The sequence below is a fragment of the Lactuca virosa genome, chromosome 4 (genome assembly GCF_052849685.1).
Source record: "Lactuca virosa cultivar CGN04683 chromosome 4, Lactuca_virosa_CGN04683_v6, whole genome shotgun sequence".
NCBI classification, from domain to species: domain Eukaryota; kingdom Viridiplantae; phylum Streptophyta; class Magnoliopsida; order Asterales; family Asteraceae; genus Lactuca; species Lactuca virosa.
The window spans coordinates 153,973,024-154,117,202 of NC_136429.1; the positions used below are offsets into that span (position 1 = coordinate 153,973,024).

At 37.1% G+C, this 144,179-nt stretch overlaps 1 long non-coding RNA gene across 1 annotated transcript; it reads right to left on the bottom strand.

Moving 5' to 3' along the window:
- Positions 1–109,844: 109,844 nt before the first annotated feature.
- On the bottom strand, positions 109,845–110,804 carry LOC145168570 (uncharacterized). The gene is made up of 3 exons (XR_013741937.1): positions 110,491–110,804; positions 110,214–110,336; positions 109,845–109,940 (listed from the first exon to the last, which is right to left on the bottom strand). It is a non-coding gene; the product is annotated as an uncharacterized LOC145168570 (long non-coding RNA).
- Positions 110,805–144,179: the final 33,375 nt, after the last annotated feature.

A 144,179-nucleotide genomic window follows, 5' to 3' on the forward strand; every position in this document is an offset into this window, starting at 1 on the left:
ATATTTTAACATTCCCACTTACATTAAAACCATGTTGGACTGTTTTAACTGAAACACGATGAAGCTTTGATGGGAGTTTCACTATTAATTGTGTATTGTATAACTTTTAAAAGCTTTAAGTGCTATTTCAAATCGATTGTACATTAGTGTTACATATTTTGTCATTATGCTCAAATTGTCATGATCTTGCTTCTTTTTGTTTTATCTTGTGCCTTTTGTTATCTGGGTCTTCCTTGTACTATCTTCCATTCTTTATTAAAGAGGTTTGATCTCAAGTCCTATCCAGCCTCATTATCATGTTTATACCCAACTGATTCGATATCTTGAAAAACTTTTGGTAGCGTTGTTGAGTTCGACCCACTAGAACAGTTCGAAGGGCTCGAAGAAATCGTTGTGTTCAAAACATGCTTCGAAATTTTTATGATTTTCAATTGTTCTTTCATACATTTCAGCTAAATATTCCTACAGTTATACACAACAACAATATATATATATATATATATATATATATATATATATATATATATATATATATTGTGACAACCCGAAATTTTTGGATCAAGCAATGTCTAAATTGTAACCCTACTACAATGAAAACCTTGAAAGCTAAAAGGGTATAGGTGCTTGCACATGAAAGTGTACACTTTGGAAGCCACATACAAGGTAATCTCTTGAAAGTAAACAAGTTATCAAGGAAAAAACTAGAAAATTGTATTTGATTAAGAATAACGTGATATAGATATAAGAACTTGGGTTATGTTGCAACCTTGAATGCTTGAACTTTAAGGCCATCATTTTGAGCATTTCAAGCACTAGAAACATATACACCTTTGTAAAAATCATCCAAAACATAAATACACTTAAGTATACCATCTAAGACCATAAACCCTCTTCATTGGGCCATGCTTGGCCATGAACACCACCCTAGGAAGGATCCTAGGGCGTAAACACCCCTTAGTGGACCTTATTTGGGCGTAAACTACTTTAGGGAGCAATGCTAGGGCGTAAACTCCTTGGTGGACCACCTTAGAGGCTTAAACTACTTAGGAATGTGATGTTAGGGCGTAAACACTTTCCTAGGGAGCATCTTGGGGCGTAAACACTTAGATATTTTGAAGTGTTTACGGATTTATGAGTTGTATTTTACCATTTTCCCATGCAATCACGGATCCTTATGAATTATCCAACAGTTCTCCAAGTAAACTTCACATCAACCTTACTTCCCTTATTTAAATGAGAACATCCTCACTAGATCTCCCCAATCCCCCATTTTACTCTCTGATTATTCATACTCCTTCACTTCACTTAACAAACATTTCATACCACCACAGGAACAAGCTTAGAATCTTCAAGTTCAATATTCTTCAAGTAATATCCCTAGATCCTTGTAAGTAATTCAAGTTTTGGCTAGTGATTCCACATATGATTTTGTTTATTTCATCATATTTACACATAAAATTATGTGTTAATATTCTGAGGATATTCTAAGGCTCAAAGAGTTTATCAAACTCTTCAAGTGTTAGAACTTGGAAACTTCTCAACATCTCTTCAAATCATCTACCAAACCAAACCAAGGTGAGCTTCATACCCCCATACTTTCAAACTTTTCTATGTTTTAGGGGGCGAATACAAGTCAAACTATATTTATTCCACAAATAACTACAAGCTTTTCATATTTGTGTTAAGGATAAATTATTATTTGTACAAATTATGGTATTCTCTAGTTTTGATATGAATATGGTGATATGTATATATATCTATCAGCAAATCTAACATGATCAAATGTTATAAAACCATATGAAAAGTTAAGATCTATAAACTACATGCTTTTGGTAAACTTTATTGAAAGATAATTTTACTAGTAAGCTTTGAGACAGTATAGTCATTTACAAAACTAGTGGGTTTAACACCCAAGTAATATTTTTGATTTCATATTTTTCATGCTGGAACACACATGTACATTTATATAAAAAGGGTATATAAATCATTTCAAACCAACAAGATAAACTATAATCGGCATAGTTTGGAAACCAGGAACTACGTTTTCAAGGACACTTTTAATCATTTAAAGGTATAACTATCCTGTTTTTACAAGAAAAGGAGTCATAGTTCACGTAAATCTGTTGAGGCTCTTGTGAGACGTGTTTAGTCATACCTTGTAACACCCAAAAATTCAAGCCAATTTAAAACTTTTTAATACATTTAAAAACCATTAAGTGATTACATGTTTTCGAAAAACAAAGATTATACCAAATAATCCAATAATCTAACCAAACATTCAAAAATGGTTCCGATACGAATTGTTGGGTTTTATTCAAAATCATTTTTCCAAAAAACGCTACAAACAACAACAAAAGCTTTTAAAAATAGAATAAACCTAAAACTCATTTTAACCCACCAAAGATCATTTTTCAATTATGGAAAGATTAAATCAACCATAATGGAAAAGTATTACAACCTTTGATGTGACAATTAGGAAATTTTCGTCACAAATTGTCACTAGAGATTAACATCAACCAATGATGATAATTATACTTTTCATATTGAAGGAAAAATATGATGAGGTAGATGATAATAAAAGGGTCAAAATGAGTGACCAAAAAGTTATATCACTTTTTATGATGGTTAGTGTATTTGGAAAGTGCACAACAAAGTGATCCCAAGGATATAAACATTGCAAAAATCTGACTCCGATTGGAGGAGTTATGATTTTATAAAAGATAAAAGCCAACCGCGTTAATAACGATATTATCGTCAAAATTGCACAAAGAAATCGGTTGAGTTTCGAATAACGTCAAAGAAAAATCGTAGTAACCCGAGAGATAAGGAATTTAGAAGGAAAAATGTCAAAAACATAGTTTGTATGAAAGAGATACAATTTTTAGAAAAATATAAGATACGAGTTATAAATGAAAGTTAAAATTTGGCAACACAGCCTTAAGGAAAGTTGTAGTTCTAGTAGAGAGCTACACACATATAAAGATGGTAAGAAATAAGATTTTTATTAGGAAAATATGGATTTTTATAAAAGATTTTGAGGTGCATGCCAAGAACATGCCATGCTAGTCGCACACGCCTGAAACCCAGATTCGTCAAGAATAGAGAGATGTGGACCATCAAAAGTATGACATGTGGCAAGCTCTAGATGGAGCCATGAAGCAAGTGTACGTCGCGCATAAAGTGCGTCACACACACAACCACTATAAATAGAGGTGCTCACTTTCTGATATTCTCACACCAAACACTCTCTTTATATCTCTCAAGCTTTTTTGGAAGTCCTCTCAATGTCGTGAAGCTTCGGATGCAATAACTTGGATGCTTTAGAATACACTACTAGAGTGAGTTCACGACCCGAATTTCACTATTTTAAATGTTTTACAGGGGGGGGGATACATGTTTATCAAAATATATATCTATATCCATAAATATCAATCGTTTTACAAAGCTAAGAACCTTAAGATAATGTAGCTAAAAATACTATACCTAGTTGTAAGCTATGATATTATCCCTAAGAGTTATGATGCCCGATAGTCCAGGAAAAGATAATACCTAGATGTTATAATGGCCAAATCCCTAGGATAACATAGTACCTAGAAGTTATGCTGGTTAAATATAGGGATATGCATTGTACCTAATCGTTACTCTGCCCAAATATCTTGTTTTCAAATAACCATAGGATATATATATATATATATATATATATATATATATATATATATATATATGTATATATATATATATATATATATATATATATATATATATATATATATAATTATGAGATTTAAAAGATATAATTATCAAATATAAAATTAAAGGGGTTTATATTATGATAATTGTAGGAAAGATAAAAGATAAAAAACAAAATACCTAAGGTTAATGCGTTAGTGAGCTGTTAATTTTCATTCAATAGCCTTGATTAAATTCGGCTTCCCCGATACCTATAATCGTTAATGTTGCGAGAGCTAGGAAGATATGTATAGATCTATACGGGGATTGACACCCCACCTGCGATTGCTAGCTACAATTGCAGTAGGATAACTTTCTTATTAATCACTATTCGACGTTCGATGAAGCATCGTGGCGGGGTAATCATTAGTAAAACAACGCCGATTATGGGGGCTCATGGTAATACATTACAACCACCTTAGAGATCCGACTACCATTATGGACGCCTTAGAGTGGTAGATAAAATACGTTAGGATTAATAAAATATCCTAAAAGATAATAAGATATGATCGTTAGATATCCTGCAAAGATAGTAAATTAGGATTAAAAAAAATATCCTAAAAAGATAATAAGATAGGATCGTTAGATATCCTGCACAAATAGTAAACTAGGATTAATAAAACATCCTATAGATATAATAAGATGAGATTAACAGAATGTCCTAAGAAGATAATAATCTAGGAGGTGATATAACAAAACATAGGAAACTAGGAAATTAAGAATCATAAAATTTATAGAAAGTTTTCAAAAGAGTTTATTTACCTCAAAACCTGTGAACTCACCAACATCAAGTTGACATTTTTCAAAAATCGCATGTGTTCTTAGGATGGAATAAAGATCAAGTCAAGAATGGATTATCAGCTCGAAGACATATAAGTTTCGCTTACTAGTTATGGTTGGTGCTCTGTGATTTGGGAAATCTATGTACCGTCACCACTTGGCATTTCTGCCATCGACCGGGTAAAGGTGTGACAGAATGATATCAGAGCTAGTTGCTATAACGAATTAGTATTTCCTTGGGAATTACTACTATAGCTTAGGACATATACTTCTATTGGGTTTTCCCTCCAACCTATAAATAAAAACATTACTATTAATTACCCTACTGATAGACTACTTAAGCGAGAGGTGACTAGTTTGAATTGTCGCTTTGGTTGCTGGATTTCAGAACGACTATATGCTAGGATGGTCCTGCCCTCCAGCACTTCTCATCTGGACAATCCCTAATTTGGTAGTCTAGAAAGTACAAAACACTAATAGTCTCCAATCGCAAATAAATAAAAAACGCAATATATAAATTAAGCGAGTTCAATATGTAACGGTTGAGTCACTCCTAAACGTAATCTGATCAACTATGTTTAGTCTTGACTAAACCAATAGATCGACTAAATTAAAGATAGATAAGCGATAAAATAAAAACCATATATACAAAGACAAATCCAAAAGCATACATACAATGTATCAAATACAACACACAAAATAAACAAATATAAGTATCAAAATACAAAGTGTCAACCCAAAACCATCAACCTACTCATCATTGCTCTCATACTCACCCTCCTCGTCCTCTGTGCCCTCATCATCACCAGTATCCCCATGATGTGTACCTGAAAGGACCAACACTATCATGACATGGATGAGCTGGTGGTGGAACAGCAGGACCCGCCTGAGGGAAAGGTGGATGGTCCATACCCAGATGCCGTATCACCCCAACAATCGAAGCCATGATCCAGCGACACTCCTCCCATGCAGAAACTAGACACTGCGTCACGTTACGTAGAGTCGACTCTGGCTGGTCAGGTTCTGCATGCCTAGGTCTCTGACGCCTATCGAAGGCAGGCTCAGGGTTCTCCTCCGGCTCCACCTGTCGAAGCGGCTCTATGATATCGTCATTCGGAATCCTCCACTATCGACCAACCTGAGTCAACACCCGCATATTCCCAAGAGAGGTAATACACATCTATCGGATAGGAAAAGGAACCATCCGACTAGCATCAACCTCATAAGATAGGGACTACCTAGTAACCTAGTGACCCCCATATATACTGCTCGAAGGCATGGAACCTAGAGCCATACCAGATAAATAGGGCAATAGGAAGATAAAGGCAAGGTCTGAGTGAGGCACCACATATAAAAGAGGTCGTCAGAAGGAACCTTGTCACACTCCTCGTGGTGACAAATAATAGAAGCGACCAATCAGTGGATCAACTGATAGATATGAGATCATGAGGCACTCTCCTTGGCCGTCCTAGAAACACAAGTCCCTCTATCGTGACCCTAGACTTGCATGTAGTTGTACTCTTGTGGTGGCTCAGTAATACAACTGTCAAGATAGGCATAAAAATGAGGACTCAGAGTCTCCTCAGCTGTATAGATCCCAAGACGCCTCCCCAACTCGATTAGGCTTCAAGAGTGGGATACGCCTCCCAGGAAAAAAGTAAAGATTGATCGATCAGCCCATCTCGTCGACGCCTTGTCAAAGCGGACTTTTGAAAAAAACTCCTAGCAAAGCTCCTTGAAGAGCACCTCCCGGACCCCAACAACCTGCCGCCACCCGTGGCAGACAAAAATCTTGAGACCACTATCATCCTACAATACACGAGTTAGGAATGACTCCAGGCAAGCTGTCAACCCGAAATCGTCTGCATCCCTCCAGGAAAGAGCTTGAGGAATGCTCGATCTTCTTGGACAGAAGAGCGATCATGCGGAAAACAAAAGAGCTCCGATGAGGAAGATCATCGGGGAACTAAAGGAAAGGATGCGAAGGCCAGTTAGGAGGTAACTGACCTGTAGCTTGTCGACCTCGTCTCGCTATATCTATAAAAAATAGATAAAAGACAGTTAGGAATGAGCTAGATTATTTAAAAGTTGCTTATGATGTTGAAATAGACCAGACGCACAAGGTGCATGCTGCGTGCAAGTGCACGTGACATACTTGCATCCGCACGACGTGCTCCAAGAACACGAAGAACAGCAGGCATGGCAATAGGAAGGAACAATACGAGAACCCCGTTCATAATAAGAGTTGCTAGGAAAGCAACAATATCATGTCGTAATAGGAAGGAAAATGACAATAAAAGAAAAGATACCCGTAAAGTCTCTATTTAAACAAGTGATAAGGAGACAAGTTGATAGGGAAGCAACTATGATACCCTACAAACGAAAAAAGTAGTGTTAACCCCATTAGGAATAACGAGTAAACTTCTACCATTTTAGGGAAACAACCTCGCAATGCTAACCTTGATTGTCCCAACCACCATTCAGACCATGATTTAGCGTCAAGTCTCTGATGCATTAGGGAATCTCAAAGCTAGTAAAAAGAGGGAAACAATAAGGAAGGTAGTCAAAGGACAAGAACCTATCAAGATTTTCTTAGCAGTAAGCCGAGATCTTTTTAAGGAGATAGGGGAGTAGATAGTTTGATCCACATGACAAAAGAGATAGAAATCAAATGTGCTTGTGAACATAGAGTTAAGTTCGCAACATGCATGTTCATGGGAAGAGATCTCCTCTGGTGGAGTATTCAGGTCAAGGCTTTGGGAGTAGATGATGCCTATGCAACTTCTTGGGAAGAGTTGAAGAAGCAGATGATAAAGGAATTCCGTTCTAAAAGAGACGTGACACGAGCAGAGAAGGAATTAAATCATCTAAGAACCAAGGAATCATGCTTGGCTTTCTATATGGTACACTTTGAGTACCTAGTCACCATATGCTCTAAACTGCTCAGCTCGGAGATCCAAAAAATCAATGCATTTCTCCAAGGCTTAGTGATATGTGCATATTTAACTATATACCCCGTATATAATTGTAATACTTTTTGGCTAATTTATTGAAATTTATGGACAAAAGGTACTTAATATTGTTTAAATTGTATTTTCAGCCTAAAAGATGTGCTCGGGAGCAAAAGGAAGCGGAATTGGCGATTGGAAGCTTGGATCTTGGACTTTGAAGAAAGAAGGATGTTGCTGGACAGCTTGACCCCTTGTCAGTGTTTTGGCCATATCTCATGAACCGTAACTCCGATTGATGAGATTCAAAATGTTCTGAAAGCTAGACATAATTTAGGACGACTTTTGTGTTTTGAGAAAATGTTGATTTCAAACGCACTCGACGAGTTGGCCATCAACTCGACGAGTTGGTCAGAAGTTTCACGATTCTTTATGCTGACTTACCATCCACGGATTTTAAGTGATGGACTCGTCGAGTCGCCCTTGTTTTCAGAATATATATATAGAAACGCTTCTCATTCGAACCCTAACTAGTGGGGGAATCCTTGGACGATTTTTGGAGGCCAGAAGGGTTCTTGGAGCTCTAGTTTTCGAGAATTCAACCTAAGAAGCAATTTAGAAGAGATCAAAGGCAAATAATTATTCTTCTTTTCTTAATCTTTGTTTTGAACCATGTTTGAATCATTATAATTTGAATTTATGTTGTTATTTTCTGTAGATATGAGCTAAAAACTCATAACTTCTGTTTAGGATAAATGACTTTATGAATATGGCTTGATTTTATGGTTGGATTAATTTAATTTGATGAGTTTTGTTTTGTTAAGCTTGTTAAAGAACCTTATGTGTTAACAACAATTATTTTCTGTTAATTACAAGTATATTAAGCTGCATGAACATCTCTTAATTGCTTATCTCATATGATTTATGTGAAAACATTGTTATATGCCTAGGAATAGCGAACGTGAAACTAGGGTTAACTAGAAAATAGGTAAGTTAATGTGTGAGTTTGTGTGACGAACCATCAACAAGAAGTTAATTGAATTAGTAATTTGATTAGCTAACTACAAGTCTTACTTAACCCGAATCAATAAACTAGGAAATTTATTAGTTTAATCACTTGATCACTGCTTAAATTAATTTGTTTTCTAAGGATTAGTAATAGTGAACGTGAACCTAATCATACTAATCGGTAGCCAATGCCAATTAATCCATTGCACTTGCCATAAAATCAACCATAGGAATAAGTGAATCGAATCTAAATGAAAGTCTCTTTAAATTTATTGAATTTAGTTGATTTTCATTTGCTTAGCTGTTAGTTGCTTAGTTGAGTATTAGTTAAGTACTTAAGTTCCTAGTCTTGCAAAACTAGAGAAAACCCCCTTTCTATTACTTTTTTTATTTAGATAATATTAGCATTTATTTTAATCGTTTACCGTTCCCTATGTTCAATACCCTACTTGCTTGAACTATATTACTAATCGATAGGTACACTGCCTTTCGTGTGTTTATTTTGTGTCTAAGTTAGTAGGATTAAAACTAGTTTGTTTAACACACATCACTTAGCTCCCCATATCAGAGTCGAGGTGCAATCACACTAGCCCAATACCTATGAGGAAGCTAAATATTTAGCCTTCAGTCTCAAGGACCCCGTGCCCCAGAACCCAAGAAAGAGTAATAAGAAGTCCAAAGAGTTGTAAGAACAAGTGGGGAGGAATCGTCAAGGGAAAATCCAGTCGACCCTTGTGGAAGGAAAAATAGGAAAGGAAGCCTCGTGAGAGAGCACCCACTTCACCTAGGGGATACTTGGGAAGACTCCCATTGTGCAATAATTATGGATTTCATCACCTAGGAAAATGTGAGAAGTTTAGATGTAACAACTGCGGAAGACCAGGGCACATTTCCAACATCTACAAGAGTCAAGCGGGTCAGTAAAAGGAAATACTAGGTATTAGAATAAAGAGGTTTAGGAAAATGACTTATAGGAATGATTATGTAATGTTTGGACAAGGGAATTGGAAACCCTTGATGTTCTATTCACCATTATATATATATATATATATATATATATATATATATATATATATATATATATATATATATAAGTCTATTTTAAGTACATGTAGTAATAGACAAATAAGCATAGAAATCCTTCCAGAATTCCACACCAATAGTAAGATAAAAGGTTTAGGTTTCCTATTGGTGTAAAATAAGGATAAAATCAAATAGGATTTCAAAAGACAAATATTAGATGCTAAAGATAAAGTTAAAGAATTAAAAGTAGGAAACTAAAAAAAGTAAATTTAGTTGTCCCAATAAATGGGAAAAAGGGATCTATCCCTGATTAAGAAATCGGTCTCCCTAATAAGAATACCATAAGGTTCGAATTTCATGACGAAATTCCTAATACAGGGGGATAATGTGACAATTGGGAAATCCCGTCACCAATCGTCAATGGAGACTAGCATCAACCAATAATGATAATTGAACTTTTCATACTGAAGGAAAAATATGATTTGTTAGATGATAATAAAAGGGCCGAAAATGAGTGACAAAAAAGTTATATCACTTTTTAAGATGGTTAGAGCATTTGGAAAGTACACAACAAAATGTTCCTAAGGATATAAGCATTGCAAAGACCTGACTCCGATTGGAGTAGTTATGATTTTATAAAATACAAAAACCAACTGCGTTAATAACGCTATTAACGTCAAGATGGCAGTTGAGTTTCGGCTAACGTCACAAAAAAGAAAATTGTAGTAACCCGAGAGATAAGGACTTTAAAAGGAAAAAGGTCATAAAAAGAGTTTGTATGAAGGAGATACAAATTTTAGACAAATATAAAATATGGGTTAAAATTGAAAGTTAAAATTTGGCAACACAACCTTAAGGAAAGTTGTAGTACTAGTAGAGAGCTTCACACATATATAAAGAGGGTAAGAAACAAGATTCATATAAGGAAGATATGATTTTTTTATAAAAGATTTAGAGGTGCACGCCAAGAACGCGCCATGCTCATAGAGCACGCTTGAAACCAAGATTCGTCAAGATTATGGAGACGTAGACCTTCAGAAGTGTGACACGAAGCAAGTGCATGCCTCGCATGAAGTGCGCAGCGCACACAACCACTATAAATAGAGGTGCTCACTTCTTGATTTTCTCATACCAAACACTCTTTCTATATCTTTCAAGCTTTTTCAGAAGTCCTCTCAATGGCGTGAAGCTTTGGATGCAATAGCTTGGATGCTTCAGAATACGGTACTAGAGTGAGTTCACGAACCCGATTTCACTATGTTAAATTTTTTACCAGGGGGGATACATGTTTATCAAATTGCTTTATCAAAATATAACTATATCCACAAATATCAATCGTTTTATAAAGCTAGAAACCTTAGGATAATGTAGCTATAGATACTATACCTAGTTGTAAGCTATGATATTATGCCTAAGAGGTATGATGTCCGATAGTCTAAGAAGAGATAATACCTAGATGTTAATAATGGCCAAATACTTAGGATAACATAGTACCTAGAAGTTATGCAGGTCAAATATAGTGATATACACTGTACCTAATCGTTACTCTGCCCAAATATCATGTTTTCAAATAACCATAATTAGGGTATATATATATATATATATATATATATATATATATATATACATATATATATATATATATATATATATATATATATATATATATATATAATTATGAGATATAAAAGATATAATTATCAAATATAAAATTAAAGGGGTTTATATTATGATAATTATAGGAAAAATAAAAGATAAAGATAAAATACCTAAGGTTAATGCGTTAGTGAGCTATTAATATTCATCCAATAGCCTTGATTAAATTCGGCTTCCCTGATGCAATAGCTTGGATGCTTCAGAATATGGTACTAGAGTGAGTTCACGACCCTGATTTCACTATTTTAATTTTTTTAGGGGGGGGGGGTGGGGATACATGTTTATCAAATTGCTTTATCAAAATTTATCTATATCCATAAATATCAATCATTTTATAAAGCTAGAAACCTTAAGATAATGTAGCTATAGATACTATACCAAGTTGTAAGCTATGATATTATGCCTAAGAGTTATGATGTCCGATAGTCTAAAAGAGATAATACCTAGATGTTAATAATGACCAAATACTTAGGATAACATAGTACCTAGAAGTTATGCAGGTCAAATATAGGGATATGCACTGTACCTAATCGTTACTCTGCCCAAATATCCTGTTTTCAAATAACCATAATTAGGATATATATATATATATATATATATATATATATATATATATATATATATATATATATATATATATATATATATATATATATAATTATGAGATCTAAAAGATATAATTATCAAATATAAAATTAAAGGGGTTTATAGTATGATAATTATAGGAAAATAAAAGATAAAAGATAAAATATCTAAGGTTAATGCGTTAGTGAGCTATTAATATTCATCCAATAGCCTTGATTAAATTCGGCTTCCCTGATACCTATAATCGTTAATCTTACAAGATCTAGGAAGATGTGTATAGATCTATATGGGGATTGACACCCCACCTGCGTTTGCTAGCTACAATCCCGGCATGATAACTTTCTTATTAATCACTATTCGACATCTGATGAAGCCTTGTCGCGGGGTAATCATTAGTCAAACAACATCGATTATGGGGGCTCATGGTAACACATTACAACCACCTTAGAGATCCTACTACCATTACGGACGCCTTAGAGTAGTAGATAAAATACGTTAGGATTATTGAAATATCCTAAAAGATAATAAGATAAGATCGCTAGATATCCTACAAAGATAGTAAATTAGGATTAATTCAATATCCTAAAAAGATAATAAGATAGGATTGTTAGATATCCTGCAAAGATAGTAAACTAGGATTAAACAAGTATCCTATAGAGATAAAAAGATGGGATTAGCAGAATGTCCTAAAAAGATAATAATCTAGGAGGTGATATAACAAAACATAGGAAACTAGGAAATTAAGAATCATAAAAACTCTAGAAAGTTTTCAAAAGAATTTATTTACCTCAAAACCTATGAACTCACCAACATGAAGTTGACATTTTTCAAAATTAAGAAGGGATTATCAGATCGAAGACATATAAGTTTCGCTTACTGGTTATGATTGGCGCTCCGTGATTTGGGAAATCTATGTACCATCACAACTCGACATTTCCGCCATCGGCCGGGTAGAGGTGTGGCATTTGAAGACTTTGATTCTCATGGGAGATTGGAAGTTGATGAAAATGACATGAAGCTCCAAAGAAGAAGCTCTTTATAGTGTATCAACCAAGCACAGATTAACCACTAAAACATGTTAGTCTTCACGTGTATTAAGTTTTTATTAAGACATTAAGACTTATACAAAATAAGCCTTATGGATAAGCAACTTATGAACACTCAATCTTCATAACACTTTACAAGGGAGAGGAGAGGGGAGAGCACATTATGTTCTCTACTTTTGGGAGGAAAAAAGAGAATATATAGTAAAAAAATAGCTAGTTTTTGTCACTCACTCTTCTTTATATACTAAGGATATGAAAAGAGTCAAAGCTAGTCATAAAGGAAATAATGGCCTCTTCTTACAAGCATGATATGAAAAGACAAATACCAACATACAATCTCTTCCATGATGAAGAGATTTATGGCAAATACCAAGTGTGTTATTTCCAATTAAATGACTTACTTAAAGTGTCATTCACTCCAATTCATAACTAGCTAGTTATATTCCAAATAAATGACTTACTCAAAGTGTCCAAAAAGTTGTACATAACATTTATAGTCATACCTTATAAATATACTAGTTTTTTCTCCTTTATATCATTTTCTAGAAATAATAATTTCCCAATTAATGTTAAAATATTATTTCATAAAACAATAATTCTCCAGTTAAATACAAGTGGTTATAATATTTATTAATAATCAAGTAGTTTAATAAATAATAAATTAGTAGTAACTTGCTATAAGGTATGACCCTATAGGATCATATGTCATTAGCAAATATCATTGTATAATGACTTTTGGGCATAAGGATCTTTCAATTAACTTTATTTATTTGTCATTTCTCAGCCTCTATAAACCCTAGATCGACCTTGAGGAAACCCTAGCCTCCTTTTGTGAGTTTTGAATTCATCCTCTCTCCTAAAACCCATTTTGGTGCTCATTTGTTGCTCTTTAGTGCTCTAGAGTGAAGTAAACAAGAAAGATTGATCAAGGGAGCTTTATATCTAACATATTTAACCTTCTTACCACTTATGGACTTTTGTAAGTCATAAAGTTTCATGCTTTATTGTGTTTCACCTATGGATCTAAGACTATTTGGAGTTTTAGTGCTTTATGATGTTTTGGTCCCTTGGATTGTTTAATCTATGGAGTTTGGACAACTCCATGATCTTTGGGTGGTATTTTACTTCAGATTTGACGTGTTGGTAAAGTAGAGAGTGCATGTAAGGGCTCTCTTTACTCCAAGCATGAAGAAAAATGCTATCTTGCATATTTTAGAGATTAGAGTTTTATATCAAGTTTGTTTGGGATGTCTTAATGGAAAAAGTTGGAAACTTTATCCATTTAGACATCAAAGAGATTTAGATAAAAAAAAGTAGAGGCTTGGACTTAATGGATTAAGTCGGATTTAGTTGTTGAATCTAGACAGACGCAACATGTATGACAGGGGCCGCGACACGCCTTGGGTTTTTCCTGATGCATGTCTGTTTTAGTCTGAATCTCGACTATTTTGTCTCCAGTAGTGAACACATCGCTCCTAGTTGACCAAGGGTAGACTTTTTAACCATTGGATTTGACATTTGGCAGTTGACTTCTTGAACAGTTTGACTTTTGGTCAAATTAAGGGTCTTGAGATGTAGACTAAGGTTTAGTCTTTGTTTGGTTAGGCGGTTCATGTAGCTGATTCATTGGACTTCAGGTAGTGGATTTCAACTCTCTGATCAGGTGAGTCTTCTTACTATACTATGTAGGATACTAGGTGTCATGGTATGCTTGTTGTCTTTGTGACTATTTCATGTATGTTTATATGTTTTGTTTGAAATAGAGCGTTGGGTTGGGCCCGCTTGGCTGACATAAGTAGTAGGCTAAAACATGTTGTTGGCTAAAACATGTCGTTGGCTGAAATAGGTTGTTGTTGTTGTTATGTATGATATTTTGTGATGTATGTGGTATTTTGGGGAACTCACTAAGCTTTGTGCTTATGATTTTAGCTTTAAATTGTTTCATGTTGTTTTGGTAGCAAAGAGAAGGGCTTGGTTTGATTGACTAGCATCCATTGGAGATTTCCGCACTTAATAACTTTTGTGTATATACCCTGATTAATGTTTTGTAACAAATGGTTTTATTTAGATCTTTGAAGTTGGAATTGGAACAAATGCTTTTAATATTAAACGAAAAATTACTGTGGAAGTTGGGATGTTACAACTTTATCCAAAATTTGAACCCTAGATAATGTATTAGTTCAAAATAAGGATGTAAAATAATAATAAAAAATAGATTAAAAATTTAAGGGCAACCATTAAGAACCAAAATCAATGATTTATATATGTTAGAACCTACTATATGTTGGACAATTTTCCACCACTTATTGCTTCTATAGGGTCACAGGGACGATTCAATGTGCAATTTCTTTTTTATATTTCCATTTTGGCGTTGTTCCCAACTTCTTTTTGATGTTAGAATTTTGATGATTTCCTTTTTCGTCTGCAAGCGTAGTTGAACACCCACCTGACAAATTTTGGGATTAAGAAACGGGAAAAGTACTTTCTATGTCTGCTACTACACAAGGCCGGAAATTTTCGGGCCACTCAGAATGATGGGCTATGGACGATCATCCATCTTGGCCAATGTATGGGACGACTCTATTAACTCAACATTTAAAAGTAGAAGCAAGAACAAATTGTCTAACTCTTTTTATTTTAAGCGTGAATAAATCAGTAAAATATCAAAGTTTATAATAACACATGCTTTTTCATGTAAATTATAAGAACATCACAATCAACTTTACAAATTATGATTGTGCTTAATAAAAGTCAATATATTTGTTTTTTCAAAACATATACTTTGTCGAACATTGTTTTTATTAGTTCTCGTTAATAATTCTACAAAATAAATAATCAGTAAATAATAACGTCAATTCACTGAGGCTCGTGTTTGACACGATTCTCTTAAACAGATTCGCGCGTCTGTTCCCAGAGTACAACAACCTAAGCAACGTGTACTGCCGGAGTTAACCATTTTCCTGAAAAGATTGCCAGAAATACTATGTAGAGGGAAAGGGAAGAAAGTATTCAATTTGCACATGCCCGAAATTTCAGAGCTGCATTCGTGTCTGTAAGTCGCGCCCACACACGAGTTCATTGATTTTTGTCTATAAAATCCATGATTTTCACCCCCTGCGTGCATAGGTCTTAGAGTAAAACCATACACAAAAGCTTGTAAACCCATTACACATCTATGTTTATAAACCCACTAAGAGTTTGCTCATTTTCCTATGTGGGATACATTCCCACAACCACTTTATTTGCTAACTTTATTTCCAAATACTCATCTTTGAACATCTATATCTCATTCAATCATTCTCCATTTTGGACACAACATATATCGTTTCGAAGCTCGCACGAAGGAGAACATAACTCACTAAGGATTAATAAAATATACAATATATATTTATATTTAAATCTGTCCAAAGTTTAATAAAAATACATAAATTTTATTAAAATTTCCAACAATTTTCTATCAAACTCTACTATATAAATAAATAATATAAAATCTATATATATATATATATATATATATATATATATATATATATATATATCATCAAAATGTAAAAATAAGCAAACACTTCAAAATAGGGCAAGTGGCTACAAAATTCATTATGTTCTTTTTGTTGGAGTTTGACAGTTCATTATTATTATTATTATAAATCAACATCACCTTGTCAATTTTTTCATAATCAAACTTCACTCTATTAATAATTTTCTAATGGGAACCTTTCAGGTACCTCGTTGACATGCACCAATGTCGCAGCATTATCATTTTTTCGATTTTAACACTTTATTTTTTTCAAAGCGAGCATCTACATCCTATTGATCATCTTCCTCAAGTAACGACCGACCTTGAGGTTATCAGAGCGGTTGGCATGGTCTTTGCCTCTCTTCCACGGCCTCCCTCTATCGCTATAGTCTATGCCTCCATTATGCCTCTTTCTCATTTCCTTGCCATGTCTTCTTCTTCTTCTTGTCCTCCCACTACAATTCAATCACCATCAATCCATATTGAATAATGACGAAAAAACATAGTTTTGTTGCACAAAATCAATAATATCAACATCAAAATGTATAAATTGCCATTTAACAATCACCTGACAAACCAACTTTTAAAGATACATAAGGAGAGGTAAGTTATACATAAATGGGGAGTCGGTTAAGAACATGCCTCTATTTGAATCCATGTTAAGAAGACGCATCAATATGTGGAATATAACCTTGCATCTAGTTATATTTTAACCAAACAAATATGAAGATGCGTCAAACCGAATAGTATGACTTTTTTGCAGGTCTAAAGTAAATGAAAAATGATAATCTGCACCATCTGAACGGTCCATATCAACCCTTCGCAAGACCATGTGAGAGTTTAATCATGAAACACTATCAAAATATTTTGGGTGTGTGAGGGTTTGAACCATGTACATCTTGTGTGGATTTCTAATCCTCAACCACTAGGCTCCCATCACTCACATCATTCCCAGCGATTTAAAGTAAATGATGGTCCCTGTTAGTGGTGGTGGTAGTGAAGTGGTGATGGTAGTGGTTGAGCTGTAGTAGGAGAGAAAAAGAAGTAGACATGGGAGGAGAACGGTAGAAAGGCGATGACAGAGGCAAAACAAAGACTACGGCGATAGAGGGAGGTCGTGAAGAGAGGAGAAGACTATCCCAACCATTCCAATAACATGAAAGAGTGTCATTACTTGATGAAGATGATCACTGTGATGAAGATATTCGATTTGAAAAAAAATATCAAAATAGTTTTTTATTATTATTGTTTTATTTTAGTGACTTTGATGCGTAACAACTGGGTAACAGGAAGGTTACAGACAAAATAATTAACATTAATTTTTTTTTGATAAAATAATGTTTGATTCGAAATAAATTAATAAAATAAAGTTTCATTTGAAAATAAAAAACAGAAAAATTTAATTATAGTAAACTACACGAATCGTCCTTGGTCCAAGTGTCAAATTGCACATTTAGTCCCTATTTTTGAAAATTAACTCGGACCGTCCCTCATGTATTTAAGTACTAGGGTAAATTACATCAATCGTCCCTCGTGCGTATGCCAAAAAGCACGTTTAATCCCTATTTTTACAAATTAACTTGGATCGTCCCACGTTTATGCTCAAAACCCATAAGTGGTATCAGAGCCTAGGTTTAGTTTTCTATTGAATTGATACTCATATCAACTTGAACAAGGATGTCACACCCCCGGACCAGACGGCGGAAACGTCCGGAGGCGGGTGACTTCATTGTGCAGTATCATAACAATTGAATATAAATGAAACATAGCAAATCTAAACATCATACATTAATATTAAGCTTACATTGTTTACAATACTTGTACCGTTCAAAAGTTAAACACGAAATAACAAAGGTAGAAATAACATAGTGTAGCGACGCCAGTCCTCGATCGTGGTGATTACTTGCTTACTAGATCCCTGAGAATACAAGTCGTTTTGAAAAGCGTCAACTAAAAAGTTGGTGAGTTCATAAGAATTTTTGTATAAAAATAGTTTTACACTTGTTTAGAATTGTTCTCGTTGTACTTTCAGAAAATCCGATATTTTCTATAAAATCGTTTGGAGTCTCGTTCTGAAATCATGGATATATGCATGCATGTCATTACTTTTTATTCATCTTTATAAAGAGTGATTTTTTGGAAATTCCTATAATTTATAAAGGCAAGCTGTATTTGAGAATAGTTCCTTTGAGTCGTAATAACAAATAGTTTCCAGAAAATCCCATGTTTTCTAAAAAGAATATAGTTATAAGTCATGTTTTCCTTATCAAGTAAAGTTGGGTGTGTGTTTTGGTTTATCGTTTTCGAAATCGTATAAAATCGTTTACTCCAGAAAATCCTATATTTTCTGATGTACAAAATGGTGGTCTTAAAACCCTAAGACTGGTGTGGTAAAAGCTTCGTTTAAAGTATCCAAGCAATAGTTGTTTATAATCGAAAGGTGTAACTTGTGTAAATTTCTAAAATCATACTGTTATATTCTAAGTGAGTCGTTATAACCATACTAATATGACAGAGTGCCTGTCTGGACGTTCTTCAGGCGTCAGATTTGATTAAGACATTTGTCACCCTAGACTGGCCGGTCTAGCTGTAGCGAACAACGAAGGTGCGGGGTGTCAACCCCGTATAGATCTATACACAAATTCCCCCTCTCCCTCCAGGAGACTCTGGTTATAACTCTTACAGGACTTTAAACATACACTAATATGTATATATATGGGTACAGTGAAGTGTGTCTTACTAGAATACTAACAGATTTTTGGCTAAAAATAGCCCAAGATATTAATATTTACATAACTTAACATCCTCCAAAATATTATGTCCAACAACTTGTTTAAGCAATTTGAGGCAATCCTTGTGGTTTTTGTCATACTAATTGTGGCTTATACTTTGTAACATTCTAGTTTTTAGTTCTATACATAATTTGTGAATTATGGTTCAAACTCTTGAGGCTTGCTCAAGATTTCGAATTCTTGAATTACTTCATATGGATATTTCATAAGTTTTGCACATATAATTTAGTATGCATGCATAACAAGCAAATATATCAAGATTTAAACAAGGCTTTGACTTGTATCCTCCCCCAAAAAACAATGAAAACTAAAAAATAGGGGTATGAAGCTCACCTTGGTTTGATTTGGTGGGTGTTTTGGGTAGATGTTGAGAAGTTCAAGTCCTATCACTTGAAGAGTTTGAATGAGCCTCTTGAGGATTTTGCTAGCCTAGTGCTATTAACACATAATTATATGTGTGAGTATAAGATTTGCAAAAACTAAATATATGAAGCATTTAACTAGGCATAATTTACTTACAAGAATTTTGAAGGAATGATGAAGGAAATGGCTTCTGGAGCAAAATATTGAGTTCTTGGGAGAGTTCACGGATGTTCACAGTGAGTGAAATGAGTTTGTGAAATGGAGAATGGGGTTTACGCCCCTTTCATATGGAATAGGGAAATTGATGGGATGTTTACTTGGAATACTGCTGGGTAATATTGATTTCTAGAAGTTAATTCGTGAGTTATTAGGATTCGCATTGGGAATTAGTCACTTACAGCTAATAAGCACCGTAAACGCATTTGAGTTAAGAGGGGTTTATGGTCTAAATGGACCTTAAACTAAGGTTCACGACCAAGATGCCTCCTAGGGAGGTGTTCATGGTCAAAATTTGGAGTCTTTATGGTGTTTACGCCCTAGATGCTTCCTAGGGAAGTGTTCATGGTCAAAATTTGGAATCCTTATGTAGTTTACGCCCAAGACATTACCTAGGGGTGTGTTCACGGCCTAGCCTTGATATTTTAGAGTGTTTACGCCCAAATAGTTGCCTAAGAATGTGTTTATGGTCTAACTTGGTCTAATAAAGGTGTTTATGGTCTAGTAGGGTCCACTAAGGGAGTTTATGGTCAAGTAAGGTCCAATAAAGAGGGTTTACGGCCAAGGGTGGCCCAAGGGAAGGTGTTCACAGTTTTGGGTGATTTTCCAAGGGTGTGTTCATGTTTTTAGCTAGTATGAGCTCAAAGGCGGTGACCTTAGGGGGATATTGTCCTAAAACTTCCATACAAGGTGTCTAATGGGTGTTTTCTTGTTAACTAGCTAAGGGTTCTTTCAACCAAGGTTCCACAAAACTTATTGCCCATATTTATATGCATATAGGTTGACTTAAGTCATTATTCTTATTGCCTTCCCTGTTCTAGGGTGGTGGGGAGACTAAGCTTAATACTACTAGACAATCTTTTGATTCAAGCTTCTTATTCTAATTCATTTGCCTAGTTTTCCTTGATAAACTTGTTTACTTTCAAGAGGTTACCTTATATGTGACTTCCAAGGTTTTCCTTGTAATAGAGTTACAATTTAGACGTTGTTTTGATCCAATATTTTGGGTTGTCACAAAGGAGGAGAAAATAGAATCGTCATTCCGTTCTTCGAACTCGTCGATTTGTTTCTTCGGACTCGGCGTGTTGGACTGTAACTCGGCGAGTTGGTCCTCCAACTCGACGAGTTTTTGCGTCAGATCCTGATTTCGTATTTTCTTGCCTAACTTGATTTACTTGGTTAATATTTGGTACTTAGCTTTTATTAAATCTTCCATAATCTGTTTTTTGGTAATATTAGATAATTAAATATGACCTAAATGTTAGGAGATAATTATGAATCGAATAACGTTGATTTTATTTAATTATAATTATCCTTATGGATATGATTAATAACTTAATTAATTGTTTAATTAAAGGATAATTAATATATCCATAATTGGTTACTAAATAATTAATTTGATTATTAATTAAAGTTAATTTTAGGGTTGTTTGAAATTTAAATTAAAAGGTTTAATTTTTGAAATTTAAAATGTAAACCCTAAATTACATTCTTATGGATTTTGTTAATAATTTAATTAAATGATTAATTAAAGGATAATTAAAAAATCCATATATGGTTTAAATTTAATTAAATTAAAAGTTTAATTTATTAAAAGATTAAACCCTTGAAATTTTTTAAAATGTTTAAAATTCACCTTATACTATATATATAATTAAGAGCTTAATATATATTATATGTATAAGAAAAGTTAGTCGAACCGATAGTACGCCTCATTCACGAAGCCATACTATAAGGAGAGTTTAAGGAAGCGGCCTGTAAAATGATCGCCATTGGGTATTCATTCTTATCCATCACTCTCTTTTATGGTGGAGGGTCGTTAGTCGAATGGGTTTGATAGGACAATTAACCCTCATTAAAAGTATAATGATAAAGTAACTGAACTATCTTCTAAAAATCCCACTCTTACTTACTTTAGAAAAAAATGTGAATTTGATGCTAATCCATGAAATTGCACATTGCACCTTATTAGTCGTTAGTGGAGCGTGTGTGGTTAACCGACAAACTAATATGGGACTAATATTGTTGGCAATGGGTGTCTCGTAAATTATCGTTGAGTTAATGGAGTGTTTATGGTTAACCGACACATTAATTTAAGATGATAAATGACATCGAGAGTACCAAGCTAATTTGCATTGTTATTCACATCTTGTTTGTGATCCTCGGCATCCCAGTCACAAAGTGAGAGCATAATCGAGATTAAACATGCCATTGAATAGTTCAATGAATCTCAAAAGATCTAGGAGTTTCATAAGATTGAAATTGGTAAATGCTTTACCTACCTAAAATAGATTCGAATTTGATTACGATATCCCTCTTCAGAATTCGAATCGAAAATATGGATCCTAGCCTTAATTTAAAATTTTGGGTTAATAATAAAGGATTAAAATCAACTAACTTGAATTCTCCATTCTCCCTTTATAGATTTCAAGTTCAGACAACAATGGTTTTCCTTGTCCTTTTGGAAATGTTTTTCCTTCTGAAGATGATCTTCCACATGTTGATCAAGGTGAAAGAATGTTCCCTTCTTCAAGCAATGGTGGAACTGGAAATCATGCTTCTCCAACTCTTCCTCCACCTCCTCCAGTGACTCTCCCTAAGTCATGTAACATCCTGACTCCCAAGTACAAATCTAATGCTTTTACATTCATTTTATTAGGGTAACTCGACGAGTTGGAGGCCCCAACTCGTCGAGTAGAACCTGGTCGGCCCGCATGGATTTTAGAACCTACTCGATGAGTTGGAAGACCCAAGTCGATGAGTAGAGGTTGTGGTTGGAAACCCTAATTTTTAGGGTTTGCACCCTATTTAAAGGACCTTAAGTCCTTCCTCCAGCCTCCCTTATCACCTTTTCACGTCCAGAAGCAAACGCTAAGCGAAGCTAACCCTATTTTGAGTGTGTGTGAGGCTAAAAGTGTGTGTTTAGTGCATTTGTTGAAGAAACTTGAAGGTTGATAAGCTTGGAACGAAAAGGAGCTTGTAGATCTAGCATCTACTTCGTTTTGGCTTTCATTTGAAGGTAAAAAGTCATTACCTTGATCATTGTATTGATAGATCTCTTCATTCAAGAGTTTAGGGCCATTTCTAGCTTAGTCTTGAAGTATTTCTGGTTTTGAGCATGATCTGAAGTTGTAACTTCATATCTGGACTCCTCTAGGCCCTTATGGACATAAAGCCTCAAGCTTTATGAAGCTTTGGCCCTCCTCCATGTCCAAAACCTCTTCCTAAGGCTAGTTTTGAGTGTTTTAGCTTCTTGAAGGTTTGCATGCACGTATAGTTAGCAACTTTACGTGGTAACTACACCCTAGGAGGCTAGATCTACAGTTTGGAGCCTTGGTTTTGCTTAAAGGCGTCTAAATGAGAAAAGGACTGAAGAAGCTCGACGAGTTGCATAGTCAACTCGACGAGTTGGATGAGGGTTTCCCGCTTTCTGGATTCTGCATGAACTCGACGAGTTAGTAAGATAAGTCGACGAGTTGATTAGGGTTTACCCGTCTTCTGGACACTGCTTGAACTCGACGAGTTGTTTGGAAACTCGGCGAGTTGGCTCGAGTTTTCGGTCTCTAAGTTCTGAAGGAACTCGACGAGTTGCTAGATGCACTCGACGAGTTGGGTCAACAAGGACTGTTGACCTTGACTGTTGACTGTTGACTTTGACCAAGGTTGACCGAGTTTGACTTTAAGGGTACTTTGGTAATTTGGGTCTTGATAGAACTTGTCCTATGATGATTGTAGGTGTTTGAGTTTGGAGCTGTGTTTGGGAGTTTGACATTATCATCCAGTGCTACTTGTGAGGTCAGTTCTTCTCACTATATCAAAAGGGTCTAAGGCACCAAGGCCGACCCTTAATGGTTTGTATCCTGGTTATAGGATGATGTTATGTTAGTGATCTGTTAGATGTGTATCTTTTTTATAAGATGATGCTATGTTAGTGATCTCTTAGATCTGTAACCTGGTTATAAGATGATGCTATGTTAATGATATGTTAGATCGGTATCCTGGTATATAGGATGATGCTATGATTAGTGATCTGTTAGATCTGTATAACTATATGTATATGCTAGCTAGCGTATGATATTTATGTGTTGATTGTGTGATTGGGGGTTGGGTTGAGGCGGTCCTGCTTTGTGCTCTAGGCCAACATACCCATGGCGGCCCGGATAGACTGTAGACCCGGTAGGGCGTACTAGTCAGGCCGAAGGCCCGGAGAACGGTCCAGACAGGCTGAAGGCCCGAAAGGGTGGAACAGACATGCTGAAGGTTCTGAGAGTGGACCAGATTGACTGAAGGCCCGGTACGGGCGGTCTAGTCATACTGAAGACTCTGAGAGTGCACCAGGTAGACTGAAGGCCGGGTGCGGGCGGACCAGTCGTACTGTAGACTCTATATATGCATGTTGTTTGTAAGATATTGTTATGGTTTGTATGGCGTTGGTATTTTGGGGGAACTCACTAAGATTCGGGCTTACATTTGTTGATTTTGTTTCAGGTACTTCAGATGACCGCGGGAAGGCGAATGCATGATCGTACAGCTCCTCATATTTTGTGATTTTGATTTCTGGGATACTCTGACATGAAAACATTTTAAAAACACTTTGTAATATTTAATGGTTTTAATTGGTTGAAATTTTTTTAAATTGGATTGAATTTTATGGATGTTACAAGTCATGTCTTTTTCAAATTGAAAAGTACGAAACTACTCAAGCCGTATTGGCATGGAAAGTCTGTATGTGCGCATGTTCTGAAAATGAAATCGCACATTGATACATTGGGGATTTTGGGTGTCGTTTTCCCAAGGGAGCTTGCCATTGACTTAGTTCTAGTTTCGCTTCCTGAATCTTATAGTCAGTTCATTAAAGACTACTATATGAGGGACCACGATGTGACCCTATCTGATCTAACATATATGTTGATTGGTGCTAAAGCAGAAATGCTTAAGAGAACAAGTCAAGCAAATATGTTTGAAGGATCTGTCTCCCAAATTTCCATGGACATTAACAATGACAATATTGGTAGTCCAGAAAAGGTTTCTTTTCCCAATGGAAAGGGATCGGCCAAGGTCAAACCATTTGACCATATGATAAAGAGAAATGCTAATTCTGAGATAGTTCCATGTGCTAATCCCAAAAGGTCCATGTGTTTCTATTACCAATTGAAGGGGCATTGGATGCGAAGCTGCCCAGACTACCTGAAAGATCTTAGAGATAGTAAAGTCAAGTTGTGTGACTCTACTTCAGGTACATCCGCTATATAACTCCATTATTTTATTAAGTTCCTATTCATAGATTCTTAATACATGATGTGGTAGTCACATTTTGATGTTTTGCAGAATCTAAGAGAAAGAAGGAAGCTTAAGAAAAGTAAGTTGAATCTTATCATGAGAGATGGATATCGATCGCATAGTTCGATGATCAGATTTTTGAGCTGCTGCTTAGGAGTTATGATAGATTGCTTAGGAAATATCTAGAAACATAGTTTTCATATATTTGCATTGTAAGGACAAATTTTCCTGCATATTATCAATAAAAGCGAGTTTTGATTAATTTACATTTCCTTGTAATGGCATTTATGAGAGATGGTGGTTATATTTCTATTATTAGCAATGTTGAAGTGGATTTGGTTCTTTACTACATCATTTATGGTAATGTCATTATCAACCAAGTGAAAAGGTATTCTTATCACCCAAGTTTCAATTAGATAGAAACTTGGAGTCATACAATTCGTATTGTGTGATGTATGAGAATCTTGATCATTGGAAGATCATGACTAGTTCGTTGATCACATGTTTATGTGAGTCGAGTGAAGGACTAAAGGATCTAGTACACATTGATGTGGACTATTTAGATCCACCACAAAGAACGATAACTCTATTCGACATGGTTTACCGATGTTTCAGTAAACATGGTTGTGTTTATAAGATTAAGCATAATTGTAACACCTTGAAAAGTTTTCAAAGTGTAATAGAACGAATAAGAAGAATCTATTAGGCAGAGAGATAAAGGTTTCTCCAATCTGAAAGGAAAGGAGAGTAATTTAGTATCATGTTTTATGATCGTCTTAATGGTTTTGGAACTATATCACAATTGATCCTCGAAGATCATCTTAGTGTAATTGTTTGACTAAGAAGAGGAATCAAATATTGTTGAAATGATTCAATCGAGAGATGAGTCGTACTTCGTTTCCAATCAAGTTCTACAGTCATACTCTAGTTACTTCAAATCGTATCTTGAAGCTTATTTCAAACTAAGTAGGTTATAACACCTCATGAAATGTGGAGTAATAATGTTTTCTTACTCTGGCACAATTGAAATTGGTAGTTGTGATGTTTTGGTTAAAACAAAGGATAAACTAAGACCAATTATATGAAGTGTTCTCTTGTCAAGAATCCATACTAACTTTTGAATATTTTCTCGTCAAGGAATGTTCCTTGAGAGAGAAACTTATATGTCAAGAATTTAGTGGGAGTATTAGTGTTCTTGAAAAGTTTCAGGAGTCAATCGAGAATAAACCTTTTAGTTATCACTAGCACACGACCTAAGGTTGATAACTTATCGTGTTTATTTGACACATTCTTGTTTATAAGCACCTTCCTATTGTGTTGGTAATGCTTATAAGTTCTATGGTTCTCATTCGACTACAAAAGGCAGAGCAAGTTGGTTAGTGACAGTACATTGGTCAATATGGGTGAGCTACTTTACAACACGGAAGCACTGGTAGGCCCTCGTACTACCAGAGGGCAAGAAATTAAGAACAAGCAAGTTCAGTTCATGAAAGGAAAAACCTAAAATTGATTTTGGTTTTGTCCTCTACCTTATCTTATTATTGTAGGTTGGAATTGATAAATTCACATGGATGGGAACACATACACCATAAAATCTAGATCGCAAAAGGTTTCGCTCTAATTCATGAAAATGATAATGAGGAAACACTTTCTCTAGTAGATTTTTAATCTAATTAGTATCATTATGGTTAGCATTTGTGATCATTTCATTCTCAAATTCGCATATGATTACGACATCCCTTTTCATAGTTCGAATTGTGAGAAATGGCGAAGAATAGTTTGAACGTTCAGGACTTATAGCTATAAGTTCTGAAAGGGTTTAAACACACACACATAAGCAATCTAATGAAGGTGTATGAGCTTGAGAAGTCTCGCTGAAGACTTATCAAAGCACCACATATCAGAAATCTGAACTTTAGTAAGGAAGTCAAGAGAATTGATTTTAGAAGTCTAGTTAATTTTTGGATACATGTCAAATCTAGTGGGAGCATAATTGTTATGCAAGTCGGAGCATAGTTGTTATGCTGAGTGTTGCAAGATCAGCAATACTAATTGTAGGAAACAAAGATTTCAAATTTGCAAGTTGCGAAGTTTGGGAATTGTTTCGCTACAAAAGGATTTAGGGGAGAGAACACTCATACTTCATTTCAAATCTAAAAGTTTAGATTGAAGGATTTTAATGGAAATTAGTCATGAACATATATGAATATCGCGTTGAAGTGATTCAACATAGGAAATTCGATATATGGAAATATTATAGCAAGAGACTGATCAAGTATCATGTCTTTATGTAAGACATTATGTATCGAATCCTATATGCTTCAGATATAGGATTGATTACATATGCTATAATATTCACTTATTCTTATTTTTCAAAATGCATAGGGCATTGAGAGGAAAAAGGACTAGAACTTGGTGCGACTAAAGTTGTTAAACAACTGTTAGAGAACAGTCTAAGGTTTACCTGAAGATTGGTTGCTTGTGGATAGTTGGAAGTATAAATTTGGAAGGACCATAGTGGCATGTTTCATATTAGAATAATTCTTGATCAGAATTGATAGTTATATGGGAATATGGAAATGTTTCCATAATGGGTGTTGATGATTAGAATCTACATGTGAGTTAGAAACCTTAACGCAAGGAAGGTGTTCAAGGAGTTACCTCGAATTTGATACTTCATTACTATGAAATTGTTTTAGTAATAAGTTTCAATGGAGAATTTTGTGACATCGTTGGCTAAGTCTCGGTGACTTTGACGCCACGTCATCACAAAAGGATATTGTATGCAAGGTTAGAATCTAACACATTTAGTGGTGACAAGAATTTGGAATTCTTACACATGTAATAAGGATTTGGAATTGTGATATGAGCATCATTGGAATTATGTCCAATTGATCTGTTCACAAAGGAAGGACCGTAGAGAGACATAGTATGCATGTTTATAACATGGTATGACTGATGTTTAATTCAAGTGTTTAGTTGATTACTCGAAACATTATACAATTAATAAAGTCTAATTAATATGGTGATTAAATAATAAGTGTTTTATTTATATTCAGTAGTTTTGAGACCATAGTTAATTAGGTTATTATTGTGTTTCATTTCACATGTTTTACTTCCCGAATAATTGGATTATTCAAACACCCACAGTCAATCATACTTTTGGAAGTAAGTAGTGAATTAAGACTGTCATGAATCAGATTGTAGATTGTCTATGGAGATTAGACATAGCAATGGTTTTGCTGAAGTGTTCATGAGTACTTGGAAATATGGATTTTGAGTATTGGATAAACCCACGCTCAAAGAATTACTTCATGGATTTTATCACGAGTAATTTTGAGACGATAATATCTTATATTCTTGAAACGAAGATATATGAGTTGTTGTTTACAAGTCAGTTGTGCATTGATAATATGTAAACGCATCAGTAACTTGATGTTATAAAACATATTGTTGTGTGTGATTTGATGAGTGAATAGTGCAAGCATATGAGTCGAAGTTTATCCGTTCCTTTTTCCCTAAACAGGAAAAACGATATATGTGGGCCCCTCGATGATTTGATGATGACATCTAAAACTCTTGGCCAAGCCTGGACTGAATTGATGTGTTCATTTAGTAGTCTGATATCAGTCGTCATAAATCAGAAATCGGGAAACAAAACTTGGACAATGAGATTGATTATAATCCATGTCTCATGTCTATACGATATCTTATAGAACGGCGGAATATTTGATCACTTATCTAAGGACACATTGTGTAACACTCTGTTTCGAATCGTTTCACAATTCGGGTCCGTGACTCGAAGATCAAGTATCATAAGGCTTCGGGCTTTGGGAAAAGAGAGGATTTAGACCCATTTGGGTGTGGTTAATGTAAATTGGATATTCCGGGAGTTCGGTCTGTGTTTTCGCACCAAGGGGTATTTCGGTAAGATTTCAGTTTGGGCTTTTATGAATTTTAAATTTTTGTTCGGAAAGTTTTAAGGAAAGAAAGAGTTTATAGAAGGGTAGAGCTTCTTGTTACCTTTTCATGGATATAAAGAACGTCAAAATCAGACTTAAAATGAAGAAGTTATGACCTTTTGAAATTTGGGTGGTTTTGGGCCACGCTGAGTACGTTGGGCGTACAATGAGGTGTACGTTGGGCGTACTAAGGGAATCCTGAGTATGCTAGGCGTACGCAATCAATGCTCAAACCCTATTTTGTGGTTTGAGCCCTATTTAAGCTCCTTAACTCCCCAAACCCACTCCATTCTCAGCCTCCACCTCTCCAACACCCCTTCCATGAAACCCTAACCCTAGTTAAGCCTTGTGAGCTAAAAGAATGTGTTTTTCAGTGCTTTGGAGTATGTATGGTGCACCTTGGAGATGAAGGAACTTCTTGGAGAAGTATTGGTTGCATTGGAGCTTGTAGATCTGGACTTGGTTCACCTTGGTCTATGTTCTACAGGTATAAAGTTTGAATCTTGATGATGCATTTGTTAGATCTAGCTAGTTTTGGATATTACGAGTTTTTGGTCATTTTAGCGCATAAAGTTTAGATCTTGAAAGTTTGTGACCTTGTTGTGGATAAATTTGGAAACTTTATCCATCTAAACATCATTGTAATTCAGATCTGACGGATGGAGACTTGGACTTAATGGATTAAGTTGAAAAAGATGCACTTTTGGTCCCATTTGATGCTTAAAGGCTAGATCTTGGTGGTTTGGACCATTCTAATGGATAAAATTGGAAACTTTATCCATTATGGAGCTTTTAGGATCCATAAAAATGTGATCTTGATCCTTCTATACCTTCCATGAAATTGTCATGATGTCTTAATGGATTAATAAGTTAAGGTTTTGGCTTTTGGACCTTTTCTAGTCGTGGAAAGTCATAAAAGGTGGAAACTTTATGACTTAGAATGATGTTGTGGGACTAGATCTGAGTGTTGGATGAAAGGACTTAAGAGATTAAGCACTTAATGGAAAAGTGCCATCTGGCCGAGTACGCCGGGCGTACCTTTAAGTACGTTGCGCGCACTCATATAAGGTCCCGATTCTGGATGGTGAGTACGCCATGCGTACGAGTTGAGTACATTGGGCGTACTCAGCCTGAAGTTGACTTCCATTGACCATTGACTTTTTGACCAATTTTGACCTTGGGTCAAGCTTGATGGTTTTGGGTTATTAATAAGATTTTATCTGGTTCCGGTATTAGTGGATTCGCGGGTGTGAGCAGTGCATAAAAGGGATCGTGACGTAGTGTCTCAGGGTTCTTCGATTCATGTGAGTCTTCTCACTATACTTACCTGTGTGGTAATTTATGTGTGACCGGAGGTTCTTATTCGTGTTATTGACCGGAGGGTCTTATTCGTAGTATTGACCAGAGGGTCTTAATTTCTTATACTGAGATATGTGTTATTATGCATTCTGTCTTTGTGACTTATGATGTTATATTATTCTGTGTATATATTGAGTTAAGACCGGAGGGTCCATACCGAGACGTGATACCGGAGGGTCTTCACTCAGACACATGACCGGAGGGTCCTTATTGAGATATAGCCATGAGAGGCTAATTATTTGTGTATGTGGTATTTTGGGGAACTCACTAAGCCTTGTGCTTATGGTTTGTGGTTTACATGTTTCAGGTTTTCTTATATCAAAAGAGGGGCATGAGTCGATTGCATCACACCGATGGAGGACTTGTGTACTTGATAACTTTTAATGATACTCTGATAAATGTTTTAAGATCGTGCATTTGTGAATTAAATAAATACTTAAAGTTTTAATCGAAAAAAAATTGGGTTGAAATTAAGGGCGTTTTACAAGTTACTGACTGGGTTAGAGTTCGACAGCGACTTTTGGTAGCTACAATTTGCTAGTCAATTTAGTAGTTATACTGACAGTGATAGTTATCAGACTTATCCAAGTGGGAGACTGTTGTATTAGGTGTCTAAACCCATAACTATAATTGGTATAAGCTTGAATTGATAGTAGCACAGTCCTTTTGGGTTGCCTTCAAACCTGACAATTGAATAGGATAACTTTTGGAGAGAGAAGAATGATTTAGTAATTTATTCCTTGGTTAATAAATTAATTAGAAATCAAAATAAATGATTTATTAATGCATTATAGAAATAATATATTAATCATATTGTTTAATTAATATTTAATCAGAAATAGATTTGGAATTAATTTTGGGATTAAATGAATTAATTAAAACTACAGGGAGTAAAGGTGACAATGTTCAATAGTTGAGCATTGGACAATTCTAGAACCTCCCTATAGTAGGGGGAACGAATTCTAGATGCTCCTAGGGTTTCTTGGGCTCTAAGGGTGCCTTGGATGCCTTCGGGAGGAAGTTAAGGGATTAGGGTTATCTTGGATACACCTACCTTATCCAATACCTTCCTAACACCTATATAAACCCTCCTTAGGGTTAAATTTTGCTATGACTCCTCTAAGAGCCTAAGGGCCGAAATTTCTCTTCCATTACTCTTTCTCTATAGTATTCCTTGGTTGCTTGAGTTTGTTTGTAAACTATTAGAGGCACTACACTTGTGGCGCTTGCTACCAAAGGTCTTTCAAGCAAGGATTCAAAATTGTTTACAATAACAATCTTAAAGGTATGTTTCATAACCCTTTATTATGTGAATTTTGATCATACACTAGAGAATCATGGTTTATACTTTGTTGTTCATTATTTTATGTTTAATTAGAGAAAACGTAGATCTTCAATTAGGGTTGCATGCACACATAGGATTGTATGTGATGCTCAAAACCCATCAGTGGTATCAGAGCCTAGGTTTAGTTTTCTATTGAATTGATACTAATATGAAATTGAACAAGGAGGAGAAAACATAATCGTCATTCTGTTCTTCGAACTCGTCGAGTTGTTTCTTCGGACTCGGCGTGTTGGACTGCAACTCGGCGAGTTGGTCCTCCAACTCGACGAGTTAATGCGTCAGATCCTGATTTCGGATTTTCTTGCCTAGCTTAATTTACTTGGTTAATATTTGGTAATTATCTTTTATTAAATCTTCCATAATCTGTTTTTTTGGTAATATTAGATAATTAAATATGACCTAAATGTTAGGAGATAATTATGAATTGGATAATGTTGATTTTATTTAATTATAATTATCATTATGGATATGATTAATAATTTAATTAATTGTCTAATTAAAGGATAATTAATATATCCATAATTTGTTACTAAATAATTAATATGATTATTAATTAAAGTTATTTTTAGGGTTGTTTGAAATTTAAACTAAAAGATTTAATTTTTGAAATTTAAAATGTAAACCCGAAATTACATTCTTATGGATTTTGTTAATAATTTAATTAAATGATTAATTAAAGGATGATTAAAAAATCAATATATGGTTTAAATTTAAAAAAATAAAAAATTTAATTTATTAAAAGATTAAACCCTTGAAATTTTTTAAAATGTTTAAAATTCACCTTATACTATATATATAATTAAGAGCTTAATATATATTTTATGTATAAGAAAAGTCAGTCGAACCAATAGTACGCCTCATTCACGAAGCCATACTATAAGGAGAGTTTAAGGAAGCGACATGTAAAATGACAGCCATTGGGTATTCATTCTTACCCACCGCTCTCTTGCATGGTGGAGGGTCGTTAGCCGAACGGGTTCGATATTACAATACCTTCCTAACACCTATATAAACCCTCCTTAGGGCCAAATTTCGGCCATGAATCCTCTGAGAGCCTAAGGGCCGAAATTTCTCTTCCATTACTCTCTCTCTATAGTATTCCTTGGGTGCTTGAGTTTTTTTGTGAACCATTAGAGGCGCGACACTTGTGGCGCTTGCTACCAAAGGTTTGTCAAGCATGGATTCAAGATTGTTTACAATAACAATCTTAAAGGTATGTTTCATAACCCTTTATTATGTGAATTTTGATTATACACTAGGGATCTAGGGTTTATACTTTGTTGTTCATTATTGTATTTTCAATTAGAGAAAACGTAGATCTTCAATTATGGTTGCATGCACACATAGGATTGTATGTTATGCTTAAAACCCATCACAACGTCTCTTCTCCAAACCCTACATATGCTTCCTGTCTCACTGCTGATCAACACATACTTATTCTCATACAATCGTCTTTATCTGAAGAAGCTATGGCCGAGACCTTCGGTCATGATACTGTTGGATTAGTGTCTAAGTCCATAACTATTTTGGTATGTACTTGACCCGATTATGAGCATGGTCCTTTTGGGTTGCCTTCACCATAACTATATGTAGGATGAATTAAGGAGAGAAAGGTTTAATTATGATTTATTAATATATTATAAGAATAATATATTAAAGGAGAAATCATATTGTTTAATTAATATTAGTCAAGAATTAATTAAGAATTAATTTTGTGGCTAAAAGAGATTAATTAAACTTAGGGGACTGGAATTGTAATTATAGGATAATTGAAATTGGGCTATGGATCACCTTGGAATAATAGGTTGGACGAATTCTATGGGGAAGCCCATTAGAAATCGTCCAAGGCATGTTCCAGAAGGGGTCCATGGGCTGCTTAGGGCTTAAGCAGTCAAATTAGGGTTTCCTTGTCAGATAACCCTAATAGTCTACCTATTTAAGGAGCCCCTAAGCCCCAAAAACGTGGTGAATGATCCCCTTAGGGTTTCTGGACGATTTTGGGCAGCCTCTCTTCTTCTCTCCTTCATCCAATTGCTTAGTGGTGTTTGTGACTCCATTAGAGGTGCAACACTTGAGGCACTAAGCTTTCTGAAGCCAAGGAATTGGTTGTTATTGCTACATAACAATCAAAGGTTAGATCTAAACCCTACTTTATGTTAATATGATTAATTGTATGCTAGATCTAGGGTTTGTAAGTCTTGGAAGTGTATTGCATGTTCAAAGTAGAAAACCTAGATCCAAGCAATTAGGGTTGCATGAACACCATAGGATTGATGTTATGCTCAAAACCCATCAGTGGTATCAGAGCCTAGGTCGTTTTTCTATTGAATAAATGCAAAATTAGATTGCCAAAGATCAGAAAATCAAAAATTTTTTGCTGTCTGCGCCGCCGACTCGGCGAGTCCATCAGTGGACTCGTCGAGTAGCCCCGACTCGGCGAGTCCATCAGTGGACTCGACGAGTCGGCTGAACTCGGCGAGTCCATCAGTGGACTCGGCGAGTCCAGGATGCTGTTTACGGGATTTTCGATTTTTTGAGCAGATTTTGTTAAGGATAATTACCAAAACTCGTTTTATTTCCTAAAATCGATTTTTCATGTTTGGAATGTTTATCCTTATCAAAATTGATGGATTTGGTTAAATATGGATAATATAGGATTATTATTAGACAAATATTTGACCTAGTAAGTTTGAAAAGTTTCAAAACTTGTCTTCAAGTTTTGGAATTAAAATTTTTGGATTAAAAGTTAATTTTTGAAATATTTAAATTCTAAACCCTAATGTTTTGAAAAGTTCAAAACTTGCCCTCAAGTTTTGGAATTTAAAAGTTGATTAAAAGATTAATTTTGAAATGTTAAATTCTAAAACCCTCGTATTTTGAAAAGGTTCAAATTACACCCTTATGGTTTTATTTATTAATTAAGGTGTATAATTAATGGAGATTTTATAAACCCATAAAGTTTTGGTTTACATTTAATTAAATTAAAAGTATAATTTATTAAATTAGACCACCTAGTATTTTAAAAGTGTAAAATACACCCTATACTATATATAACATTAAAAATCTAATATTATATATGTATGAGTAAAAAGTCAGTCTTACCGTTAGTAGGCCTCATTCAAGAAGCTGGTCTATAAGGGGTGTTTAAGGAAATTGCCAATAAAATGGCGATTGAATGGGTATCCACTCTTACCCACCGCACTCTTGACTAGTGGAGGGTCGTTAGCCGAACGGGTAGGATAGGACGAAACCTTCCATTATAAGTATAATGAAGTACAAAGTAACTAAATGCTTTTACAAATTCCCAAATCATAGTTACTTTAGGCAAAATGTGAAATTGTATGCTAATCCATGGAATTACACTTCACACCCTTGCCAAACGTTAGTGGGGCATGCGTGGTTAACCGGCACACTAATTTGGGGTTGACATTGGTAGTGAAGGGTGGCTCGATGTTTATCATAGATCAATGGAGCGTGTGTGGTTAACCGGCACATTGATTAGGTAATAGTATCATTAAGTGCATCACGTAGATTCGTATGGTTATTCACACATTTTTTGTGATCCTCGGCATCCCAATCGCAAATTTGAAGGGCATAATCGAGATTAAACATGCCATTGAAAAGTTCAATGAATCTCATAAGATCTAGGAGTTTCAATTCATTTAAAAACTTAAACCTTCTTTTTCGTTTTTCATGGTGGAAACTGGTAAATCGTCATTTACCTACCTTCAAATATTCTGCAACTAGATTACGGCATCCCTCTTCTAGGTTGTTGAGTATTATGTTGGATCCTAGCCTTGATGTTTCATTTGGGTGTTACATCAAGGATTCTTATCAACTAACTTGAATTTTCTCCCGTATTGTAGATGTCTAAATCTTACAATGGTCTTCCCAAGTCCCTTGGAACAAGCCTTCCAAATGAAGATGACGTTCCACGATACGATCAAGGAAATGAGAGTCATGCTTCACTTCCTCCACCTCCTCCAATTATTCTCCCTAACCCACAAGTTCAAAGGCTTGAAAAGTTCAAGCTCACTCAAGCCCTATTGGCAAGTAAACACGAAGATGGGAAACCTGTGTGTGCACACGTCTTGGAGATAAAGTCACACATTGACAGGTTAAGGATGTTGGGTGTCGAGATTTCAGGAGAGTTGGCTGTTGACTGGGTTCTTCAGTCGCTTCCTGAATCATATAGTGAGTTCGTTAGAGAGTACTATATGATGGACCATGACGTGACCCTCATTGATCTCGCCTATTTGCTTATAGATGCTGAATCAACGATGTTTTGGCGTGCTGATCAAGCAAATTTGTCTGGTGCATCAAACTCCCAAACTTCAATGGACATTGAAAATGGTGACATTGGAAATCCAGAAAAGGTAAATTCTGAGATAATTCCTTGTGCCATTCCAAAAGAGTCCATTTGCTTTTATTGCCTAGAGAAGGGGCATTGGAGACGAAGCTGCCCTATTTACCTGAAAGATCTGAGAGATGGGAGAGTCAAGACGTATGGCTCTACTTCAGGTAAAATCCATTAACTAACTCTATAAGTTCCTATTCTTTGATTCTTAATACATGATGTGATAAGATTACATTTTGATGTTTTTTTGCAGGATCGAAGAAAAGAGAGGAAGCTTAAGGAAGAAACGTGCTGAATCTGATCATGAAGAAATGGATTTCGATCGCATGGATTCGAAGATCAGATTTTTGAGCTGCTACTCTAGAGTTAGGATAGATTGATAAGAAATATATAATAACATAGTTTTTTAGTTGAATTGCATTGTAAGGACAGATTTTCAGCAATAAAATAAATTTTGATTTTATCTTATTTATTTATCCTTGCAATGGTGTGTATGAAAAATTGATGTTTAACTGTTTCTATTGTTAGCAATAATGGATTTGATTCTTAATTATGTTATTTGTGGAAATGTCGAGAATTTGCCAAATAAGGGAAGATTCTCATCGCCCAAGTTTCAATTAGACAGAAACTTGGAATCATACAACTTGGTTGCGTGATGAATGAGAAACTTCATATTTGGAAATTAGACTAATTCTTTGACAAAGTGTCAAGAGAAGGACTAGGAGATCGAGTACACTAGGTTGTGCATTGATCAAGTCCACCACAAGAGTGATAAAGATATTCGTCATGATTTACTAAAGTTTAGTAAATATGGTTATACTTATAAGATTAAGTATAATTCTGAGTTGATTGAAAGAGTTTCAATCAATAGCAGAACGAATTAGAAGAATCAAGTAGGCAGAAAGATAAAAGTTTCTCTATTCTAAGAAGAAGGGAGAGTACCTTTTATTGTGTTTTATGATAAGTCATAATGATTAAGAACCATATATCAATTGATCCTCCAAGTGAGTCTTAGTGCATTTGTATGTCTAAGAAGAGGAATCGAGAATTGTAGAAACGGTTAAAATCAAGAAATCAATCATATTTCGTTCCAATATCAAGTCTTAGAGTTATATTCCAAGATTGTGAATTGAGTGACAAGTCTTTAGTAGGTTTATAACACTCAAAAAATGTGGAATTGGAAAAAGTATTCTTATTCCTGCACATTTGAGATTGGTAAGTTGTGATGTCTTGGATAAGACAAAGACCAACTAGGAGCAATTATGTGAAGTGTTTTGTCTTGATAAGAACTACACTAACTCGTGAATATGTGTTTTGTCTAGGAAAGGTTCCTGACAAGAGAATCATATATGTCAAGAGGTCAGTGGGAGTCTCAATTGTCTTGAAATGTTTCAAGAACAAATCAAGAATAAACCGATAGTTAATCACTAGCACACGACTTGAGGTTGGCGACCTATCGTGTTGACATAATTTTGTTTCTGCGCCATTCCAGATGAAGTCAACTATGCAATATGAGTTCTATGAATTGATTGCATAAAGGCAAGACACCCTAATCAATGTAAAGTACATTGATAGGAAAGGGTGAACTACTCAACGACCTGGAAGCAATGGTGGGCATTCGTGCTACCATGAGGCAGGAAATCGAGATTGAACAAGTTCAGTCCATATGAGTTAGATTTGTCACGAACATTGTCTTACGATTATTGTTATGACAAATTCAAATGGATAGGAACACATACACTTTAAAATCTAAGTGTCATGTGGTTTCCCTCCTTCATGAAAATGATTGTAAGGAAATGCTTTCACTAAGAGAGATTTTAAGAAGATTGCAATTGTGAAAATTGTATTCTCAAATTCGATTATGATTACGGCATCCCTCTTCATAGTTCGAATTGTGAGATTTGGCAATTAGTCTGAACATTTGGGACTTAGTAACATAAGTTTTGAATTTCTTTAGACACACATGTGAGCTATCTAAGGCAAAGGTGTATGAGCTTACAAAGCTTAGATAAAGGCTTATCAAAGCATTAGGTATTAGAAATATGTACTTAAGGAATTCAATAAGCATTGTTTTCTGGAAGTTCAATTGTTTTCTGAATACATGTCAAAGCTAGTGGGAGCATAAGTGTTATGCTGGTAAGAAAATAATCATCATGTTAGTGGGAGCATGATTATTATGGTAAGTATTGCAGGTTAGCAATATTAATTATAGAAAACAAAGATTCACTTTGCAAAGTTGCAAGGGTTGAAAAGTTGTTTTGCTATAATTAAGGGAGAGAATATTATACTTCGTTTCAAAGCTCTAAAGCTTAGATCGAGAAATGTTAATAAATTTAGTCAAGGATACATAGTGCATTCTCAAAATTCGATTATGATTACGGCATCCCTCTTCATAGTTCGAATTGTGGGAACAGGGCACATAATATATTATGGCAGAAGGCTGATAAAGTATCACGTCTTTATGTGAGACATTATGCATCGTGTCCAATACGCTTCGGGTATAGGATCGATTGCATATGCTTTAATATTTGACCATTCTAAAATTTTCCAAATGCCTAGGGCATTAAGAGGGAAAAAGGACTAGAATCGGTTTTGACTAAAATAATTAAACAACTATCAAAGGACGATCTGAGGTTCACTGAGGATTTGTCGCTTGTGAGTAGTTGGAAGTATAGTACTGGATGGACTATATTGACATTATTGTAAATAGATAAGATTCTATTAAGAATGAGTTGTCATATGGCAAATATGAAAATGTTTCCATTAATGGGAGTTGGATATTAAGAAATATGTCTAGATTAGAAACTTTTATGCAAGAAGGATGTTCAAAGGAATGTACTTTGAATGTGAGACTTCACGTCTATGGAATTGTCTTGTAACAATTTCCGATAGAATACCTTGTAATTTCATTAGCCGGGTCTTGGTGACTTTTGTTCTATGACATTACGGAAGAATCACTGCATAAAATATTAGAATCTGACATATTCTAAAAGTGGTAAGAATTTGGTATTCTTATACTAATAATAAGGATTGGGGATTGTGAAATGAGTTTTATTGGAAAAGTTTTTCAATTGATCTATTTCACAAAGTATGGACCATAGGAAACCAAAGTGTACATGCTTGGAGCATGGGATAATTGTGGTTATAATTCGAGTAATAAGTTGATTTTCTGAAACAGTAAGCAATGAATAATGAGTAATCAATATGGTGTTTAAATAAAAGTGTTTTTATTTACGCTCAAAAGTTTTGGGGCCATATAGGATTAATATTATTATTGCGTTTCACTTTGCATGTTTTGACTTCTAGAATAACTGGTTTATTCGAACCTTCACAGTCGGTCATACGTTGGAAGTAGGTATGAAGCAAGACTGTCATGAATTTGTCTGTAGATTGTCTAAAGTGCTTAGACATAGCACAAGTTTGCTGCAGAGTTCATGAGTGCTTTGATAAGATTAAAGTATTGGATTAAACCATATTGTTTAATTAATATTAGTCAAGAATTAATTAAGAATTAATTTTGTGGCTAAAAGAGATTAATTAAACTTAGGGGACTGGAATTGTAATTATAGGATAATTGCAATTGGGCTATGGATCACCTTGGAATAATAGGTTGGACGAATTATGTGGGGAAGCCCATTAGAAATCGTCCAAGGCATGTTCCAGAAGGGGTCCATGGGCTGCTTAGGGCTTAAGCAGTCAAATTAGGGTTTCCTTGTTAGATAACCCTAATAGTCTACCTATTTAAGGAGCCCCTAAGCCCAAAAACGTGGTGAATGATCCACTTAGGGTTTCTGGATGATTTTGGGCAGCCTCTCTTCTTCTCTCCTTCATCCAATTGCTTAGTGGTGTTTGTGACTCCATTAGAGGTGCAACACTTGAGGCACTAAGCTTTCTGAAGCCAAGGAATTGGTTGTTATTGCTACATAACAATCAAAGGTTAGATCTAAACCCTATTTTATGTTAATATGATTAATTGTATGCTAGATCTAGGGTTTGTAAGTCTTGGAAGTTTATTGCATGTTCAAAGTAGAAAACCTAGATCCAAGCAATTAGGGTTGCATGAACACCATAGGATTGATGTTATGCTCAAAACCCATCAGATACTGCTCATGCTGTTTGGAAGGCGTTGGAAAATACCTATAGTCATGACACTGTTGACCGCGTACACACTCTTCATGATTCTCTTCGTCATGAGTTATTTTTATCCACTATGACAAATATCAACCCCCCTCATGTTGCCTTCACTGTTGCATCTTTTGGTCGTGGTTATTCCACCACTAATCGGGGACGCGAATCTTCCTGTGGTAGTTTTTCACGAGGTTGTGGTCATGGTGGCTCTTCTCGATGACCTCTTCACTATAAATTATGTCGCAAAGATGGTCATTATTCAAATCAGTGTCCTGATTTGCACACTTTTTCTGGTCGCCCTTCATCTCACGACACAAATTTAGCGCAATACTTTCAAGCCCAGTGCAATGTTTCAAATAGCATACTTGATTGGTTTGTAGATTCTGGTGTATCTGCCGATATGGCATCTTCTCCTTCACATTTGGATTCAATCTCTACCTATTCTGGTAATTAAAGGTTCGTCTTTGGTAATGGTAATTCTTCTTCTATTTCTCATATTGGTACATCCACTATATCTCCTACTATTAATTTGCTTGATGTACTCGTATACTACAACTCACCAAGAATTTTCTATCTATCAGCAAGCTTACCAATGATAACCTTGTTGATGTTTTATTTTCCAATGATGTGTTTACAATTCAGATTCGGGTTTCAAAGGAGCCACTAGCTTAGGGCAGAAGTAAAGATGGATTATATGTGCTACAACAAGGACAACATGCTTTCTTGGCAAGTATTTCCTCCAGGCAGTTACGGGCACCTTATGAACTTTGGCATAGTCATTTTGGGACATGCTTCTTTTAACTTTATTTCTTTGCTTAATAAAGTTGGTCGTTTAAGTGTTACTTCTGTTTTACTGAACCCACAAATTTGTGCTTCATGCCAATTATCTAAAAGTAAACATTTACCATTTGATCTTAACTCCAAGCATTCCTTGAATGTTTTAGATATGATACATTGTGATTTATGGTACCCTTCTCCGATTGATTCCATGGATGGGTATCGTTATTATGTTGTTTTTGTGGATGACTTCTCAAAATTTTCATGGTTTTACCCCCTAAAAGCTAAATCTGATTTTTATGTGGTTCTTCAAGCTTTTGTCAACCTGGTCCAAACTCAATTTTCATGTAAAATCAAGGTGTTTCAATCTGATGGAGGTACCGACTTTGTAAACAACCAGGTACACACATAATTTGTGGAAAACGGTACACATCATCGTTTATCTTGTCCTTATTCACCTCAACAAAATGGATGATCTGAGAGGAAACATCGTCGTATTACAGAAATCGGCCTAGTAATGACGTTTAATGCTCATATTCATGCTGCCATGTGGACTCATGCCTTTAGTTCGGTAACTTATATTATAAATCACTTACCAACTAAGCTTTTGGGAAATAAATATCTATATGATCTTCTGTTCTTATCTACACCAAATTATAGGAATCTTAAAGTGTTTTGGAGTTGCGTTTATCCTTATCTTCATGACTATTCGGCATACAAGCTTGCACCTCGCAGCTCTCCTTGTGTGTTCATTGGCTATTCCACTCAATATAAAGGCTACAAATGTTTGGACCTCTCCACAAGGTGTATTTATACCACATGTCATGCTTAATTTGATGAAACTTGTTTTCCTATGTGGGTTTTCCTTCAACTTCTTATTCTACACGGCTGGTGTTCTCCACTTATTGTGATGGTTCCTCATCACCTACTTCCCAGCCGCCAGCTGTGTCTTCTTCATCAAACACTGTTGCAACAACCCCATTGACATCTCAACCTACTTTAGTTCCTCCTTCTCCGTGTCATCTTTGACCTGAATATGTGTCACCTCAGGTATAGCTGACTGACCTCTGACGGTCAGCCAACACCGTTCGCGGCCCCAAAACAACCTCCTCATTCTTCTACTCATTCCATGACCCCTAGGTCACGAAATGAAATCTTCAAACCACGTCACTTTGCTGATTTGTCCCATCTCTCATCCTTACCCATTCATCAAGTATTATTTGCCAACAAAGAACCACGTGGATATAAATCAGCAATCAAAAATCCAAGTGATATGATGTCATGACTGAAGAGATGGCAGCGTTACACCAAAATGCAACTTGGGAACTTGTTCCCCATCCTAAAAATGCTAATGTTGTTGAATCAAAATGGGTTTTTCACACCAAGTTTCATGATGATGGTACAACTGATCGATTTAAGGCATGTCTTGTTGCACAAGGTTTCACTCAAGTACCGGGTCTTGATTATTCTACTACTTTTAGTCCGGTTATCAAAGCGTCGACAATTTGTATTGTTCTTTCCCTTGCTATGCTTAACAAATGGGAACTTCATCGACTAGACGTTAAAAACGCCTTCTTAAATGGCAACCTAACAGACACCGTGTTTATGGAAAAACCTCTTGGTGTTCATGATCCTCGCTTTCCAAATCATGTGTATCATCTCAAAAAGTCGTTGTATGGACTCAAGCAAGCTCCACGTGCATGGTTTCAACGCCTCAACACCTTTCTCATTTCCCTTAGTTTCACATGCAGTCGTGCTGACACGTCCTTATTTGTCTTCAAACATGATTCATGTGTCCTTTATCTATTGGTATATGTCGATTACATTATCCTTACTGGCAATCATGCATCAACAATACAAACTTTTATTTCACGGCTCAACAAAGAATTTTCTATTACTGATCTTGGTCGCCTAAATTACTTCCTAGGGTTGGAAGTTTCTTAAACATATAAGGGTTTATTTCTTAGTCAATCCAAGTATGCCCACAACATACTTACAAAGGCCAAATTGATTTGACGCCAAATCTGTTGGTACTCCTTTTTCTACATCGACTTATTTTACCACTCAGGCTGCTCCTTTTTCAGATCCAACTCTATGTCGTTCATTGATTGGTGCCCTACAATATCTTACAATCACAAGGCCTTATCTTTCATATGTTGTCAATCAAGTTAGCCAATTTCTTCGTGCTCCAACTGAAGACCATTTTCGAGCTGTTAAACACATCCTTCGCAATGTCAAGGGTACCTTATCTTACGGTCTCAAATTTTTTCACTCGCCCTCTCCTACTGTACTTGGCTATTCTGATGTGGATTGGGCACGGTGCGTTGATACATGCCATTCTACGTATGGATATTCCATCTTTGTGGGTGGTAACCTCGTTTCTTGGAGTGCAAAGAAACAACCTACAGTTTCTCGCTCAAGCTGTGAGTCTGAGTATCGGACTTGTGCAAATACGGCTGCTGAAATTGTTTGGATCAATCACCTATTACGCGACTTATATGTTTTTCCCTCTTCCCGACCCACTATTTTGTGTGATAATCGAAGTGATCTCTTTCTTTCTCAAAAATCTAGTTTCTCACAAACGAGCAAAACACATTGATATTGATTATCATTTGTCTGGGAACTAGTTCTCTCTGGGAAACTTTTGACTAAGTTTGTTCCCACTTATCTTCAGTTAGCCGATATCTTCACTAAAAGTCTTCCTCGTCCTCTCTTTGAAGAGTTTCGTATCAAGCTTTGTGTTGGACTCCACTTCTCTTGTGGGGGGGATGATAGAGCCAATTCTCAAGATCCCATAACTTAGGAAAGTAATTTTATATTTCCTTATATTATTGTATTGTTGTATTATAAATTGATATCAATATACTCATCACCAAGATACGGTAACTTTTATAAAACCCTATTAGACATTGATGATCACGAACAATATGATTAAAATGAAGAAGATAGAAGGAATCTGAATTGCAGAATTTGAAGAACAAAGGAAGAAATATTTTAGATGAAAAGAAGATAGAGAGAAAAGATTATTGAAATCACTTCATTGATTAAAATGATTCTTATATATACATGAGAAAGATAAGCAGCTAACTATCTAGAATAACAGAAATCATTAACTACCTAATAATAATTTTAACAAACTCTGCTTATGAGGCAGGCATAAATAACAACACTTACATAATCGAACTATTCATGTTTTAGGCAGCAATTATATAACCCCACTAACTTTTATAAGTTGCCAATCTAATACAAACTTGGAAAAGAATATATCAAAGACTAAATACGATTAAGAAATTAGTCATGAATAAAACATCAACGGTGTGTTTTGATAATCATATTTAGTTAGGTTTAAAAAACTGTTGGAATTTACCAAAAAAACAAGTAATAACCTTTTGGTATAATACTCTCGATTAGAGTAACACAAAATTGTTGGTGATTTTATATCACTAATGTTATTTAAGTGTAATGGGGTTAATTTGTTGATCAATGTCACTTTGACAATTATTGAACAAATCGGTATGGTGTGGAGTGCACGTTTGTTTAATTTTGTCTCTGTTGAAAGTATACTGCTATTTAGGGGCGAAGCCCCTAAACCGACAGGGGTCCGGGGGCAACGCCCCTGGGAGCGGGGTCCAAGGGGCGGCAGCCCCTGGCTGGGATCGAGCTGACCTGGATTTTTGATAAATGATCCCGGTTTTGTGATCCATATTCTAGACCCGAATTTAAGGTTGTTTATGACCGTTTGTGGACAGTTTTAGGACATAAAACTGTCATGTGGCAGTTTTAAGACATGAAGTTTTTTCTGTTATATGATCATATCCGAATCTGTGGTTGGTACACTTCTTCTTCATAACATCAAAACATTTTCTCTTCTGTTCTCTCTCAATTCCGAGTCTTATCCGATTAAAGATTGGGAGTACCACCCAAATACTTTAATCTGAAAGTGAAAACCATAATTCTCAGAATTTCCAAGCTTTTTCTATACCCCAATTCTTACAAAGATTAAAGTATTTATGTGATCATGGCAAGTGGTGATTCTGTGAAGGAAATGACAAGTAAGTTTGAAAAGCTGAACAAGTTTGAAGGGCAAGATTTTCGTAGATGGCAGAAGAAGATAAAGTTTCTCCTTACCACTCTGAAAGTGGTGTATGTTCTGAGTACACCCATGCCAGTCTTACCAGAATCTGTTGAAGATGAACCTTTGGATGCAACTAGAAGAAGATTAAAGTGGGAAAATGATGATTACATATGTCGTGGTCATATTCTCAATGGTATGTCTGACTCTCTTTTTGATATCTATCAGAATTTCGAATCTGCAAAAGAACTGTGGGATTCTCTTGAATCCAAGTACATGACTGAAGATGCTTCTAGTAAGAAGTTTCTTGTTAGTAACTTTATGGGTTACAAGATGATTGACTCCAGGCCTGTTATGGAACAATTCCATGAAATGTTAAGGATTTTGGGACAGTTTGCTCAACACAATCTGAAAATGGATGAAGCCATTTCTGTGGCTGTGATCATTGACAAACTGCCCCCTTCCTGGAAGGATTTTAAACACAATCTGAAACATAACAAAGAGGAATTGACTTTGACTCAACTTGGAAGCCATTTAAGGATTGAAGAGTCCATAAGGACTCAAGAACTTGATAACAATCCTAAAGGAAAGAACCAAGTTGGTTCCTCTTCTGTGAACATGGTGGAAGGAGAAAGTTCAAAGAATCCCAAGAAGTCTAATGGAAAAAGGAAGTTTAAAGGAAAGGATGACAAGTCTTCCAACAAGAAGGCTAAGTTGGTTTGTTGGAATTGTAACAAACCGGGTCACTTCAAGAAAGGTTGTCGTCTTCGCAAAGTGAATAAGGATGGTGCTGGACCAAGTGGATCCAAGGATCCAGAAAAAGCAACAAGGTCAGATTTCTGTTTCATTGCAGAATTCTAAATATATTCAGAATTATATTTATGTGATTTCTGAAGCATTTTATGTGCAAGATGATAAAGTTGCATGGTGGGTTGATTCGGGAGCAACAAGTCATGTTTGCAAAGATCTATATTGGTTCAAGGACTTTCAACCAATTGAAGATGGATCTGTTGTGAAGATGGGAAATGTTGCAACCGAACCAATCAAGGGCATAGGATCTGTTTTACTTACTTTTACTTCTGGGAAATGTTTGTGTTTGAACAATGTTTTATATGTTCCAGGGATTCGTAAGAATCTCGTGTCTGAAATTGTATTAAATAATTGTGGTTACAAACAAGTGTTAGAAAATGACAAGTATATCTTGTCAAGACATGGTTCTTTTATAGGATTTGGCTATATATGTAATGGAATGATTAGGCTTAATATTAATTATCCTTCTAGTGATAATTCTGTTTGCATGGCTTCTAGTAGTACTAGCAATAATTTTCATAAATCTGAATTATGGCATGCTAGACTAGGACACATTCATTACAAGAGATTAAAAGACATGTCTAAAATGAGTTTAATTCCTGCTTTTGATATGCAAAATAATGAAAAATGTAAAACATGCATGCTAACTAAAATCACTAGACAACCTTTCAAAGATGTTGTTAGGGAAAGCAAGGTGTTGGATCTTATACATAGTGATTTATGTGATTTCCATGCAACACCTTCCCTTGGAAACAAGAAGTATGTTATTACTTTTATTGATGATGCATCTAGATATTGTTATATCTATTTGCTACATTCTAAGGATGAAGCACTTGATAAATTTAAAATTTATAAACAACAAGTTGAGCTTCATAAAAATGAATTAATAAAAGTATTACGTACTGATAGAGGTGGTGAGTATTATGATCCAGTTTATTTTGAATCAACTGGAATAATACATCAAACCACAGCTCCATATACACCACAACAAAATGGTGTAGTTGAAAGGAAGAATAGGACTTTGAAAGAAATGGTTAATTCTATGTTGTCATATTATGGTTTAAGTGAAGGGTTTTGGGGTGAAGCAATGTTAACTGCATGTTACATCTTGAATAGAACTCCAAATAAAAGGAGTAAGAATACTCCTTATGAACTTTGGTGTAAAAAGGTACCAAATTTGAGTTATCTCAAAGTTTGGGGTTGTAGAGCAGTTGTAAGGCTCACTGAACCCAAAAGGAAAACAGTGGGTGAGAGAGGTATATATTGTATCTTTATTGGATATGCTGAGCATTCCAAAGCATATAGATTCTATGTTTTAGAATCTAATGACTCTGTGTTTGTAAACACAGTGATAGAGTCAAGAGATGCTATCTTTGATGAAGAAAGATTTACATCTATACCTAGACCAAGGGACATGATTCATCAATCTTCCAACAAGAGTACTACTCAAGCTGAAGATGTTTCTGGTGGTGCAAGTTTTGTACCTGAACCTAGGAAAAGCACCAGAGCTAGAAAAGCTAAGTCTTTTGGATCTGATTTTCAACTATATTTAGTTGAAGGAACAAGGAATGAGACTATTTCTCAACATCAATATTGTTTAAATATTGAAGAGGATCCAAAGACTTTCAGTGAAGCTATGGCTTCTAGGGATGTTTATTTCTGGAAAGAGGCAATTCATGATGAGATTGATTCTATCATGCATAACAATACTTGGGTATTGGCTGATTTACCTCCTGGTTGCAAGGCATTAGGATGTAAATGGATCCTCAAAAGAAAAATGAAGGTGGATGGCACTATTGATAAGTATAAAGCCAGATTGGTTATCTAAGGATTTAGACAAAAGGAAGGCATTGATTTCTTTGATACTTATGCTCCTGTTGCCAGAATTTCTACTATTAGATTATTATTAGCTCTTGCAGCTATACATAATCTTGTGATTCACCAAATGGATGTGAAAACTGCATTCTTGAATGGTGACTTGGATGAGGAAATATACATGAAACAACCTGAAGGGTTTGTGATGCCTGGAAATGAACACAAAGTATGCAAGTTGAAGAAATCATTATATGGTTTGACACAAGCACCAAAACAATGGCATCAAAAGTTTGATGATGTTGTCTTGTCTAATGGTTTTGCATTAAACCAAGCTGACAAGTGTGTATATAGCAAATTTGATACTTCTAGTAAAGGAGTCATGATTTGCTTATATGTAGATGATATGTTGATTTTTGGTACTGATTTAGAAGAAGTTGATAAAACCAAGAAATTCTTATCATCTAGTTTTGATATGAAAGACATGGGGGAGGCTGAGGTAATTCTTGGTATAAGAATTAGAAAAGGAAACAATGGGATTTCAATTTCTCAATCTCATTATATTGAGAAGATATTAAAAAAGTTTAACTTTGAGAATTGTTCTCCTGTTAGCACTCCTATAGATCCTAGTCTTAAGCTTCTACCTAATAAAGGATCTCCAGTGTCTCAACTTGAATACTCAAGGGCTATTGGTTGTCTAATGTATGCCATGATTAGTACTAGGCCTGATATAGCATATGTTGTGGGAAGGCTTAGTAGATATACTAGTAATCCTAGTTCACATCATTGGCAAGCTGTGAGTAGAGTATTCAAGTACTTGAAAGGGACCATGAATTATGGTTTAACTTATAGTGGATATCCTTTTGTTTTGGAAGGTTATTCAGATGCCAGCTGGATTAACAACTTAGAGGATCACTCCTCTACAAGTAGTTGGGTGTTTCTTCTTGGAGGAGGTGCCATTTCTTGGGCATCTAAGAAACAGACTTGTATTACTAACTCTACCATGGAGTATGAGTTTGTTGCATTGTCTGCTGCTGGTAAAGAAGCTGAGTGGCTAAGGAATTTGATTTATGAAATTCCATTATGGCCCAAACCGATATCTACCGTTTCTATCAGATGTGATAGTGCTGCAACATTGGCTAAGGCTTATAGTCAAGTGTACAATGGAAAGTCTAGACATTTAGGTGTTAGACATAGCATGATTCGTGAGCTCATCATGACTGGTGTGATATCTGAGGAGTTTGTAAGAACTCAGTTGAATTTAGCCGATCATCTAACCAAAGGGTTAGCAAAAGATCTTGTGCACAAGGCGGCTGTAGGGATGGGTTTAAAGTCCACTTAAAATCTTTTATATTGAGATACCCAATTCCTATATAATGTAATATTAGATGTTGAATTCAATGTGGAAAGCTTGATATTTGAAGATTGGAACACATTATTATTATCATCCCAAGGTATGTGTTCAGTACTGCAAGTTAAGGAGGTTGAATTTATATTCTTAATAGTTCTTTTGAAAAATTGCATTTGCAGGTGCAAGAATAAAAGGACTACCTATATAAGCATGAAGTTTAGCTGCTTCAAGAAGTTAGGACTTGGCTTTGATATGCTTATTGAAGGATGGGACACAAGCTAGTAAAATATAGTGTCAAGTTAGAACTTTGAGAATGTAAACTGTTGTGCATATTATCTTCATGTATTCATTTAGAATAGAAAGGGTTCAATCCTTAGTGACACCCTGATATTCGAATATTTGGAATGAGTAATATACTAATGTGAAATTCAATCGTCACGATATTTCATTTATGCATCAGTTTGTTGTTGTTATGATTTTAATTTTAAGTTAATCAAGATTACACTTAAATGGGGGAGGTTTGTTGGTGATTTTATATCACTAATGTTATTTAAGTGTAATGGGGTTAATTTTTTGATCAATGTCACTTTGACAATTATTGAACAAATCGGTATGGTGTGGAGTGCACGTTTGTTTAATTTTGTCTCTGTTGAAAGTATACTGCTATTTAGGGGCGAAGCCCCTAAACCGACGGGGGTCCGGGGCAGTGCCCCTGGGAGCGGGGTCCAAGGGGCGGCAGCCCCTGGCGGGGTCCAATGGGCGGACCCCCTGGCTGGGATCGAGCTGACCTGAATTTTTGATAAATGAACCCGGTTTTGTGATCCATATTCTAGACCCGGATTTAAGGTTGTTTATGACCGTTTGTGGACAGTTTTAGGACATAAAACTGTCATGTGCCAGTTTTAAGACAGGAAGTTTTTTCTGTTATATGATCATATCCGAATCTGTGGTTGGTACACTTCTTCTTCATAACATCAAAACATTCTCTCTTCTGTTCTCTCTCAATTCTGAGTCTTATCCGATTAAAGATTGGGAGTACCACCCATATACTTTTATCTCAAAGTGAAAACCACAATTCTTAGAATTTCCAAGCTTTTTCTATACCCCAACTCTTACAAAAATTCCATTAGTAGCAATGAAATACCTATTGATATAATATATCAGTAGTTTTCTAGTGTTTGATTTGACGACTTTATTAAAAAAGATCAACTAATTTCAACAGTGAGACTTAATAACAAAACGTCTCAATATAAATTGCTTAACTGAGAAATAAACTCACTGGTCTAATACCAATGATGGAAAATTAACTACGAAATTTGGAACATACTACTATTAATATGAGGAAGCAGATGGATTACTCGTTTATTTCACTCGTTATGGAAGATAATCATATATGAAAAATCTTCATAAATTCACAACATAAGTTTCTCCATGTTTTCCTTTGAATTCACTTTTTATATCATCTTTCATCCAAGACCACAGACTACACCTCAAAATGACAACATTAATGTGTCTGCATAATCCTTTTAATGACAGTTATGGAACTGTCACAAACTGCTCTTATTAGTGGTAGTCAAGAAACTGTCACTAAGCTCTTAGTGGCAGTTACGAAACTGTCACAAAAGGGCAGTTATGAAACTTGTTAATTTTGTGGGCGGGTCAGACCTGAGTTGGGTCCATGTTAAAAATTTCCAATACTATTATTAATTATTAATAGAAAAATAAAAATAAATATTTTTTACTTGTCACGTTATTAAAACAACTAGCTTTGATCATGTCAGGGTATTTTTTGAATAAAACGTATAATCACTTACCTTTGATAATGATTTTGCAGTATACAAGTGTTTTTCAAACCTTGAAGATACTTCATGCTTATATGCGTATAAAAATTTAAAACAGATCATAACCTAATTTTTCCCCCAAATTTTGTACTTCATTTGTAAATTCGTCTTGCTTTCATGTTTTTCTTGCTCGACCTCTAAGTGTTTACAGCAGAGATTTTAGAGAATACAACACAGTACATGCACACAAGACCAAAGAGGAGAGATAATGAGGAATGGGTACGTGTGGGAAGACATGCTTTATTTTGTAATTTTGTTTTTTTTTTTTTCAAATACTATAGTTTTCTCCCTATGACACAACAAAATTGGCTATGTCTACTTTTACTCATATTTTTCCCACAAAGCAAAATTATTAAGCAATCAAAATGAAAGCATGCGATATTTTTGTCCATTCATGCAAATTTGAAAAGAAAAAGGTAAAAATGATGACAATGGTCAAGTAAGAAGAACTAGTAACAAAAGTAGACAGTGGAATTGAAAAGGAACATAATGGAATTGTACAAGTCCATGCTTGGTGTAGCATGCAATGGGACTAAGAGACATAAAGTGATAAAGAACCCCTAAACTTTTGTTTCTTGCCTTTGGGCCTTGTTTGGTGTTACACAAACTATGTCTTTGAATCTTTCAAAAGATTTACTTTGAATTCCAACAAAAGTTTCAAGATCATTTCAAAAAGACATTTCAATTCAAAAGAATTTGGACCATAATTGCGATTTAAAAATAGAACCTTCACTTATTCAGAATGAATATTAGAGATTTTGATCATATTATTGTAATCTTGATGTTTTACTTTTACAATTAAGCAAACGTCAATCCAAAGGTGACTCATGCGAGACGTATTTCTAATTCCTTCCAAATGTGGGACATCTAAGAGCATTTATGTTTTATGTAATCATAGAAGCTCAGAATTTCTATGAAAGAGAAAATAATATATATTTACAAATTAATTACAACAGAAAAAAAAACATACTATTTCATCTATGATTTTAAATTATAACTTTTAAATACTTTCATTACTTACAAAAATAGAAAGAAGGGTGTCAAAAGCTGCTAATTCATATAGTTCCATGTCTGGTTATAAATAAGTCTTATATCAGTATTGTTTAATTAACATAACATTCACTCTCGTACAAGAAATTAACCTAAACGATCTTAACTGCTCCACCAAAATGCTTCTACCCCAACGGTATCAGATGTTGCTTTCCCTTTTTGAGATCGAGGGTTTACATCTTGTCGTAGACATACGCAGAATTATGAGTAATTTAAAAATATATCAGATTTGCGAGTTGAAAAAAATGATCTAACTACTCCAAAAAAATTCCAATAAATAACCAATACCGACTGCAACCAAACAGAAAGGATTCCAAAATATATAAAGATAATTTATGGATATAAAACAAATTTTATGGAGGTTAATGTTTGGTCAATATATACGTGGAAAGAGTCCACATGCTTGTAAGCTTTGCCTGCCTGTAAACTGACCAATGTTCTAAAGATTCCTTTGTGTGTTTATTCAATATTCTAAAAGAAAAACAAATAATTTTTCTAATAAAGTGGATATTTGTGACTTTGTGTCTAGTAGCAAATATTCTTTGATCTTCTTTAGCAAAACCCAATAAAGGTCACAACCACAGCTTAAACAAATCACCTTCTACCCATATACAGTCCATAAGCACCCTTTTTCCTGTTGCCTAAAATAGATTAATAATCATTCTAAATAAAATAATAATTGCATTATCATAAGTACTTATATATATATATATATATATATATATATATATATATATATATATATATATATATATATATATATATATATATATATATATATATATATGTGTTACTTGTATACATTTAGTCACTTTCTTATTTTGTATATGCTTTATCATTAAACTCACCCGAACTGTTTAAGGATATCATTTTGAGCGTGCATTGCGGATTTATATTTTCTTTACATGATTTACCATTAAACTTTTTTTTATATACGATTTAACATTAAACTATGTCTAGTTCATCTTCTTCAACCACCATCTTCCACCTACCACCACCACCATCCATCTTCAACAACAACATCACATTCCATCATTGTCATTGGCCACCACAACCATCCATTTACACTTGTAATGTCCCAAAATCATAGTAACAATTTTTCATTTTTAGAGAAATAAAAGTAGTTTCTAAATACCCACTGAGTTATCAAAACATTGTCTCACAACATATCATAAAAGTCAGAGTATCAAAACATAGTCTCTTCTCAAATCATAAAACTGTTGGATGATGTGTACAGTCATGCCTTCGCCTTGCCCCGATTATCAGAAGTGCCCGAAACATTTAAATCCACAAATATAAGTCAAAGCTTAGTGAGTTTCCCAAATACCTCACATAAAATACACATACAATGCATGCACACAAGGCATACAACATGAGGCTGGACCGCCATACCGAGCCTACAACATCCACGCCGAGCCGCTCCCCTTGGGCCTACAGTATGAACTGGACTGCCCGAGTCTTTTGGCCTACAACACACAACTGGACCGCCTTAACCCAACCACAATATGTCGACATATGCAAACAAAAATAACAAGCAAACACATGTAATCATACCAGATATACCATTCTAACAGTTCACTACAACATACCAACATCCTCATACAAAGGATATATACTGCAGTATAAAGTATAGTGAAAAAACTTATCTTACAGACGAAAGCAGAAATCTCTACAACTCGTCACACGCAATAATGTAACGCTCGTTTCTCAGGTACATTTCCTTATATTATTTAAGCTTATTATTTTGAAAAGTATGGCTCTACGTGGGCCGTAGATGGCCTGTTACGCAGGGCGTAATTCATTAAGCCCATGCGTGGGGGTTTATGCCCTATGCAGGGCGTAAACTAAGTTACGTAGGGCGTACTGCGCATGCTGCAAACCCTAATTTTTGGGGTTTTGAGCCCTATTTAAGGACCTTAACCCCCTTGAGGCCCTTCTTGCCTCCACCCCCCTTGAGCATGTAACTCAAAACCCTAATCGTTTTGAGCAAATCTTGAGCCTTTTGTGTGTTTTTGTTGCATTTTTTAAGAAGGAGAATTCCAATCTTGTAGATTGTTGAAGCTCAAGCTTGTAGATCCAGAGCCTAATATACATTTCTCAGCTCTAGAAGGCATAAAGCTTGAATCTTGATGGTCTATGTGTTAGATGTCATTAGATTCTGGATTTTCATGTTCTTTTGTCCTATAGTCTTGAGTCTTATCAGTATGAGCTACTCCAGACAATGTGGTTGTCATTTCTTGTTGTTTCTGAGGTTGCAGAGTCATAAAAATGGGATCTTGGTTGCTATATCTCACCCATGCAAGGGTTTGAGGTCATTAGAGGATGATATGGAACTAGGGTTTGATTTTTAACTCCACCTAGCCATGCAAAGGCATAAAGTCATCGACTTTATCACATAATACATTTATTAGGACTAAATCTGAGTAATATATGGTTGGTCTATATTGATTAAGATCTAAAATGGAACTGGCTTAACTGCATAGTATACAGGGAATAAATTAGGCTACGCCCAGCGTTGCCTGATTGATCCCCGACACTTACATCTATGGCTCTACGAAATATGTAGAGCTAAGTGTACGCCACGAGTAGGTCAGCGGAAGGTTGTGCGTTGACTTTTTGACCAGTTTGACTTTTGGTTAAGTGTAAGGGGTTGAGGACTTAGAAGAGCAAAATGGTATTTTTTCCCAAATGGAGATTAGTCTTTGTGTAACATCCCGAGTCCAGGTATAATTCGAGAACCTTGATCTATTGAGCTATTGTTATTTTTGTTCCTTATTATAAAAAGAGTGAAAAACGAGTACGCGGGGCGTACATGAGGTGTATGCTTAGCGTAATCGTCAGCGTGCATGTGACGCGGAGAACACATAGTACGCTGGGCGTACTAGGCCTAGAGTGCAAACCCTAAATTAGGGTGAGCCCCCTATATAAGGGATATGATGGCCTCATTTATGGCCACCATTCCGAGAGAGAAAACCCTAAGAGTGCCCTAACCTCTGCTCTAGAGCTTGTGTGTGTGTGTGTGTTTGAGCCTTGAGAGTGTTTGTGTGGTTTTGAAGAGAAAAGAAGGTCTTGAAGAAGGAATAGTTGGAGTCCAAGCTTTTAGATCCGAGCAAATCTGAGTGGGAGGCTTATTATTGAGGTATAAAGCTTCAGACCTTGCCTTTCCTTTGTTATGAGCATGTTATTTGACCATTTTAGGGTTTTATCCCAAAAAGGTGGAGACTTGATGAGATCTTGAACTCCAGAGTCTAGGACCAACCCCTTTTGAGTGTATGAGTAGTCTTATGTCATAAAAATCCAATCTTGGTTGGTGAAATCACTCCATGCATGAGTTATGAGATCCTTGAGACAAAAGAGTGTATATTTCAGAGGATGGTGCCTAATCAGCCATGCAAAGGCTTAAAGTCCATGACTTTATGGATTAAGAGATATTAGGGAGTCCAGATCTGAGATATGAGCTTATCTCTTAACTGGTTAAGACCAAAAATGTGAGAAGAGTGAAACGGGGGCGTACGCTGGGCGTAATCCCAGTACGCGCGACGTAGGGATCGAGTATCCCCGATGCCTGCATGACAGCCGAGTACGCGCAGCGTAGAGATCGAGTACGCGCAGCGTACTCCCTGTCGTTGTTTTGTTGACTTTTAGGGTTTGGTCAAAAGTGTGGACTATTAAGCCCATGGAGAGGTAAAATGGTCTTTTCACCCTTCTGTGAGTGTGAAAGGGTTAGTCTAGTTCTTGAGAGCCAATATTGATTAGGGATAATTATTATGTGCTAGGCGGAGGCTAGACTGGTGGGTAGAGTTCGAGATTCCGAGTTCGAGGTTTTCATTTGCTAGCTTACGAGGTGAGTCTTCTCACTATACTTACCTTGTGTGGTAATTTTATGTGTGACCAGAGGGTATTATATGAATTAGCTGTGTATTGAGATATATCCTGCTATTTGTTATGTGATATGCTTGCTGTGTATTATATTGAACTGCTGAGTTGAGGGACCAGAGGGTCCATCTGAGTTGTGGGACCGGAGGGTCCCATTGAGACACATTAACCGGAGGGTCTTATTGAGTTATAGCCTCGAGTGGCTGATGTGCTGTGTGTGGTATTTTGGGGAACTCACTAAGCTTTATGCTTACCGTGTTATGTGTTATGTGTTTCAGGTAGTTCCGAGGATTGCGGCAAGGCACCGGCATGATTCTACACACTGGCGGAAGATGTTTTTATGATTCTGGGATTGTGAATTACATTATGATATGATTTGTCATTTTGGAATACTTGTGTTTTGATATGGAGAAATGAGAATTTAATGTGTTTTAAAAATGAAAAATTTGTTTGAAAATTTACGTCGTTACAAGTTGGTATCAGAGCCTTGGTTTGAGGGATTCGGATGCACCCTCGGGTGTGTTTGGACTCAAACTGAATATTTGAGAAAGATTTTCAAAAGAGATGAAATTTTTCTAAAAATGAGAAAGAGTTTAAGAGAAGACGAGCCGAAGCAGTGTGTACAATCAGCCAGAGCCCGATCGGTGATTTCCCAAAATACCCTCATTTTGTGTTACGAGATATTTTATGTGATATAATACATGCTAGAGAATAGGCTAGGTGATTCATATATTAGGACTAGGGTGGCCTGATTTGTGATGCCTTAGCCTAGGGATTTCTGCTATCAGTGATTTGCTTTGAGTATGAGTATCTAGCAGGAGCGAGCCAATGAGAGGACTACTATGAGAGTAGCTTGTGAGGTATAGAGTACTTGTAATTGGTATCCGAGGAGGAGGACTTGGAGTGAACGCTGATGCGGTGTGGAAGGTAGTATTGGGCCCCTACTACTGAAAGCACCGGATCAGTGAGCGGTCCAAGTAAGAATCCTTAGGATGCTAAGGAGCAAGTAGGGGCGGGTGATCGAGTGTGAGTATGCTCGAGCGAGTCTCTGATGAAGTTGTGTTGTGTTTCAGAGACATCATGGTTGGTACACGCCACAACCCTGGTAGCAGTGGGAGTAGTGATGAGGAGATACGGAGGATGATCCACGAGGAGGTGGTTGCAGCTATCCGAGCAGAGATTCCAGAGATGTTTGGGTCTATCAAGACCACCTTGATACAGACGTTCGAAGAGCGATACGCTTCTATCACTGAGGCTGCTGCTGTTACGGCCGCTGCAGCCGTCGCCGCTGCTAGGCCTCAGGGAGGTGACTCGTTGCTACTCCGAGAGTTCAGCAACACAAAGCCACCAGAGTTTGATGGGACACAGGATCCGATTGCTACGATGAGGTGGATCTCTGATATCGAGGGGTGTTTTTACACATGTTCATGCCCCGACCACTTGAGAGTTCGGTTTGCACTGAACCAGCTTCGCTTGGGAGCGAAGGACTGGTGGAAGTTTGTGACAGCTGGTTTTACCCTTGCAGATCATGTTGCAGTGACATGGGAGAGGTTCATTTAGATGTTCCGAGATGAGTATGTTCCCATGGTGGAGAGGGAACGTTTGGCATATGAGTTTCTGTCTCTCAAGCAGAAGACAGAATCAGTGACTGAGATTTCGAGGATGTTCCATGAGAGGGCGATGTTTTGCCCTGAACACGTGTCCACTGAGCAGGCACGTGTGAGCCGATATCTGAGCATACTGAGGAGGTACATACGAGAGTTCGTGGTGAACTCGTCGTATAAGACATTGGCCGAGCTTCAGGCCAATGCCAGGAGGAGGGAGATTGAGCTTGAGTTGCAGACCAGGGAGGTGGAAGAGGAGTCCCGGGGGAGGGACCGAAGACCAGTGCAGTCTCAGCCGGCGATGAAGCGAGCCAAGCCCGCTGATTCCAGAGTTGGGGGCCATAAGGGCCGCACTTGTGGCAAGTGCGGCAAGAGTCATGAGGGTTCTTGCCGTTCGGGGATTTGCTACAAATGCGGCAAGGAGGGGCACATGGTGAAGGATTGCCCCAAGGGATTCTCGGTTTGCTTTCATTGCAACCAGACCGGCCACCGGAAGGTCGAGTGCCCTCAGCTCGTGCAGGGATCAGCCCAGGGATCTGCACCTACTTCTGTGCGTGCTACTGAGATTTGGCCAGTGAAGGCCGAGACATCGAGGGTTCGTGGGAGAGCTTTTCAGCTGACAGCGGAGGAGGTCCGTGCAACACCTGATGTTGTGGCTGGTACATGTTCTTATTATATTCCTTTGAGATATTTTGTGCTTATATTGTGATTGTGTATATGTACTTTTCTTGTGAGTTCTGTGCCTGCCTTGATGTTATTTGACTCGGGTGCGAGTCGATCCTTTGTATCATTAGCATTTAGTCGTCATATCAGTATCCAACGAGAGGCATTGAGCCGACCTCTGAGAGTCTCCATAGCCGATGAGCATGCGGTATTTGCGACGGATGTGCTTCGTGGATGTGTACTTGAGATTTTCTAAGTTGAGTTTCAGATAGATTTGGTACCGATCGCGATGAGAGACGTCTGTGTCATCGTGGGCATGGACTGGTTAAGTTGATTTAGAGCTATGATCGACTGTGAGCGTCAGCTGGTGACCATACGAGACCCTAGTGGGGGAGTGCTTACAGTATATGGCGAGGGTACCCGATCTGGGTCGGCATTTTGTTCGACCGCCTGAGCGAGACAGAGTCTACAGCAGGGTTGTATGGGATTTTTGGCGTATGTGATGGATACGCGGGCTACTGCAGAGAGATCGAGTTCTATCTCCGAGGTTCCGATAGTGCGCGAGTTTCCAGATGTTTTTCCCGAGGAGTTGCTGGGAGTGCCTCCCGAGAGGCAGGTAGAGTTTCGGATGGATTTAGTGCCGGGAGCGGCGCCTATTGCCAAGGCACCATATCGCCTTGCGCCTCCGGAGATGCAGGAGTTATCCTCACAGCTGCAGGAGCTATTGGGGAAGGGGTTTATCAGGCCAAGTAGCTCGCCGTGGGGAGCCTCGGTCCTTTTTGTCAAGAAAAAGGATGGTTCACACCGGATGTGCATTGATTACTGGGAGTTGAACAAGTTCACGGTCAAGAACCGTTACCCACTTCCGAGGATCAATGATTTGTTCGATCAGTTGCAGGGGGCATCTTGGTTTTCTAAGATCGATCTGAGGTCTGGGTATCATCAGATGAGAGTCCGCGAGGAGGATGTCCAGAAGATGGCCTTCATGACACGTTATGGGCACTATGAGTTTATGGTGATGCCTTTCGGGCTCACCAACGCACCAGCAGCGTTCATGGATCTCATGAACTGGGTGTGTAGGATCATGTTGGATCTTTCGGTGATTGTGTTCATCGATGATATTTTGGTGTATTCGAGATCCAGAGAGCAACATGAGGAGCACCTGAGAGAGGTTCTGGGTATACTGAGATCGGAGAGGCTCTATGCCAAGTTCTCCAAGTGTGATTTCTGGTTACAAGAGGTCCAGTTCGTGGGACACCTCGTTAACCAGAATGGTATTTTGGTCGATCTGGCCAAGATTGAGGCAGTTATGAGATGGGAGGTGCCGAGATCCCCCACCGAGATCAGGAGTTTTCTAGGACTGACGGGATACTATCGGAGATTTATCAGCGATTTCTCCAAGATTGTCGTCCCTCTCACCAGTTTGACCCGGAAGGGCATTGCGTTTACTTGGGGCCCCGAGCAGCAAACCTCATTTAAGACCCTTCGCCAGAGATTGTGCGAGGCTCCAGTGTTGGCCCTTCCGGAGGGAATGGAGGATTTTGTGGTTTATTGCGATGCATCTATTACAGGCATGGGCGCGGTACTGATGCAGAGAGGGCACGTGATAGCGTACGCATCGAGGCAGCTGAAGCCTCATGAGGCGAGATATCCCACCCACGATCTGGAGCTGGGGGAAATGGTGTTTTCCCTCAAGATCTGGCATCACTATCTGTATGGGTTTCGATGTACCATATACACGGACCACAAGAGTTTGAAGTATCTTATGGATCAGCCCAACCTTAACATGAGACAGAGGAGATGGTTGGATGTGGTGAAAGATTACGACTGTGAGATCATGTACCATCCGGGCAAGGCTAATGTGGTTGTCGATTCCCTGAGCCGTAGAGCAGAGAGTACCCCGTTCCGAGACGTGTGTATGAGGATGACAGTGATGACTCCAGTTTTAGATATCATTCGAGAGGCCCAGGCGGAGGCCGTGAGACCGGAGAACCGCAAGAGAGAGCGGGTGTTTAGGCAGGTGTCCGAGTTTGTGACGGACAGGCGAGGACTTATGACCTTTCAGGGGAGGATTTGGGTGCCCTATACGGGCGGAGCTCGGCATACACTGATGGAGGAGGCGCATAGATCGAGATTCTCGATCCATCCCAGGGCCACTAAGATGTATTTGGACCTGAAGAGAGATTATTGGTGGCCCTGTATGAAGAGGGACGTTGCGTGGGTAGTCGACAGATGCTTGACCTGTCGCCGGGTTAAGGCCAAGCACTAGCTTCCTCATGGTATGTTGCAGCCACTGGAGGTTCCCCAGTGGAAGTGGGAACAAATTTCTATGGATTTTATCACCAAGTTGCCGAGGACCGCGCGGGGTGTCGACGCGATTTGGGTGATTGTGGACTGGTTGACGAAGAGCGCTCACTTTCTTGCTATTAGTGAGAGCTCTTCTGCTGAGAGGCTAACAGAGATATATGTTAGAGAGGTGGTAGCTCGGCATGGGGTGCCGATATCTATAGTGTCAGATCGGGATGTGCATTTTAGCACAGCCTAACAGAGATTCTGGAAGAAGTTCCATGAGGAGTTGGGTACGCGATTGCATTTTAGCACAGCCTACCACCCACAGACAGACGGACAGAGTGAGCGGACGATTCAGACGCTCGAGGACATGCTTCGAGCATGTGTTATGGACTTCGGTGGAAGTTGGGACACATACCTACCCTTGGTTGAGTTTTCTTACAACAACAGCCACCATTCCAGTATCGGCATGCCTCCTTTTGAGCTTCTTTATGGGAGGAGGTGTCAGACCCCCTTCTGTTGGGAAGAGGTAGGGCAACGAGTGATGGGTGGCACTGAGATAGTGCTCAAAACGACTGAGCAGATTCAGCAGGTCTGATAGAGGTTATTGATGGCTCAGAGTCGCCAGAAGAGTTACGCGGACAGGCGATGATCCGAACTCGAGTTTCAGGTTGGAGATTTCGTTCTCCTGAGGGTATCCCTGTGGAAAGGGGTAGTACGGTTTAGGAAGAGGGGTAAGCTGGGGCCCTGATACATCGGTCCTTTCAGGGTGACCGCTAGAGTGGGTAAGGTAGCATACCGCTTGGAGCTACCAGCGGAGTTGAGCCATATCCATAACACCTTCCACGTGTCTCAGTTGAGGAAGTGTGTGGCCGATGAGACGGAAATAGTGCCACTAGAGGACATTCAGGTGGATGCGAGCCTGAATTATATCGAGAGACCGATCACGATTATGGATCGAAAGGTGAAGGTTTTGAGGAACAAAAAGGTGCCCCTGGTTCAGGTTCACTGGCAACATCAGAAAGGGTCCGAGATGACTTGGGAGCCGGAGTCCGAGATGCGGGAGCAGCATCCGGAGCTATTTGAGGAGTATGACTTCGAGGGCGAAGTCTGATTCTAGTGGGGGAGAATTGTACCATCCCGAGTCCAGGTATACTTCGAGAACCTTGATCTATTGAGCTATTGTTATTTTTGGTCCTTATTATAAAAAGATTGAAAAACGAGTACGCGGGGCGTACATGAGGTGTACGCTTAGCGTAATCGTCACCGTGCATGTGACGCGGAGACCACCTAGTACGCTGGGAATACCCGTGAGTATGCTGGGCGTACTAGGCCCAGAGTGCAAACCCTAAATTAGGGTGAACCCCCTATATAAGGGATATGATGGCCTCATTCCTGGCCACCATTTCCAGAGAGAAAACCCTAAGAGTGCCCTAACCTCTGCTCTAGAGCTTGTGTGTGTGTGTTTGAGCCTTGAGAGTGTTTGTGTGGTTTTGAAGAGAAAAGAAGGTCTTGAAGAAGGAATAGTTGGAGTCCAAGCTTCTAGATCCGAGCAAATCTGAGTGGGAGGCTTATTATTGAGGTATAAAGCTTCAGACTTTGCCTTTCCGTTGTTATGAGCATGTTATTTGAGCATTGTAGGGTTTTGTCCCAAAAAGGTGGAGACTTGATGAGAACTTGAACTCCAGAGTCTAGGACCAACCCCTTTTGAGTGTATGAGTAGTGTTATGTCATAAAAATCCAATCTTGGTTGGTGAAATCACTCCATGCATGAGTTATGAGATCCTTGAGACAAAAGAGTGTATATTTCAGAGGATGGTGCCTATTCAACCATGCAAAGGCTTAAAGTCAATGACTTTATGGATTAAGAGACATTAGGGAGTCCAGATCTGAGATATGAGCTTATGTCTTAACTGGTTAAGACCAAAAATATGAGAATAATGAAACTGGGGTGTACGCTGGGCGTAATCCCAGTATGCGCGGCGTAGGGGTCCAGCATCCCCGATGCCTGCATGACAGCCGAGTACGCGCAGCGTACTCCCTGCCGTTGTTTTGTTGACTTTTAGGGTTTGGTCAAAAGTGTGGACTATTAAGCCCATGGAGAGGTAAAATGGTCTTTTCACCCTTCTGTGAGTATGAAAAGGTTAGTCTAGTTCTTGAGAGCCAATATTGATTAGGGATAATTATTATGTGCTAGGCGGAGGCTAGACTAGTGGGTAGAGTTCGAGATTCCGAGTTCGAGGTTTTCATTTGCTAGCTTACGAGGTGAGTCTTCTCACTATACTTACCTTGTGTGGTAATTTTATGTGTGACCAGTGGGTCTTATGTGAATGAGCTGTGTATTGAGATATCCTGCTATTTGTTATGTGATATGCTTGTTGTGTATTATATTGAGCTGCTGAGTTGAGGGACCCGAGGGTCCATCTGAGTTGTGGGACCGGAGGGTCCCACTGAGACACATTGACCGGAGGGTCTTATTGAGTTATAGCCTCGAGTGGCTGATGTGCTGTGTGTGGTATTTTGGGGAACTCACCAAGCTTTATGCTTACCGTGTTATGTGTTATGTGTTTCAAGTAGTTCCGAGGATCGTGGCAAGGCACCGGCATGATTGTACACATTGGCGGAAGATGTTTTTATGATTCTGGGATTGTGCATTACATTATGATATGATTTGTCATTTTGGAATACTTGTGTTTTGAGATGGAGAAATGAGAATTTAATGTGTTTTAAAAATGAAAATTTTGTTTGAAAATTTACGTCGTTACACTTGGTTTTTGGACTTGCTAAGTTGGGATATTACCTTAATTGTTAATTAGGGTTATGTTTTTTGATATGTTTAGTGGAAGAGACTTTAGCAGCAGCAGTTCGTGTGTGAGATCTCTCTATTACCGATCGAGGTGAGTCTCTTCACTGTACTCGTGGGTTGAAGGCACCAATACCGGCCCACTGGATAATGTTTCTAGGATGATAGTTGTATTTGTGACACTTCCAGATATGCCTGTATATGCTTGTTGTCTTTATGAATCTTGCTGATATGATTATATGCTTTATGTATGTGGGGTGAAATAGACCCGTTCGGTTGAAATATATCGATGGAGTTGAAATAGACTTGGGGGTGAAATAGACCCGTTACAATTTCAGGATGATATGCATGTATCGTATGGGGTATTTTGGAGAACTCACTAAGCTGTGTGCTTACAGTTTCATATTTATGGTTTCAAGTACTTCCGGTTCCAAGGGGAAGAGCTCGACATGATTGTACAACATCCACTAGTGTTCCACATTCTTTGACTTGTTTGTACTCTGATGACTATATGACATGTTTTTATATTATGATGGGATACTGAATCGAATGAATGGTCGTTTTTGATTGATTTAAAGAAAAAATTTCACTTAGTATTTTTGGGGTGTTACAAGTTGGTATCAGAGCCCCAATTTGAGGGATCCAGGTATACTCTCGGGTGTGTCTGAACTCAAACTGAGGAATTGGTAAACGTTTTAAAGGAAAACAGCTTTTCTAAAAAATATTTCTACAAAGAAAAGGGGTGTGATGCGTGCAATCGGCCGAGCTCAAGTAAGTGATTACTAAAATACCCATACTTATGTATTATGATTAGTATGCCTGTTATGTGAATTGCATGCTAGAGTAGGGCTAAGGATACCTTCAGGAATTGTATGCTAGAATTGTCTGATTTGTGTGATGCTTATAGGCAAGGGATATTGAATGCTATGTATTACTCAGGATTTATATCGGATCAGTTAATTACTAAATATATGGTTTAAAATTGTATACGATTAGGATTATATAGCCCTAGAATGATTGGTTTGAATTTATTTCATGTTCCTTGTTTGGTTGTGGACTTAGGGTAGAATCATTTATTCAACAGTCTATATGATCCCATTTGGTGTATAATTTGCATGCATAAGCCAACCGACAGTGTTGATAGAAGTTTCTGGTAGTGTGGGAGCAAGCGGGTTAAGGATTCCTAAGAGAGTTTAAGAAATATAGTAGTTTGTTGTGTGTGGTCAGCGCGGTTTTCAGGAAGTGATTAAGGAAGTCGCTTAGAGGATTTGAGATAATACTTGTGGAACGTATAGATATGTGTGGAAGGTAGTATTGGGCTTGTAGTACTGAAAGCACATGATTTGCACTCGAGTCAAGGAAAGTCATGATGGTTCTAAGAAACTTCTTGGGTGTGAGCTTCTTCATGTGTATACTGATTTTTTACGTGTTGTGTTTCAATATGGTGATGACACGTGGTGGAGCAGGAGGTTCAGGATCTGGTTTCGGTTCGGGCTCTGGTACCGAACCAATTGATGAAGGATTATGCGAGTTCATCTCATCGGAGATTACACGAGGTATCCTTTATGTGACCCTGGTGATGTTCAGGATGATTAAGGAAATGATCATTGAGTTGATGGAGGAGCGCTTCCGGGCCTTTCACACTGAGATGTCCGTCGGGAAGTGCAGAGCCCACATCCTCACATTCAAGGGTTTTCGGAGATGTAGGGAACCAGATTTCTTCGGGGTGAAAGACCCCATTATCACCAGGCGATGGATAGCTGACGTGAAGTGTGCCCAGATGACGAGCTTCTGCCCCGAGGGGTCGACGGTAAGGTTCACTACAAGATGTTTGAGGGAGAGAGCTAGGGGCTGGTGGGAGGAGGTTGGCTATGCACTGGGAGCACCGATCCTTGAGGCTATAAAATGGCCTGATTTCGTGACTAGATTTCGAGCAGAGTTTACACCGACTGTCGAGATGCAATAGCTGGCGAGGGTGTTCCAGGATCTGCACCAGACAACTAAGACTATAGCGGAGATCACCGCCAAGTTTAGGGAGAGAGCCTTACTGTTCCCATTGTAACACCCCGACTCCCAGGTATATTTTTGAAAAGCTTTCTATTCATTTATTGAAGGAAATCGACGAGTTGGAGGCCCCAACTCGTCGTGTAGAACCTAGTCCTCCCGCGTGGGTTTTTACTCCTACTCAACGAGTCAGTGGACCCCGACTCGACGAGTAGGGAATATGCATGGAAACCCTAATTTTTAGGGTTTGCTCCCTATTTAAAGAACCTTAACTCCCCTCCCCAGCTTCCCTTACCAACGTATCGCCCAGAAACAAACCCTAGCAAGCTAACTCTCCATTTTTTAGTGTGTGAGGCTAATAGAGTGTGTTTTGGTACATTTCTTGAAGAGATTTGAAGACTTAGAAGCTTGGAACGAGAAGGAGCCTGTGGATCCAACATCCACTTCATTTTGGCATTCATTTGAAGGTAAAAATTCTTTACCTTGGCTTTCCATTTCTTAGATCTTATCTCATGCATGAATATGGACATTTTTGGGGAAAATGGGGTCATTCTTGGATTTGAACTTGTCCAGAAGATATAGTCTCCGATCTGGACTCCTCTAGGTTCCAAATTCAGAAAGCTATTAGCTTTATCTAGTATTAACCCTTCACCATGTCCTAAACCACATTCTAAACTTGGTTTTGGTGTTCTAAGTCTTTAGGACCTTGCATGCACGTAAATTTTGCAACTTTACGTGGAATCTGTGCCTTAGGAAGCTAGATCTACAAGTTGGAGCTTTGGAGTAGCTTAAAAACATCTGGATAGGAAAGGGACTGCATGAACTCGACGAGTCGCATAGCCGAGTCGGTGAGTCAGATGAAGGTTGCTCGTATTTGATTATGCATGGACTCGGCGAGTCAGTAAGAGGACTCGACGAGTCAGTTAGGGTTTTCCCCGACATTTGGACACGCATGGACTCGACAAGTTGGTTGGAAACTCGGTGAGTCAATTAGGGTTTTATGACTTTCCTGAGTTCTTAAGGAACTCGACGAGTTGCTAGCTGCACTCGACGAGTCGGGTCAACATGGACCGTTGACCTTGACCTTTGAATTTTACTTTGACCAAGGGTTGACCAGTTTGACTTCTGGGGGTATTTTGGTAATTTGGGAATTTATGGAAGTGGATCATTGGTTAACGTAGGTGTTAGACTTGGAGCTGCATTTGGTGGAGTCCGACTTTATTACTTCGAGCTACTTGTGAGGTGAGTTCTTCTCACTATATCAACAGGGTCTAAGGCCCCAATGTCGGCCCTTTTCGGATTTGTATCTGGGTTATTGCATGATATGCTTATTGATTTACATCATGGTAGTTAGTATTGTGATATGCTTAGTGAGCTGGTTAGGTCGGTATCCTGGTATATAGGATGATGCTATGTTAGTGACCGGTTAAGTATGTATCCTGGTTATAGGATGTTGCTATGATTGGTGATCTGTTAGATCAGTTTGACTGTTATATATACTAGAGTATCATATTTATGTGCACATGTTTGTTTGATTGGGGGTTGGGTTGAGGCGGTCCTGCTTTGTGCTAAAGGCCAACATACTCGGGGAGGTCCGGATAGACTGAAGGCCCTGCGAGGCGATCCAGTCAGGCCGAAGGCCCGGCGAGCGGTCCAGATAGGCTGTAGGCCCTGCAAGGCGGTCTAGACGTGCCGAAGGATCGGAGAGCAGTCCAGATAGGCTGAAGGCCTATGAGGCGGTCCAGTCAGGCTGAAGGCTCATTATACATGCTATTTGTATATATGATATGATTATGATTGTATGGCATTTGTATTTTGGGGGAACTCACTAAGCTTCAGGCTTACAGTTGTTGATTTTGTTTCAGGTACATCTGATGATCGCGGGTTGGTGAATGTGTGACTGTACACCTCCTTATGTTTTCATGATTTGATTATGGGATACTCTGACATTATACTATTTTGGAAACAAGTGTTGTAATAATCATTGGTTTTGAAATGTTTTAAACAGTTTAAATTTGGCATGATTTATATGGATGTTACACCCACAATATACCGCAGACGATGAGATGAAGAAGACTCGATACCACGATATTTTGAGGGCGGATATCAGGAAGTTTATTAGCTTTTCAGATTTTCGGACATTGGAGGATATGATAGCCAGAGCCCAGGAGCGGGAAATTGACTTAGAGCACCTCAGAAAGAGGAAGGCAGAGTCGGTGTCGACGGCTGGGTCTTCCACGAAGAATCCCAATACTTTTGATTATAGATTGAGGGGCCAGTAGGGCCAAAGCCGTTGTGGTCAGTGCGGCAAGATTCACAATGGGGTTTTCAAGGTGGGTCGTTCGGGCTGCTATAAGTGCGGAAAGACCGATCACTACAACATGGATTGTACCGCCACCACCCAGGCTTTGAGTCTGATTTTCATTCATTGCAATCATAGGGGCCACAAGAAGGCCAATTATCCGAGTTTGGCGGTAGGAGCAGTTGCAACACCTACTTCAGAAGACTGAGGATCATTGACAGCCGCCAGAGCAAGGCGGAGGCGCCATTCGTAAGGATTCGACCTTTCCAACTGACAGTCGAGGAGGCTCGTGTAACACCAGATATGGTTACTGGTATGTATCTTCTCCCTATATCATTTATTGTTTTATTGCTTATGCTTAGTTTGTATATGACTGTTTAGGGACATTCTTGGTGAACAGTGTTTCAACCTTTGTTCTTTTTGATTCAGGCGCGACTCGACCGTTTGTATCTCTTACACTCAACAAGAGGTTTGATGATGCTCCTGGGGAGCTTGATTATCCGTTAGCGGTGGAGATCGCCGACGACCGTCCAATGAGAGTGTCGAGGGTTCATCATGGTTGTATTCTTAAGCTATATCAGGAGATATATTTGATCGATTTGGTTCCTATTCCTTTTCACGAGAGCAAGGTCATCGTGGGGATGGATTGGTTGAGCCCTAATGGGGCGATGATTGACTGTGCGCACCAGTTAGTGCTAGTTTGAACCCCAATTGGGGGAAAACTAATTATTCATGGCGAGGGTGCTCAACATGGACCAACTCTATGTTCAACTGAGAGAGCTAGGATGTACCTTCAGTAAGGTTGTTCCGGTTTTGTGGTCTATGTGTTGGATACTAGAGAGGAGGGAAAGAAGACGATTGATGATGTGCCAGTCGTCTGGGAATATCCTGATGTATTTCCTGAGGATTTTCCTGGATTTCCTCCGGTGAGGGAAGTCGATTTTCAGATTGATTTGGTACCAGGTGCGGCTCCGATAACCAAGGCACCCTATCGGTTAGCACCACCTGAGATGCAGTATTTGTCTACACAGATACAGGAACTATTAAACAAGGGGTTTATCAGGCCGAGTTGTTCACCCTAGGGAGAACCGATACTGTTTGTGAAGAAGAAGGATGGTTCTCATAAGATGTGCATCGACTACCGGAATTTGAACAAGTTAACAATGAAGAACCGTTATCCACTCCCGAGGATTGATGATTTATTAGATCAGCTGCAGGGTGCATCTTGGTTTTCCAAGGCTGATTTGTGTTCAGGATACCAACATATGAGTGTTCGGGATGAGGATGATTATAAGACAACTTTCCAAACTCGATATGGTCATTAAACTTTCATGGTGATGCCTTTTGGACTCACCAATGCACTGACAGTCTTCATGGATCTCATGAACCAGGTTTGCAGGTCGATGCTGGTTCGATCAGTGATCGTCTTCATCGTTGATATCTTGGTCTATTCTAAGACCAAGGAATAGCATGAGGACCACTTACGGGAGGTTCTGAGACTTTGAGGAGGGAGAGACTTTACGCCAAATTCTCCAAATGCAAGGTCTGGTTGCACAAGGTGCAGTTCTTGGGGCACCTTGTCAATCAGAAGTGTATATTGGTTAATCTACCCAAGATCGATGTCGTGATGTAGTGGGAGATTTCGAGGTCTCTATATGAGATTTGGAGTTTCGTTGGCCTAGCAGTGTATTATCGGAGGTTTATTGAGGATTTCTCCAGGATCATGGTTCTGTTGACACTAACAATGGTAACACTGGAAATCCAGAAAAACTTTCTCTTCCCAATAGAAAGGGATCGGCCATAGTCAACTCGGTTGACCAAATGGTAAAGAGAAAGGCTAAGTCTGACATAGTCCCATGTACCATTCCCAAAGAGTCCATATGTGCCTATTGCCAAAGGAAAGGGGCATTGGTTGCGAAGCTGCCGAATTTACCTGAAACCTCATAAGGATGGTAAAGTCAAAAGTTTGACTCTACTTCAGGTAAAAGTCTGTTATCTAACTCTATTAAGTCTCTTTTGGAGATTCTTAATACATGATGTAATTACATTTTGATGTTTTTGAAGAATCAAAGGAAGCTTAAATAAAAGGTGTGCTGATTCTGATCGCATGGTTCGATGACCAGAATTTTGAGCCACTGCATAAGAGTTATGAGATATTGCTTAGGAATAGATAACAACAAAGTTTTCATATGAATTTGCATTGTAAGGATAAGTTTTTCCGCAAGTTTTTAAAATAAAAGAAAATTTTTGATTTTATTTATTTTAAGTATCCTTACAAAGGCATTTGTGAAAAATTATTGTTTATTTGTTTCCATTGATAAGCAATATTGGAAAATGAATTTGATTCTTTCGTTTGTGGTAGTTTCATAATTTATCAAATAAGGAAAGATTCTCATCACCCAAGTTTCAGTTGGATAGAAACTTGGAATCATGCAAGTTGTATTGTGTGATGAATGAGATTTTTCATCTTTGGTAAATTAAGACTAATTCCTTGTTCACATTCGCATGTGAGTCAAGCGAAGGACTAAAGGATCGGGTACATTAGGTTGTGCACTAGTCAGGTCCACCACAAAGGTTGAATAAGAAGAATCAAATAAGGCAGAAAGATAAAAGTTTCTCCAATCTGAAGAGATGGGATAGTACTTTTGTATCTTGTTTTATGATTATCTTAGTGATTATGGAACCATATCATAATTGATCCTCTAAGGACACCTTAGTGCATTTGGTGGCTAAGGAGAGGAATCGTGAATTGTGGAAATGGTTAAATCAAAAGATAAATCATACTTCATTCCAAAAATAAAATCCTGGAGTTATACTCCAAGATCGAGCCTTGAGTGACATAATCTTAAGAAAGGTTTAAAACACTTGTCAAATGTAGAGTAAAATGTTTTCTTACTCTTGTACATTTGAAATTGGTAAGTTGTGATGTTTTGGATAAAACAAAGACCAACTAAGGCCAATTGTGTGAAGTGTTTGTAAAAGAATCCGCACTATCTCTTGAATATTGGGCAAGAGAGTCTTATATGTCAAGAGGACAGTGGGAGTCTTGAGATAGTTTCAAGAACTAATCAAGAGTATTGTTAATCACTAGCCCACGACTTGAGGTTTGTAACCTATCGTGTTGACATATTCTTATTTCTGTGTCTAATCCAGTTAAAAGTTGACTATGCTTGTGAGTTCTATGAGTTCTCAATTGTTTGCATAACAACCTGGAAGCAATGGTAGGCCCTTGTGCTGCCGGGTGGCAAGAAATTAAGATTGAACAAGTTCAGTCCATATGTGTTTGGATTTGCCACTAACCTTGTCTTGTGATTATGGTTATGACAAATTCACATGGATAGGAGCACTCACACCATAAAATCTAAGTGTCATAAGGTTTCTCTCCGATTCATGAAAATGATGGTAAGGAAACTCTTTCACTAAGTAGATTTTAAGTAGATAGCAATTGTGAGAATGACAAAAGGTCTAAAATTTATGATTACAGCATCCCTCTTCATAATTGTTTAGACACACAAGTGAGCTATCTAAGGAAAGGTATATGATTTTGATAAAGTCTTATCAAAACATCTCGTATCAGAAATCTGAACTTTGGTAAGAAAGTCAATAAAGTATTGTTTTTCTAGAAGTCCAACTGATTTATGAGTACATGTCAAAGCTAGTGGGAGCATAAGTGTTATGCTGGTAAGATAATAATCATTATGCTAGTGGGAGCATGATGATTATGTTGCAAATTAGCAATGTTAATTATAGAAAATAAAAGTTTCAATTCGCTTTGAAAAGTTGTTTCCCTATAATTAAGGGAGATGATTTTATACTTCATTCCAATTCTACAAACTTAGATTGAGATTTTAATCAACTTTAGTCAAGGATATATATGAATGTTATGTTGGAAGGGTTCAACATAAGGAAATTCTATATATGTTGCGTTCTCAAAATTTCAATTATGATTACGACATACCTCTTCATAGTTCGAATTGTGAGAATATGGCAAATAAAATTTTTTATAGCATGAATCGTGTCCCATATGCTTCGGGTATAGGATCGATTACATGAGCTATAATAGTTATCCTTTCTAAATTTTCCTAATGCTTAGGGCATTAAGAGGGGAAAAGGGATTAGAACTGGATATGACTAAAATGATTAAGCAATTGTCGAGAACAATCTGAGGTTTACCAAAGATTGGTTGCTCATGGACAATTAGAAGTATAGAGTAAGGACCATATTGACATATTTTGAAAAGAGGCAACTCTTGTTCAGAAGTGATGGTCAAAATAGGAATATGGAATTGTTTCCATAGGTGGAAGTTATTCTTTGAATCTGTGTAAGATTAAAGAACTTAATGCAAAGAAGGATGTTCAAAGGAATGTACTTTGAATTTGAGACTTCATTTCCATGGAATTGATCTCCATTGGAATACCTTGTAATGTCTGTTGCCAAGTCTTTGTGACTTGTGTGCATATTCACTACAAGAGGATCATTGCATATAAGTTTAGAATCTAACAAGATTACGGTAAATGACAAGAATTTGGTGTTCTTACATTTATTGTAATGGGTTTGGGATTGTGAAATGAGCATCATTGAAATATTGTCAATCGATATGTTTCACAAAGAGAAGACCACATGTAAACATAGTGTGCATACTTGGAGTATGGCATAGCTATTGTTTGGACGAACATAGTGTGCATGCTTGGAGCATGGCATGACTATTGTTTCAATTCAAGTATTAAGTTGATTAATCGAAACATGAATAATGAGTAATCAATATGGTGCTTAGATAAAAGGGTTTTTATTTACACTCAAAGTGTTGGGGCCATACAGGATTAGTATTATTTTTGTGTTTCACTTTGCATGTTTTGACTTCCAGAATAACTAGGTCATTCATCCGAATGACTAATTTATTCAAACTCTCCACAGTCAGTCATACTTTGGAAGTAGGTATTGATTTAAGACTGTCATGAATTTGGCTTGTATGATTTGTCTAATGTGCATTAGACATAGCAATGGTTGCTACAACATTCATGAGTGCTCATAAGTTCTGAGTATTGGATTAAACCCACGCTCATTTGAATCACTTCATGGATTTTATCACGAGTGAATCATGAGACGATAATATCTTATATTCTTCAAACCTTGAGATATGAGTTGTTGACTATGAGTTGGTTATACATTGATTGCACGTAAACGCATTGGTAACTCGATGTTATAAAACATGCCTTTGTGTATGATTCAACAAGTAGTCAGTACAAGCATATGATTCGAAGTTTATCCATTCCTTTTACCTTCGGGATAAAAGCGATATCTGTGGGCCCCTCGATGATTTAGTGATGACAAAACGTAAGTGCTCGGCCGGGCCTGGACTGATTTGATTTGTTCAATTAGTCACTCGTCATAAATCGGAAATCGGGAAACAACAAATGGACAGAGAGAATGATTATAATCCCTGTCTCAGTCCATATGATATCTAGAATGGAGGAATATATGATCACTTATCTAATGGGCGCGTCATTGATTTGTTCAGAGTTCGGCATCAGCTTTTAAGAGCTACCATTGCTGGTTAGGTTGTGAAGGCGTACTTGCAATAATAGTTATTAGACTTATCCAAGTGGGAGACTGTTGGATTAGTGTCTAAGTCCATAACTATAATTGGTATATACTTGACCCGACCCGGCATGGTCCATTTGGGTTGCATGGCATCGTGCATTTGGATAGACTAAAATGAGAGAAATAACACTTAAGGTTTATTAATATATTATAAGTTCTAATATATTAATAAGATTATTTAATTAGTATTGATCAAGAATTAATTTAGAATTAATTAAGTGATCAAAAGAAGACTAATTAAATATATGGGTTGATTGTGTAAATCATCCATACTTATATAGTGGGGTAATGCTGCATGGATTATCAAGTTGGGCCAAAACCCATAGGATGCTCCATGGATGCTCCATGGTGTATTTGAACCCATGGATCTAAGGAAATGGAAAGCTATGACAATTAGGGTTTACCCTAATTGTGACAAACTATATAAGCATCTTATTCTTGCAAAATCGGCCACCATGTATGCATGAAGAGGGCAAACCGATTTCATGAAGTGTTCCACTTTCTCTCTAAGTTATTCCAAGTGCATATGATGTTGTGTGAACCATTTGAGGTGTCACATTTGGGGCACTAGGCTCTTGAGCTCCATGGAATCAATCACCAACTAAGAGGTATGTATTTCTACTAGTTTCTATATTACTTGTACTTCATAATATGCCAGTTAGGATAAATACCTTGAAAATTGATATTTGCATGTATAATAGAGAAAACATAGATCCAAGGTATTTAGGGTTGCATGTACACCATAGGAGTGTTAAAATGCTCAAAACCCAACACTTGGATCTCTTGTATCGGATGGTAAGGATTGATTGTGCGATCTATTGCACTTTCGGGATTGGAGACTATGTCTTGGGAGTAGTTGTAGCCCAGTTTAGGGCGGAGGTTGTTTCAACGACTTCAATTCAGTTGTGGATGATTGAGCTGGTAAGTGAGTCAGGGTGCGAGACCCTGAACGATATGATTTCTAGAGCCCGAGAGCGAGAGAATTGTTTAGAGCACTTTTGGAAGACGGGTTTTATGTGGGAGGGCTGCGGACAGGGTCCCATAGGATGGTTATTCAACATTGTAAGGATTTAGCGGTTTTAGTAACCGTTATTGATTGGCGGGTGAAGGCACCAAGGGAAGTAGCTTGTTGCTGATATATTAGTTGGAGCATCTACCTTATGGACATTAAGATTTGGGTGTGGTATCATTCAAGCATCAGGGACTGTCGGTTAAGTTATGTTTCGATTTCACACCAGTGGGTGGTAATTATTGTTCTAAGTGGAGGAGAATTAGGAATTCTCAGGTTGAGCGTCAGCCATTGAAGGTTTTGTTTGTTGCTGATCATATTATGGTTTCCAGAATGGTCGGACAGGCGTTAATCGGTGAACCTCTCAGGGAGCGGAATTTCTCCAAGGAATTCAAGAGACGACAGTTGAGAAGCTAGAAACACGTCATTAATTCCCTTATGCAGTGTGCTTATGTTCCCTAAGTCATTGGAGTATGTTTTCCCCTCAAAGATGGAATAGAAATTTGATTCGTATCGAGCTTGGATTTTGGTAACCTTCGGGATAATCGTGGAAGTCTTCTCGGACTAGTTCATTATTAGTAGAATCGGATCAGTCTCGATCGATTATGGGCTTGTGGCGAGTAAATATGGAGGTAGGAATTCCAAATTTTGTGCATGGTAGTGATTCTCGTGTGTATTTGTGGGTATTCAAGGTGGCAATAGGGTTGGTTCGGCTTACGTGCTTGATCAGGTCTGGGTTATAGTCTGCAATTGGACCTAGAGTTCAACTATCATCCTATTCTAGGGACATGTGCGACCATGGCCTTGTAGGATCTTGCTTGGATAGCAACTTATTCTATAAGTGAATCATGCATGGTGGGGTTTCAGCATCATGGCGCTGGTTGGTGTTGTGAAGGACGTTGATTAGGCCTTTTCTTTTGGACAAGGTTGATAGTTTATCAGGAGCATTTTCAGTCATAGGCTGTGGGCCTACTGATCTTAGTAGTTCATCACTTCTGTTGGAGCACTTGCAGAATGGACACATTGTTGGGGTTCGGGCGAGCTGTAATCGGCTGCGAGGAATCAGAAGATTTATGCGAAATACGAGGGTAGGTCCTCGAACCTCAAGTTATGAGTTTAGACCTGAGTTTTGTATATAGTGGTATTCTGATCGAGGGTATTCCATCTCGAGGATGACCGGACCCTATGATTGATTAGACATGGCATGTTTGGTATGCCAACCTGAGGCTTGATTGGGCCAAACATGTGCAGGATACGAGGGTATTCCATCCTGAGGATGACTGGACCCGTCGTAAACATGCCTGGTATTCCAGCCCGAGGCTGATTGGGCCAGGTATGAGTGTTTGTGCTTATGAGTCGGTTATTATATGTATATGGTTCAGGATTTAAAGGAGACATTGTATTGTTGATCTTAAAAGGGTTCATCTCCCAGTTTACATCTCGTTGTTCATTATATCACTGGGATTTGGTTATCAAACGGGCTTCTCTTGAAGGAGTACCTTATCTCTTGTCAAGAAGAGAATTACAGGTAGCAGTGTGGGATTTGTGATTCTGTTTTCGGGTGGGAACCCTAGGTTATTAGCAGTTAAGTAGCTAGTTGGGAGTTAAGTGCAATAATATCCATCTCGAGACTTTAGATTTTGGATTGAGTGGATGTGATCATATTACAAGGGATTCGTTTATTTTCAGGTTTTAGAACCCTGCAAGGGTTGGTTACGGTTACCTTGGAAAGGCTAGGGTTATGCTCGTGATTGTAGTTCAAGTTGTTTGGCGTGTAAGGAATGAGAAGAAGTGATTTCGATGACGAAATCAAATTTAAGTGGGGGAGAGTTGTAACATCCCGTTTTAAAATAAGATAATTAAATAATAAACCCGGGACTCCGAGAAGTAATTCTTACTATTATTTAATATTATAATAATCCAAAACCAAATAATAATTAACGGAGTGTTGGTTTCGGGACGCCAAATGACAAGATTTAGAGTCTCGAGGGTTAGAGTGTAATTTATGGATTTGTTTTGCAAAAGATTCTCAAAGTGGTGGGCCATTTGGTAAAATTGGACTTATTATGAAAGGATTTTTGAGGGCAAGGGCTAAAAGGGTAACATGTGGAGTTGGATTGTAAAGATTTCAGAAGACAGGGGCTGAATGGTAACATGAATGGACTTAAGTAGAAGGCAATTTGTAAAAGAGGGACCATTTAGTAATTTTCGGACCTAATTTGAAAGAAAAAGGAGTAGGAGGGACTGGAAGTGTGAATTATGGAAAAATTTTAAGTGACCAGGTATAAGAATCCGTCACCTTGCAACCCTAACCCTAAGTCTCACTTCTCTTGTGGCCACCACCATTCCATCGTGACCTTTTCAGCCGCTGCCCAGCCAAGATTGTCCACCGATGCGCTGCCAAGCCCGCTGTCGCCGCTACACTGCCGGTCGGCGCCACTGACGCTCCAGTCGCCGGCGAAAACGAAGAGTCACGAGATCGGGAAGCTCAGTTCGTGGTACCATTGTTTTTCGTGTTGGGTCGCACACACACTCTCTTCTCATTTATTCTGTTGCTGCCTCAACCCACGTCCGCCGCCGTCGCGCTGCTGTCGTCTCCGACCATTTCTTGTCGCTGAGAAGGTGGTTGTGGTTGCATCTCGATATTTCGTGTGAACTGTCGATTCACACTTGTTCATGGCGGTGTTGTATGGGTCATCTAGTGTAGGGGGTGTGTTTCAGTTCATGTCAGCGTGTATGTTCAACTGTTAGCCGGAGATCGCTAGGACCACCATGGGAACCACCATGGCGGCCCGCCATGGTGGTTGTTATCTTGCTGTCGTTGTGCACCACCGTAAGGTGGGAGATTGTGTGCGTTTTTCCGAGCAAAAGATGGATATGTGTGTGTGTTCTAGTGTGTATGAGTCAGTGGAGGTGTTGATTTGGCCGGAAAAGTCACCACCACCACCATGAGGTGGTGGCTGCCACTCTTTACCGCCACCTGCCGACACAAGGTGGTTGTGTGTGCGTATATTTTATTTAGTGTGTGTGTTTTTATTTTTTTGGGATAAACATTGTAAAATGTAATTAGCGGATAGTATAATAAAGAAAAACATATAACCACCACCGTGAGGTGGTGGCTGCCGCCTCCTACCGCCACCAGCCGACGTGTTGGGTGGCGGTGTGCTCCATTTGTGTTTCGGACTCGTTTGGGGATCTTGGACAGAAGTGGGCCCAAAGAAACCCTAATGGGCCCAATAAGGCCCAAAGTAACCTAAAAGCCCAACCAATTGACTAATAGGCTAGTATTGGGTTGGAAAACCCTAATTAGGGTTTGGAAAACCCTAATTGCATAAAACCCTAATTTGTGGGAATTGATTGGGACACACGGAAATTATTTAATAAACTTAAAATATTAATTAATGATCAATTGCAAATTAACCTAAAGCAATATTGGACTTAGTAGATTAAGTCCTTAATGGGTTAAGTAGGAACACTTAACCCAAGTCGTCATTTCATGTGAAAACCCTAATTTCACATGGGCCTTGAGTTGGGCCTTCCTATTGGGCTTTGACGATTGGACTATTGAGGGACTATCCAAGAACAAGTTGATGGACCAAAATAATTAGATGGGCTTTAGGATAAGGTCCATGCGAGAGACTTGGGCCCAATTTGAAAAATTGGGCCATAGATGGACCATATTTGGGCCTTTATGATTATGTGATTTTGGACCATGGGAATTGGATTGGAATAATTGGATGGGCCTTAAGGAAAGACCATGTAGAGGTCTGTGCCCAATTTGGAAAATTGGGCCATATGTTGGGCTTTGGCCCATGATTTGACTTTTGGGCTTTTGTAGTGTGAGTTGGACCTTGGGCTTGGAACCCAATTATTAATTGGGTATTGTTTGATGTTGACAGTTCGGGAATCTGTCAACCAGCAGCGGGAGCTTTACCTGTAGGACTTCAGCAGTGCCAGGTGAGTTATCCTCACTATACTAAGGGGTCTAAGGCACCAAGGCCGGCCCATTGGATATGATATCCTAGCAGTTAGTAGTATGTTGAGTATGAATTAGTATTGCATGCTAGTTGCTATACCAGTTGGGTAGATCTGTAGGACTACCTGTGTTATTATGTGATTATCTATATGTGTATTAGTTGTGTTATATGTCGACATATTATGTGGGGTGGGTTGAGGTGATATTGCTTCGTGCGGTAACCAACAAGCCCGGGAGCATTCTAGATACGAGCTGAGGGCCAGGTGGGGCACACCAGAATCGTACTGTGGGCTCGGGAGTATTCCAGATACGAGCTGAGGAAGACTCGTACTGTGGGCTCGGTGGCAATCCAGATGTGAGTTGTGGGCCCGAAAGGCAATCCAGACTCACACTGTGGGCCCAGGGGTAATCCATACGGTAAAGTTGTGGACCCAGTATATGCTGTTATTTGTATATGTGTTATGTGTAGTGTATCGGTATTTTGGGGGAACTCACTAAGCCTCGGGCTTACAGTTTCAGTTTATTGTTTCAGGTACATCAGGGGATCGCAGCAAGGCGAAGGCATGATCGTACAGCTCCTCATGATTTGTTTATGTTTCTGGGAAAACTCTGATATGATACATTTTGAAAACAAATATGTAATAACTGTTGGTTTTAAATGTTTTGAAAAGTTTTAAATTGGCTTGAATTTTACGGGTGTTACAGGGGGAGAACTGGCTATTTTGGTTAAAGGATTATTGCTATGTTTGAGTTCATGATTTTAGGAGAATGGGTCTTAGGGATTTGCGGTTCGGGTATGTAGAACTTTGTTTCAGGATTTTGTCAGGACGGAGGTGCAGAGCAAGTTATCATCAGATCTATGTGTTCCCTGTTGCAAGAATCGTCTTCGCAGCAAGAAGATGTTGGATAAGGAGATTGTTGTAGCCAGTGGTTCCTTTCAGAATGTCGCTAAATAGATCAAGAGGCATTTGGGATGCTCAGGTTGAGCATCGTTGTTGAGGGATTCCTCAAATCATTGTATAGATTGATATCCTTGTTCTAGGGTGGGCTGCATTGCTGTAAATCAACTTCAGAGTTTGGTATGTTTAGTCTCACATGGGTTTTGTTCAAGTAGTGTATTGGGTTATTGGGTTAGTTGTCAATGCATTCTTGATCATTGGTCTTTTCGTTCATCATTAAAAGTGGAGGTTCTTTGAAAGTTTCAATTTGTGTCAGTTGAAGTTCAATGGATGCGTCAACCTATCGTCAAGTTTCGTATGTTTTATATTTTCTTTGGTTTCTGGGTATGTTTACCCTCAATTGTGGTGTGGAATTTTGGTGCATAGCAGGCTCAAGTTTTGGCACCATTTCTAGATCGCCTTGGAAGTTTTCTCGAGCTAGTTACGTGTTGGTGGAATCTATTCAGTTTCAATACAGGTGTGAGATCTTGTATCGATCGTTCATGAGTATGTTTCTGTTAACGGTTGAGGTTCGTCATTCCATTAAATGTGTTGGTACTTCAACCTTTGGGTAAGGTTGTGAGGATGGAGGAGTGCGGTAAATTCAGGGTTGGTTATGTGTCTCCCTTGGGGGTGTACATTGTGGTAGTGCCTCGATTATGGTCATGAGGGGTACAAGTGGTCTGAGTAAGATAGCATGAGACCGCTTGGTTAGTATTATTAGCACGATTATCATGTGGTTTATAGCCTTCGAATCGAAACAAGCGTGTGACCGTCTATCTCATCCTCTGGTTGTGTGCGACTATGTTTTCGTCTAGTTTTGCGTTGATATCAGTTTGTGTCGTGAAAGGAATTGTGCATGATAGAAGAGTATGGCCCATGTTTTGTTTAGATAGCATTGATAGGGATGTTGTTTGTTTTCCTGCAAGTTGGTGCACTGATGGTTGGGTATCTTTAGGTCCCTGTGGTTCTGGTCGCGAGTCTTCAGGCCATGGATGTGATGACCGCAAGATCGGTTTAGTACCATGAGCTTATCGTTTAGTGGATAGCAGGTGTCACGATGTATTGTGAACCAGTGGTTGTATGATTTATATGGGTAAGACCTGATAGTCTTTTTATTGAGACTCTTAGGTCTCTGATCGTTAGATTTCTTGGCTTATTTGGGTGTTAGTGCATTGTGGGAGTCGGGAGATTCGGTGACCAGCCGGTTTGGATCATGTGGGCAGTTAAAGGTTATTAGGAATGATAGTTGTGAACCAGTAGCCGCTTGGAGAGTGTTTGCATTTTGAACTTTGATTTCTTGAGGGCTGTCTATCAGGAGTTTGGTTACCAGCGTTGGACATCGCTTATGGAATCTCAAGCCATGAAGTTGTAGGGTTTTGAGCATTCTAACACTTCCTAAGTGTACATGCAACCCTATTAAACCTTGGATCTATGTTTGTCTAAGATACATGCAAAATATTATTTTCCAAGGTTTATAACCTATCTAGCATGGCATGGGGTACTTTTAACCATAAAAGAACTAGATGAATTATATACCTTTTGTTGATTGTTGATTCCTTGGAGTTTGAGAGCCAAGCACCAATAATGTGAATGCCTCAAATGGAAATCACAAATCACCCAAACTTGGAAAATATATGAGAGAGTATGCTAACTCTTGATTTTGGCCACCACACTTACACACACACCTAGTGTCTTTTTCATGCAACATAAGCTTGTTTATATAGTGTACATGGTTAGGGTGAAACCCTAATAACCCATGTCCTTTCCTCTTCCAAGGATCCATGGGTAAAAGCTCCATGGATCATCCATGGACTTCCATATAAGCTTAGCCCATTCCAAATGAGTGTTAGCCCACACACCATATAAATATAATAGCCCATGATTTAATTAGTCTTCCTTTTAATCACTAAATTAATTCATAATTAATTCAAGATTAAAACTAATTAGGTAACATGACTTTATATTAATATATTATAACTTATAATATATTAATAAATCGTAAGTATACAACTCTCATAAAATTATCCATAACTAGTTCGGGTGAAGTGCAACCCAAATGGACCATGCCGGGTCGGGTCAAGTATATACCAAATAAGTTATGGACTTAGACACCTTATCCAACAGACTCCCACTTGGATAAGTCTAATAACTGTATTTGCCTATATTACTTCAGGAACCAACCGGCAATCGTAGCTCTCGAAAACTCTTGTGAACTATGAAGCGCCATTTTAGATAAGTGATCATATAATCCTCTGCTCTCATGATATCAGCCGGACAAATACATGGAACAATGTCTTACTTATTGTCTAGCAGTTGTTTCTCGATTTCCGATTTGTTTGACAAAGAACTTAACTGAACACATCAATTTAGTTCTGACCGGGCCCGGTACATGGGTCAACACAAAATCATCGAGGGGCCCAGATATCGCTTCTATTTCTAGAAGGAACAGATAAACTTCGACTCATATGCTTGTTCTACTACTTATTGAATTGCACACAAAGGCACGTTTTATAACATCAAGTTACTGATGCGTTTACGTGCAATCAATGCACAACCAACTCATAGGTAACAACTCATATCTCTAGGTTTGAAGACTTATATGATATTATCGTCTCACGATCACTCGAGATAAATTCCATGAAGTGATACAAGTGAGCGTGGGTTTATTCCAATACTCATAACTTATGAGTACTCATGAATGTTGTAGCAACCATTGTTATGGCTAAACACTTTTAGTCATCTACAATCCCAATTCATGACAATCTTGATTCATACCTACTTCCGACGTATGACCGATTGTGGAGGTTTGAATAAATTAATTATTCTGGAAGTCAAAACATGCAAAACTGAAACAATAGTAAATAATTGACAATGATAGTAACACTTTACTCATAAATAAATCACACATTTTATTCATCATCAAACGTCGATTACATTTTACAAGTTTCAGAAAAGGCTATCTAATCTGTAAAACTAATATCGTCCCTCAGCCCGATGCGCCTCGCATGCTGCAAATGCTTAACCCTCGTCAGTCCCTTCGTAAGGGGATCCGAAGGGTTCTCATCTGACGATACCCTCTTTGCCACGAGGAGTCCCTCTTCTATCTTGTGTCTTATGAAGTTATATTTTCTGTCAATGTGTCGGGATCTGCCATGATCTCTTGGTTCCTTGGCTAAGGCAACCGCACTATTGCTGTCACAGAAAATCTCCATAGGCTCCTTAATAGCTGGTACAACTCCAAGGTCTCCGATGAAGTTCCTCAGCCATATCGCCTCCTTTGCCGCTTCACTCGCTGCTATGTACTCTGATTCACAAGTCGAATCAGCTACAGTCTCCTGTTTGGAACTCTTCCAAGTGATTGCCCCTCCATTAAGGTAAAGACCCAGCCCGACTGAGAGCGGAAGTTATCCCTATCAGTCTGAAAACTAGCATCACTATACCCTACTACTCTCAAGTCATCACTCCCACCAAGGGTAAGGATCCAATCCTTAGTCCTCCGCAGGTACTTGAGAATATTCTTTACCGCAGTCCAATGAGCCTTGCCAGGGTTCCCCTGATATCTGCTGACCATGCTCAAAGCGAAGGCCACATCAGGACGGGTACAAGTCATAGCATACATGATCGAACCAACAGCGGAAGCATAAGGTAATCGACTCATCTCAGCTATCTCATCTTCTGTACTCGGGCTCTGAGTCTTGCTCAGTTTGGTATTGCTTTGGATCGGTAATTCTCCTTTCTTGGAATTCTGCATGTTGAACCTTTTCAACACCTTATCCAAGTAGATATTCTGACTAAGTCCAATTAGTCTTTTACTCCTTTCTCTTAATATCCTTATTCCTAGGATATAGGTAGCTTTTCCAAGGTCCTTCATAGTAAAGCACTTCCCAAGCCAGGACTTAACCTCCTGTAAGGTTGGGATGTCATTTCCTATGAGTAGTATGTCATCCACATACAGTACCAAAAAACTAACTATACTCCCACTAGCTCTGACATACACGCAGGACTCATCTTCACTTCTTGAGAAACCAAACTCTTTGACCTTCTCATCGAAACAAAGATTCCAACTTCAAGATGCTTGTTTCAATCCATAAATGGATTTCTCAAGCTTGCACACTCTATTGGGGTACTCTGCACTGACAAAACCTTCTGGCTGATTCATGTAAACATCCTCAGCCAACTTTCCGTTAAGGAAAGCGGTTTTGACATCCATTTGCCATATTTCATAATCATGAAATGCAGCAATGGCTAGCATAACCCTAATAGACTTAATCTTTGCTACTGGTGAAAAGGTTTCATCATAATCAATACCCTGAGTCTGAGTAAACCCCTTCGCAACCAGTCGAGCCTTATAAGTGTGCACCTTCCCATCCATGTCGGTCTTCTTCTTGAAGATCCATTTGCACCCGACTGTCTTACGGCCTGGTACATTGTCAACCAAGTTCCAAACTTGATTGTCATACATGGACTGTATCTCGCTGTCCATAGCCTCCTTCCATTTAGCAGACTCTGGGCCTGCCATGGCTTCCTTAACACTGTTAGGTTCATCCAGATTTACCAGTGTACTGTCACTGATAAATGTATCACCTTCCGTAGTAATATGAAATCCATAATAAAACTCAGGTGTGTTCCTAACCCTTGTGGAACGCCTCGGAAGTATAGACTCGTCAGCTGGATCAACAGGAATTTCCTCCTCAAGTTGATTGCTAGTGTCTGAGGTTCCTTCACCAATCGAGTCTTGAATTTCTTCAAGGTCAATTTGCCTCCCACTGTCTCCTTGGCTTATAAATTCTCTCTCTCGAAAGACCCCTCTCCTAGCCACAAAGACCACATTCTCACTGGGTCTGTAGAAGAGGTAACCAAAGGATTTTTGTGGGTAGCCGATGAAAATACACCTTTCACTTCGAGGTTCGAGCTTGTCATGAGTCTCGCGCCTCACGAAAGCCTCGCAACCCCAAATCTTGATATGGTCTAGATTGGGAACTTTCCCAGTCCACATTTCATGAGGTGTTTTGGCAACCTTCTTTGTAGGGACTAGATTAAGGATGTGGGCGGCAGTCTCTAAGGCATACCCCCAAAAAGAGATTGGTAGCGAAGCTCGACTCATCATAGAGCGAACCATGTCCAACAAGGTTCGATTGCGCCTCTCAGCTACACCATTCAGCTGTGGTGTCCTGGGAGGTGTCAATTGTGAGACAATCCCACACTCCTTAAGATAGTCGAGGAACTCAATACTAAGATACTCACCACCTCGATCGGATCGAAGCATCTTAATGTTCCTGCCCAATTGATTTTCTACTTCCTGTTTAAACTCTTTAAACCTTTCAAAAGTTTCTGACTTATGTTTGATTAAGTAGACATAACCATATCTACTAAAATCATCAATAAAAGTCACATAATAGCGATTAGCATCCCTTGTGGCGGTTTTGAATGGTCCACATACATCAGTATGTATAAGGTCCAACAAACCCTCACCCCTTGCACAAGTACCAGTGAAGGGTGATTTTGTCATTTTCCCAAGTAGACAAGACTCACAACTATCATCCGACTTGAGGTCGAACGACTCCAAGACTCCATCCTTTTGGAGTTGGCCTATGCGTTTCTTGCTTACATGTCCAAGACGACAATGCCACAAAGATGCTTTATCCAAGCTAGTAGAAGAATCAATACACAATACATTATTTCCTAAATTATCCACAACCGATACAGCTTCATACACACCATCACAAGGTAATGCTTTAAAATAAAGAATATTATTAAAGAAAGCATTAATACTACCAACTTCATTATCAAAAGAAAAGGTAAAACCTTGTTTGTACAAAGCATGAAAGGAAATAATATTCCTCGCCATTTCAGACGAGTACACACATTTATTCAAATCTAACTTTAACCCACTATCTAGCAACAAAGTATAAACTCCAATCTTGGTAACAGGTGCAACCTTCTTGTTCCCCATGATTAAGTTTATCTTCCCGTGCTCCACATCCTCACTTCTTCTTAGGCCCTGCAAGTCACAACAGATGTGAATACCACAACCTGTATCAAGAACCCAAGAATTAGAATATGGTGAGTTATTAGACAATATAGTGTAAATACCTGCATGGGATGGTTTCACTTTCCCATCCTTGACATCCTGCAAGTACTTTGGGCAGTTTCGCTTCCAGTGCCCCTTATTTTGACAGTAGAAGCATTCAGCATCCTTAGGGATGGCAGAAGGAGTGATAGAACCACCTTTGGTTCCAGATGAGGACCTTCAAGGGACTTTCCCTTGGTACCCTTCGAAGGGTGCTTCCTCTTTTTCCCTTTGCCTAGCCCGATAGCCAAAACAGGGGTAGTAGTAGGAGTAGGAGTAGCAACCGACTTACTCTTAAGACCACTTTCGGCAGTCTTCAGAAGTCCTTGAAGCTTACTGAGTGTGACTTCCTCCTTGTTCATGTGGTATGTCATACGAAATTGATCATAACACGATGGCAAGGAGTGCAAAATGATATCAATTGCCAACTCCTCAGGGAAGTTCACATTCAGTTTCATTAGACGGTCCACATACCTTTGCATTTTCTGCATGTGGCTCGTGATTGGTTCGCTATCCTTCATACGGGTAGTGATCATGGAGGAGATTATTTCATACCGCTCTTGACGAGCACTCTGATGGTACCTTTCCATCAGATCCTGATGCATCTCAAAAGGGTAATAGTCCTCATAGGACTTTTGGAGTTCAACTGTCATGGTGGCCATCATGATGCATGCCACCTTGGTGGCATCTCTTTCATGTGCCTGATACTCAGCGACCTCCTCAGGAGTAGCAGTGGACTCATCAAGCTCCTTTAGCTCCTTATCGAGGACATATTCCTTGTCCTCGTAACGAGTGATCATCCTGATGTTCCGGATCCAATCCATGAAGTTGGAACCATCAAAGATGACCCTCCCACAAAGGTTCATGAGGGAAAAGGAGCCAGTAGGGTTAGAGCCCGAAGCTTTGTTGTTGGAAGACATCTGAAAAGAAGAAAACAAGTTTAGATTAGATATATCGAATCCTTAATAATACACCCAAATGTAATATTAAGGCTAGGATCCAACACAATATATTATAACTTAGAAGAGGGATGCCGTAATCTAAGCTATAATATATTTGAAGGTAGGTGAATGACGATTCACCAGTTTCCACCATGAAAACGAAATGAATTATTAGGTTTAATTGGTTTTGAAATTCCTAGATTCCTTTGAGATTCATTGAACTTTTCAATGGCATGTTTCAATCTCGATTGTGCCCTTCAAGTTTTGTGACTGGGATGCCGAGGATCACAAAACAAGGTGTGAATAACCATGCAAATTCACTTGGTACCCTTAATATTATCACCTAATCAATGTGCCGGTTAACCACACACGCTCCACCGATCTATGATAAACATTAAGTCACCCTTCGTGATCCTTACTAGTCCAAGTTAGTGTGCCGGTTAACCACACATGCTCCACCAACGACTTGGTAAGGTACAAAGTGTGAATTTCATGGGTTAGCACCATATTCACATTTTCCTAAAGTAACTAAGATTGGGAATTTATAAAAGGTTTAGTTACTTTATAATATTCATCATACTTTTAATGAGAATTTATAAGTCCTTGTCTTACCCGTTCGGCTAACGACCCTCCACCAGTCAAGCAAGCGGTGGGTGAGAGTGGACACCCATTAAGTTGCCATTTTATAGGCAACAACCTTATACCCACCTTATAGACTGGCTTCGTGAATGAGGCGTACTAGCGGTAAGACGACTTTGATCTTATACATATATATATATATAATAATTAACCATTAATGTTATAAATAGTATAAGGGTTGAATTTTAACTTTTAAAACTCTATGGGTTTGGAATTAAAGTATATTAAAGTGTGTGTAACTTTACAAATTCCAAAACTTGAGGACAAGTTTTGAAACTATTCAAAACTTTTCATTTCATAACTTATGAATTAAAGGTTCATAAAAATGAAGACTCTTCATTTCCATGTAACTTATGTGTTTTAAGTGTGTGTTTAAAAGAAGTGACCTTTGGATATCCATAACTTGAGGACAAATTATGGACTCCATTAAAACACATAAATGATCAAGAATTAATCCTAAACAATTCAGCAAATAATTCCTATCATCTTCTAAATTCATAAGAACATGAACATGATCATCAAAGTTTCAAGAATTATATGTACACATACAAAGCATGAAATTTTGATATAAGCTATTGTAAATGGATTAGAACAACCATTACACCAACTAAAACAAGTTTTAAAACACCAAAACAGTTTAGAGTAATGTTTCTAGTCCATTTCCAGCAGCAAAAGTCGAAAATCTGCATTCTGAGGCTCCTACTCGCCGAGTGCACGAACCTACTCGCCGAGTAGGATGAGTTTACACATGAACTCGGCGAGTCCCCCCATGGACTCGGTGAGTTCATCAGGCAGACAGCAAAAAATTCGACTTTTTTTCACTATTTTGCATCAAGTATCAAACAAACAAGCCTAGGCTCTGATACCACTGTAGGGTTTTGAGCATTCTAACACTTCCTAAGTGTACATGCAACCCTATTAAACCTTGGATCTATGTTTGTCTAAGATACATGCAAAATATTATTTTCCAAGGTTTATAACATATCTAGCATGGCATGGGGTACTTTTAACCATAAAAGAACTAGATGAATTACATACCTTTTGTTGATTGTTGATTCCTTGGAGTTTGAGAGCCAAGCACCAATAATGTGAATGCCTCAAATGGAAATCACAAATCACCCAAACTTGGAAAATATATGAGAGAGTATGCTAACTCTTGATTTTGGCCACCACACTTACACACACACCTAGTGTCTTTTTCATGCAACATAAGCTTGTTTATATAGTGTACATGGTTAGGGTGAAACCCTAATAACCCATATCCTTTCCTCTTCCAAGGATCCATGGGTAAAAGCTCCATGGATCATCCATGGACTTCCATATAAGCTTAGCCCATTCCAAATGAGTGTTAGCCCACACACCATATAAATATAATAGCCCATGATTTAATTAGTCTTCCTTTTAATCACTAAATTAATTCATAATTAATTCAAGATTAAAACTAATTAGGTAACATGACTTTATATTAATATATTATAACTTATAATATATTAATAAATCGTAAGTATACAACTCTCATAAAATTATCCATAACTAGTTCGGGTGAAGTGCAACCCAAATGGACCATGCCGGGTCGGGTCAAGTATATACCAAATAAGTTATGGACTTAGACACCTTATCCAACAGAAGTCCATTGTGAATGTCTCGAGCGATTCGTCAGGTAGGGGTACACCTGAGCTGACATGGGATTTGGATGCAGTGTTAGAATCTTTGGATTGACCATCCTTATGCTCGTGGGATCAGCAGGTTGGTGATGACTTTTCATGAAGTCAAGCGCGTATGTGAGGGTGTTAGGCGTAACCTCCGAATTGAGGATTTGGTGTAATTCACTATCGGTATATTTTGAGCATTCCTTATATATAATAGAATGATATTCCTAGTATGGGACTATGGGTGGGTGCGATGAATGAATGAGAAGTAGTCCTAGGGAATAATCTTTTGGGGTTTAAATTGATGGGTTCATGTTTTCGGGAAGTTCCTGCTTTGAGTGGTTGTCGTTGTGTTATGAGGTCTTCTAGTTGGCAAGAGTAAGGTAGTTGTTTTAGTTCTCAGGCAGGGTAACTGGGCTTCCTTCTTTTGGGCTGATGGCAGAGTGTTAAGGTTCATTCTTTCAGAGGTATAAGCAATTTCTGCCAAGACGGGGCTTAGATGGCAGGTTTGGGAGGCAGTCGTCGGTATGGGATGATTCTTCAGTCTTAATCGGAATTCAAGAAGTTTGGGCAGGATCGACTAGCGGTAAGTTGGGGAGAGTTGTAACACCCTGTTTCGAATCGTTTCATATTTCGGGGTCATGTCATAAGTCTTAGGGCATTTGGGAAAAAGAGACTTAGACCCTTTTGAGGGTGGATAATGTAGGTTACATGATCCGCGAGTTCATTTTGTATTTTGGAGTACAAGGGTATATCGATAAAGTGGCAGTTCGGGCCTTTTATGAATTTAGATTTTAGTTCGAAATGTTTTATGGAAAGGGAGAGTTGATAGAAGTGTAGAGCTTCTCATTACCTTTTTGTGGATATAAGGATCGTCGGAAAAGGATTTAGAACGAATAAGTTATGGCTTTCGGAAGTTTGGTGGCTTTAAGGCTAAGCCTAGTACGATGGGCATACATAGGGAGTATGTTGGGCGTACTAGGCAGGAGGATCGCGGGCACCTTATGGAGTATGTTGGGCATACTAGGAGTACGCAGGGCGTACTCCAGCCAGATGTAAACCCTAATTTAGGGTCTTGGACCCTATTTAATGACCTTAACTCAACTTCAAACCCTTCTACCTTCAACCTCCATCTTATTAAACACTAAAAATGAAACCCTAACCTCATTTGGTGTGATTCTTGAACTTTTGGTGTGATTTCATGTATTTTGGTGCTCATGGAAGAAGAAAGAGCTTCTTGGAGAAGTGTGGGCTTTCTTATAGCTCGTGGATCCAGGCTCTGTGCATCTTGATCTGTGACAATCCGAAACTTTTTCCGTTATCTATACACGATTTCCGTTAATAAAATTTGGGGTTTTATTAAATTCCGTCAACATTCTTAATTTGGGAAAAGATCTTACTCTTTTAAGTCAATAATATGTATTTATCCAAGTCAGAATTAACCGGAAATCACGCGAAAAACTCGAAACTTCACTCGACAGCCCGAGTTCACGGCCAGGAGTTTACGGTCGTAAACTCGTGACCGTAAACTCGAGACCGTAAACTTGTTTACGGTCGGCCGCAAACTCACCCCCTATATAAGGGATGAGTGGCCTTCATTTCGGACTCTAAGCACTCAAAGGACTTTCTCTCTCTACTCTCTCTCTTCAACCATCGATTTTAGCTCAAGAATCCCCAAGAATGTAAGTGATTCTTCACTTCTATGGTGTTTCAATCCCTTTTCTATCGATGAATCCATGTTTCATCTCATAAAGTTCATCTTTTTCTAGATTTTTCTCTCTCACCAAGAACACACTAGTTCTTAGAGGCTAAAAATCGCATTTCAAGCCTTCTCATAGTAAGTAGCTACTCTCTATGCTTGTTATCTGCTTGAAACTTTGGATTTCCACCTAAAAATCGACCCAAAAGACATGAGCACGAAGAGTTTACGGCCGTACACCCCGCCTTGGCCGTAAACTCTAGTAAATGATCAAGGTTTGACCTTTAGCACCTCTTTTTCTATGCAAAAGACTCGGAACACTCCCAAGAGGCTAGAAAGGACCTTGAAACACCAAAAATCCTACATTTCACCCAGTTTTTACGGCCGTAAACGCATGGGCTGTAAACCCACATGCCGCAAACCCATGGGCCGTAAACCCATGGACCGCAAACACTTGGGCCGTAAACCCCATTGGACCGTAAACTCATGGGCCGTAAACCCTGTTGGGACGCAAACCCCTGACCGTACACCCCTAATTACGGCCGCAAACTCCCTAGCTTCAATCACGTGTGATTCTAACACTTAGTTTCAAACGATTCCTAGTCCCTAAGGTGGTTTCCTCCATAACAGATAATGTTATGTCCTTGTCTGATACATATATGTGATACCATATGTTAATAGGATCCACTTGCGTACAAAACATCAGTTGACACTCAGTATCCACGCCGACCTTACACTCGAGTCTTACGACAAACTGTGAGTTCATACCCCTACATTTTCCATATTTTCAATGTTTTCAGGGGGGAATACAAGCGAAACATAAATGTTTTCAAAACTTATGCAAACGTCATACTTTAACCCTTTTGTACTGTGTTGAGCATAAGGGACGTTTTCACAAAAATTGCATAGTTTTCTGGACATGCTATTCACTATACATGCATACTATAATCGGTATAGTTTGGGATTTTTCTAAAACATATCAAGTATAGAAACTTTCACTACTAAACATATGCACTAAGACAGAAACAGTTTACAGTAATTATCACTACATACGGTATACATACGGATTTTTACTATGGTAGAACGCTACTACACTACATGTAAACTAGATTGTACGATACTGTGAGGTGCTACTTCACTACTGTACCCTTAGGTGTACAGGGATAAATCCTACCATAGTATAACTAGAGTCTCCTGGAGGGAGAGCGTGAGATTTGTGAATAGATCTATTCGGGACTGACAATCCTACATCTGAACTGCTAGCTACAGTTAGGCGGGCACGCCTGGGATGTACAAATGTCATTTAACTCAACGCCTGAAGAACGTTGGAAAGGTCACTAGTCATATCAAGCATGGTTATACGACTCACATTATGTATAAATCACCTTTAGTTTACAACCTGGTACTCTTCAACTGTTCTATTTATACTAAATAGAACTAACACACACTACGTATACTGGCTGAAGTCAGGGTTTTCAAACAGAACCGATTATGCATTGGTTTCACATACAAAATACCTATACTTCATGATTAGCCCTAACCAGTCACATGAGGTAGTATTTTCGCATATCACTACGGTTTTCAGTAACGAACATTCATGGTTTTATACGGAAATTGATAACACTACTCTTTCACTAAAGAAAATATCGGATTTTCTTGAAACTATACAAACATTTCTGCTAGCTCATCAACAAGTTTTCATTACGAACTACTGCTTATGAACTCACCAGCGTTATGCTGATATTTTCAAACTGCTTGTATTCTCAGGAAATCAGTAGACAGGTACCTGCTGGGTTTTTGAAGAGTTGAAGCAATAAGAGTTTAATGTTTATATTCATACAAACTATATGATGTAATTCAAACAATTTTCAGAATCGATGTAAACATTTTTACTTAAGTATTCATTGTAATGGTTGCGTTGCTATGATTGATATTATTCATTGGTTGTGATGCTACACATGACGTCCTCCGCCCCCGGAACGTTTCCGCCATCGGTTTCGGGGTGTGACAGATTGGTATCAGAGCCCTTGTTTATAGCGAACTAGTATACCGAACCTTACGTGGTATACAACTATAAACACTAAGGGGCCTAAGTGCTCTACGCTAAAAGTATACTCTCAAAATATAAAGTATTTTTATAAAAAGTATACGAGCATGCATACATAACAAAATTCGTGTCGCTAGTAGAAAAGAACAAAAGTATTTGGATGCTGGAACACTGCGGTTAAACCTGGGCAGTTATGTAATCATGTCTAGGGTGAATATAGCCTGATCAACTATATTCAGTCGAGACATGACCAACATGTGTTTGGGAGTGACGGTGGTGCTACAGCAGGCCTAAAACTTACCAAAATCATCTCAGATAAAATATTATAGGAGTATTTTCGCTAGAATCAAACTCAGTATACAGATTCACTCTAAGAGTTGCTACCTCTTCTCCCTTAAGCGATAACTTACTTGTATTAGTAACCTTTCTGTGTTTATCGCTCGGTAGAATACTTTCATTATCAGGATGAGATATATTTTGTTTTTATATCTCGAGGACTTACCATCCTCTTCTTCCTGATTGTTTCTAGAACAAGATGCCTCCTCGACCAAGACCCATCAGAAGGAACGACGACACTCCGCCACCACCACCACCTCCTCAGTTCGACCCTGTCATGTTTCAGGCTGCAGTTACCGCCGCCGTGACTACAACAATGGCACAAGTGAACGCTGGTGGAACTGGAGGTGGAACCGACCCCCAGAGACAAGATGGAAGTCAGGGACATCAAAAAGAGTGTTCCTACAAGGACTTCAAACTACGAAACCCAAGTCCTTCGACGGAAATGGAGGTGTCATCGCCCTGACTCGATGGTTCGAGAAGATCGAATCCATCTTCGAAATTTGCGTTTGTTCTGAAGTAAACAAGGTGAAGTTCACCGCCTGCACCTTCACCGACAGAGCCTTGACCTGGTGGAATGGTCGAGTCAAAACCCTAACCCTGCCAGTGGCTAATGCCATGGGTTGGGAGAGACTGAAGGAGCTTATGCTCGCGGAGTACTGCCCAAGGGGCGAAGTGCAAAAGTCGGAGCACGAACTCTGGAACTTGAAGATGAAGGGTTCCGAAATCGCTGCCTACACCACGAGATTTTGTGATCTGGCTCTCCTCTGTCCGGGAATGGTCACCCCGGAGAGCAAGAAAATCGAGAGGTACATCTGGGGACTGGCACAACCAACAAAAGGAAATGTCTTGGCTGCGAGGCCGACCACATTTGAAAGCGCCAAGGATCTGGCACAGACTCTGATCGATCATGGAATCGATCTGGATGAAGTGGTAGCTGTCTCCGAGTCGCAAAAGGAAAGCGGTGGGAAGAAGAAGAAGTTTGGTAACAAACGAAAGGGTCAGTCTTCGCAGGAGCCCTCCAAGAAACAACAAATAGTGGCAGTTCATGCTGTTACTGCTCCTGCTGCTGCTCCCACTGCTGTTCCAACCACCCAATCTCCTACCGTCGGTTATGCTGGAAAACTACCTCTGTGCAACAAGTGTAACTTCCATCATCACGGACCCTGCCGTGAGTTGAGTTGCAACAACTGTGGAAGGAAGGGACACACAGTTCGATACTGCAAGACACCAGCTCAACCAACCAACCAGGCTCCGGGAGCGGGCGCTGGTCAAACTTGTTATGGATGTAGGGAGGCTGGGCATTTCAGGAGAAACTGCCCCAAGGCAACAACTGGTGGCAATACATGGAGAGTTCTGGTGATGGGCCAGGAGGAAGCAGTTGATGATCCTACCGTTGTTACGGGTACGTTCCTCCTTGACAACTCTTATGCATGCATTCTCTTCGATTCTGGTGCGGAGAGGAGTTTTGTTAGTCACGCATTCAAACATCTAATCAAATGTAAATCCCAACCTCTAACCAAAACATTTACCGTCGAGATGGCTAACGGAAAGAAGGAGAGCACTAACGACATATTCATAGGCTGTACTCTTACCCAAGACAATTATTCTTTTCCTATCGATCTTATGCCTGTGTCCATCAAGAGCTTCGATGTCATTATCGACATGGATTGGTTGAGTCCCAATCATGCTGATATTCTTTGCTTCGAGAAGGCTATCCGTCTCAATCTTCCCTCTGGCGAAGCTCTCATGATTTACGGAGATAATCCTAGCTCGAACCTCCGAATCATTTCATGCATCAAAGCTCGGAAGTATCTGCGAAAGGAGTGCCATGCATTTCTAGCTCACGTTTTAGACGCGACGCAAGGAGTTAGAGACCTAGAGAGCATCCCCGAAGTCTGTAACTTTCCTGATGTTTTTCCCGAAGATCTCCCAGGAATCCCTCTCGAACGCTAAGTCGAGTTTCGTATCGACTTGATCCCCGGAGCTACTCCTGTAGCTAAATCTCCTTACCGTTTAGCACCAGCGGAAATGCAAGAATTATCCAGTCAGCTCAATGAGTTGATCAGCAAAGGATTCATAAGGCCGAGTTCCTCGCCCTGGGGAGCTCCGATCTTATTCGTGAAAAAGAAAGATGGATCCTTTCGGATGTGCATTGACTACCGAGAGCTGAATAAACTGACCATCAAGAACCGATATCCCTTACCCAGAATCGACGATCTCTTCGACCAACTTCAGGGAGCCAGTTATTTCTCAAAGATCGATCTGAGATCAGGGTACCATCAGTTGCGAGTTCATGAGAATGATGCGCCGAAAATAGCATTCCGAATTCGCTATGGACACTACGAGTTTGTAGTAATGCCCTTTGGTCTAACCAACACACCGGCAGTGTTCATGGACCTGATGAATCGGGTGTGCCGGCCATTCTTAGACAAGTTTGTGATTGTGTTAATCGACGATATACTTGTCTATTCGCGGAGTGAGAATGATCATAAACAACACTTAAGGCAAGTGTTGGAAACATTAAGGGCAAAAAAGCTATACACGAAATTCTCGAAGTGCGAATTCTGGATCAGGAAGGTGAATTTCCTTGGCCACGTGATTAGCAAGGAAGGAATACACGTGGACCCTTCCAAGATCAAGGCGATTGAGAACTGGTCTGCACCAAAGACACCCACAGAAATCCGGCAATTCTTGGGTCTCGCGGGCTATTATCGCAGGTTCATCCAGAACTTCTCCAGAATCGCTAAGCCCTTAACTACCCTGACGCAAAAGGGGTAACCTTTAGTTGGGGAGTCAAGCAAGACACTGCATTTCAAACATTGAAGCAGGCCCTATGCGGCGCACCTATCTTGTCCATGCCCGAAGGGACAGAAGACTTCGTTGTCTACTGTGATGCATCCAATCAGGGCCTAGGGTTTGTGCTCATGCAGAGAGGAAAGGTCATCGCCTATGCCTCGAGGCAGTTGAAAACACACGAAGTCAATTACACCACTCACGATTTAGATTTGGGAGCAGTGGTCTTTGCGTTAAAGATCTGGAGACACTATCTCTATGGAACCAAGTGCACTATCTTCACCGACCATAAGAGCTTGCAACATATTTTCGATCAAAAGGAGTTAAACATGAGACAACGGCGATGGGTAGAGTTACTCAGTGACTACGAATGCAAAATTCGCTATCATCCTGGAAAGGCCAATGTGGTAGCAGATGCCCTCAGTCGAAAGGAGTATTCAGGACGTAAGGTGAAGGCACTAACAATGACCATCCATTCCCATTTAACCGCGCAAATCAGAGAGGCTCAGCTGGAAGCCTTAAAACCCAAGAACGTGGCAAATGAGTCACTGCGAGGAATGGACAAGAACTTGGAGGTCAAAGGAGACGGAGCGTACTATTTCATGAACCGGATCTGGACCCCAAAGTTCGGCGGGTACAGAGAGGTTGTCATGAATGAGGCTCACAAGACGAAATACTCCGTTCACCCAGGTTCGGATAAGATGTACTTGGATCTCAAACAGCTCTATTGGTGGCCAAACATGAAAGCAGGGATCGCTACCTTCGTGGGCAAGTGCCTGACTTGCGCCAAGGTGAAGGTCGAATATCAGAAGCCCTCAGGTCTACTACAGCAGCCGGAAATACCTGAGTGGAAGTGGGAAAGGATAACCATGGATTTTATCACCAAGTTACCCAGATCTCCGAGTGGGCACGATGCCATCTGGGTAATTGTCGATCGATTAACGAAGTCCGCCCACTTCCTGCCAATCAAAGAAAACTTCAAGATGAAGAGACTCACACGGATCTACATTCAAGAGATAGTTTGCCTTCATGGTGTACCTGCATCCATTATCTCCGATCGAGATAGCAGGTTTACATCGAGGTTCTGGCAGTCACTACAGAAGGCTCTTGGAACTAAATTGGATATGAGCACGGCTTATCATCCGCAGACTGATGGACAGAGTGAGAGAACAATTCAGACATTGGAAGACATGTTGAGAGCCTGCGTCATCGATTTCGGCGCATCATGGGACGCTCATCTTCCTTTGGTTGAATTTTCCTACAACAACAGCTACCATACCAGCATCAAGGCTGCGCCGTTTGAAGCCCTCTATGGTCGTAAGTGCAGATCCCCTATGTGATGGGCTGAAGTGGGTGACACGCAGCTAGCCAGGGGTCAAGCCCCCGACAGTACTCTCACTGGACCTGAAATCATCTGAGAGACAACAGAGAAGATTGTTCAAATCCGAGAACGGCTGAACGCTTCTCGGGATAAACAAAAGAGCTACGCCGATAAGAGACGGAAACCCTTGGAATTCCAGGTTGGTGACCGCGTCCTCCTGAAGGTCTCACCCTGGAAAGGCATGATACGTTTCGGAAGACGTGGAAAGCTAAACCCAAGGTACATTGGACCATTCGAGATCCTTGCTAGGATAGGTCCTGTAGCTTACAAACTCCAGTTACCGCAAGAACTCAGCAACGTTCATCCTGTCTTCCACGTGTCGAACCTAAAGAAGTGTCTGTCCGACGAGACACTTGTGATCCCTCTCGACGAAATCGAATTAGACGAGGGTCTACACTTTGTGGAAGAACCTGTTGAAATAATGGACCGGGAAGTCAAGCGTACAAAGCAGAGTCGCATCCCGATAGTGAAGGTTCGCTGGAATGCCAAGCGAGGTCCTGAATTCACTTGGGAGCGCGAAGATCAGATGAAACAGATGTATCCGCATCTCTTTCCCTAAATTCATAATTTGTGCTCTATGTTCGAATTTCGGGACGAAATTCCCTCTAACGGGGGGATGATGTGACAATCCGAAACTTTTTCCGCTATCTATACCCGATTTCCGTTAATAAAATTTGATGTTTTATTAAATTCCGTTAACATTCTTAATTTGGGAAAAGATCTTACTCTTTTAAATCAATAATATGTATTTATCCAAGTCGAAATTAACCGGAAATCACGCGAAAAACTCGAAACTTCACTCGACAGCCCGAGTTCACGGCCAGGAAGAGTTCACGGACAGGAGTTTACGGCCGTAAACTCGTGGCCGTAAACTCGAGACCGTAAACTCGTTTACGGTCGGCCGTAAACTCACCCCCTATATAAGGGATGAGTGGCCTTCATTTCGGACTCTAAGCACTCAAAGGACTTTCTCTCTCTACTCTCTCTCTTCAACCATCGATTTTAGCTTAAGAATCCCCAAGAATGTAAGTGATTCTTCACTTCTATGGTGTTTCAATCCCTTTTCTATTGATGAATCCATGTTTCATCTCATAAAGTTCATCTTTTTCTAGATTTTTCTCTCTCACCAAGAACACACTAGTTCTTAGAGGCTAAAAATCGCATTTCAAGCCTTCTCATAGTAAGTAGCTACTCTCTATGCTTGTTATCTACTTGAAACTTTGGATTTCCACCTAAAATTCAACCCAAAAGACATGAGCACAAAGAGTTTACGGCCGTAAACCCCGCCTTGGCCGTAAACTCTAGTAAATGATCAAGGTTTGACCTTTAGCACCTCTTTTGCTATGCAAAAGACTCGGAACACTCCCAAGAGGCTAGAAAGGACCTTGAAACACCAAAAATCCTACATTTCACCCAGTTTTTACGGCCGTAAACGCATGGGCTGTAAACCCACATGCCGCAAACCCATGGGCCGTAAACCCATGGACCGCAAACACTTGGGCCGTAAACCCCATTGGACCGTAAACTCATGGGCCGTAAACCCAGTTGGGACGCAAACCCCTGACCGTACACCCCTAATTACGGCCGCAAACTCCCTAGCTTCAATCACGTGTGATTCTAACACTTAGTTTCAAACGATTCCTAGTCCCTAAGGTGGTTTCCTCCATAACAGATAATGTTATGTCCTTGTCTGATACATATATGTGATACCATATGTTAATAGGATCCACTTGCGTACAAAACATCAGTTGACACTCAGTATCCACGCCGACCTTACACACGAGTCTTACGACAAACTGTGAGTTCATACCCCTACATTTTCCATATTTTCAATGTTTTCAGGGGGGAATACAAGCTAAACATAAATGTTTTCAAAACTTATGCAAACGTCATACTTTAACCCTTTTGTACTGTGTTGAGCATAAGGGACGTTTTCACAAAAATTGCATAGTTTTCTGGACATGCTATTCACTATACATGCATACTATAATCGGTATAGTTTGGGATTTTTCTAAAACATATCAAGTATAGAAACTTTCACTACTAAACATATGCACTAAGACAGAAACAGTTTACAGTAATTATCACTACATACGGTATACATACGGATTTTTACTATGGTAGAACGCTACTACACTACATGTAAACTAGATTGTACGATACTGTGAGGTGCTACTTCACTACTGTACCCTTAGGTGTACAGGGATAAATCCTACCATAGTATAACTAGAGTCTCCTGGAGGGAGAGCGTGAGATTTGTGAATAGATCTATTCGGGACTGACAATCCTACATCTGAACTGCTAGCTACAGTTAGGCGGGCACGCCTGGGATGTACAAATGTCATTTAACTCAACGCCTGAAGAACGTTGGAAAGGTCACTAGTCATATCAAGCATGGTTATACGACTCACATTATGTATAAATCACCTTTAGTTTACAACCTGGTACTCTTCAACTGTTCTATTTATACTAAATAGAACTAACACACACTATGTATACTGGCTGAAGTCAGGGTTTTCAAACAGAACCGATTATGCATTGGTTTCACATACAAAATACCTATACTTCATGATTAGCCCTAACCAGTCACATGAGGTAGTATTTTCGCATATCACTACGGTTTTCAGTAACGAACATTCATGGTTTTATACGGAAATTGATAACACTACTCTTTCACTAAAGAAAATATCGGATTTTCTTGAAACTATACAAACATTTCTGCTAGCTCATCAACAAGTTTTCATTACGAACTACTGCTTATGAACTCACCAGCGTTATGCTGATATTTTCAAACTGCTTGTATTCTCAGGAAATCAGTAGACAGGTACCTGCTGGGTTTTTGAAGAGTTGAAGCAATAAGAGTTTAATGTTTATATTCATACAAACTATATGATGTAATTCAAACAATTTTCAGAATCGATGTAAACATTTTTACTTAAGTATTCATTGTAATGGTTGCGTTGCTATGATTGCTATTATTCATTGGTTGTGATGCTACACATGATGTCCTCCGCCCCGGAACGTTTCCGCCATCGGTTTCGGGGTGTGACATAATCTACCTTCTGGAGGTATAAAGCTTCAAACTTTATGGTTCTCTAGTGTAGATCTAGTCTTGGGTGATATTATAAGAGAGTATTTTATATTGTTTTAGTCCCCAGGGAGTCCGTTTTGGGCCTTTTGGGAATTAGGCCATGAGTTGTTGGACAAGTTTTAGGAAGGTTAAAATGGTCTTTCACCCTATAGGAAGATAGATTATTGTTTGGTCCTTAGGACTCTCTAATTGGGTTGGGCCATTAATGGGCATGGTTTGGGCTTCGGCCATTACTAGGCCTCATGTCTTATGAGTTTGACCTTAAGAATATAATAAGGATTGGTATTGATTGTGTTCAGTGTGAGGAGTCGTTGTGCAGCAGGTTTTGGCGCGGGATTTGCTATCTTCTGATTGAGGTGAGTTTCCTCACTGTGTTTAGCGGGTCGAAGGCACCAATGCCGGCCCATGGTTTATTATGATTAGGATGCTAGTTGTTTGTGTGACTCTGCATGTATGTTTTCTTATATGTTTATCGCGTCGGGCCTGTTGATTATATTGTATGCTATTTATCTTTGTGATTTTTGCATGTGTTTATGTATTTGTATGTATATCGGTTGGGGTCTAATAACTGAAAGATCTATTCCGAGCGGGGCCCGATGACGGGCGGGGCCCATCGTATGTTTGATATGTAAGGTATGTGGTATTTTGGGGAACTCACTAAGCTTTGCGCTTACGGTTTTTAGTTTATGTTTCAGGTACTTCTGGTTCGAAGGGGAAGAGCTCGGGTTGACTGCATTGCACACACAACATTGTTCCGCATTTTACATGACTCTGATGTACTTGGATGTTATTGACACACTCTAATTCACTATGGTTTTTATGATATTGTTTTGGATAATGGTTTTATTAATTTAAAAATTGAAATTTTTAGTCCTAATTTTTGGGATGTTACATAATATTTTTGGGACGTTATAAATAAATCGGTACCACACCCACCTAACCAAATAAGGAGAAATCCTCAATCTAAGACATGAACCCTAAAGTTTGACCTCATGTCAAACTTGGACAAAAAGTCAACGATCAAAAGTCAACAATCAAGTCACCATGCCATGACCAACATCATGGCCACGTCGTGGTGGCTAAATGCCAAAACAGTCGCAAAATCTCTCGCCGCTACGTCGTGGCAGTAACATTAAGCTCTTAATCCTTATTTTTAGAGCTCCAAAGCTCATATCCGGATCGATTAAGGTCATGCATGGATAAAGTTTCCAACTTTATCCCTTCTCTAGCCTTTAAAAGACTAGATCTAAAACCCTGACCCAAAAAGGGACCAAATGACCTAGAAAGCTCATGCATGGTTGATTTATGATCAATACACAAACTTTATGGGACCATAAGGTCCAACAACTAGCATAAAGGGTCTAAAACTTTGTTACAAGGGTCTAATACTTTGTTTAAACATATAACTCCATCCTAATTAACATCATTAACACTATTGATCCATCAATTAGAGGGATGATCCCCATATTCATAATTAAAATCTCAAAGCTCCATAAAGAACCACTAGAGTATATTTTCTTCACTAATTTGGATGTGGAACCGTTGAAGCCACACTCAAAACCTATCACTAATCCATGATTAACTTTGAATTTAAATGGCTCAAGTGATGATCCACCATTTTAATAAGTTAAAACCCCATATAGAATTTCCTAACTTCACCGATGACCATGTGTATGGATTTACTTCAATATGTTGGACATGGAGGACTAGAATCCATCCCCAAATGTAAATAACCAGAAAAACCAACACTTTTGAGTTTGATAGATCAACTAGACAATCCATTATTTTTGGGATTCAAAACTCGGATCATAATCTTCTAAAAGGAGTAAGTATATTTGATAGGTTCACCATTCCTCATCTTCAATATCTTGAACATTTTTCCTTTTAGGACAATTAGGGGGAATATGTTCATAATGTGCATAATATGAAGAATATAATTCATAACACCATTGATTTGCTTCCAGGACCCTTTGATAAAAGAAAATACTTTAAATAAATGGTTAGATGAACTCATTTTGAATAAAAGAAGTATGTATCCGATGTGCTTAAGATAAAATTGTTAAAACCCTAACCAATAAATAATAATAATAATAAAAAACCCTACAAATACGAAATATAATTTGTCTACAATATGCATAGTCCATTGTTCGAAATGCATAGTATGAATTGTACACGTCTAGAAAAAAAAGCTCAAAATATACGAATCATACTAAATGTGTGAAATGTTGTACTCAACGGTTTTAATGAGTTTCCAAAACAAAAATGATTTTGTATGAAATGTGATATTTGAGACATCTTGATCATTTCCCTTCCGAGAAATTAAATATCCTCCTACAATTTTTTCTACCATCTTCATACCCATGTCAAATGATAACATGTGTCATATTTAATTTTCCTTAATAATATTTTAATCCAATTGTCACCATTTAACATGGATAGAAAGATAAGTAGGAGAAAATTGTATGAGAATATTTAATTTCTCCTTCCTAAATTCAAAAAAGATAGATTTTTTTTAATATCCCTTAATAATTTATACTATTTTAGAGTTGGGTCCCTTAAATGCACATGGATAGCGCAAATTGCCGTCTCCAGATAGATAATTAAGCTAACAATTATTTTTTTAAACAAAAATATTATTTTAATTTTACTAAGTAGTCATCCACCTAATAATCTGAACCCTACTACAGTTTTACTTACTTTGATGCATATGTTTGTTAATCAGAATGCACTTGATTAATCTTTACCCTACTTTTTTGTTTTAGAGGTTTTAAATGGACATAGATTCCTTGTTTCGCAAAGTTTAAGGGATATTTGAATAACATTTATTTATTTTTTAAAATCAGTTGTAGCAATGTTAAGCTATTAACGGTAAAATTTCTAAAATTTATAAATAAGGATTTGGATGTAAGATATTTATGTCGAAGGACCGAATGATGGTGACACCTTAGGGGATGTGTCTACCCCTTTTTGGAGTTGTGAATAATAAGGTAAGCTACATAACAATTAAAAAACCAGTTTTCTCCTCATTATGATTTTTAATTTTATCCATAGAAAATCAAAAAGTGATACTCTGTCAAATACTACAGAATCAATTATTCTTACTTTAAATCATGATAATCAAATTTATAACAACTACAACAAACACCCCTTAAATGCATAATAACTTTTTCTACCAAAAAATGTTAACTATAAAATTAATATTCAATTTGGTGTAAGGAATTTAATAACCTTCTTTGAAATGTACAATAATTTGTAACACTCTTTATTTCAATAAATTTTGAAGTCAAAGATATATGTTTCTGTCATCATCATTATTGTACATTTGCTAAAAACCGTCATCGTTATAAGTTATCGATTTATAAATTCTGATGTACAATATTGTTGTATTTTGTTTTGTTTTAAAAACTTTAAATAATTAACTAATCACATAGATTTATAGTATATTATCTTAAAATTATATTTAGTTTCTAATTAACTACTTTACCTTGACTTTGAATATTAAGCTAAACTATGAGCGTGTTCGGCAAAATTAGCTGGTAGCGGGTAGCTTATAGCTTGTAGCGTTTTGTTAAACGCTACATGAAGTAGCATTTGAATTTGGAACGTTTTATTTAAACTAAACGCTGGAAGCTTGTAACGTTTTGTCAAAAAACATTTTAATATTTTATTTATAGTATCACATAAAAGTTATCTTCTTTTGAAACTGAGGTTGCAAAACCATATGTAAAATAGTCTTCAGGAAAAAACACGCTCTTATCAATGACTCATGATTTATTTTTGTCTTTCACAACAAAGTTTATCAATTTATCTGGTAGGTATGTGTCCATGAAAAATTATTATTCAACTAAAGATTGAAGGTTCAAGTCTCGTTAGAGACAAAATAAGAAGTTGAAGAGCAAGTGTAGAAAATGTATATGTTTAACAATATACAATTTGGTGATAAATATAAAGTAAAAGTTATAACAATAAACTTAGTAAAAGTTATAACAGTAAACTAAATATTATTTATTTTAATATATTATTTCCCAATGTAATATTTCTTACATGTAAAATAACTTTACTAAATGGAGATTTGATAAACGATTTGTTGATCGAAAAAAACTTTTGGTACAAATGCCATGTGAAAAAATTACAATCAAACAAAATAATATAATTTTTAAACCAAAAAGATAACATGTACCTACATCTACATATATATATAGAGAGAGATCTACAAAGAAGATGACCAGATGACACTTTAGATCTTTTTAGTCATGATTTCAAACAACAATCATCATGACTTTCTCCTCCACCACCACCACCACCAACTCTATCCTCCCTCTTACTCCGTCACAATCACTCTCCTGCACCACCACAATCATTACCCCTTCAATCCAACTTTTCTCATCCTTCACCAACCCCAATATAAACACGCGAAAACAGACACATGGAGATCAAACTCTCTTGAAGATGACAAGAAACCCTAGTTTCTGCTGATCTTAATCTTCAACGCTAACACATTTTATGTGTCTATTTCTCTTTCTTTATTTCTGGGGAATTAAGCCACTCGGTCCGATTAATGTTTGCTAGATCACGCATCAAGCTTTCATTCCTGGGTTTTAGGTTTCAGTTCTAGGTATTTTTAGGGTTTCCAATATCTTCTTTTTTCTTATGTGTCTTTTTGTCGTTGATTTCTTCATTATGAACCCTAAAGTTCCGTTTGCTGTGCTTCTTGATATTGGGTTCGAAGTATTTTAAATGAAGTAGTTAAAGATAAAGAAACAAGAAAGTTTGTATTATTGTTATGTATGTCGAAAAGAAAGTTTGCTTCATAGGTTGTTGAGTTTGTTTTTAACGTGTATTAATGTTAATTTGTAGTGTACTAATTGCTGGTTTTGTTTTCAAGAATGTTTATTATTCTAAAATCATAAAATGTTTGATATCTACAGGGTATATATATTGTTTCTATTGCGGTTATATATTCTTTGCTTCCCCTAATGTTTCAAAATAAACAAAATCATGAGATTTTTCAAATTTTAATAAAGATAGCAGTCATAGTTGATAGTTCGATGATGTTAATTAAGAAAGACCCTTATCAAGTATCATTCACAAGAATCCACTCAAAGAACGAGGTTAGTGTAATAACTCGTATTTATTTTAATTTTGGTAAGCTATACAATGTGTTTTCCACCGAAGGATGGTTTTCCTAAAAAATATTTACTGATTCATACCGAGGGATAGTTTTCCTAAAAAATATTTACTGATTCATAGTAGTTACAAAAATTATTACCAAAACATACTAAATTCTTTTTCTATCACGATTTATTATTTTTCTTCTAATTTTAATTAAGACAAAACCTCGTAAATGGTGCTGTGATTTTCCAAATTTGTAATATAGTCACAAAATTTAAAAACCCTTATAGATAGAGCTCATGTTTTAATACTTTTAACAAATAATCTCTCATGCAGCGTAATGTATAAAAAAAACTTTTATATCTTTTTCATTTCTTTTTATAATTAACTAGAACTTCTCTTTTATTTACAAAAAAAAACCTTATAATTAAAATTATTTAAAATAAGAATAATGAATAACGCCAAGGGACCCACCTCTCTCTCTCAAACTAAAACTAAAACACACTCTAGTTTGATAATAAACATATAACAATCAATCACTTGAACAAGTTGTCGGATTTCCCTTGGGCAACTCCATTTTTGTTTGGGAATGTCCACCTTTTTAAGAGGCGATGATCTGATATCATTTTAGGTCTCCACACACAGAACACTCTTAAGAGTTTCACCTTCCAATTCGTCCACTTTTGATGACGACAAAGACGCAAATTCTTCCACTTCCCATTCTCATTCGTTTATAAACAATCGACAAAATTGCAAAAATGGTCCATGTGGTTTCTAATTTTATGTGGCTAAGGTTCAAACGTTTGAAAAGTTACAAATTTAGTCTTTTTCAACAAATTATGTTGTGATTTTGGTCCCTCTTCCGTTAACTTTAACTGTCTGGCTGTTAATTTTTTTTAAATTACAATTTTACCCTCAGGGACCATTTTTACAGTTTTGTCTTTTTACCAAATTACAAGGACCATTTCTACATATTTGCTTTTTAAAATTTTGAAGTATTATATATTAATAAATATTTTTTTAGTATACAATATTTATATATTAATAAATATTATTTTATTGAATTATTAATAACTTTTAGATAAAAAAATTTAATTCATTTTTTATCAGGATTTTTTATTGGATTACTATATATTAATAAATATTATTTTATTGGATTATTAATTTCTTTTAGTTATTTCCTTTTTCTAGTTTATTTTTTTGTTGAATTAATTCTTTTAATTGGATTATTATATATTAACAAATATTGTTTTTAATATATAATATTTTTATCCTAATAAATATTACATTATTAACAAATATTATTAATTTCTTTTCGTTAATTTTTTAATTTTTTTTGGATTAATTCTTTTTAATTGGATTATTTCTTAATATTATTTTATTGGATTGCTAATTTTTTTAATCTATCATATTAAGTCTTTTTAATTTTATTAGTTCCACCACAACGCCGCTGAAATATACAAAATCGCTGCCTCTGATCATCGAAAATTGTTGGGATCACTGCCAAACACCTTCATCGGAGGTTTAACGGGAACCCCGCCAACCTGTTCCACCCTACGCTGCATGTAACCACATACAACAACCTTTTCACAATCCGTCGGAACCCTCCATATCTCACACAATGTGCAACAAACCCCTGTAATATTATAAGTGTTGGTGGTGACCGGGTGATGGTGATGGTGGTGGTGGTGATGATGGTGTTGGTGTTGTCCATGTGGTTTCTAATTATAAGCTACCTGTAATGAAGGTTTTTAGCGGTGATCCTAGCGATTTTCGATAATAAGAAACAGCGATTTTGTGTATTCTAATGACTTTATGGTGGAACTAATAAAATTAAAAAGAATTAATATTATACAGTAAAAATAAATTAATAATCCAATAAAATAATATTTATTATATGAAGAAAATAATAAATTAAAATAAATAATCCAATTAAAAAGATTTAAATATCTAAAAGAAATTAATCATCCAATAATGTAATATTTATTAGGATAAAAAAATTATATATTAAAACTAATATTTGTTAATATATAATAATCCAATAAAAAGAATTAATCCAACAAAAAATAAATTAAAAAATAAAATAACTAAAAGAAATTAATAATCCAATAAAAATCCTGATAAAAAATGAATTAAATTTTTTTAACTAAAAGTTATTAATAATTCAATAAAAAAACATTTACTAATATAAAAATATTATATATTAAAAAAATATTTATTAATATGTAATACTTCAAAAATAAAAAGAAGATATGCAAAAATGGTCGTTATAGTTTGGTAAAAAGACAAAACTGTAAAAATGGTCTCTGAGGGTAAAATTGTCATTTAGAAAAAATTAACAGCCAACCAATTAAAGTTAACGGAAGATGGACCAAAACCTCAACAGAACTTGTTGAAAAGGACTAAATTTGCAATATTTTAAACGTTTGGACCATTGCCACATAAAATGAAAAATCACAGGAACCATTTTTGCATTTTTGTATAAACAATTTAGCAAGAGAAGTCGATCAAGCTTCAACGTTTCTATTTACAGCTTCAAGATCTACCACATCTCTTGATTCAATAGATCACGGTTGAAAAGAGGAAAGCCCGTCGGGGCTTAGAAAGCGATATCGTGGAATGAAATTTCTTCATCTCCAAGCACGATTCAGTGGGTTATTCATGATGTAGAGATCACATTAAGGGTGGAGAGTATGGGTTCGATTTCAGCGGGTGAGAACATTTAGGTTATTTAGTTTCGTCGTTTTGTTTCTCTCCCGTTCCCCACCAGATGCAGCTCCATTGTGAATGTGGTGATTAAGATTCCCACATGCAAATCATTATTCTTAAAACAGGAGCTTGAGACCCACTCACCGACCTACAATTTTTTTTCTCGCCGGAAACCAAGTTCGAGATGAATCTGTAATTTTTTTCTCGTCGGAAAATCATATTCGACACCCATTGCTTAATGTTCGGACTTTTGAGGCATCTGGTTAAAGTGAAAGATCTAGTATTTGGGAAGAGAAAAATGTCAGTGGAAATAAACTTTCAAGAGAGTAAAAGAATGATTTCAGATGATATTTGAATGCAAATCACCGAATTTATGGAAAATTGAAGTTGTAATTGTTTATATATATATATATATATATATATATATATATATATATATATATATATATATATATATATATATATATATATATATATATATATATATATACTAGCCGTTTACCCGCGCTAAGCGACAAGTGCAAATAATTTCTTTAAGAAATTAGTTTTTAGAGTCGATTAGTTTTCACTTAAAAATATATGTATCTTGCTATTCTGGGTTAAATTACTTTTTTGTGTTAAAAAAGAAAAGTACGTTGTGGTCTTGGGTTAAAAACAAAATATATGTTGTTTTTTGAAAAAATAAAATTTTGTTGCTATTTTTGGGAAATGTTAAGTTAAGTTGCTTTATTGGATTAAAAATATAAATACAATGATTTTTTGGTTTAAAAATATAAGTATGTTTCTTATTTAGGGTAAGTTGTAAACCAATATTGGAAATTTATGCAAATTTAACTTGCACAATGCAAAAGATATAAACAAATTATTGTGATTGAAATTGATTTGAATTCATATTAGTGTTACAAAACCGGCATATTTGGACTCGGACATGTCCCGAGATGTTTTATTAGGAACCAACAAAAAATACACGGACTCGGTCAACCTCGATCAAAATTAGTCAATCACGGTGTTACTCGGTCAAACTCGGGTCCAACACCGTCAATTCAGAAAAATTTGGTCAAACTCAGAAAAACTAAGTCAAATTTGTCAAACTCAGTGATCTTGACTTTTTTTTTTAAATGTAATTGCTATTTATATTCATCTATTAAATTATACATATTAATGAAGTTATGATATTTGTTATATAAATAATTTCCCAAGTACTCTTTGCCTAGATGGAAGGCTGAACAAAATTAAAACATAATTAATATTTAATAATTTGGAGAATTTCATATATGCCCTTCTTAAACTTCAAAATATCATATTTGTCCAGCTTAGTTTATCAATATCATATTTACCCTTCATAAACCTTCAAAATATCATATTTGTCCAAATCCTTTTTTATAATGTTTTTAATATTTTATAATCATTTTTTATATCTTAGAATTATTATAATAATTAAAAATTTTAACCATATTATCCTTACGTCTATGATTCTAAATTGTTGGAATGTCGCTCTCTTGACAAAGAAAAAGATTCATCTTCAACCCTCTCTATGGAATGTATATTTTGATTGTTTAGTTTTTGTTGTTGTTGATTATTATCATGTTGTGGATGGAGGATATTTTAGATATTACCATTGATATTTTGATGTTTAAAAAGTACATATACGATATTTTGATATTTAAGAAGGGCATATATTATATTTTGATGTTTAAAAAGGACATATATGATATTTTAAAATTTTATGAAGGGTAAATATGATATTTATATGAAGAGTAAGTATGATATTTAGAAATTAAGTTGGGTAAATATGATATTTTGATGTTTTAGAAATGCATATATGAAATTCTCCCTTAATAAGTTTATCGAAAAACGTAGTCATTATTTTTTAATCAATGATAAAATCTTTAGAAGGTTTAAGAATGTGAAACAAATTTAGAACATCATAATTCTTTTATGATATTAATTCTTATATATAACTACTATTATTTAGAGTATACATTTAGAAGGATATTGAATAGCTTTTTTGCGTTTTTTTTATCAAAATTGTTTAAATACTTATTGAAATTGAAAATTCCAAACAGAATTAGACCAATTTCAATATCAAGAACAATTACTTAGTTAAATTGCTAATGACATAAACAATTATACCAATTCCAATACGAAGAACAACTAAATGAGCACCTTATTTACCAATTGTTTTACCTTTTTTCTCCGAATGAACTTATAACACCAGAAGTAAAAGAACTAAGTTTAGTAAACCTAGATTCTTTTCAATAAAATTCCATTGGTAACAAAATTTAGACAAAAAAAGTTTCAACTTTTTACCAAATAAACTCTTATTAAAAGAAAATGTTCGAAAAAAAAAAGTCGATTTCGCATCAAAGTATATCGTTAAAAACGTAATGAATAAAACTTATTTATTATCTCAAAGTAGTAACCCCAACAACATTTGTAAAAAAGAACCACCAACGAAGTTTACTAACATCCACAACCACCATTGCCATCAGGCTCTTTGCGATGAATATTATATATAATCTGGTGTTCTCCAGGTCCAATTGCCTGGGCCATTCGTTTTCTCCAAACCTGAAGTTAGCCAACAATTTTCTTTACCTGCTTATAAGATCCACATGCAAATTTCACAAATTAATTTCACCAATATTCCATCAAATAACAATCATTGACATCTATCACATAAAACCAATACAAGATGCTAGGTCATTATGGATATTTTGGTTAACAACCGAATCCATAGTTGACACCGAGATTTTTTGCACAAGTTACAAAATAAAACAAAAAGCTTGAATACATATAGATTTAGGGCTCGTTTGTGAGAATATACTGTAGATCTAAATCAATAGTCAACGAAGAAGAAGAAGAAAGTACGGATGCATTTGATGGTGGTTGTGTAAGTAGAGGTTGCGATGGTGGCCAATTTTGACCCGTTTGCAGCAAATCATCGCCATGAAGTCAATTATTGTCTCTTGATGCTTAATTTCCCAAAACCACCTAAATCAAACATCAAAAATCAATAAATATTGAAGTTTCTCTGAAAAAGAACCATATCTAATTCAAAACCTGTGATTTTTAACTAAAACAGTTGATTTGAAGATTCAAATGATCAGGGTTAGGTTTAGATACAGTAAAAGACATGACAAAAAACCTGGATTGGCTGATTGTTTAATGTAAAGCTTTCAAGCCTTCACCATGCCTGAGAGATAAAAAAACACACAACACTATGCTATCCAATCATTTTGACAAAAATCACATCGACAAAAAAACCCTAACATGCCCCTTCACTTATGGAAACAAAAGAAAGGCATCCATGGAATCAAACAAAAGACCTATTCTTGCCCAAACAGGTTCCGGTTTTAGTGATTTTGGTGATGGAGAAAATGCCATTCAAGATCACAAAAAATCAACAGATGGAGAATAGTTCAAGCGCATAAGCCATGAAGGGAGATGGGGATGACGGGGAAGAGAATGAGAAATCGAGGATCCCACTTCTGTACTTTGAGAGATAAATAGGAAGGGAATTTCAAATTACATGTTATCATGCGATAATATTGCAGGGAATTTAAATGAGAATGCCAGGTCAAAAGCCGATATCTTTGCCAAAAAAGTTGCACACGCTTGGGTAAATGAATCCCCCTTCTTATCTTTGACGTTTTCAATAGTCAAGGAGATGGCGATTTGAATTACTTTCATATTTGACTTTTCAAACTGTTTGACCAGATAAAATATATGCATAAACTTATTGTATATGATGCTTTAAAGGTTATACCTCTTAAAATTCAGCATTTGAGGCTAAATGCTTATTAAGGTATATATATATATATATATATATATATATATATATATATATATATATATATATATATATCTTTACTATCTTATAAAAGAAATCTAATTATTTCCAAAAATAGATTCAATATAATAATATTATTTTTTTAAGACGTTCAAGTCTCTAAGCTTAAAGTACAACCAATCTCCAATATAATAATATTATTTTTAAATCGTGCATTTGTATTAGCTAAACTCTTATCTCTTAAACAAATATTCTGCAGATTGAATCGGTCACATTGAACCAGTATTCCCTCACTTTCAGCATATTCAAATAAAAAATATGTTAGATTCATTGATGATGTAGCTTAAACCCAGTTTTCTCCCAGACGACACCTCCAAACTCAAGTTTAATTCTTCTCTTTTCTTCATCCACTTTTGCTCTTGGCCTCCGAGCACCACACACATACACACGTATAAAAATCCTTAACTGTCGTGGCTTCCGACGAAAACAACCAGCACGATTTCTATTCCAATTCAGTAAATTAATCGATTCTTTGTGTGTTTATTATAAAATAGGAGAGATTTGGGTATTCTGGATGAAAACCCTAAACTAGGACTTTGCCGATTCGTAGGTATTTGCTCTGTTTCTGAGATTGTTTTCCTTTCTTGCTCTCAATGTTTGTCTTCAAATTTCAGAATTGATTGATGAGCTCACACAAATTTAATTGATGGATGAGCGCTTCTAGGTTCATAAAATGCATCACTATCGGCGATGGGGCTGTTGGAAAGACATGTCTCTTAATTTCTTACACCAGCAGTTCTTTTCATACGGTGATTATTTCATTTAAATTCTTCACAATTTCTCTTCTTATTCAATTTTACGAAATACATTTCATTCGATTTTCCTGTTTATCCTTAATATCAACCTATCTTATTCATTTCTTCACAATTTCCTTTTTGTCCCCATCGTCGAACTTCGTTTATACGCTTTTCAGTTCATTTCTGCATAATTTCTTGTGGAGATGGGAGTAAGAATCGGTATAATGATCATATTCTTAATGGAATTTTGCTTATAAAGAAGATTGAAATATATCTATTTGTTTCCATTGTGTTCCACATATGATTATCTTCCAATTGTATTTGATAATTTCAGTGCCAATGTCGTTTTTAATGGCAGTACTGTCAATCTAGGCTTGTGGGACACTGTTGGTAACCTTCTGAAACACCATTAATCATTTCTATGTTCTTGAACTTCAAGGGTAATATAGACATTTCATTGAACAGGATAGGAAGATTATAACAAATTAAGATCATTGAGTTATCGTGGTGTTGATGTCTTCATTCTTGCATTTTCTCTCATTAGCAAAGCTAGCTATGAAAACATCTCCAAGAAGGTGAAATCTCTCATGGTCAATTTTACCATTTCACCCTTCAAATACTTTACATTATCTACTGACTGAATATATCTTTGTTTATTTTATTCTCAGTGGATTTCAGAATTAAAACATTATGCCCCTGAAGTCCCAATTGTCCTTGTTGCGACCAAAATTGGTTAGTTGTTTCATGATGATTCAGAATTTGATAATTTGTAGAAGCTAAATTGCATTATGTATACGTTATATAATGTTATAAATTGGTTAGTTATAAATGACCAAGATACCCTTACATGTTGGTGGAGCAAATATCAAGAGGTGAAAAACCTGAAAGATCAAGGTATACATCTAACCCTATCAGAATCATTTTTTTTCTGTATTTTTAGTTTATTGTAGTATAACTCATTGTAAGATGATTTGCCATTGTTTTTATTGTAATGTTTTGACTGACCGTTATGGTGGGCTAAAAAATTGTTCGATGGATTTTTTTCATATCTAAAAGTGAATTATATTACAGTGTTTATGGTTGGGGGTATTTAAGCCTATCTGTCAAAGAATTTTGTTAACTCTATATCAACAAAATAAACTAAATTGTTCTGCATTACATGATTGTTTGGTATTCTATTTTTTTTGCAAAACGGTGGCCTTTATTTAATTTTATTTTTGTTTGTGCAATGTTGTATTAGGTGGAAATTAAAGCAGGTTGAAATACAAGCTTCACCTTGAAATTAAAAGCTTGAACTCACAATCAAAACATTGTTTATAAATTTTGGTAACATTTGACGCCAAATGATTTGCATAATTTGCACAAGTCATATATTTAACATATAAAATAATAAAAAAGTAAAATATAAAGCTTTTGAATTTAATAAATAAATAAAAATATATGTTATATTATTTAATAACCATATTATATCTATATGTTTACCTTTAACAATGTGATAAAATAATTTCAATAAGAATTTCAAATAGAAACGGGCTAAATATATTGAGTCAACTATTCTTTTTTGTCGTCTTGCATCTCATGTTATTTGGGAGATGCATTGTTTCCATATAAAAAGTAATTGTTGAAACAAATACACTTGCCAAAAAAGCTGTTATAGGAAAGGAAACAATTCGTTGCACAAAACCGATTTGAAATATAACATGTTTCCGAGAACTAATCAACGAAAGAAACTAATTGCCGAATGAAACTATTTCTCGCCGCAGCTTTGCGCGGGTATACGGCTAGTATATATATATATATATATATATATATATATATATATATATATATATATATATATATATATATATATATATATATATATATATGTAGGTCCCTAGGGGGTTATTTCTTTATTTATTTATAAATTAGTTTTAATTAAAGAAAATCAAAAAATTTATCTAAAGAGAAATAAGTCTTTTTATGTGTGTGAGAGACTATTTGTTAAAAAGTTTTGAAACTACGGTAAGTATTTGTTAAAAGTTGAAACCACATAGAGTACAGACTTTGGAAAACCACACGAACCATTTATGAGGTTTTATCTTTAGTTAATTTTTTAACATCTATAGTCACCTCCATTGTTTCTAGCCACTACCGTTTTCCCGGACCACAACAGTTTTTTTTCGAGCCATCGATCGTTTGTTATTTACTGCCACAAAACCTAAATATGAAACCCTAAGGATTGATGGGCTATAAGGATACTGAAACACCATTAAGGGACATCGGAAGCAACATAATTTTGATCCTCAATAGGCCTGAAAAACAGATCCATGAACAACCTATCAATTGCAACTTAATTATGCAAGAATACATACCTTTGGTAGTCGTTGAAACCTTCGTAGATCCTTGATTAATTGAGGAGTGCTAAGATTTCAACGTAGAACTCCTATTTCGTAGCACACCCATGACACTCAGAACAACAACATCCGACTACAACCAATCCATCGAACGTATTGAATGAGGATACCAAAACCCAAAGCTGATGTAAACAGCGTCATCGTGTCGTGGCAGTGTAGCCACCACGTCGTGGTGTCGGGATTTTTGTGGTTACAGGAGAAGAAGGAGGCAGACAAATTTTGCTTAGGGTTTTGTGCAAACTCATCATCTAATTTCGGTAAGATACCCCTCTATTTATAGGGTATGATTTAAACCCTTAAAAGATAATTATCTAGTCACCTAATAATTATCCATATAATTGGTAATTATCTGAATGCTTAATTATTTTGTTTAATCCTCTAGAACATTCCAAAACTTCTAGATTTCATTTAATTAATTAAAGACTGTTAATTAATTAAAAAATCAAATCCCTACAATTTTCTCATATCATTTATTGCTTATTTCTATTCTTGCGTATAACCCAAAAGGACCTTACTATTAATAGTAATATTACCAATTGTTGTGATTATGTTGTGACTGTGGGCACCATTCTCCAACACTCCCACTTGAACAAGTTACCAACACTATATGGTCTAATATTCATTAGTAATGAGTAGAGAGTAAAGTTAAATGTATCTTCCATACTTACAAGATAGAGTCGTGATATAGACCTTAGATAAGTGATCAAATATCCTTTGTTATTGAAGATATCTATATGAACGTGAGACATGAATATAGTCAATCTCAAACGTTCATGATTCTATTTCCCGATACTGACTTGTGTCAACTAAAAGCAAACTGCATAATTGATCCATCAATTCAGTTTGAGCATGACCATGCATTTTAACATCAACACCAAATCATCGAGGGGTCCAAATATATTGACTCCAACTATTTAAAAAAGAAGTGAACAAATAAACTGACTACATAGATTCCACCTATTCCTCATGTCGTATCTAGTCAAACAATATATGATTTCCATTTACGAACAACGTTAAGGAGAAACCAATACACAAAAGATTGTAGGAAAAAATTTCATGCATCTCCATTTGAAGAATAAATGATATTACCAACTTAGAATTACTTGTGATAGAATCCATGAAGTAATCTCTAAGTGTGGGTTATTCCAACACCTTAAAATCTCCATTTAAAGTACTCATGAGTATTGGTCGTAAAGTTTGTTATGTGCATCCCATGGACAATATACTAATGCTCCATGACAATTTTAAAGCACTAATTTCTTCCAGGGGTAGGACCGATTATGGATGTTTGAATAAATTAATACTCTGGAAGTGGTTCTATACATGCAAAAATGGAACACAATGATATCCTAAATGAAATGACTGATCTCCATCAAATATTAAGTTCTCCGCTTAATGATCGTCAAATCAAATAGTGACTTTTATTGCTTCAGTTCCTAAATTAAAAAAAACTAAACTAAAAGTGCTCAAGTTAATACACATGCAAATCTAATGTCATTAGATCTTTATGTGGATATTAAACTTGTTCAATGACTTTAGATTTAAGGAATGGATTGGAAAGATTCTCTTCAATTGACTATGATGTCCGTACAACTTTGAAGGTACTTACTAAGTATTTACCATGTGATCTTATGTGACTTGGGATCTTTACTTAAGGTAAAGTCACCTTTTAGAGGCAAGAAACTTCAAGAGAAACATCAATGATTGAGTACAACACTGAGGTCACTGATGAATTTCTTTTAGTTACATAGTTTTTCTTTGCAATGCAATATACTCTAAGCTTACTATCAAATCTACTTAGGTGTATTACTTGGTATTCTTCTAGGCTAATACTTTATTATTTATTAAGATTGCAAACTCTGACTGCTAAACGGAAATGTCTCTATTAGTAAGGAAATCACCATTAATGTAACTCTTTCATTGATTTCTTCCATACTAATAATATTATCTTTTAGGATTCCAAAGAATATTCTTGATTCTGGATTCGTTGATTATAGCCAAAATGATCTTATATGACTTGTCATGCATAAGGCATACACGTCATTAGATCTAAAGCATGTTATGACTTTTACTGGCATGAATTTTTTAAGACTTCTACAACTCGAGTTTTCTTGAGATTCCAAGTACTTTGCCTTAAATCAATGATTCATTTAGATCTATCTCCATGGAATCTAAGTATGCTTTGTTGTTCAGCCCATGTGTTTGACAACGAAACAATTCCTTAGTAAAGCTTTTATACTTAAGAAAGTTACGACATCATTTCCCATTTCAATACAAGGGACAACATCGCTCTCACTAGCTTTGACATTTATATGGACTGTCTTTTGTTTCTCGTAATTCAACCTTTGAATTTATCATCAAAGAAAATGATCCAGACATGATATTATTGTTATAATCCATTAGTGGACTTCCCAAGCCTATATATCTTTCACAACCCATTTTGGTTTGAATATATGCATGTTCCTATTCACACTTGTCATCTTTTGAAGATCTAAAGATACTATATGGTTTTAGTACCAAGTGTTGGATCAAATTTCAAACATACATGGACTAAATCTCATTCCTTATAGCTTCCTCAATTTTGGCTTATAGGGCCTTCCATAGCTTCCGATAGCCGATAGACTCTGATCACAATCTATCATTGACTCATTTCCCATGTGACATGGAGTCAGTAAGGTCCACAGTATCTTCTATTAGATCTATGTGGAAGAGACAAAAGGATGTCCTTTTTCTCAATAGGTTTTAACCTTTAATTAAGTGCTAGTGCTTTTCCTTGGGCTCTTTGTTAATTGATTCTTAAGTCTTATCAACATCACTGTGGCTCCCACTAGTTCTTTTGGATATCAACTCTTTCTTTTGAAAGATGCCCTTCGAGCAACAAATACTTTGTTCTCATAGGGTTTCTAAAAAACTTGTTGGGGTGTCCAACGAAGTAATCCATCTCACAGAGCATTTAATAAGAACTTTATTAGTTTTTACAAGACCAAGGACTCTTGTAATACTTATTCATGGTATAAACCATGAACTAGTTTTAAGTACAATATGATTCATCACTTACAAATCAGACAATGATTTTTTTTCTCAATCCAACTATATTGATTATGGTGATACTTTGATTTGAGACGAGTTGTGAAACTGTTTAAAAATTCCATTAGACGATGGTTAACCTTTTGATCAAGATTCTCACTATCCTATTAGATTCGAGTTTCTTATCTTTTGTCAAATTGAGTCTGAACTTCGTTTTGTGACCACTCTGAATGGAAAGTTAGCATGAACTAATTCCAACAAATGATAGCATAACGAAGTGATTTGTTTATCATTTATCAGGATACTATGAGAAATGTATCAGTCATAAGACTTATGATCTATTGATTTCCAAAATTCTATCCAGTTGAATATTTGGTGATGCACTTCTCATTCACATAATCAAGATGGTGATGTAAACATTTGGATCAACATGCATCGTGGTTAATCTGAATGGTCTATTAGTGTAAACTAATTCCAACATATGCTCTGTTACTGGATGGTGTTAGTGTCATCATTCTTGATAAATAAGATTTGCATTTATCATAAGACTTACGGTCAAATGAATTCCAAAATCTGATCAAACTAGATGTTTGGTGATGTAATTCTTATTCCAAGAGGATGACTCCATAATTGCATTTAATCCAACAACTAATCTCCATTGATGTAACATCCAAAAAATCATGACCAAAAATTTCATTTTTGATATAACAACTCATAAAACAATTTTAAGAAAGCAACATCAAGTTATTTCATTTCATCAAAGCCAAATATCATGTCTCAAAATCATGTCATAGTGTAGTAACAATGTCAGAGTACAATCCCAAGAACATCAAAGTGCGGAAAATAGTGGTGTGATGCGCTGCTACCGTGCCGACTCATTTCCCTTTGAAGAAGAAGGACCTGAAACAAAACTGTAATCCGTAAGCACAAAGCTTAGTGAGTTCCCCCATCATACCACATACCATAAACACATAATGCCTATCCCTCGATATCTTTCAACCGATATCTGACTGGCATAACCGGAAGCTGGACTTCCCTTCGGTATCTTTCCACCGGTAAACGGGAACTGGCCTCCCCTTCGGTATCTTTCAACCGGTAACCGGGAGCTGAACTCCCCTTCGGTATCTTTCAAGCAGTAACCGGGGACTATTTCACCCCCTACCACTACCACATAATAACATAACATAAGCATACTGCTAGACATTCATGGGTACTGTCTACCCCTTCGGTATCTTTCAACCGGTAACCGGGGACTATTTCACCCCTAATACTACTAACACATATATCATAGCATCCTAGCACATAAAGCGTAACAGATAGTGGCATACCAGACAGTTATCACAAAGACAATAATCTAACAAACAACTCCTACTAGTGGGCCGACATTGTGGCCTTAGACCCACTTCTACTGGAAGGTAACTCACCTAGTAAAGCTGAGTGTCGAATATCACTGAAAAGGAATCTCTAACAGCTGCTCCGATGACTCCCCGACTATCATTATGATAACAACACTAAGTCAAAATCCATAATACTTCTTAGGGTAAAATGACAATTTTACCCCTTGGTCTAATTTGGACCATACCCAAGGCCCAATTCCATCTTCTCTTTCCCAACTCACTAATGGACCACTAAAGGCCTACTAATGGCCCATATTTCCAAATTGAGCCCAACTCACCAAATGGGCCTTATTACAAGCCCAATAAATCCTTGGCCGAAAATAAATAATTTCAAGTGGCCTAAAATGGCCCAAAGGCCTAATACTCTAAGTCTCAGTCCTAAGCCTATAAACTATGCTCTACAATGAGCCATGGGGCCCAACTATCCAGGCCTAAACTTCTAAGGCCCAAAAGCCCAAGTTCGTCACTCTGCATGCGTACGCGCGGCGTACCTAGCACGTACGCCTAGCGTACGCTGGCCTTGACCAAAAGCGGGAAGTTAACCCAGTACGCGCGGAGTACCAGGGTGTATGCCTAGTGTACTGGCCAGCTCCCTTGGGGTTCCATTTGTGACTTAATCCATTAAGTCTTCACATACAGAATGTAGATCCATGTCCTTTAAGACCTCCTAACCCATAAAGTCACAAACTGTATGTGCTTACATGCATGGTTGGGGGTCAAAACATGATTTTGGTCCTTAAAAAAACTTTATGACCATCAAACACTTGCATGGTTGTGGCTTAACCATCAAGGTCCATTTTTTATGACTCTAAGTGCTTCTAGGAGCCCAAAAGGACAACTCTTATGATCTGAAACTATCAAGATACAAGAAACCTCAACAATGGAGTCCAAAAGTGACATAAAACACCCCAAAATCAAATCTAAGCATTCAATGATCAAGTTTGAAGCTTGATACCTAAAATGAGTCAGAAGTGGTGCTAATATCCTGGATCTACAAGCTCCCTTTGAATCCTTGCTCCTTCTTCAAACTTCTTTCTCTTCCAATACACCAAAACAACACTAAGATGCTCTCAAATGGCTTCCAATTCACATGAACACACAAATATGGGTTAGGATTTTTGTGGTGGCTGACTAAAGGTGAGAGGGAGGCTAGACCAAAGACATAAGGTCCTTTATATAGGGATCAAACCCTAAAATCAAGGGTTTTAGAACCTGCATGCGTACGCTGCGCGTACTCTTGGTATGATGGGCGTACGTGTATGGCTTCCGCGTTCTAATCTATTGAGTACGATGATCGTACATTGCAAGGTACGCTCCGCGTACGGCACTTCCTCAGCCCAATTACAAGGGACCAAAGGTCTAAGCCCAAACCTTTTAAAACTATTAACCTTACATAAATAGTACCTTATAAATCCCGGATGTTATAAATCTCCCCCACTTGAATTAGATTTCGTCCTCGAAGTCTGTTGCTGTTGCCGAACATAACTCCGGGTAATGCTCCCTCATATCGTCCTCTGGCTCCTAAATCTATTTTGAGCCCTTGCGGTGCTGCCATTGCACATTCACCAAATCGACCTTCTAGTTCCTCAGATCCTTCGTCTTCCTGTCAAGGATGGCTACTGGTCGCTCGATGTAGTTCAGGCTGTCGTCCACCTGAATATCCTCTAGAGGTACCACCGTAGAGTCATCTACTAGGCACTTCCGCAGCTGGGAGACATGAAACGTACCATGGATCTGACTAAGCTCGGCTAACAGATCCAACCTATATGCCACCTTGCCCACCCTAGCTGCAACCCTGAAAGGACCAATGTATCTGGGGCCCAACTTGCCCCGCTTCCTTAACCGGATGACACCTTTCGAAGGTGAAACCTTCAGGATAATCATATCCCCGACCTGGAACTCCAGGTCTGATCGGCGTCTGTCGGCGTAGCTCTTCTTCCGACTCTGAGCAGTATAAAGCCTGCTCCGAACCTGCTGGATCCTCTCTGTCGTCTTGAGTACCACTTCGGTACTCCCCACGACCCTCTGCCCTACCTCACCCCAGCATATCGGGGTTATGCACTTCCTCATGTATAACATCTCAAAGGGAGGACGGTCGATGCTCGCGTGGTAGCTATTATTGTAGGAAAACTCTGCCAAGGGAAGGTAGGTATCCCAGCTACCACCGAAGTCTAATACGCATGCTCGCAGCATGTCCTCCAAGGTCTGGATGGCCCGCTCACTCTGACCATCCGTCTGATGGTCAAAAGCCGTGCTAAAGTGCTGACGAGTACCCAACTTGTCATGGAATTTCTTCTAGAATCTGGAAGTGAATCGCACGTCTCGATCAGAAATCACGAAAACTGGAACTCTGTGTCGAGCTACTACCTATCTGATGTAGATATCGTCCAGCTTCTCGGCCGAGATGTTCTCCTGGATCGGTATGAAATGAGCACTCTTGGTCAACCGATCCACGATGACCCAAATCGAATCCACCCCTCGTGTGGTCCTGGGAAGCTTTGTGATGAAATCCATAGTAATATCTTCCCATTTCCACATAGGGATATCCAACGGCTGTGTCTTGCTATGAGGCCTCTGGCGCTCGGCCTTGACCTTCCTGCAGTTCAGGCATCTCTCGACGTACCAGGCTACAATCCGCTTCATGCAGGGCCACCAATAATCAGGATGAAGATCTTTGTACATCTTTGTTGCCCCAAGATGGATAAAAAACCTAGATTTGTGCGCCTCCTCCATCAAAATTTAGCGTACACCTCCATGATATGGGACCCACACTCTATGGTGTAGTGTTAACAACCTGCGGCTATCATAGTCGAAGGAGGAAACTTGACCCACAATACGCTCGCTCTTCCGATGTTCCTCACTCATAGCCTCCTGTCGGGCCTCTCGGATCTGCTCCAAAAGCGGAGTTACTACTGTCATCCTCAAGCAAATATCCCTGATCGGGGCTGCCTTGCGGCTAAGCAAACCGGCCACAACATTGGCCTTCCCCGGGTGGTAGAGGATATCACAATCGTAATCCTTCACAACATCTAGCCACCAACGCTGCCTCATGTTCAGATTCGGCTGATCCATGAGGTACCTCAAACTCTTGTGGTCAGTGTAAATGGTACAACGGACCCCATAGAGGTAATGTCGTCAAATCTTGAGGGCGAAGACTGTTGGATTAATGATTAAGTCCATAACTATATTTGGTATGTACTTGACCCGACCCGGCATGGTCCATTTGGGTTGCACTTCACCAGCACAATTTATATGGATAGTCTTTTGAGAATAGTATATTTATGATTTATATTAATATATTATAAGTTCTAATATATTAATATGGAATCATATTATTTAATTAGTATTGATCAAGAATTAATTTAGAATTAATTAAGTGATAAAAAAGAACTAATTAAATATGGACTCTTATATATATGGAATGGGCCAAGTTCATCTAGGTTGGGCTAAGCTTTCATGGATGGTCCATGGAGCTTTTAACCTATGGATCCTATGTAAATGAAAGGTCATGGGTATTAGGGTTTACATGGATGTAACCCTAATCCTCCATAATATATAAAGGGGTCCTTGGCTCACAAAATTGGCACAAGTGTGTGAAAATAAGAGTGGGCCGATTTTAGTGTGCATACATATTCTCTCAAGTTCTTCCAAGGTGTTTTGGTGATTTGTGATTCCATTTGAGGCTTCCACACTATTGGGGCTAAGCTCTTAAAGCTTGAAGACATCAAGCTACATCAAAAGGTATGTCATCTAACTAGAACTTTGTAGTATAGGTGCTTCATAATATGCTAGTTAGGATGAAACCTTGGAATAGTTAATATTTGCATGTATAATAGAGAAAACATAGATCCAAGGTTTATAGGGTTGCATGTACACCATAGGAGTGTTAGAATGCTCAAAACCCAACAGTGGTATTAGAGCCATGGGTTGTTTTCTGTTATATTGATGCAAATGTTTTATTTTCAAGTTGGAAAAAAAAGGAAAAAAAAACATGACGTTTGTCAAATTTTAAGATAATTACTTGTTTTGTGAAAAACGAATTATTTGTAAAATTTGAATCATTTGTTATATGAGTTGAATTATGTCAAATTTAGTAAAAGATAAAATGATATGATTATTTTATTAGTTTTAAAAGTTTGATCTAAATGTTTTAAGGAGTTACAAATTTTGTCATCAAATTTTGGAGCTCAAAAGTTTTTTTTAAAGTTGTGATCTTAAGGGTTTTTGAAACTTCCATAAGTTATGGATATGAAAGTTTTTTTTTTTTAAAAAAAAATTTGATTCAAAGTTTTTATGGAGTTACAAAATTTGGTGTTAATGTTTTAAAGAATTCCATAACTTGTTCTTAAGTTATGGAACATGGAAAGTTTCATCATAAAACACCATTAATTCCATAAGTTATGGAATCCAAAGGTTTTCAAGAATTACAAAACTTGCCCTCAAGTTTTGGAATTTGAGAAAAGTTTTTTATGAAAAAAAGAATTGAATTCTAAAACTCTTGGGTTCATAACTTAAACAATTAATTAAATTGTTTTAATTTTGAGTTTAATAAATGGAATTATGATGTTTTGTTGAATAGTTCAAATTAACTCTTATGGACTTTATTAATAGTTAATTAAAGCGTTTAATTAAAAGAGTATTATTAAATCCATAAATATATGGTTTGAGTTTAATTAAATTAAAAGTCTAGTTTAATTAATAGATTAAACCATCAAGTATTTTAAATGTCTAAAATACATCCTTATACTATTATAATATTAAAAGTTTAATATATTATATGTATAAGAGCAAGTCGTCTTACCATTAGTAGGCCTCATTCACGAAGCCGGTCTATAAGGGGGGTATAAGGTTGTTGCCTATAAAATGACAGCTTAATGGGTGTCCACTCTCACCCACCGCTTCCTTGACTGGTGGAGGGTCATTAGCCGAACAGGTAGGACAAGGACTATAATTCTCCCTTCATTAAAAGTATTAATGATAAATACTAAGTAACTAAACCTTTTATTAATTCCCAATCTTAGTTACTTAGGAAAATGTGAATAAGGTGCTAATCCATGAAATTACACTTTGCACTTTGTTTAAACCGTTAGTGGAGCGTGTGTGGTTAACCGGCACACTAACCTGGATTTAACAAAGTAGGCAAAAGGTAACTTAATATTTATCATAGTATCGGTGGAGCTCGTGTGGTTAACCGGCACATCGATTGAGGGGTAAATATTAAGGGTACCAAGTATATTTGCATGGTTACTTCACACCTTGTTTTGTGATCCTCGGCATCCCAGTCACAAAACCTGAAGGGCACACTCGAGATTGAAACATGCCATTGAAAAGTTCAATGAATCTCAAAAGATCTAGGAGTTTCAAATCCAAGTAAAAAACCTAATTAAATTATTTCGTTTTTCATGGTGGAAATTGGTAAATCGTCATTTACCTACCTTCAACTATTTTATAACTCGGATTACGGCATCCCTCTTCCAGTTATAAATAGGTTGTTGGATCCTAGCCTTAATATTTCATATTGAGTGTTATATTAAGGACTTTAGATCAACTATCTTGAATATCTCCCAAAAGATGTCGAGTTCAGACATCTATGATCTTCCCAAATCTCTTGGAACTTTACTTCCTCCACCTCCTCCAATTATTCTCCCTAACCCACAAGTTCAAGGTCACTCAAGCCCTAATGGCAAGCAAGGACTATGTGTGATCACATCTTAGAGATGAAGTCACATATTGACAAGCCGGGAGAGTTGGGTTTCAAAGTCTTGAGAAAGTTGGATGTTCAATCACTTTCTAAGTCACATAGTGAATTCCTTTGGGACTACTATGATACAGACTATGACATGAACCTTAATGATCATATCTATTTGTTTGGTGCTACTGAATCAGTAATGATTTGGAACAATAGTGAAGCAAATTTGATTAGAAGATCAACTTCCCAAAAACTTTATGGACAGTGACAATGGTGACACTGGAAATCCAGAAAAAGTATTCTCTTCCCAATGGAAAGGGATTGGCCATAGTCAACCCGGTTGACCAAATGGTAAAGAGAAAGGCTAATTCTGAGATAGTCCCATTACCAAAGGGTCCATATGTTTATTTTGCCAAAGGAAGGGGCGTTGATTGCAAAGCTGCCAAATTTACCTAAGGATGTTAAAGTCAATAAGTTTGACTCTACATCAGGTAGAGCCCATTATCTAACTCTGTTAAGTTCTATTCTGAGATCCTCATTACATGATGTGACTGGGTCACATGTTGATGGTTTAAGAATCAAAGAATAGAGAGAAATCTTAAAGGAAGTATATGTTGATTCTGATCGCGAAGGTGGATTTCGATCGCATCAGAATTTTGAGCAGTTGCTTAAGAAGTTATGATATATTGCTAAGGAATAGATAACAACAATTTTCCATGTGGATTGTAAGGATAAGTTTTTCCGCAAAGTTTTAAAATAAAAGAAAATTGTTTAATTTTGTTTATTTGAAGTATCCTTACAATGACATTTGTGGAAAATTGTTGCTTATATGATTCCACTGACAGCAATATTAGAAAATGAATTTGATTCTTTCATTTGTGGTAGTGTCTAAATTTACCAAATCAGGAAAGTTCCTCATCACCCAAGTTTCAATTGGACCGAAACTTGGAATCATGCAAGTTGAATAGTATGATGAATGAGAACTTTCAAGCATTGGAAAATCAAGACTAATTACTTGTTCACATGGATGTGTGAGTCAAGTGAAGGACTAAAGGGATCGAGTACACATTCTTGTGCACTGGTCATGTCCACCACAAAGCTCGTTAAGACTATTTGATTTACTAAAGTTTAGTAAATATGGTTATACTTACAAGTTTAAGTATAATTCTGAAACATTGGAAAAGTCTCAATGTATGGCAGAACGAATGGGAAGAATCAAATTAGGCAGAAACATAAAATTTTCTCAAATCTGAAAAGATGGGAGAGTACTTTAGTATCATGTTTGTGATCATCTTAATGATTTAGAAATCATATCACAATTAGTCCTCTAAAGGTCATCTTAGTGCATTCTTATGACTAAGAAGAGGAGTCATGAATTGTTGAAATGGTTAGATCAGGAAGATGAGTCATACTTCGTTCCAAAACAATTCTTAGAGTCATACTCCAAGATTGTAACTTGAGTGACATATCTTAAAGAAAGGTTTAAAACACTTGTCAAATGTAGGAGTAAAAGTGTCCTACTCTTGTACATTTGAAATTGGTAAGTTGTGATGTTTTGGATAAAACAAAGACCAACTAAGGCCAATTGTGTGAAGTGTTTGTCTTGATAAAGAATCCGCACTATCTCTTGAATATTTGGCAAGATAGTCTTATATGTCAAGAGGATAGTGGGAGTCTTAAAGATCCTAAAAAGAATTTCAAGAACTAATCAAGAATAAAACCTGAGGTTCTTCACTAGCACACGACTTGAGGTTTATAACCTATCATGTTGACATATTCTGTGCCCATTCCAGTTAAAGTTGGCTTTGCATAGGAGTTCTGAAAGTTCTCAATTGGTTGCATAACAACTTGGAAGCAATGGCAGGCCCTGTACTGCCAGGTGGCAAAAAGTTAAGATTGCATAAGTTCAGTCCATATGAGTTTGGATTTGTCATTATCCTTGTCTTGTGACTATGGTTTTGACGATTCACATGGATAAGAACACATACACCATAAAATCTAAGGGTCATAAGGTTTCTCTCCGATTCATGAAAATGATGGTGAGGAAACATTTCCACCAAGTAGATTTGAAGCAGATGGCAAAAGGTCTAAACAATTGAGACTATGATTACGGCATCCTTTTTCATAGTTCTGAAATTGTTTAGACACACATGCATGCTATCTAAGGAAAGGTGTATGATTTTGATAAAGCTTTATCAAAACACCTCGTATCAGAAATCTGAACTTTGGTAAGAAAGTCAATAAAGTATTGATTTCTAGAAGTCCAGCTGATTTTTGAGTACATGTCAAAGCTAGTGGGAGCATAAGTGTTATGCTAATAATCATCATGTTAGTGGGAGCATGATAATTATTGTTAGTGTTGCAAGTTAGCAATGTTAATTATAGAAAACAAAAGTTTCAATTCGTGAGGCTGCAGGGATTGAAAAAGTTGTTTTGCTATAATTAAGGGAGAGGATATACTTCATTTCAGTTCTAAAGGCTTAGATTGAGACCTTAATCATCTTTAGTCAAGAATATATATATGAATTTCATGTTGGATTGGTTCAACTTAAGGAAATTCTATATATTGCGTTCTCAAAATTCGATTATGATTACGGCATCCCTCTTCATAGTCAAATTTTGAAAACATGGCAAATAAAAATATTGTAGCAAAAGACTGGTCTAGAATCATGTCTTTATGTGAGACATCATGAATCGTGTACCATTTGCTTTGGGTACAGGATCGATTGCATGTGCTATAATATTTGTCATTTCTAAATTTTTCCAAATGCCCAGAGGCATTAAGAAGGGAAAAGGTCTAGAATTGGATATGACTAAAATGATTAAGCAATTGTCGAGGACAATCTGAGGTTTACCAAAGATTGGTTGCTCAGGGACAGTTGGAAGTATAGTGCTAATTTTGGAAGGACCATATTGACATATTCTGAAAAGAGGCATCTTTTGTTCAGAAGTGATAGTCAAAATGAGAATATGGAGTTGTCTCCATAGGTGGAAGTTATCTGTGTAAGATTAGAAAACTTAATGCAAGAAGCATGTCCAGAGCAATGTACTTTGAATATGAGACTTAGTTTCCATGGAGTTGATCTCCATTGGAATACCTTATAATGACTGTTGACAAGTCTTTGTGACTTTGTACATATTCATTACAGGAGGGTCAGTGCATATAAGTTTAAAATCTAAACAGATTTCGATAAATGATAGGAATTTGAAATTCTCACATTTTTCGATAAGGATTTGGGAGTGTGAAATTAGAATCATTGAAATTATGTTCAATTGGTTTGTTTCACAAAGTAAGGATCATAGACAAACATAGAGTGCATACTTGGTGTATGGCAAAGCTATTGTTTAAGAAAAACATAGTGTACATGCTTGGAGCATGGGACAACTAGTGTTTTTAATTCAAGTATAAAGTTGATAAAACCGAAACAATGAATAATGAGTAATCAGTATGGTGATAAATAAAAGTGTTTATTTATATTCATAGGGTTTGATACCATATTTGATTCATTTATACTTGTGTTTCACTTTGCATGTTTTGACTTCTAGAATAACTAAGTCGCTCTTCCTGAATGATTAAGTTATTCAAACCATCCACAGTCGCTCTTCCTGAATGACTTCCAGAATAACGTAGGCGACATACCCTGCGCAACCCTGCTGGAGGTAGCGCCTAGCCCTCGCTACCGAACACATAGCTGGTCCACGCTGCAACCTCTCGCCCTGAATCACCAGCTCTCCCCCACTTGGGGTCCTGACACGTACCAACTGCTACGCACAGTTGATCACCGCCCCATTAGGGCTTAGCCAATTAATGTCGATGATAACCTTGTTCCCACACAATGGAATGGGAACCAAATCCACGAGGTAACGCTCGTCATATAACCTCAAAACGCAATCTCTGAAAACCTCTGATTCTCGGACAGATCGGTCGTCAACAATCTCGACCTCCAAAGGACAATCTAACATGCCTGAAGGCTCAGAAAAACTCTTGCTAAGAGCTAGAGAGACGAATGATCGGGTAGCCCCCGAGTCAAATAACACCTGAACTGGGATGCCGTTCACATGGAACGATCCTAAACAAAACACCTAAACATAGATCATAAATATCATAAACGACATATAATAAGAGCTAGGGAGAAGAAACATACCCGTCACCACATCTGGTGCGGCACGCGCCTCCTCGACGGTCAGCTGGAAGGCTCGGCTCCTCACCACTAGAGCATCTTGTTGGATTAGGTGTCTAAGCCCATAACTATAATTGGTATGTACTTGACCCGAGAGTAGCATGGTCCATTTTGGGTGGCATTCACCCAAGCAATTTGATAGGAAGGATATTTGAGAAAGAGGTTATTTGTGATTTATTAATATATTATAAGTATAATATATTAATTGAGGAACCATATTATTTAATTAGTATTGATCAATAATTAATTTGGAATTATTTCAGTGAACAAAAGAGACTAATGAAATTAACGGGGACTGATTAAGTAAATCAGTGATACTTATAGTTTGGGCTAATGATCCATGTTGATTATGTGGACTAAATCTTTGTGGAATCCATGAAGATTTAGTCCAAAGGGCTTATCATATGGATTATTGGATTAAAGGACCAAGGAAGTGGATTAGGGTTTACAAGTTGAAACTCTTGGAATTCTACACTATAAGTGTAACCCCTAAAACCCTAAAATTGGCACTTGTGCATTCCAAGAAGATGCTAGCCGTTTTGGTGGTTCATAACCTCTCTCTCATTTGTCCTCATCTTTCTCTTGGTGTTTTGTGAACCATTTGATGCATCACACGTGAGGTTCTAAGCTCTTGAAAGGCCAAAACTCTACAAGCTACAACAAAGAGGTAATTGTCTAACTTGTTTTATGTTTCAAATATCAAGTTGTATGCTAGTTATAGGTTTCATGCTTTGGATATTTTTGTTGCATGTATAACTAGAGAAAACTTATATCGAAAGCATTAGGGTTGTATGTGCACCATAGGAGTGTTATAGTACATAAAACCCAACAGTGGTATTAGAGGCATGGGTAGTTTTCTGTTATATAGATGCATTTGTTAATTTTCAAAGCTGAAAAAAAAATGAAAAACTGCTTTCTGCCAGCATGAACTCGACGAGTCCACTATGAACTCGACGAGTCCATAAGTTGACTCGACGAGTTGGGCAGTCTGTTGGTAGAATTTTCGAGTTTTTGGCCTGTTTTGGATTAGGATCATTACCACAAACTGTTCATAAAATTTGATTTTGTTGATATGATAATGATTATCCTCATCCAATAACATGATGATTGCCAAATTTTAAGATAATTACTTGATTTTGTGAAAAACTAATTATTTGTAAAATTTGAATCATTTTGCTATAAGAGTTGCATTAGGTCAAATTGGTGAAAGATAAAGAGTATATGATTATTTTTATTAGTTTTAAATTTGATCTAAATGTTTTAAGAGGTTACAAAACTTGTCATCAAGTTTTGGAACTCAAAATTTTTTAAGGAGTTACAAACTTAAGTCCATAAGTTATGGAATCCAAAGGTTTTCAAGAGTTTCATAACTTGCCCTCAAGTTACGAAATATGAAAAGTCTCATTCATGAAAACATTAACTCTTGTAATTGAAAGGTTTCAAAAGATGCAACTCTTAGGTTCATAACTTAAAAATTAATTAAATAGTTTTTAATTTTGAATTTATATATTTAGCATCTTGATGTTTTGAAGAGGTCAAATTACATCTTTATGGATTTCATTAAATTAATTAAATGTTTAATTAAAAAAGAAGATTAATAAATCCATAATCACATGGCTTAAGTTTAATTAAATTAAAAGTATAGTTTAATTAATTTATTAAACCACAAAGTATTTTAAAATTTTGAAATACACCCTTATACTATATAAAATTAAAAGTTTAATATATTATATATGTATAAGTTAAAAAGTCAGTCTTACCGTTAGTAGGCCTCATTCACGAAGCTGGTCTATAAAGGGTGTTTAAAGAAGCGACCTGTAAAATGACCGCCATTGGGTATCCACTCTTACCCACCGCACCCTTGACCAGTGGAGGGTCGTTAGCCGAACGGGTTTGATAGGACACTTAAATCCTCATTAAAAGTATAATGAAATACAAAGTAACTAAACACTTTATAAATTCCCAATCTTAGTTACTTTAGGAAAAATGTGAATTTGATGCTAACCCAGGAAATTGCACATTGCACCTTATTGGTGGAAGTTGGTAACTCGTCATTTACCTACCTTCAAATATTTTGCAATTGGATTACGACATCCCTCTTCCAAATTGCAGAATATTGTGTTGGTTCCTAGCCTTAATATTTCATTTGGGTGTTATATTAAAGAATTAAATCAATTAACTTGAATTTCTCCCTTGTAGATGTCAAGTTCTGACAACTATGGTCTACCTTATCCTTTTGGAAAAGGCTTTCCTTATAAAGATGATTTTCCACAAGACGATCGAGGTGAAAGATTAATCCCTTCTTCGTGATGTAGTGGAACTTCTCTTCCTCCACCTCCTCCAATTATTCTCCCTGACCTACATGTTTGTCGGCTTGAAAAGTTCAAGGTCACTCAAACCCTATTGGCAAGCAAACACCAAGATGGAAGGTCTGTGTGTGCACATGTCTTAGAGATGAAGTCACACATTGACAAGTTGGGAATGTTAGGTGTCGTTGTCTCGAGGAAGTTGGCTGTTGACTTGGTTCTTCAATCACTTCCTAAGTCATATTGTGAGTTCGTTAAAGATGACTATATGACAGACCACAACGCGACCCTTATCGATCTTACCTATTTGCTAATTGTTGTTGAATCAGAAATAATTTGGCGCACTGGTAATGCAAATTTGATTGGAAGATCTACTTTCCAAACTTCCATGGACATTGAAAATGGAAACATTGGAAGTCCAGAAAAGATTTCTCTTCCCAAGGGAAAGGGAATGGCTAAGTCTGAGATTGTCCCGTGTACCATTCCAAAAGAATCTGTTTGCTTCTATTTCCAAGAGAAAAGGCATTGGTTGCGAAGCTGCCTTATCTACCTAAGGATCATAAGGATGGTAAAGTCAGAGTGTATAACTCTGCTTCAGATAAGTTAACTATCTAACTCTATTAATTTCCTATTTGTAGATTCTTAATACATGATGTGATAAGATCGCATTTTGATGTTTTATAGGATCGAAGAAGAAAAAGGAAGCTTAAAGGAAGAGTAAGCTAAGTCTGATCGCGAAGAGATGGATTTCGATCGTATGGTTCGATGATCGGATTTTTGAGCTGCTACTTAAGAGTTATGATAGATTTCTTAGAAATATATAGTAAGATAGTTTTCATTAGTAATTGCATTGTAAGGACAAGTTTTTCCGCAGTTTTATAAATAAAGAAAATTTTGATTTTATCTTATATTTCCTTACAATGGAATTTGTGAAAATTGATGTTTGTATGTATCTATTTTTAGCAATATGGATTTGATTCTTTCGTTTGTGGTAGTGTCTAAATTTACCAAATAAGGAAAGATTCTCATCACCAAGTTTCAATTGGAAAGAAACTTGGAATCATGCGACTTGCATTGTGTGATGAATGAGAACCTTCGTCTTTGGGAAATTAAGACTAATTCTTTGTTCACATGTATATGTAAGTCAAGTGAAGGACTAGGGGATCAGGTACGCTTGGTTGTGCACTGGTCAGGTCCACCACAAAGAACGATAAGATTATTCGTCATGATTTACTAAAAGTTTAGTAAATATGGTTATGCTTACAAGATTAAGTGTAATTCTAAATCATTGAAAAAGTTTCAATGTATGGAAGAACGAATACAAAGAATCAAATTAGGCAGAAAGATAAAAGTTACTTCAATCTGAAAGGAAAGAAGAGTACTTAAGTATCATATTTTATGATCATCTTAATGATTATGAAAACCATATCACAATTGATCCTCTAAGGACAGCTTAGTACATAAGTATGGCTAAGAAGAGGAATCAGGAAACTGTTGAAATGGTTAAATCAATTAAGGTGAGTCATACTTCGTGTCAAAATCAAGTCTTAGAGTCATACTCGAAGATTGTTCCTTGAGGGACATATCTTAAGTAGGTTTATAACACATTTAGAATTGGTAGTTGTGATGTCTTTAAGACAAAGACTAACTAAGACCAATTCTATGAAGTGTTTTTCCTTGATAAGAATCCGCACTAACTCTTAAATATTTGTTAGTCAAGGAGTGTTTCTTGACAAGAGAATCTTATATTTCAAGAAGCCAGTGGAAGTCCTAAAGATCTTGAAAAGTTTCAGGAACTAATCATGAATAAACCTATTGTGTATCACTAACTCACGACTTGAGGTTTGTAACCTATCGTATTGACATATTCTTGTTTTTGTGCCCATTCCAGTTGAAGTTGACTATGCATGTGAGTTCTATGAGTTCTCAGTTGTTTGCATAAGGCAATGCACCTTGATCAATGAAAGTTCACTCATCAGTAAGGATGAGTTGCTAAGAAACTTGGAAAACATGGTAGGCCCTTGTGCTGCCAAGTGGCAAGAAATTAAGTTTGAACAAGTTCAGTCCATATGAGTTTGAATTTGTCATACACCTTGTCTTATGATAATGATTGGAAATGACAGATTCACATGGATAGGAACACATACACCATAAAATCTAAGTGTCATAAGGTTTCTCTCGAATTCATGAAAATGATTGTGAGGAAACGCTTTCACTAAGTAGATTTTAAGGAGATAGCAGTTGTGTTAATTGCGTTCTCAAATTCGATTATGATTACGACATCCCTCTTCATAGTTCGAATTGTGAGAAATGGCAAATAGTTTGAACATTTGGGACTTACTTCTGTAAGTTTTGAAATAGTTTAGACATGAATATGAGCTTTCTAATAAAAGGTGTATGAGCTTAGATAAAGGCTTATCGAAGTATCTCGTATCAGAAATCTGAACTTTGGTAAGAAAGTCAATAAGTATTGATTTCTAGAAGTCCAACTGATTTTTGGGTACATGTCAAAACTAGTGGGAGCATAAGTGTTATGCTAGTAAGATAATAATTATTATGCTAGTGGGAGCATAATTATTATGGTAAGTGTTGCGAGTTAGCAATGCTATTTATAGGAAACAAAGCTCTAATTCGCAAAGTTGCAAAGGTTGAAAAGTTGTTTCGCTATAGTAAGGGAGAGGATACTTATACTTTATTTCGAATATAAAAAGTTTAGATTAAAGTATTAATCGAACTTAGTCATGGATATATATGAATACCATGTTGAAATATTTCAACATTGGAAATTCTATATATGGAAATATTATAGCAAAAGACTGGTCAAGTATCATGTCTTTGTGTAAGACATTATGAATCATGTCCCATATGCTTCAGGTATATGATCGATTGCATATGCTATAATATTAACGTGTTCTAATTTTCCAAATGCCTAGGGTATTAAGAGTGAAAAAGGACTAGAACCGGATATGACTAAAGTGGTTAAACAACTGTCAAGGACAATGTAAGGTTCGCTAAGGATTGGTTGCTTAAGGACAGTTGGAAGTATAGTAATGGATGGACCATATTGACATTATTATGAATAGACAAAATTCTATTAATATTGTATTGTCATATGGAAAATATGGAAATGTTTTCATAATGGGAGTTGGATATTAAGAATCTATGTGTAAATTAGAAACTTTCATGCAAAAAGGATGTTCAAAGGAATGTACTTTGAATGTGAGACTTCGTATCTGTGGAATTGCATTGTAACAATCTCCAGTAGAGTATTTTGTAATATCATTGGCAAAGTCTCTGTGACTTTGGTACCTCGACATTACAAAAGATACATTGCATGATAGTTTAGAATCTAACACATTCTTATAGTGGGAAGAATTAGGTATTCTTAAACTAAGTAATAAGGATTTGGAATTGTGAAATGAGCATCATTGAAATGCTTTCAATTGACCTATTTCACAAAGTAATGACCATATATATAAACATAGTGTGCATGCTTGGAGCATGAGATAACTATTGTTTTAATTCAAGTATTAAGTTGATTAATCGAAACATTATACAATGAATAATGTGTAATCAATGTGGTGATTAAATAAAAGGAGTTTTATTTATATTCAAAAGTTTTGAGACCATATTGAATTCGATTATGTTTGTGTTTCACTTTGCATGTTTTACTTCCCGAATAACTAGGTTATTCAAATATCCACAGTCAATCATACTTTGGAAGTAAGTAATTGTTGGATTAGGTGTCTAAGCCCATAACTATAATTGGTATGTACTTGACCCGAGAGTAGCATGGTACATTTGGGTTGCATATCATCAGGACAATTTGTTAGGATGGACTTTTGAGAAAAGGTTATTTATGGTTTATTAATATATTATAAGTTCTAATATATTAATATGAAATCATATGATTTAATTAGTATTGATCAAGAATTAGTTTGGAATTAATTTAGTGATAAAAAAGACTAATTAAATTAATGGGGACTAATTGTGTAAATTAGTTATATTTATATGTTGGGCTTCTGATCCATGTTGGACTAAGTTTATGTATGGATACATAAAGAGTTGGGCCACATGAACCATGGATCATAAACCCATGGGTATAGGTTAGGGTTAACCCATGACCTTTGGAATCCCACATATAAATATGTTACTCCATAGCCAAAATCATGACATGTGTATTCTTGGAGATCATGGACGGTTTTGGTGAATGAAGATTCTCTCTCAAAATGTCATCCTTTGTTCATGGTGTGTTGTGATTCCAGTTGAGGCACTTCATACTATTGGTGCTAATTTCTTAAAGGCCAAATACTACAAGTTCTACAAGCTACATAAAGAGGTAAACTCCTAACTAGTATTTTATGTTGTTTATGTCATTTGTATGCTAGTTGTAGGCTTAAAGCTTTGGAAACAATATTGCATGTATACTTAGAGAAAACATAGATCCAAAGCTTTTAGGGCTGTATGTGCACCATATGATGTTGTAGTATACTAAAACCCAACAGTGGTATAAGAGCTATAGGTTGTTTTCTAATATACTTGATGTTTTATAAGTTTTCAAAGCAAAAAAAAATCGATATTTCTATCTTCTGCCCAGTGAACTCGCCGAGTCCACTGGGTGACTCGCCGAGTTGCTTGAATATTGTCTTGGACTCGGCGAGTGCATCAAGGGACTCGACGAGTTGGCCGTCTTGAATGCAGATTTTCGAGTTTTTTGGCCTGTTTTGGATTAGAATCATTACCACATAATGTTTTTGTTCATAAAATTTGATTTTGATGCTATGGTAATGATTATCCTCATCCAAAAAACAAGATAATTGTCAAAGTTTCAAGACTTGTATTAGTTTATATGATTAGGCTAATTTCTTAAAATTTGTTTGATATGAATTATCTTAATTTATGAGTTTGTTTTTGATCAATAGAAAGTTGTATGATGATAGTTATTGTTCAAAGTTTGATCTAAAATTTTCTTGATATGAGTTTTGTAACTTGTCCTCAAGTTACATGAAAAGTCTCATTCAAGAATTTTAAAACTCATAAAGTTCCATAGGTTATGAAAATGAAGAGTCTTATTTTCTTAAATAATTTTAAAGTCTTCCATAACTTGTCCTTAAGTTATGGAACTTGAAGAGTTTTTTCATTAAATCACTTTAAACTCATAAGTTATGGAATCCAAAAGTTTTTGAAAAGTTCAAAACTTGCCCTCAAGTTTTGGAATTTGTAAATGTAAAAGTCTAACTTTTGAAACATTTAATTCCAAATCCTATAATTTTAAAGTTTAAAATTCTACCCTTATACTATTATAATATTATAGGTTTAATATTTATATATATGTATAAGAACAAAGTCATTCTTACCGTTAGTAGGCCTCATTCACGAAGCCGTTTTTAGGGGGGGTATAAGGTTACTGCCTATAAAATGACAGTTTAATGGGTGTCTACTCTCACCCACCGCTTCCTTTACTGGTGGAGGGTCGTTAGCCGAACGGGTAAGATAGGACACTAATTCTTACTTCATTAAAAGTATAATGATAAAAATAAAGTAACTAAACTTTTAATTAAATTCTCAATCTTAGTTACTTTAGGAAAAATGTGAATATGATACTAACCCATGAAATTGCACTTTTGTAACAACCCGATATTTCAGGTCAATGTAATAATCTAGGTCAAATTGTAACTTATTTTGAAATAATAAAAATTAAGATGAAAAGCAGCGTAAAAAATGAAGTATTAAATAATCTTGATTGGGATGAATAAAGTGGTAGAGATTGTAACAAGGTTTCCAAAAATATAAACAACACTGAAATCCGAGTTATAACTAAAAAGTTATGACCAATTGAAGATCCGCGAAAAAACCGACAAAACACTGTTAAACGTAAAAATTAAGTTTTCGATAAATTACTTTTTAGCCTTAAGTGTCTAAATGAAAGTTGCAGCATACGTTAAATCGAGATTGTCCATAAAAAGAACGTCAAAATCTGACCTCGTATGAAGAAGTTATGATTTTTCTAAGATTCGACATTGCAGTACACAACTAAAAACTCGAAATAAAGATCGAGTGATTTTTAGCCGACACAACCTAAACGAGAATCGAAGGTCTCGTCAATAGTAGTACAACGGTAAAAAGACAGACGAAAACGGACGTCGGATGAAGAAGTTATGAATTTTTAACGGATTTTCCTGTCCCGGTCTGCTAAAAATAATAATATTAAAAATAAATTCAAAATTAGCCAACAGAGTTTAAACGAAAGTCGTAGAGTATAATCGCACCTACGCGTGGATATAAATAATGTCGAAAATAGAGCTCGTATGCGAAAGTTATGAATTTTAGAATTTCGGGGCACAAAAACCGAGATATTTCGCAAAGGACATGGTCCGGGTTCGGCCACGTCACCTCGCATGCGAGCCTGCCCCGTGTCCGATCTGCTGAGTCATCTGATGCGCGGCCCAAGCAAATTCCGACGCGTGTGCGTCCGTGGAAGCATCCGAAGGCGACGCGTGTCTCGCTTCCAAGACCGACGCCTGTCCCCCCTCGCATCCGAAGCCTCCGCGTGTCCTTCATATCCCTTCGGCCGAGAACCCTCGCAGGGTATAAAAGGAGGTGCGAGATCCTCCGGTTCCTACACCACTTTAACACCATTTTTCACACTTTTTCACTTCTATCACTCCCATAAACCTCCTTACAACCCCCCCGAAGCCCCGATATCATATCCAACAGCCGAAGAACATCCCGAGGCGCCAGAAGTCCGCAAGAAAAGAGTATTTCGGTTTCTAAACCCGACCCTCGAAAAGCCCGGTTTTCAACAATAAAGCCTTTTTCTGGCAACGAAGTGTTACACAATTCACCACTTATCAAGTGAGTTCATACTCCTACACTTTTTATAACTTTTAAAGGAGGAAAATACAAGTAAAACACTAGAATACTAGTGTTTAAATATAAATCGTGGTTTATGTTTTCTTTCATTTTATATAACTTTTACATGAAAACATATACATATGGAACATCTTATGACACAACAATTATCGATTTAATTGAAACATATATTGTAAACTATAATAGATATAGTTTGGGTCACATTCTCAATATATTTTACTCTTTCAGGACAAATAAAACAGTTATATAAAATATGATTATTTTTATATGTTATAAACATTACGAAAAGAGTAACAATTTCATATATGAATATTCTCATATACAAGTATATATATTTCGTTAGGAAATTGTGATTCAGTCGTCTTTACAGTACCTATCAAGGTATAACAACAAGTCCTGTTTTATAACACGAGTCTCCTCCCGGAGAGCGTGATACTTGTGTATAGATCTATACGGGATTGATGACCCCGCATCCTGACTGTTAGCTACAGTCCCCGGGGTGACAAATATCAAACAGTACGACGCCTGAAGAACGTCGAGGCTAGCAAATCATTTGTTAGTACGGTTATAAAAACTCACATAGGGAAAACGAATATATACATATACACTTCTCTTCAAATAGTTTCATTTTCAAATAAATCTATATATCATTAATTCAAGTATGGTGAATTACTTGTACATGTTTTAGTCTTGGATAAAAGTAAGACTACTATTTACAACTTAGTTTTATGGAAAAAATAGGATTTTCCTGGATAAATACGATTTCTTACAAACAAACAACTTACAACTCAATTTTATACAAAATATCGGATTTTCTGGAAACGAATGTGATTTCATCTCTTTGAATGGTATTTTTAATTTCATAAAAATACTTATGAACTCACCAACTTAATTGTTGACACTTTTTATCAAATAACTTGTATTCTCAGGAAATCGGTAAATCAGGTACACCCTCAAGTTTTTGAGAAGATGGAGCATTGAGACTCATGTCTTTTGTGTATATATATATATATATATATATATATATATATATATATATATATATATATATATATATATATATATATATATATTGGTGTCAATATACAATAGTTTGAACACATATGTAAAACTTATACTTCATTAAATGCATGGTTGTTGTACTTGAATTACTATTATGCAATTGTTGTGATACTATACATGACGTCCTCCACCCCCGAATGTTTCCGCCGTTCAGGTTTGGGGGTGTGACAGATTGGTATAAGAGCATTGTTTATAGTGAACTAAGTATATCTAACCACATAAGATATACAAACTATAAATACAAAGGGACTGAAAATCTCTGAAGTAACATTTTTTATAATAAAAAGTTTTTAAGATAAGTTGGACACTATGATTAAGTCTCGGGGTATGTAATCATGTTTGGGATGAATATAGCCTGATCAACTATATTTATCCGGGACACGATTAGTATATGCCGAGAAATAGTCGTAGTGAATGACAAGTCTAAAACTTACCAATAAACTATATAAAGAACTTTATCATACTATAGGAGTATTTTGAGATACTATAAAATTTATATATATATATATATATATATATATATATATATATATATATATATATATATATATACTTTTTATCTTTATTTCTCATACAAGATAACATGGCTGAATATAACTTACCCGGAGACCCCTACAACCAACAAGATGAGGGTTGGATCGTGAATTCAGATGAAGAACCACTTGAAGTTAGTGATAGTGATTCTAGTGGTAGAGACACAGAGCCTCAAATATACAATCCACCTCAAGCTGGATAACACCCCGTGGTAAGACAAGATTTTCAAGGACCTATACCAATATAGGGCGAATACTTGAACCACTGGAGTCAGCAACAAGGTCTACGTCCACCTTACGGAATGGCAAGAGGATATTATGACCTCTCTAGAGGAGGTTCAACTGATAGAGCTCTTTCGGTCATAGTACACCGCATAGCTCGTCAAACTGATCAGGCGTGAATTTCTATAAATCGGATCCTACAAGTAGATGCTACTGCACAAGTCAACACTGCTGATATTCTTCGTTTAGATGAACTTTAGGACGATACCCAAAATCATACTGAAGCACTTCAAAGGCAAGTGAATGATGCCCAAGTAGAGGTAAGGGCACTAAAGGAATATCAGGCTACCCAAGAAAGGTATTGGAAGAATAAAGATGAGGTCGAATCCAGTAATCGACGTAGTACTCGCCGTAGGTAGTGTTTACACTACTCGTATTCTCAATGTTGTAATTTTCCTTATGTAAACTACATAGATATATATTTGTTTCCAACAGTATGTAACAAAAATATGTATGTATCAAATAATAAGTACTTTATTTCATTGGAAATTAGCATAATTTTCATAACATTTTGTGTACTCATGACAAATTCATTACAAGTGTTGCTTGCGATTGTTTACTTATATTAGTAGATTTTTATTAAATCATTAAATAAAACATTATATCATTCAGGATATGATACAATTAAAATTAAGATGTATCTTGTTCAATATCACCTGACTCATAGCTACCATAAGGAACTTATCATTATTTCCTCATAAAATTTGTAGAAAAAGATGTCGCTAAGAAAGAATCCTAGACCTAACAACAATAATCCACCTCCACCACCTCGGTTGGATGTTGCCATGTTTCAAGCAGCAGTAACAGCTGATGTAACAGTAGCTATGAATCAAATAAACACAAACAATGCCAGTGGAACAGGCAATGGTGCTAATCCTCCGAATCATGGACACCCTAAAGAGTGTTCGTACAAAGACTTTACTAATGGGAAAACCATCAATTTCAACGGAAGTGGAGGAGTAATCACCTTAATGCAGTGGTTTGAGAAGACTGAAACAGTCTTCGAAATATGTACTTGCCCAGAAGCAAGTAAGGTTAAATATGCAACATGTACTTTCTCTAGCAGAGCTCTTACTTGGTGGAAGAGCCATGTCAAGGCTGTAACTCTCCCAGTAGCAAACGCCATGAGCTGGGATGATCTAAAGATTCTGATGTTAGAAGAGTAATGTCCAAGAGGTGAAATGGAAAAATTGAAACATGAATTGTGGACTCTTAGAATGAATTGATATGATCTTGCTACTTATACGACCAGATTCTGTGATCTCTTTGTACTATGTCCCGAGATGATAACCCCGGAATCGAAAAAGGTGGAAAGATACCTTTGGGGACTATCACCCCAAATTCAAGGGTATGTAATGGCTTCCAAACCTGCTAATTTTGACAGCGCGAAACGTTTGGCGCAACAGCTTATCGATCATGGAGTTCATCAAGGATCGATAACAGCTGCCCCTGAACAACCAAAGGAAAGTAACAGTGAAAGAAGGCCTTGGAATAAATGGAAGAACAAAGCAATAGAAGAAAACTCTAAAAGACAGCAAGTGGTGACCGCTCACACCATCACTGCCCCAGCAGCCCCAACACCCGCTAAACAATATGCTGGGAATCTTCTGAAATGTGATAAGTGTAACTACCACCATGTTGGTGTGTGTAGAGAAATGTATTGTACGAGGTGCAAAAGAAAAGACACACTGTCCGTTTCTGCAAAGAAACAGAACAACAAAATGCCTCAACCTCGAATACAGGAGCAAGCCGCGCTTGCTACGAATATGGAGAGACAGGGCATTTTAATAAGGATTGCCCGAAAGCAAAGAATACAGGAGGAGTAAAAAGGGTACTGGAAATAGGACAAGAGGAGGCCGTGGCAGACCCGACTGTGGTTACGGTTACATTTCTCCTCAATAACTCTTACACATGCATACTATTTGATTGTGGAGCGGATAGGAGTTTTGTGAGCCACCAGTTTGAACATTTACTTAATCAAACACCGAAACCATTAAACAAAACATTCACCGTCGAAATGGCAAATGGAAAGACGAAAAACACTAACGATATATACGTAGACTGTACCCTCTCACTAAACAATCATTCCTTTCAAATCAACCTCATGCCAATATCGATAAAAAATTTTGATGTCATCGTCGGCATGGATTGGCTATGTCCCCATCGTGCTGATATTTTATGCTACGAAAAGGCCATTCTCCTTAATCTGCCAAAGGGCGAAGCCCTCATCATCTATGGCGATAAACCCAATACAAGTCTTTGCCTCATTTCTTGTATTAAAGCTCGTACGTATCTACGTAAAGAATACTAAGTATTTTTGGCTAACGTCGTGACTGAGAAACAAGAAGTAAAAGACCTCAAGAGCATTCCTGAAGTCTGTAATTTTCCTGATGTATTTCCTGAGGATCTTCTAGTAGTACCTCCTACACAACAGGTCTAATTTAGAATCGATCTTATCCCTGGAGCTACCTCAGTAGCCAAATCTCCCTACCACCTAGCACCATCTGAGATGCAGGAATTGTCCAGTCAACTAAACGAACTACTCAGTAAGGGATTCATTCGACCAAGTTTCTCACCTTGGGGAGCACCGGTTCCACTGGTACAAAAATGGCCTACAGTCACACTTTCTGAAAAACGGCCTGTCACACTTTTTATTAAAAGTGTGGCCAAAGGCCATTAAAAAAATTTACAAACTGTTTTTGGATACATTTAAATTATTTTGTGTGGCCATTGTATAGATAATCAAAACTTTAACCACACTTAATTATACCAAATGTGACAAATATTAGTCACACTCGAACATTGAGGCCATAGGTCACAATTAGCCACATGTATCGATTAAGATTGTCATGCTTTTTTTATAAGAGACAATAGATAAACGTATTGTGACATGAGGCAGTTGTATGTGTGTCTATAACATGGTGGCTTTTTAGACACATAACAGACAAAGTAGCTAAAAGGTGATACATATGGTCACACTAAATATTTGTGTGTCCATAGGACGGTTATGTATTGGTTGTACTTCGTTAACGCAAGAAAAAAAACAAGTTAGTATTGGTTGTTTATGGTCATGTAACTTTTATTATGTGTGTCAAAATATGATGAATTGGTTTTGAGAAGAAACAAATATTGTGAGTGTAGGTAGCATTTAGTTATGATTACAGCTATTATATGTGTCTATATGTAAATATATTTAGAAAAGAACAATAATGTCTTATCGGTATAATTAGGGGTCGTTCATTAAATATGTTACTATAATTATATAATGTTCATTCTGGTTGTACTATTGTATTTGTAAGTTTAAAGAATAGTCTTCATAAATTGAAAATTTGTTGCTGTAAAACTAAAATTTTTTCCTGGTTAAGTTATTATTCCAAAAAATGACAATTTTAGACATTTTGGACGTCTGGTAAAATTGACCATTTTTTTCTTTGATATCATTTGGCAGAATTAAAAATGAACAAAAAGGTCAATAATGCCATTTTACAAAAGTACATTGCTTTATTTGCATTTAAAGGGATGTATAAATAAATGAAAGAAATTGAATGGTAGTTTTGTAAAGTTACCTTAAGAGAAACAATTTGTGAAAAAACCAAAAAAAATAAAATAAAATGAATATAAAAACAAAAACAAATAACAATATAGTTGTATTGAATGGTGGAGTTTCGGTAACAGCCACAAGAAAGGTCCAAATTGCCCTTTTTTGTCATGTATTCTTTTAATTGCACCAGATCATACACCATTAAAAAATAAAAAGAATACAACTTTCTTTAACAGAAAAGTATGATAAATAAATGAAAAGAATACAAGTTTGTCTAACATTGCATGACGAAAGTACATTGCTATAATATGCAGTTTATGTTATAACATGTCATCCACCATTACAGTAAAATACTTTGATCGACCGGGTATGTCACGTAAAATACTTGTTGTGCTTGAGAAGCCAATATGAAGGTATCACCTTTATGGCCTAAATAATAGTTTTTTTTCTTTTTTCTTTTTTGACCTATACATACATATATTCACCTCCTCCCACTGCATTTGCAGTTCCTTTCCTCTCTTCTTCAGCCTCCTTTTTTCTCTCCTTCCTACTTTCATACTCATGATCGTCTTTCCGTAATTCATGTCGACAAATCGGGCACGAATTATGCTCATCCTGACACAATACACAACTACAAATTCTCAAAACACTCAAGGGTAAAATGGTCATTTACTCACATTCTGAAATAACAACTTAATATAGAAAGTCAGTGAAATGGTGTTTTCTCCATTAATTAGGTGTTAAATGAACAAAGACTAGAGACTCTTTCTTTCTTTGACTAAATAAACTTTATGAATAAGAGTAAATGACCATTTTACCCTTCTATATAAAAATGATGTTGAACTTTGAGAGATTGAAGGGTATGAAGGAGGTTGCTAGGGCTGTAAAGACCTGCATAGGTACAAGGGAAAATCAATAATTTAATACAAAAAATGTTAAATGAGAAAAAACTTGAAATAC